General features: G+C 41.7%; 4 protein-coding genes across 11 annotated transcripts in view; 1 reads left to right on the forward strand and 3 right to left on the reverse strand.

Moving 5' to 3' along the window:
• The first annotated feature begins 1,059 nt into the window (after positions 1 to 1,059).
• ENPP4 (ectonucleotide pyrophosphatase/phosphodiesterase 4) lies at positions 1,060 to 9,122 on the forward strand. 3 transcript variants are annotated; one of them, XM_039695980.1, is made up of 4 exons: positions 1,060 to 1,223; positions 2,895 to 3,756; positions 4,665 to 4,835; positions 7,266 to 9,122. In XM_039695980.1, exons 2-4 carry the CDS (start codon positions 2,937 to 2,939, stop codon positions 7,628 to 7,630), a joined length of 1,356 nt encoding a protein of 451 aa, XP_039551914.1. In that variant the 5' UTR covers positions 1,060 to 1,223; positions 2,895 to 2,936; the 3' UTR covers positions 7,631 to 9,122. The 3 variants fall into 3 exon arrangements, with proteins under 3 accessions (XP_039551914.1, XP_039551916.1, XP_039551915.1); XM_039695982.1 differs by having other exon boundaries at positions 1,066 to 1,202; XM_039695981.1 differs by having other exon boundaries at positions 1,216 to 1,352.
• A 2,402-nt stretch (positions 9,123 to 11,524) lies between these two features.
• Positions 11,525 to 22,789, reverse strand: ENPP5 (ectonucleotide pyrophosphatase/phosphodiesterase family member 5). Its single transcript, XM_039695979.1, has 4 exons — positions 22,632 to 22,789; positions 19,913 to 20,782; positions 16,660 to 16,836; positions 11,525 to 15,336 (listed from the first exon to the last, which is right to left on the reverse strand). Exons 2-4 carry the CDS (start codon positions 20,775 to 20,777, stop codon positions 14,966 to 14,968), a joined length of 1,413 nt encoding a protein of 470 aa, XP_039551913.1. The 5' UTR covers positions 20,778 to 20,782; positions 22,632 to 22,789; the 3' UTR covers positions 11,525 to 14,965.
• Positions 22,790 to 28,751: 5,962 nt separating this feature from the next.
• RCAN2 (regulator of calcineurin 2) lies at positions 28,752 to 111,077 on the reverse strand. 2 transcript variants are annotated; one of them, XM_039695999.1, is made up of 5 exons: positions 110,979 to 111,077; positions 102,760 to 102,986; positions 41,414 to 41,587; positions 38,616 to 38,787; positions 28,756 to 31,143 (listed from the first exon to the last, which is right to left on the reverse strand). In XM_039695999.1, the coding sequence occupies exons 2-5, from the start codon at positions 102,982 to 102,984 to the stop codon at positions 30,983 to 30,985; spliced, it is 732 nt and encodes a 243-aa protein (XP_039551933.1). In that variant the 5' UTR covers positions 102,985 to 102,986; positions 110,979 to 111,077; the 3' UTR covers positions 28,756 to 30,982. The 2 variants fall into 2 exon arrangements, with proteins under 2 accessions (XP_039551934.1, XP_039551933.1); XM_039696000.1 differs by lacking the exons at positions 102,760 to 102,986; positions 110,979 to 111,077 and adding an exon at positions 67,673 to 67,967 and having other exon boundaries at positions 28,752 to 31,143.
• Positions 111,078 to 124,115: 13,038 nt separating this feature from the next.
• Positions 124,116 to 144,179, reverse strand: part of LOC120495994 (24-hydroxycholesterol 7-alpha-hydroxylase) — a 25,342-nt gene continuing 5,278 nt past the window's right edge. For 4 of the 5 annotated variants that reach the window (XM_039696014.1, XM_039696010.1, XM_039696012.1 and 1 more), the window contains 11 exons: positions 139,983 to 140,118; positions 139,037 to 139,211; positions 137,273 to 137,422; positions 136,312 to 136,405; positions 134,747 to 134,845; positions 132,791 to 132,881; positions 131,551 to 131,684; positions 130,535 to 130,630; positions 128,616 to 128,704; positions 125,706 to 125,793; positions 124,116 to 124,993 (listed from right to left, as the gene is read on the reverse strand). In XM_039696014.1, the coding sequence (XP_039551948.1) occupies positions 124,922 to 124,993; positions 125,706 to 125,793; positions 128,616 to 128,704; positions 130,535 to 130,630; positions 131,551 to 131,684; positions 132,791 to 132,881; positions 134,747 to 134,845; positions 136,312 to 136,405; positions 137,273 to 137,422; positions 139,037 to 139,161 (1,038 nt within the window). In that variant the 5' untranslated portion in view covers positions 139,162 to 139,211; positions 139,983 to 140,118 and the 3' untranslated portion in view covers positions 124,116 to 124,921. Of the gene's footprint in view, positions 124,994 to 125,705; positions 125,794 to 128,615; positions 128,718 to 130,534; positions 130,631 to 131,550; positions 131,685 to 132,790; positions 132,882 to 134,746; positions 134,846 to 136,311; positions 136,406 to 137,272; positions 137,423 to 139,036; positions 139,212 to 139,982; positions 140,119 to 144,179 lie in introns of all 5 variants that reach the window. The other variant, XM_039696011.1, reaches the window with a different exon arrangement.

Genomic DNA, 144,179 nt, shown 5'->3' on the forward strand with positions numbered 1-144,179 from the left:
GGCACCTGCACAGGAGGCAGGGAATGGGCGTGCTGGGAAAACACAGGGACACTCCCAAGGACGTGTCCCATCGCAGCCTCACCTCACGGTGCCCTTCTGCAACAATGGGAAGCCCAGCAAACAGCCCTAAAGTGAGCTGCATCCCGGTCCACATCCCTGACAAACCCCATAGCTCCCCGGAAACACCGCATTGCTCTGCTTGAGGGGGCTTCATCCCACAGCTCCCATGGCTCCCCTCAGCGCTGCCCCCTTCATCCCGGTGTGTGGCAGCAGGGCCAGGGCAGGGACTGTCCCCTGTGCTGGGCACTGCTGAGGTCACCTCGAGGGCTGTGTCCACTTCTGGAACCCTCAGATCAGGAAGGACTTGAGGGGCTGGAGCGGGTCCAGGGAAGGGAACGGAGCTGGGGAAGGCTCTGGAGCACAGGTCTGATGAGGAGCAGCTGAGGGAGCTGGGAAAGGGGCTCAGCCTGGAGAGAAGGAGGCTCAGGGGGGACCTTCTGACTCTGCACAGCTCCCTGACAGGAGGGGACAGCCAGGTGGGGTCGGGCTCTGTTCCCAGGGAACAAGGACAGGACAAGAGGTCATAGTCTCAAACTGCACCACGGGAGGTTTTTAGTTGGACATTAAGAATAATTTATTTACAAAAAGGGTGCTTCAACACTTAGACATTAGAACGGGTTGCCGAGGGAAGCGGTGGAATAACTGCCCCTGGAGGTGTATAAGGAAAGACTGGACGCGGCACTGAGAGACATGGTCTAGTTGAGAAAGTGGTGATCGGCCATAGATTAAACTCGATAATCTCAGAGCTTTTTTCCATCTAATTGACCCTGGGACACTGGAAGTTCTCCGCTGCCCCCGTAGCCCTCACGGCCTCCTCACAACCCCTCTCATCGCCCGCCCCCCACTTCCCGGACGCCCCCCCGCCGTTCATCCCAGCCCCCCGCGCCGCAGCCAATCGGATCTCCCGCCAGCGGGCCCGCAGCCAATCACAGCGGGCGGAGGCCGCGCTCCCCGGCGAGCTCCCGCGCCCCTCTCAAGGCCTGTCAGTTGCCGGTTGGGGCTGCGCAGGCGCCGAGCCCCCACCCGCGCTGCCCCCGGTCACCTCCGGTGCCGCCCGCGCGTCCCGGCCCGAGCAGAGCCGCAGCGGGACCGCGACCGCACCGTGGGGCCCCGGTGGGGACCGGGCTGTCACTGTGGGGACGGTGAGCCCGCTCCGAGTGCGGGTGAGGGACAGGCGCGGGGGAAACCGACGCGGAGCGCCCGGTTGGTCGGCGGTGCCGCGTGTGCGCGCTGTGCCGGCGGGATAACCTCCGCTCTGACCCAGCCGAGCGACTCCAAAACCTGGCCGGGAGGTTCGGGGGCAGGCGGACTGGTGCTGGTGGTGTTTCTCGGCGGGGCTGCTTTGCGGGGTGTGCCTGGGGCAGAGTTAATTTTGGGTTAGAACGTGCCACTTGTGTATAAAAGCAGCGCTGAGCAGCTGCGGAGCGTTCCGGGGAGCGCTGCGGGTTTGCCTCTCGCTGCGCTGTGGGAAACCCTGGCTCTGCTTTCTAAAGCACCTGGCAGCACCGAAGGGCTGATCTCGCCGCCGCTTGCGCTTCCCGTTTCTTTTTTCCTTTTTTTTTTCCTTTAAAAGGCGCGTGTCCTCCAAGTCCTCGGTGCTCAGAGATGCCTTAATGCTGTTTTTGACAATCCTTGTAACTTTTGTATCTTCTGCAGACAGTTTAATTGTGGGAGGGACACTGGGGCGGGGGGTGGCTTCCTGTGCTTTGAATTCCCGTCACTGCTAAAGCTGCAGCTAACATTAAAGCGCCTTACACCTTTAAAATAAACCTGCCGTTTTAAGGAGTTTGTGGGAAAAGGTTGATATTAAAAATGTTAGGAAGGCAGCTGCTGTGCCTCCTAGAATCACAGTTTGTCTGCACATAAAAGAAGATAAAGGATAAAAGAAATATAAAGGGAAAAATTGCTGGAACGGGGCTCTTCTTGAGAAGCAAATTCACTGCCTGACAACATTGCAGAAGGGTTTGTGAAACCTGGAGCTTCACTTCCTCTTTTTTAAAGACTGAGAGCATCGTTCTGTAGCTTCCTCAACAAAGTGCTTTAGTCACACATAATACATTAAGACAGGGTCAAAGCTTACAGATTGTAGCTGGCACTCATAATCATTAATTCCTTGCTGAGAAATACTTACCTCACAGCTAAGATTATTAATTTTGTTTTTTTCATGGAGAGAAAAGTGTGGTATAAGATGGGCAGGTTTAAATGCTGTTATGGTAGATGTAGAACAGCTTAGAAGGAAAGGAGAAGTTACTCCTGGCAGTTCTGTGTATGGAACGAGCAATGAGTAAATGGGACTGTTGAAAGGCTGAAAAGTCTTCCAGCAACTCTACAGGGTGGAAAGCATAAAAGGAAAACTGAGATGAAAAAGGAAAACGACAATTATAGTAGGAAAAAGGCTTCTGACATGAACAGTGATGTGTAATAAGAATTTAGGGCTGCAGAGGACTCTTAAATGTGGGTCTGGAGCTGTTCAAGTGCTTGTGCCTGTGCTTGAACATGAGGAAAAATACTGATTTTCTGTCTTGGAATGTAGAATTGGAATAGGACACACACAACAATGGAGTAACTGATCAAAAGAAAACAATTCTTCCTTTCATTTAGTCTTCAGTGGAAAAAAATCTCACTGCACATTTGTTTTAATATATGAAAAACTGTGACAATATGTGAGAAACCTCTGAAGTCAGTAGGGAAATCCACTGTTGACCTGAGTGGTTGTTTAGACTGGGTGTTTTGAAATTACCCTCTGGAAGGAAGATGTATATAATGTGTAGCTAGTTAAACTGGTCACAGTAGAATTGTTTTGGTTACATGCCTTGTCTATTTAAATTTTTCAGGTGCATCTGATTGCCTGCTGGAAGCACTTCAAAGTCTCCACAATGAGCTCGATGTTGATGTTATTTTTTGCTGGAATTCTCTGTTGTGCTTGCTCGGCTGGTGACTCGGTACCCAAGTTGCTCCTCGTGTCCTTTGATGGCTTCAGGGCTGATTACTTGGAAACCTACAAACTTCCTCATCTCCAGGAGTTCATTGAGGATGGTGTGCTTGTAAAAGAAGTCATCAATGTTTTTATCACCAAGACCTTCCCAAACCATTACACCATAGTGACAGGTTTATATGAGGAGAGCCATGGCATTGTGGCTAATGACATGTATGATGCAGATGCCAAGAAAAATTTTTCACAGTTCAACGATTCAGATCCCTTCTGGTGGAATGATGCAGTTCCAATTTGGGTAACAAATCAACAGCAGGGAAAGGGAGCAAGTGCTGCTGCAATGTGGCCCGGTAGTGATGTAAAAATCAACAACATGACCCCTCATTTCTTCATGAAATACAACTTCTCTGTGACGTTTGAGGAGAGAGTGGAGAGAATTGTGGAGTGGCTGAACAGCTCTGACCCAGTGGTCAATTTTGCTGTGCTCTACTGGGAAGAACCGGATGCAAGCGGGCACAAGTACGGCCCAGGCGACACCGAGAACATGCACAGAGTGCTGGAAGAAGTGGATAAACATGTTGGCTTCCTTGTGAACAAACTGAAGGCATCGGGCCTGTGGGACACTGTAAATGTCATAATAACAAGTGACCATGGCATGGCCTCCTGTTCTGCAGAGAAGCTGATTGTCCTGGATGAATGCATCGGGCGCAATAACTACACCCTGATAGACAGGACTCCTGTTGCTGCAGTGCTGCCACGGCAGAGTATGTGTGGGTTTGGTTATTTTTTAAGGCATATAGTGAGAATTAAATCTTGCTTATCTTGCCTCTAAAAAGTGCAGAGTATGCTAGACTGTTCTAATATTTTGCAAAACTTATGGAGTTCATGTTGCAAAACTCTGACATAAGGAGTAAGCTAAAGAATGATGGTTTGTTTTTATTTGGAAGTTTGTTTTGGCAATCAGTGGGACAAGGAGAGTTTCTTGTCAAATTGCTGTGACTGATAAGGATCACCCTGGTACAGGTGGTTGAGAAAGTAGGTAGTACTTAGTTTGCCTGCTCACCTAATCTATGCAGCTGTGATTTACAGTGAGCATGAAATAAACCCATGTGTTTATTCAGAATAAAAAAGTCATTGTGTAAATTTCCAAGAATCTAGTCTGAACTTTGATCGTTTTACCACTTGAGTGAAACTCAAGATTTTGTACCATGAATTCCATTTTTGTCTCGGAGTAGTCCCCAGCAGGCATGTCTGAAATCATGACATTTCTGGCCTCTCTGTGGCCAGACTAATGAACAAAGAGATTCCTACAGTAAAAAAAAAAAAAAAAAGAAAAAAGATTACCGCATTGGATAAAATAGTGACTACTTGAGGGGGTGATTGCTTTCTCTTGATTTCTTTGCTTGAATTTTGCCCTTCAAGCCCAGATGGTAAGTTGAGTTGTAGGTCCAAACCCACATCTGGGAGGCGTCTGATTTAAAATGAAAGCAAATTTTGAAATTCACCTCAACCATTGCAATATTTCATAAGGGACATGAAAAAAAAATCCTTTTCTATGTGGTTTTTTTAAAATAATTACTTTGAAATGATGGATCTCAGGTTTAATGACAGATAATTGTAGTAAGCAGGAGTTAATTTCCAGCTGTTTCATGTGCAATATTTTCCTTGGCAGACAAAGAAGATGTGTATAACTTACTCAAAAATTGCAGCAGTCACATGAAGGTTTATCTGAAAGAAGAAATTCCAGACAGATTCCATTATCGCCATCACAAGAGAATCCAGCCCATAATCCTGGTTGCAGATGAAGGCTGGACAATTGTACAGAACGAGTCCCTCTCCAAGTGTAAGTGTGTGTTCCTCTGTGGTTTGTGTGGGTAAACTGCCTTGTTTCTATTCCAGCCAGCTGCAGGAGGTTCTCATTTAGCAAGGGGAGTCCTGGCACTCTGCAGGTTTAGGAATAGTGCAGCATTTTCTAGAACGTTCTCAGCCTGAGCCTGGAGTGTTTAACAGGTGAGGAGGAGATGGGGAATATTCTGTTGGCTGAAACACTTTGTCATGTTTGACTTCATAGTCTGAGTTATCTTAGGCAGATTAGCAGTCTGTCTCAAGCTTTCCTTGGAGTGTGATTTATAAACTACATATGAGGGGTTAATAAACAGAAACATGCAACATACAACATTTAATGTTGCAGTACATGTTCTAGGGAATGAAAATAAATGGCAGGGAATACTAAAAATAGTAGGAACACAGCAGCATGTTTGAAAGACAAAACTCAACAGGTGTCACTTCTCAGTGTCTTGCTAAGCTGTGCACTTTCTTCCTGCTAGAATGTCAAATTACACATACATATATATGTTTTTGTATGTGTGTGTATATTTCCATGTGTTCCACATGCAGGGTTTTTTTGGCAGGCAAGAGGCATGGATAATTTACAGAAAAAATGCAACAGTCACATGAAAGTGACTTTCAAAGAAGAAATTCCAGATAGATTTCCTTGTTTTAATGGTATGAAAATTCAACCTGTAATTCTGGTTGCAGATGAAGGCTCATTTGTGTATGAATATGTGTGTTCAGAAAGTGATTGGACAGATTCTTGGTAGGAAAATCCATTAATAGAAATTAAATACAAAAGTACCAACTTCTGGGAAGTTTCTGAACAGCCAACAGCTCGGGCTGGTTGGTCAGGGATATCCCTGCTGGATTCTTCCCTGTACAACTGCTGTTAGACTCAGGGTGTTGAGTGGTGTAAAATCCTGGTTACACCCAGTTTGGCTGATCTTACTGTCTGCCCTTTGCAGAATTAAGTTCAGGTTTTTTCAGTATTTGTATAGAAGTCCTGCTTTTTAATGCAGGATGCATTTATATTTTAATTATGTTGAATTTGGCAACATGTAGCACAGGTGTTCTCTGATCAGAGTTCTCTTTTTCTTGTTTCTGCTTAGATTCAATTTCATGTACCTAAAAATAATACTTTGGCAACATGTAGCATTTTTTCTTTTTTCTTGTTTCTGCTTAGATTCAATTTCATGTACCTAAAAATAATAAGTGAATATTTATAAGGAACAGCATTGTATCAGCTGAAATAAATCTCATTTCAAATCAATTTTATTTGTGAAGGCTTCCCAGAATCAGGGGAGGTTTTAGCTTAAAGGCCTGTTTAAGGTTTATTGTCTTCATGGACAAAGTGGCAGCAGAGTGATTGCCAAGTGTACCAGTAACTCCACATACCAGAATCCTACTTCATAGGTGAAAAACTGGGAACTTAATTGGAGAGGGAACTTGGAGTAGCTCTGTTCAGAACAAACAAGTAGTAAAAGGCAGGGAAAACAATCTAGAAACATGAGTCAAAGCAAACAAGATGTGGTAACAAACAGAATGGTGGAAAACATTAAAAAAGGCTAATGGAAGCTCACTGAAGTGGTGAGTGTGACATAATCAGTTGGAATCTGGATGTTTTGCATCAGAAGCTTCAGGAAGGCACCCAAGGAAACAGTTCTCAGGGATATTCCTCCACTGTTACTAAGAAATGGACTCAAATGCAGTCTACTCAAATACTGTGCTGTGAGGGACTTCTGGCACCTTGGACAGGTTTTTCAGGAATGCTATTAGGAAATTTGACAATAGCTGCTCTTTAGCTATTTATAGTCCATCTTAAAAATCTACCACATGTAGATTTGGCAATTCTCCTGACCTTATAGCCACAGAGGTTTTGCTGTGAGCCTGCCAGAGGCACAGTGATCCTTTGTCTTTGGGTTTTGACTCTCTGGGTACCCCTTCAGCTGAAGTACTTTACCTGATAAGCATGACTTGAGGGTATTTAATATGCTTGAACTGAACACTATCAAGGGAAAGTGCCTGATTTTTAATAATTAAAGTGTGCACTCTGCAAGGAGAGATGACTTTCCAAAATCTAGTAAAAGGAGGAGGAGTAAAAATTTGCATTCTATCCAACTGACTCATTGTGGAATGGCAACCTCCTTTTCAACTTTGGCATGAAGAATGGCAAGGGGAACACTGGAAATGTTAAGCACTGAAAGGAAAAGAGGTTAATAGGAGGGAGAACCATGGGGAAAGGCCAGTATGGAAAGACTTGTGGGGTTTGGGGGAAGAAGGAAGGAACTCTGGCTTCCCTATACGGCTGATCCAACAACTGCTTTTATGCAGTGCATTGACCTTTGGTCAGCACACATGCTTTGGGGGTGGGGGAGACGGGGAAGGGAGCAGTGGCTCTGCAGCAGAGGCCGTGACAGTAACTGTGTGCTCTGCTCTGCAGTGGGGGACCACGGCTATGACAACGCCCTGCCCAGCATGCACCCGTTCCTGGCCGCGCGCGGTCCGGCCTTCCGGCGCGGCTCCAGCCACGGCCGCCTGGACAACGTGGACATCTACCCCATGATGTGCCACGTGCTGGGGCTCGCCCCGCGGCCGCACAACGGCACCTTCGCCAACACCAAGTGCCTGCTGGCTGACCAGTGGTGCATCAGCGTCCCTGAGGCCATCGGGATCGTCATCGGGGTTTTCATGGTGCTCAGCACCTTCACCTGCATCATCATCATCTCCAAGAACAGAGTGGCTCCCTCCCGGCCCTTTGCCCGGCTCCAGTTACAGAGCGATGACGATGATCCTTTGATTGGATAGCGCGGAGGGAGCCTCGCTTCCCACCTTGTGATTTCAGGAGAACAGTTTCAATTTGCACTGGATGGCATTCTTTGTTTGATGCACTTTATCTGTGTAAAATACTGTACAGCCAGATCCTGCTGACTTGTGTGACTAGTGTAATATAAAAATATTTTCATAACCATAGAGAGAACGGGTGGCTTTTTACTGGAAGAGATGCTTAACAAAATAAGGATGCTTAGTTTTTCATTCAAGCCTCTGAATGCTTTCAGAAGGAGACTCCAGAGTGTGACTAGCCAGGATAGACAAAGTGAATTTTAATATTTGTAAATAATAATTGCTTTTTTGTATTAAATTAATATTGACTACTTTAGTGTTCTTACACCTGTGTTGGAAAGAAAAATTTATTGAGAGTTAGGAGGTGGTTTTGTTTAGAGAGTATATTTTGGTGTGCCCTTAAATTTGGGGAAAGAGAAGAACCAAGACTTCTGTTTCTACCCCAAGTCAACAATATGACAAGAAATTTCTGAGAAAGAAAATAGAAGTCAGGGATTAAAAAACTGGTGCATATCTCTTCTATTTTGAGCAATAAAATATGTGGTTCATCCCTTTACAAGCCTAGGCAGGTAGCTCTGATATTTCTGGATATGTGTCTCTGGATGATTTAGATCCACAGGTCCAGCTGGGATGGCACTACTGCCTTATCTCAAGAAATTCAGTTTAACTTGGGAGTCTTTGAATTTGAATTACCCAGTTTCATCAGCTGCAGTGTAAAATCACTGCTCCTGAACCCTATCAAAAATTTCTCGGGAGTAAATTGTGCTGAAGGTCATCTTGAGATAAAGGTGGTTCTGCCCTTTGTACCAGCTCATGGTTGTCTCTTGAAGGTTGTTTTGCTAAAAAGCAAAAACTGAAAGTTTGATGTGCATGTCATCAAGCAAGGATTTCAAACTCATATTTTAAACCCCAGAAATTTAAAAGAAGAAGTTAGCAGATACTAACTTAAAAAATAAATTATCTGTAATGCTTGAGGTACATAGATGCAAATTCCTGCTGAAGACCAGAGCTAACTGTTCTCTTAATTGAAACTCTTGATTCTTTGTTAATGGTCATGTAGTAACTTGCTATAAAAAACAGTTTGATTGAGAAATCCTTAAATGGTACCTTAACTTTCAGTGAGATGAAATTGTTACTGCTAATCCAAAAAGAGAACTACAGTTATCAAGTCCTTTTCCTACAAGTCTGATGACTTTAAAAATAAAGTGACAGAGGTACCTGGTAGCAATGGGGTTTCTCTTTCACAGCTTCAGGTTCATTGCAGTTTGATGTTAGCCACAGCCTTTTAGTGATCCAGCAGGGAAGGAGCAGGAACTTTGGAGGGAAGGGGTTACTTTGAACTGCCTACTGGAAAAAATAAACTTGAGTTTTACAAATGTGTGGAAGTTTCAGTAATGTGTGTCTTCCTCTCTAGGGATTCCATTGTACTTGATTAAAAACACAGTCCAAAACCTAACTACTTCTGCCTTTTTTTTTTTTCAAACTTCCAATTATTACTTACTACTATAAATTAATCTGAACTTGAAAGATTTCAGATTAATTGAAAAAGGCTCAGGCCCCTTGAAAAATCTGTGCTGGATTTTAGCCTGTTGATATTCTAGAGCAGTAGCTGGACTGAACACAGAGTCACTTCCTCCTCCTGCCATATTTTAATTAATTAATTACATGCACCAAGAGGTCAGGTTAATGAGTAACTACAACGGGAATGTGTTGCAGGGTAGAACCTAGGCTTAGATAGGCTGTGGAAGGGAGGATGCTTGAATTCCTATGTTGGAGAGAGTTTTGTTAGATTCTGGTAATTCTTCTAATCCAGAGTGGGGTTCTCAGAGGGTCAGTCAGAGAATTGCTGGAGATGCTGTGCATCACCTGTACTTAGAAAAGCTTGACTGAGTGTACCTTTCTGGCAAACATGCTGTCCTCTACCTCTCAGTTTTGGGTTCTTTTCTAGAAGCTAAAACTGATTAGGACAGTGTTTTCTCCACTCTGTTCCTTCCCCCCAGCAGCTGTTACACAGCAAGTGGTCGATGTGCTCTCAGTTCCTCTGTGCATCCCCTCCCAGGCAGGTGGCAAAGTTACCAGCAAAGCCCTGGTGACCAGAACTGTAAATGCTGACTGAAGCAGGATGGCAGAACTCTGACCTGAAAGAGGAAAGCTGCTACAGCTGGGGAAATCAAGGGCTAAATGCATTTCTCCTCCTAGCTCTAAGGCAGCCCTTTCTGATGAGAACTGCTACAGGCACTGAGCTGCTGTGAAACCAGTGAGTGGCTGTGTCTGGTGGGAATCCTCATCACCCTCTGTTCCTCCTCCCTTTAGCAAGAAGATGAGACAGTGCTACTGTGGAAAGGGTTTAAAGAGGAAATTTAAGTGTTAAGTAAGATAAACTATATTCCAGTTGCACTGCTGAGTATTCTCATTTCCAAAGAACTGGTGTAGTCTGTAAAGGTGCTGAGTGTTCTTCCTGGCACAAAGGGTTTCACAGTAGCTCTTGTACATCCAGTTTCATACAGATCATGTACAAATCAAGAGAACCTAGAAAAAATACCTTTCTGTCTTTAAGACATGAAATTGATTTATTTAAGGATGATTATTCTTAACAACAGAGCCTTAAACATGACAAACCATTTCCACTGCCTCATTCTGGTTTGTGTGAAGTATTTCTCATGAAAGCCAGTGGCTGATTTCCTTTTGGGCAGCCAGTTCAGAGCAAGAACAGCAAAGCTGTGGCTTGTGCTTCCTCAAGGCTGTGATAAAGGGACAGTAGATTGTGACAACATTTCATGACTTGCTAAAATAGACACAACTCAGCAGTGGTCACACAGGGCAGGTTAATTCAAGGGAAGTTCCTAATCCTTAGCTGGCTTTGCAGTTTAGAGGGGAATAGGGGATATTTAGTGACACTTCCAGCACTGAAGGTGGATGTTTTGTTACATTAACTGCCTCCACACAGGACTCCCCACACTGGGTACAGCAGCCCTAAACCAAACCCCTCTGGGGTCCTGTGCTTTTTGGGCACTGGCATCACAGAAACAGTTCCAGAACTGAGCTGATTTCACCTGACTACAGCTCTGAAACACTGCTTTCAGTAACTTGCTGCCTACAAGCTGCCTGTGAAAATAAACCAACTTTGTGTACCTCCAAGGACCAGACCACAGGGACAGATGTTTGCTGTAACATGGTAGCATCTTTTATTGCAAAAAAACAGTAATAGAGGTTTGTTAATAGGATTCAGATTAGGATTTCATTATGGAAAGGCTGGTACCACTATTGAATTTATATTTTTAATGTGCTTGCAACAATTTTTGTAGTTTACTATCTAATAAATGCTATACCACCTTTACTGTAGGGGAAACATGCCATGAAAGGTTTATACAGCAGCACAGATATGGCCAACACAGCATCCATGGCATTATTTAAGCAGGGAAGAAGACTGGGAAGTAAGCCTGTTAAATTTCCATTTTACACAACAACAGGACCCAACCACTGCACATTTGTCCTTTCCCCACATGCAGATCAAAATTGTGCTGTTCACACTTCTGACAGAGGTCAGGGGAGCAGGGGGGTTGAAAATGAGCTGATCTTTAAGGTCCCCTCCAACCCAAACTATTCTATGATTGTATGAAAAGTGAGTTTGTACAACCTTTCATCTTACAACAGACTTGGTAGTTCTGGGTTAATGGTTGGACTTATCCAACCTAAGTGATTTAATGAATCTGATTTTTCTGGTTTTAAGTTTTCTTTTTTTTTCTAACCTAAGTGATTTAATGAATCTGATTTTTCTGGTTTTAAGTTTTCTTTTTTGAGACTGCATTTCTTGTAGCAGTATTACTGCAGCTCTTGACCAAGAAAGTCTGGAAAATATTTTTTTTTAGTAAAAGAAATTGGATTCCCACGATTGGTAATTGATAGCTGTTTTTTCCATATATAGCATCAAGGTAGGAAACAAGAAGTCTCTTACATAAGAACTGTGACCTAAAATTCCAAACTTCTATCACACTTCCAGTTATTTTTAACAAAGGCATACACTTTTCAGAGTCAAAGGAATATTTGGGATGCATACAAGTTGAAACCATTCTCCCCCAGTCACCTCTCCCCAGTTCAAGTTTGTTTTCCAGAAGCATTTTAAATGAAGCCAGGACTCCATGCTTGACAGCATTATAGCAAAGATGTCTTTTAACTTCAGCATTTCCAAACAAGAAGAAACAAAGAAAACATCTGACATCTGTATGCTTCACAGGTCAGTAATGAAACACATCATGCATCATTCTTGTTTTCCAAGTTTAAGTTACAAGCAGTACACTGTGTACTCAAATTCTCTTTTCAATAAACTTGTTTGTACATCATAGAAAGTATAATACACAACAAACCAAATCCCACATCCTCCCCCCCACCCAAAAAGGTGTCTGACAAAATGTCACATCAGAGAAAAAGTTGCTACTTTTCTCCAGTGGCATCATCTGTGCTTTCAATTTCATTAAGCTCACACCCAGTAACTTGAAACAGTTGGGCAAATATCCTAACAAGGAACTACCCAAGAGGTACCTGCAAATACACCTATGAATAAAGGAAATACCCAAATGCTACAAGATTCCCTTATTTTTTTTTTACAAAGGTTTACTTTGCCCTCCTCAAAGAAGGGCCTCACAGTGCAATACAGAATAATGACATCAACAATTCTCACATTTGTGTCCCCAGCCTATTCTCGTATTATTGTTACCAAACCCTTTGTTGGAGGAAACCTACTGCTCTGTCCTTGTTGCATATTTGGGCAGGTAAATCTAAGTCCCAAATGACTGATCAACACTGACAAACCTTTCCCCCTCCTTAAAATCAAGGTCACTTTGCCTGATGATAGAACTACACTTGCCACAACTAAAGTGGAGTTTAAGGAAAAGCTCTGAGATTACAACCCAGTTATTGTTACATCTGCCATGATCACTGCTATGAAATCACTGCAATAAGAAGAATTTCTACTAAAGCAACATGTTCCAAAGTGCAGAAGCTAGAGGTGAGGGTTGTGGCATTGTTATGGCAATTGTCACTGTTATTGCCTTATCAAAGCCTGAAGATCTTCCTTTAAACACACAATATGATTGTGCTACAATTCATTTTTAAGCTGCAAATAGGCAAGAAAAGGTGGACTCAGTGCCATCCACTTTTTGGAAGGTGTGTAGAGAAGGGATTGGTAACAACTCTCAGGTTTGGGGTTTGTGCTCAGACTTCCCTGGTCTCTGAAAACTGCTGTGAACACATTCCTGGTGTCGTGGTTCAGCTGGAGCCCCCGCAGCACTCAGATTTACCAGTGCCAGCAAATTCAACTTCAGGCACAGCTAAGGGCAGGTGCACTACGAATCAGCCTTACAGACCTTTTCCTTCAATGTTTTCTTAAGAAAATGGCAATGCAGGAAAACAAGGCAGTTCACAGCACAGTAACAGCACAGAGTCAGCTGGAGTTCACAGCATTTCATATACATCCCCCAAATCAAGGGCTGTCTTCCAACAGACCTGCATTTTTCCTGCCTTCCTAAAGCTACCACTGCAGCTGAACTTTCAGCATAACCCTTAAGTTGGGCTATTTCATTGCCTTCCCTCTGAAGCATTCACTGCACCCAAATGTGGCCTCTGGAAATGTCCACATCTGCCTGCAAGACAGCTTGGTGCTAAGCAAGTGTCCCTGGCATCACAGAGGAACACAACAGATCTTCACTAAGTCTGGAATTTAGCCCAGCAAAAGGAATTTTGTACCCCAGGCCTCCCCTTGCAGCACTGACTGTCATGCCCTTGGTTTGGCAAAGCACATCCAAAGCCGAGGTGTTCCCATCCTTGCCCTCTGCTGGGGGCTGTGGATACAGACATAAATTGCATTTAAAAATACCCAGTCTGCTACTTCTGCACTAATTTTGAAAGTTTCTTTCTCCTTCAGGCGTTGTACTCAGCAACAAAGTGCTGAGAAATACTGTCATCTCACAGGGAGAAGGGGAGAAGTCTGACAATAGACAACTTTTCTCACTTCAGAACATTTTTCATACAAAATTTAGTCAGCAGATTCTCACCATTTAAGTGAGCTCACAAAAAAAAAACCTCACAGCTACACTAGCAAGAAGATTTATTGCCACACAAAATGAGAATATGTACTTTTGTTGACTCAGAATTCATATTTTTCCCTGACAGAGGTTTTCCTCTGGAAAATTAAACTCCAGTTTTACACCTTTTATTATTAAAGTGTGCTTTTTCAGATTTAAGAACATTTAAGGCTTAAGATTTATACATCTGCCCCTTAAACTGCATGTGTAATCCTGATCATCACATTCCAAGGCTTACCCAGACAGAGCAGATAAAACACAAGTCAAACTCAGAATCTCCAGTAGCAGACCAGGGACAAGCCTGACAGAACTCTGAAACCAGGCTGAGCATCCTTGTTCCTTAACTTATTCACCTCCCTTAATACCACAGAAATAGAAAACACTCCATTTGGATATACAGGTGTGGTGCTTGTACATGTCTTTATCCTGCCAGCTGCGTGGAACTCCTAGAAAATGTAGTGCAGTGTACAGGAAACTTAAAAAAGTAAAGACCTAGATTTACCTGAAATCATATCTGAAGTGGTAAAAACCTTTATTTACTTAAATTAAGTTTTAAGCATCTAGCAGTTTAATGCTGATTGCTAAAGGCAATACTGCTTAAGATTTGTATTTTGGGGCTACAGTTAACACAGTAATTTGAAGAAATAGATGTAACTCTAAACTTAGACACCTACCACTGCACGACCTAGCTGAATAATCATGTTCTTTCCTGCAGGATTTAACCCACCAAGTTATCTGTAATGGTGATCTGTGCAAAAGCTTCCTTGGGCAGGGAAGAAAAATACTAACACAGAAGTTTAGTACCATTCAGTCACTTGTTAAAAAAAGAGACTCAAAAAAACCCTCAAAGAATAAAACAAAAAAGAGGGTGAGAAATTAAATCACCATCTAATAGTCTGTGAAGTGCACCCCAGTTGATGTTATTTCCCTAAAAATAGCCATAATAAGGTATTTAGGTCTATTGTCACTACAGATCTACGTACACACAGAGCTTCCCAGGTTTACCCAGGATATCTTCCAGCCCTGGAAGATGAAGTGGCTGCAGTGTGAAACAGGAACATGCTCTCTCTCTATCCCTGGTCTGTACATACCCCAGAGTACCAATGGATCAGCATCCATCTCCTTTCACTCCACATATTCATGCTAATCCACCTCCATTGTTTATTTTCTTCATATAGGCTTATTTTAAGCCTCAAACAGGAAATAATCCCAGCTGTTATTAATCTTGCAGCAGTGGCTGGGCAGCTTCTGTGGGTCGGATTTGCATGGAATTTGCTTGGGCAAGGACAAAATGCTTAACAAAAACTGCAGTAAAAATCAAAACAAGCAAGCTTCCCAGGAAGACTCCTACCACAGTGGAGTAGGAATCTGTTCTACGGGCTCCAGGATCTTTCTCAGCAAGTATATCCTTCACAGCATTGAAGGAACCATTGTTGGGCAGTGGGCTGATGCCAAGCAGATGGCACAGTAAGGGGTACAAGTCCGTAGCATTCATGAATTGTTTGGTGGCATTCTTTCTGAAAGCAGGCCCAACTGCCAAAAAAATGGGATGCATTTCTGGTATAGTGTTGTCATATCCATGATTACCAACTAGAAATAAAAGATAGATAAAGGTCAATATTCCAAAGTTGCAAAACAATCATTGAACATTTTTCTAGACTTAGCAGAATGCAGAAAAAGCACAGCATCCTTAAAGAGGATTGTTTTGATTGACAGCACAAATGTCTCCTAGCAAATACCAAATCTCAGATCTACAAAGAGAAAATACCTAAAAACCCACAACAGAGAGCACTACTTAACAAAGAGGGAAAACAAAGTGAGCTCATTTGGCAATAACAGCATTGTCAGTGGCACACTGTGTACACCCACACTTCCTTGATTTTCCTCAAGGAAAAACTCTAACTTTGCAACTGGTCCAGATCTCTTAGAGAAAATTAAAAAAAAAAAAACAAACACGTAGAGTCAGACTGTCCATGTGACTCCAAGGAGACACTTTGACATTTTGTCCAATTTTGGACACCATCAATTCCTCAACAAGGAAGAACTCACTGGTGGGTGTCCAGCGCCCATTCCTGACAGGGACATTAAAAACTGGGAACCTGTCAAACACACAGGCACATGCAGGTGCCCTCAGCAGCTACTGAAAATCTTGTTAAGTCTTGCTGATAACACTCTTCAGGTTCATAACCAGCAGCAAAGTTCAAAAGGTTCTCAATTAGGAATGTAAAAACTGACCATATAACACCTGTATTTTGGGTTACCAAGAAGTTACAGTTCACTGCCTCCATGCTGCCTCTAATAAATCGCAAAACTGCAAGGTGAGGAACTTCAAAGTGTTGGGGGTTTTATTCCTCCAAATCACCTAGAATGCATTTTTTTCATCCAAGACAAACAAAAATCACCAGTGTGCAGTAACACAATATCCAAAGACTCTTTGTAGCAATAGGTTACTCCAAGTGTAGCATCCAGACAAGGTGAGAACTTTCAGAAAATGTTCTTGTATCTTCCAACCCAACCCTTCTCCAGTAAATAAGTAAAACATGATAAAACAACCCTACTCACTCTCTACTCAATACATTCAGTTGCAACTTTCTTTCGACTCTCTCAGGAAGTGCTTGTTGGTTTGCTACATCCTGAAAGACCTCAAGTATGGGGCCACTAAAACATGTGATTGATCTTATCTCAGCAAGTTCAGTATTTAAAGAAACAGTAAGTGCAGATCCTTCTCCCCTAACAGCAGGGTGCTTCCCATCCCATCAGGGGAAAAAACTATAAATTTCACACACTTTAGTTTTCCTTCCCAGCCTTACAAAAATTTAAATGAACATTGGTTGCTGATACTAGGAGAGAAAGTGCCACATAAGGTCCCTGCCTTGGAAGATAAGCAAAGCACTGTAAAGACAGAATACTTACGTAGAAAACCATCAGTCTTGTTTTGCACAATTTCCCATCCTTTATCAGCCACTGCTAAAATAGGCTGAATTTTACTGTTGTGTTTGTAATGAAATCTATCTGGAATCTGCTCCTTTTTATATACAGTCATGTTGGGATGAGCATTGGCCAAAGCTTCATATACTTCATCCAGTTTGCCTTCAAACAAACAAAAGAGATAAAAGACAAAAATTAAACATATCAGTGTGTTGCTGAACTCATCAGTAGTTGAAATACAGCTGAAAGAAGAGGGCAAAATGCACTTCCCCACAAGTGAATTGTAACTGTAAGAGACAACAGCAGTGTGTGCACAGAAGCTCCTGTGAGAAACCCAGAGCCTCAGTCACAGTAAGATCCCCCTCAGCACCAGACTTCACAGCCTGTTCCCAAGCAATAACTGCTTTGCTAATTTTAGAAAAATCCCTCATTTCTCAGTTACCAGAATGTAAGCTTTCACAGGAATGAGTTAGGAAGCATTCAGTTGTCTCCTGGAAAAGGAACCAAACCCTTCTAGCTTTGTGCAATGCCTCAAAGCAAAAAGACACCTCCTAAACCAGTTTGTGAGGTAATGGCTTCATTTAGGCCATATTCTGTCACCTAGCTGGATGTGACAACACGTGACACTTTTCATCTATTTTAAAGCAGTTTTTGCTTTCCTTTATTATTGAATAACAGCTAACAGCATGAGCTACAACTCTGTATTCCCAGTGCCTGCTCCTTTCCCTTCCCTAGTCACAGTGAGCACAAACCCTCAAGAGCTCTACTGACACTGAATAAATGGCATTTTCCACCCTCAATTCTTTATTTGCTTATTTCCAGTTTCTGAGCTTGCCTTTCCAGTAAAAGCCACTGAAGAGCCACAACCAGTTGGTCAAGCTGGCTGGAACACCAGTGCACAGACTGGAGGAACCAGAACAAACAGGAACAGAGAAGCAAGTGCAGGAATTAATATCTGACCAAATCCTCCACTTAAGGCCAGATTCCTGTTGAGAGCCATGGAGTGCACACAACACACTCCTGTGACACACCAAACCCTCAGCTCTCTGACTTAGGCAAGTATTTGTGTGACACGTGCAGTTGAATGCACAGTGTGTCTGCAGGCCCCTTTCAGACTGCCATTCCCAGAATCCATGGAGTTTTGAATGGATATCGATGAAAAAAATCTGGGAGAAATTGGCCAACGTTTCTAAAGAAACCATTTTCCTTTTCCCCCTCAGTTCAGAATCCAGTACAGAAATTCTGAAGGAAAATACATTAACATATACATTCTGAAGGAAACACATTATTTCTTATGTCAAACTGGCACCAAAAAAACTGGCACTAAATTAAGACACAAAACAAAGGTGAAGATGAGACAGCAAAAGCGAAGGTATCAGAGATAGTTACAGCAACAAGAAGAGGGACTCTAATGCAGCATTTCTAGGACTACATTAGTAATAAAGTGAATTTTGCTATGCCAGCTCTCTATATGGGATGGCAGGGAGAACAAGCCCCAGACACAGCAAATTTGATTTTACTAATGATTTAAATTAATGTATTTATATTAAATGCAAGGAAAAGGCCAGCATCACCAGCTGTGGTACAGGTACAGCTTCTTTGTGAACATCTAATTAGTTCCCCACACACTCTAATACACTAGCATGGTTAGATAATGGCTTTAATCCATCTCTTGGGGAAGCAATAGACAACCAAACAGTTAAAATAAATTGCTGCATTTTTAAGCATTCAAACTTTTCCTCAATCTCACTAAGTTTTACCATTCCCTTGATTTAAGAAAGACAAACTGAATAGCAGGCAAAGAATCAGTGTTATGTACTTAAGCACATATTAGTTCATACCTGAACTGACAGTAAAAGTCATTGTTTTATAATAAAAATCACATCTGGTACCACTGAAAGAAAGAATTTTAGCTATGCTCAAAACTAATTCTTGTTTATTGGTAGTGTAATAAATTCCTGCATCTCTGGGCAAATCAAATCCAAGCTGTTTCTGAGATCCACTGGAATGGCTTTTTTATTGTTCTGTCATCTAATTGCATCAGAGATACTGTTTCTTTTCAGCATTTAGCAGACAGGAGAATCAAGTTACCCATCTTAAAGTTCTCCTTTACTGCATTAGGGAAGTGTCAGCACTGAAGTTTGCTTTTACAGCTTCTTTATTTGCTAATGAGAACATCTTTGGCAACCTGTTTGTCTCTGTGGGGATGAAGCTTCCAAACTTGGCTCTTTTATCACCACAGAGAGAAAAAGCAACCAGCTACAGGGCCTGACTGTGCTCAGGCAGCAGAGACCTCAGTTTGGGCATACTCACATTTGAATCTGGAGTATTCTTCAAATTTAAAATGACAAGACACATTTGTTCATGCTTTAATTAAGTGACTTCCAGGTCACTTCATTCTGCAAAATACTCTCCCTGCTTAGGCATTAAATACAGAGTGCTATCTATCATTCACTGATGCAAATATTACAGTATTCTTTAAAAACATCTTTCCAGAAGGTCACCTTGAAATTCAACTTCCAAATTAGCACTTTTTTATGGGGCAGGGGCGTTATTTTCCAGGTTTACACTTTTGCACCAAGTAGTTTACAGTACTTGATCATCAAAATAAAAAGCAGATGCATTAGTGACACTAAACATACACCTGACACCTCAAGCAACCCTTAGATGACTGCAACCAGATTTCAGATTTTGATTCCAATGTTGTTCTTGCCCATCTTTATCTTAATAAAAATGGTACAAATGTAACTGGCTGGCTGTTCAGCGTGACGGGGGGAAAAACTCAAGTGAACTACAATAGCTGGCAGCCAATCAAATAGCCAACACAGGCTTTCTTTTTATCAAAGATCCCCATCTGTTCTCAGTTTACTGTTTGAGTTAGAAATATAATTCTTCCACTACGGCTTCAGCATCTTGATGAAAAGCAAGATATGTAACATTCAGGTGTTATCTATCTAGAGTCCCATTCAGGTAATGCCATTAGATTATCTTACTTCTCACAAGGACTAAAGGATCCTTGGCAATATTAGTCAACAGCAAACAGATTTGCTCCCTTTTTTTTTTTCTGAAAGTTAATCCAGGCTTTTGACAGAGCCCAGAAAAAGAACAAAGGGATCCTGCAATTACTCCTTGTTCAAGGCTGGTGTCCTACTGCCATCAGTGCTGCTACCACCAACTCAGTCTATAAAGTTTGGATACTCAAGTACCTCCTCAGGAACGTTACTGCTGTAGCTCCTACCTTCTTTTGGCAAAATGGCTACTGTGGGGGAGTGGTCGATGACTTTATAGAGCTCCCTGCTCACGTACTGATCAAGCTCAATGAGCCTTTCTGAGGACGACTGTGACATTCCGTGATCGCTTGTGACTATGACATTTATCACATCCCACAACTTTGCTTTCTTCAGTTCAGAAATGAGATATCCCAGTTTTCTGTCAATGTCACTGATTATCGTTCCCATGAGTGGGTTTTCTGGGCCTAGAAGGTGTCCTGTCTCATCTGGCTGTTCCCAGTACAGGAGACCAAAGTTGATGGGTTCTTCTGATGTAAACCACTCAATGAGCTTTGCTACCCTGTCTTCAAAGGGAACAGATTCATTGTAGGGCATGTAATGTGTAGGCAAGACTCCATGTATCTTCACATCTGTTCCAGGCCACATAGCAGCACCAGATTTGTGTCCTTCCCTCTGGTTCGTCACCCATATTGGACTGGCCTCTTCCCAGAACTTGGAGTTGTGGGTGTTCATTTTGTTCAGGGAGAAGGTTTCGTTCAGGACGGGGTCATACATCTCGTTAGCGACGATGCCGTGGCTCTCGGCATAGAGCCCTGTCACCAGGGTGTAGTGGTTGGGGTACGTCTTGGTGATGAACACGTTCGTCACCTGCCTGACGTGCACCCCGTTCTCCATGGCATAGTGAAAACTGGGAGTGGGCACTCTGTAGATGTAATCCCACCGAAACCCATCGAACGACACCAGCAGCACCCTGGGCTGGGCTGGCTGCAGAGACGCTGCACTTGGAAGAGAGAGTAAGAAAATTCCCAGGATTTTCCAATAACTGCTCATGGCTACTCTGGAAGGTACCTGTCCCCTCTTCTGAGGCAACATGGCATCTGTGGGACAGAGGCAGAAGTTGTCAAAGTCATAACTTAGTTTTAAGAATGAGTGGCTAAAATATTCCTTATGTATTTATACACTCTAAGATACATTTTACAAAAGCATGCAGTGACAGGACAAGGGGGAATGGCTTCAAGCTGCCAGAAGGCAGGGCTAGATTAGATATTAGGAAGAGATTATTTACTGTGAGGGGGTGAGGCCCTGGAACAGGTCCAGAGAAGCTGTGGCTCCCCATGCACAGAAGTGCTCAAGGCCAGGCTGGACAGAGCTCTGAGCAAGCTGGTCTGGTGGAAGGAGTCCCTGTCCATGGCAGGGGGTTGGAACAAGATCACATTTAAGATCCCTCCCAAAACAAACCATTCTGAGATTCTAATTCTGATTGTAACACTCAAGGATTTTGACTCCTCCTAGCTGTGACAGGAATTCCTCATCTAACAGTCCTTATTATGTCCTTATCTGACAAAATATGACACATAATTTCACATTGTATTGGCTTGTGCTCCCCTGCCCCAGTTTCCTCCTGTTCTTCCCAAACAATTTCTTGTTCAAAACTGATACCTACTCAAAGCAAGATCCCTGTAAGAACCCTCACACAGAACTTCCCTGTCTGTAACTGACCTAAAATTTCATGCTAATATTCCTCACTTTTTGTTCAAGAGCATAATTTAACCACAAGACCAGATATTGCTCAACCCAATCCTGCATATGGGCAGTACAAATATTCCTTACAGTTCCTTTTAAGTTCCCATTTTTCGGCAATCCTCTGGGACTGAATCACCACTGAAATTCAGCTGGAAAACAGTGAAATTTGCAACCAATAATCCTATCTTAATACTCAGAGTACATAAATATCCTAGTGAATATAAGAAATTAGGGTATAACAAGCATTTGAATACCACTGCAACAATGGACTGGGATCTGTGGCTTCCCCATCCCTGGAAGTGTCCAAGGCCAGGTTAAACAAGGTTTGGAACAACCTGGGCTGGTGAAAGGTGTCCCTATCCATGGCAGGGGGTTGGAATGAGATGAGATTTAAGGTCCCTTCCAAACCACACCACTTTGTGATTATAGCATTCTGCGACTTGCAGACAGTCAAATGTTACACCAAACTTGTGTGTCTCTCAAAATTAAAATCCAGACCTTGAGCTCTGCTAAGAACAAACTGACATTCCAGAGAATGATTCCCCTTTCAGCAAACAACACAGACCAAAGGCTATGGATCACCTCAGATCCACCTGATGGGGGATTTCTTCCAGCTGAACCTGAAGGACAAAGGGACAACACAATGTTGTGTGCATGGGAATCCCAGCTGCCAAATTAGACATAGCCCATAAATTCCCCTTCTGGGGAGGGACAAATATGGATTGAAGCCCTCTCAAGTGAAATCAAGTCTCTGCTTCTGAATTTTACATGACTGATGATCTCGGCATGATCTCTAATTCTATTATTCTAATTCCTTAACTGCATGCTCTCAATAAATAATAAATGACGGCTGGTTTGTTTTTTCCCCAAGGCCTTCTCATACTGCTCTTCCGCGGATACAGCCTCTGCAGGAGGCCGGACCCGGCTCTCTGCAGAACTGGGCACCACAAAGCTCCGGGCACCCGAGGGGCTCTGGAGGGACGAACCCACCGGCCTGCCAAGCGCAGGAGCTGCCACACGGACACACGGACGGACACGACAGACAGAGAAGCGCCGCGGGCCCCGCTCGGCGGCCGCCGGAGCCCGGCACACGCGAAAGCCGAGCCCAGGCCGCCATTCCCCACACGCAGCGCCCGCACCCCCACCAGCCCGGCCGGAGGAGGCCGAGCCCCCCGAGCCAGAGCCCGGAGCCGCCGCCGTTACCTGAGGGGCCGCGGAGCAGCGGGTCCGACCCGGCCCCGCCCGGGAGCGGCCCCGGCGCCGTCACTCAGAGCGGGCGGGGCGGGACGGCGCGGGGCGGGCCCGGCGGGAGGGGGACACGCAATTACGGAATTAATTACGGAACTACGGAGGCACGGCGTGTTTTGGGTCGGGAGAGAGCTCTGAGATTACAGATGCAGCCTTTGACCGAGCACCTCCGCGTCAGCTGAACCGCGGCCCTCAGTGCCATGTCCGGTCTTTCCTTAAACACCTCCAGGGACGGTTGCTCCACGGCCTTCCTCGGCAGCCTATTCCAGTGTCTAATCATCACTTCTGTGAAGACTTTCTTCCTAATGTCCAGCCGAAACCTCCCCTGGCTCCGCTTGAGGCCGTGTCTTCTTGTCCTGTCCTTGTTCCCTGGGAGCAGAGCCCAGCCCTGGTCTGGCTGTCCCCTCCTCTCAGGGAGCTGTGCAGAGCCAGAATATCCCCCCTGAGCCTCCTTTTCTCCAGGCTGAGCCCCTTTCCCAGCTCCCTCAGCTGCTCCTCATCAGACCTGTGCTCCGGGCCCTTCCCCAGCTCTGTTCCCTTCCCTGGACCCGCTCCAGCCCCTCAATGCCCTTCCTGGTCTGAGGGTTCCAGAACTGGACACAGCCCTTGAGGTGACCTCAGCAGTGCCCAGCACAGGGGACAGTCCCTGCCCTGGCCCTGCTGCCACACCGTGGCTGGTACAGCCCAGGTGCCTTTGGCCTTCTTGCCCACCTGGGCACAGCTGGCTCAGGTTCAGCTGCTGTCACCAGCACTCCCAGGTCACGGGTGAGGTGACATCGGGTGGTGTTCCCTGGTACAGCCCTTGCGCAGATGTCACAAGGGTTGTAAGTGTGTTAGTGCATGTCACAGAGCTTGGGCAGGGCTGGCTTGGCTGACTGTAAAACAAGGAGTAAAATTTATTCTCTGGATATCTGGAAGTGCTTCTTCAGTTGGAAATAATAATGATAATTTAAAAATTTGCATTGATTCTGCTGTTTTTCTATCAGACTTTTTTTCTCCGCTTGTGTTCTGAGGCTCTAAATTTTCCATTTGCTTCCCAGAAGATGCTTTTTCCCACTTTTTGATCTCCAGACCCACAGATATGCCCTGGAATGAAAATAAATTTATCCTTCACCATCCCACTAGAATCTAAACTGCTGAACTGTACAAAAATCCAAGCTAGGTTTCCCACCTCTCCTGGTTGAGGATCTGTGTTAAATATGAGTCCAAAGTTCATGTCCTGTGTATGTACACAAACCCCACCCCAATTCATGGCAGTGTACAAAACCAATATCCTCTAACTGGTGCATGGGAACACAGAATCATAGAATTGTCAGGGTTGGAAGAGACCTTGAGGATCAACAAGTCCAACCATGTAGAATCACAGACTCAAACATGATGCTTATTCATGACTTTATAGATGACACTGCCTATCTAGTGAATAAATAATTGCATCTATTTTGATATATTTGTATATATTTGTAGCTCAAATTTTATATTTTTATATTTATATACATGCACATATCTTTCTCCTCTTTACCCTACCACCAGGGATTGTACTAGGGAACAAGGCTCTTCTAATTGTTTTCTTAATGTCTTCTTTCCCTCTCCTTCATTGCTGCTGTCCTGTTACAGGTGTGAGGCTGAGCTAGTCCAAGCCTGGAGAATCACACAGCTTCTGTGCCTGGTAGAACCTGTGTGGATTTGCTGTTCTGCACCTGTAGGACAAAGTTCATCACCTGGTTCCTGGCCATGAGCCCCACCAGAAATTTTGGAGAAAAGGAAAAAAGGAAAAGGTTGTTATAAAACCTCACCTATGTGTATTGAAATCTCTTGCTGGGTGTCCCTCAACAGCAGTGTGCTGTCCCACGCTGTTACTCATTAGCTAGAAAAAACTGTGCTCACGTTTGGTTCAGGCTTGATTTTGGGCTCTCACAGGGATCCAGAGGTTGGGAGCTGCCTCTGCAGTGGCTGGGATCAGTCACTAGAGGGTACAGGTGCACCTGGATTTAAGGAACATCATGAATAGCTGGAAATGATAATATTTGCCTTGGATGCCAGAAATGGCTCAGCTGCCTAACACTGATATAAAATGAAAGCAAAGCACAGACAAGGAGTTTGCTAATTCCACCAAAATGTTTAATACCATAATAGATTTTCATTGAAGTACAGCGCTAATGTGAATATTTGTACAAAATATGTGGTTAAAAATAGTATTGATTTATAATATATACAGATATGTCACATCCGTGTCAGAAATGCAGACACTCGAATGAAACCATGAGCAATGCTTTTAAATCTACAACAACATACACGAAATATTTCTGCAGCTACCCACAGTAGGACAACTTGCCAAACTGACACTTAAGGATCCACCAGTCCTTACAGATGGCATTTCTGTCAGAAGTTTCTGTACAAGAACTCTGCTCTAAAATGGATTCAAAACATTGACCTTCATTAACCCAACAGTGAAGAGAACACATCTGTGTGACACTAATGTAGACACAACTTCCTCACACTAGATATAAGATCAGTTACAATAATTTGTTAAAAGAAGGCTGATTTTCTGGTGAGAATAATAGAGAAGTTTAATCTTTCTTGCTGGATACTCTTAATGTTGTGAGTGAGCCCCAGATTCAAATGGGCCCTTAATACAGCTCTTGGGTACATGACTATGCATCCTGAAGTCTGTATTAAGGTTCTGAATATCTTCATTTTTCATTAACTTCAAGGCTGCTCACACTTCATAGCTTTCCCAGCCTTATTCCAGCAAGAACCTCCCTAACAAATGTCCCTATTTAAGCTTTGTAGCTGCAGCATCAGGACACAATCCTACATTAAGATGACTTTTTCTGCAGCCCCAGAATCTGTGTAGCTACTGAGCAAACTGACAGAAGGGGAGAGAGAATTCAGGCTGGTTTTTTTAAGCTTTCTGAGCATCTCTGCAGTAGGGACTATCAGGGTTCCTGCTGTTCCATCCAGAGTGCTGCTGTTCTGCTTCTAACAGTGCTGGCTTCTCTCCCCTCCAAACCAAAGCAAATATACTCCACACTTCAAATAGACCTGTGGGAAAGAGCTTTTACAACACTTCCTCCCTTGTCCTTTTATCCCTGAATGCTGCAGTCTACATGTATTCCAAAAAAAAGAGCACAGCTACTGTTATAAAAACATCTCTTTTTAAGAGGAGCCTAGAGTATTGAAAGCTGCTGTACTCCCCCAGAAGATGGGTTAAACCAGGAAAAGCAGTGTTTGGGGTTGTTGCTAATGTAACTCATTAGTCAAGAGCATTGCATGATGCTGAGCATAAATGAGGGTCTGGCTAGGACTTTAATCCATAGCGGGTTTTGTTTTTTTATAAACCAGAATTCAAAGTGATTCCTTAGGCAAAAGAGAATCAAGGAAATGCAAAAGTTTTCCTCTCACACTAGTATGTGAGAGAAAGCCTGAAACAGCAAAAAGTTGAGTGCTGAGGTGTTTGCCACTAAAGAAAGACCAAAAATAAATTCAGTGAATATTCTTTAGAGGATCTGAAAGCACTGTGACTGTGATCAGCCTGGTCCTGTAGGACACAGCTCTCTGCCATGCCCAGCTCAGTTCCCAGTACTGTGTCCAGTGCCAAGCACGCTGGAAGAGCCACAGCCAGCACATCACAAACACAGCATTTCAGTCGGGTGGATGAAGAAACTCACTGAAGAAACTTTTCACCTCTAAAAGTGGTGAAAAGAACCCCAGAATAAATTCATTAGTAGTTTTTCTGATTAAAACACAGAGGTTAAGGCCTGACCTTTTCATAGGAATTAAGGAGCTCAGAGTTACTTCTCTAGAGAGACTTCTTAGATGGATCTAATTTTCAGAATCATGAACAATCATCTTTTGAGAAATGAAGTTTTTTTATGCCAGGCACACAGAAAACCGTATCATTTTTTCAAATCCAGATTTGAGCAATTCAATATCAGAATTTCACAGGACAGTTATCAGCAAACTCATCTCCCAGTTCCCAGTCTTTTGCAAGACCCAGCACAAACTGATGCAAGAGACAACAATTAGTTTCAATTTTTATAATAATGAATGCTAACAGAACTCTTTCCCCAGCCTGGCTGGCAGCTGGATGCCATGTTCCTTGTCCAAGCACTCATGATTATAAAAGCATCACTCATGATTATAAAAGCACAGTGAGAACACATCAGGAGTCTGGGGCGTGCCGAGCTTTTGCTCATCAGGGACTGCACTGCAGGGTTTTTTTGTGTACACTGAGCCAAATCCACGGCAAGCCAGAGCAAGTTCACATGACTGTGAAACTGCAGCAGCTTAAAATGGAACATGGCATATCCTGCCAACAAGAAGGCTGCTTTCCCCTTAATTGCTACTGAAACAGAGTTTGGCCTATGTCACACGTTTAAGCTTTTTCAGTTCTACCAGGGGTATACACCACACTACTCAGTTTATTGATATAGTTTAACTCTTTAAATGTTGCTTTTCCAAACACCAGTGCAAGCAGAACACAAAAATACTGTTTGCCATATTTATTATTTTAAATGAAGCTCTGAATTATACAAGTGTAAAAGTGATTAATTAGCCAGTAGCTTTTTAATACTCCTATAAAATATGACTAAATAGAATATTTCAAAAGTTATGTACAATACAATGGAAAAGCTCATGGCATCTATGACAGTGCTCAGACAAACCACTGGAATCGAATCCTTCCAGGAATTCTGTCCATTCCTCAGTACAAACAACAATCTGTATTTTTGCTGAAAGCTTTTACAGTGTTGCTGACTGGGACAGAGCAGGGGAAAAGACCAAAATAAAATCAACCAACCCCTCTCAACCAATTTAGGATCAAATTAGTGCTACAAAATTTAAGCAGGGGGAGAATTTTTCTAACCTTTACAGTGGCTATGGCTGTGGTCTTGCTATGGTTGAGGAAGGGGTGCTCTTGCCATATTTTCGTAGCTGAAAACAAAGTTTATTAGAGTGTGTCTGTGTATGTTAGGAAGGGGAGAGTTTGCATACCTTGTCTTAATTACAAAAATCAAGGCCACAAAATTTACTTGTTTTGTTCCAAAAGAGCAGATTCTAAAACACTCTTTCTCCATGCACTGGAAATGTTTTCATGCTTTAAACTGTAGAGAGGAAGTCATTAAAATGTCAGTTTCATTTCTGGAGAGGTCAGAAAGGACAAGTAGGCAGCAGGCAACAGAAGCAGCAGCTGTACTCCCCTGATTTCCTTCTTTTAATTTCCAAAGAACAGCAGGAGCCGTGTCCACCCTTCAGAGGCCCCAGGGCATCACCTCCAGCCACTCCCTCCAGCTCCTGCTTTGGGGAGGAAATTAAAGGGATGTGGGCTGTGCCTCAGGAGCCACAGTGTAACACTGAGGCTTCATTCTTCCAGGGTTTGGGTTCCAGCAGGAGAGAACCCCTGACACCCTGTGAGAAATGCGAGTCAGAGTGGCTGACCTCAGAAAAGCTACAGAAAAGCAAATTCCCACTCAAATGAGATGGGGCTCTGCCTGTGATTTACTGAACAGGACAATTCCCCTTCCAGACAGTCCGCATTTTTTGAAAGAAGCATTCTTTCCATGTCAGGCAAGAACCAGCCTTTAGTAAAACAACAGCTTCTCTCAAGAGTCACAAATGCTGGTACTTTGATGATAGGGACATTATTCCATAATAGATGAAACACTTTTTTTTTTTTTTGAGATGATGATGATCATTCTTTTATCACATACAGGTGATATATAAGCTTTGACCATAGAGGCTGCTTTGAATTTTCAGGTTTGTAATTGTGTTTCTATTTCAATGCTTCAAGCAATGAGCCATGTCCTGCTGCCTCCTGGGTAGTACCACACAGCTTTCCAAAGCATGGAGTAGTCACTGAATGGGACCTTGTTTTAAATGTTTGAAAATGCAGTTTGAGGAAAGAACATTTAAAGTCCAGTGCTTTGATCTGCTCTGTAGTTTTACATAATTTGAGGCCAAAGTACTTAGTTAGAACTTAGTACAGAACCATGTCTCTCCAAAGTTTGAGGACATGGATACAAGGACAAGGTTTGGCCTTCTTGCCTGTAAAAAAATCCATTAGTAATGCAGGTTTGGCCTTCTATAGTCTTGCCTGTAAAAAAATCCATTAGTAATGACATCTGATCATTTATGTGTTTAAATCTTACTGGGCTGTTTATACTGGCCTAAACTAAACCCCATGGACATCAGCACTGGGTGTATTCTCAAAAAAAGCCAGTGGTGTTACTCCTGGAATATCCTTTGTGGCCCAAGATGGTGCTTTCAACAGGAGACATTCCTAGGCCTGTGAATGACAATTTGTTTCCTTAAATCAATTTAAAATGTATCACTGGGAAAATAATTGCCATGGCACCTCTAAGGAGTTACTTTAAGGAAACTTTACACGGGTATCATGAAGATACTGAAGCCCCATTTTCTGTTCAGTCTCTGCTGTATTTCATGAGCAGTATTCTATCAGAGCAACAGCACACAACGATGCCCATAATGCAGTAACAATTATCACATTATGGAAATATGCTGAGTGCTGAGAAAAAACTGCATCTCATCAGGAATACCAGGGGGGGCCTGTGGTGGTCAGAGGCTGAACTATGTGAGAATGACAAGTCCTCATTCCCAGATGTCTTCACCATGCAGGCTGGGAATGCCATCTCCTGTCCCCACTGACACAGCAACACGCCTGTTGTCCTGGAAGTGCTGCCAGGCCAAGACCCTGCAAGGGGGACCTGACTCTGCTGAAGCTTTGTGGCATTGCTGCTAATTAAGGGTGTGATGGAACCCTCCCTCAGAAAGCAGATCGTTAGGTTTCACAACAAAAATCTTGATTACACAACCTAAGCTGACTTTTCAGATCCTAGAATAAGCTTCCAGGATGTATTTACTTATTTTAAGCTGTAAAGGATTTTAAACCATGGAGGCTCGCTGTGCCATTTTATAGTCACTTTGGGGAGTATGGCTGCAGCTAATTAGCTTAAAAATCCCACCATACCTTACACATACGCTCAGTTTCTGCAGTATTAATTTCAGTGGAACTACTCATGTGCATAAATTAAGCGCATGCTTAAATATATGCAAAATGTGAGCTCAAATGTCTAGAAAATATGTTCTCAAAATGACAAGTACACCTTAAAAAAATAAATCATCATGGAAGGTCTGCCAGACAGGGAATCCAGGATCTGTCTGCTGTCAGCCATGATGCAAACACAGAACAGTTTTTGTAACCCAGTATATATTGCAAGTGGAAGAAACATGCAGGATGGGGTGAAAAAAGGAGATTCAGTTGCATGCAGTCTAATTTCAAGTGTGTAATTATGGTCCTGTTTTCTTTGGCCTAAAAAAGAAAAAAAAATCAACTAACCTCTGCTCACCTCCACAAACCCAAACTGCATACAGCTCAAAGAGGGTTTTGAAGCACAGGACAGGGGAAAGGAAAAGGGCTGAATATTAGAGATGTGCAAGAAATTACTGACAATTTCAGGGCTATTCACCACACCACTAGGAAAGCATTCAGCCTGTAATGTTACATGAGCAGTCAGTCAGTTCCTCTTCCTCAGACCTGAAGAGAAGCACCACTCATCCCTTGACAGAAGATGAAGTGACAATCCCTACTGATATTCTGGCTCCCTTCTCCAGAGAGAAGGACTGAGCAGACCCCCCAGCAGCTGCTGCCTCTCCCCTCAGCCCAGAGAGTGCCATCTCAGATCCCTGCCATCATTTCAGACCACTGTTCTCTACAGCTATTGCTGGAAGAGGGTTTTCTGTTGTTTCTGAAAATGTTGCAAAGATAGTATTTATACAGAAAATTCCAGGGGGTGCAAAGGCCACCAAGCTGCTAGTAGAGTAAAAACAACACATCTACCCCCCTTTAAAAAAAGGGAAAAGGGAAAAGGCTGTTGGGAAGTGAGGAGGGCAGAGGAGCAGGCTGCTTAATGAAGGGCAGTAGCAATCCTGGGAGTTTGAATATCAAGACTGATATTGGCTTAATTCCCTCCCAAACTATCTCTGGTAGTGGTGTTTCAGCATGCAAATTACAGCTGTGAAAAGATCCTCAGACTGAAACCAACCCTTGTTTCCTCAGCCTTGCTTTGTCCTTTCCCGCTAGATCTATCAGTTGGTGTGTGATATGGTTACAGGTACAAAGATCTTTTTCCTAGCCCTTTTGTTACAGAGGCTTGATTACTGTGAAGGGGTTTCAATGACCTTAATGTCCCGGTGCTCAGAAGGCAAAGGCTGCCTTTCAACAGAACAAAGCAAACAAAAACCAAGAGCTGTGCTGGAGGAGAGAGAAGTGCTGCTTCTGCCGGAGAGGCTCAGTTAGATACAGGCGGCGGCACACCGGGGCGTCGAGTTTGAATGATTTTTGGCTTTGGAGCATTCTTTGGGTCCTCATCTTCTTCCATGTCGCTGTCACAAACGTGCACTACCACACTGGGAGTGGACTCTGTTCCTGCGTGCAGCTCGTATTTCTCTCCTGGAAGCAGAGAAAAGCGATCACATCAAAAGGTGGCAATCTGAGTAGCAACACAGCCCGTGGCGCTGCTGGACTGCGGAATACTCCACAGCTGGGCAGGGAGCTGAGTGGGTGCTGCTCCTAAATACAGGTGAGCACCAGCACGGCTGGACTCTGTCAGCTGCCACAACACATCCTGGGGATCCTGCCCCGGGAGGCAGTCTGGTCACAGGTCTGTAAGGCATCATAAAATACACACATCCTTGTTTCTATAATGGCTTTGGTACTAATATTGGTGGCAAATGGCACTGAAATAAACCCCCAAAGTAGGCAGAGGAAGGAGAAAGATCATAGAAGTTCATGGTTAAAAAGATGAATCCAACCTATCCAACCTTTGGTCTGAAGTTATTTCACACATGTTGGGTTGGGGTTATTCTTTATTTTTGCTGTGACTTTCCTTCAGGCCCGTTTAAAGCCCAGTTGTTGCTCTTAGACAGATTTCAACACTTAATCTAATTTCTCCAGAAATAAATTCCCCCATATCTCTGCTGCAGACAGATTTTGAGTTTCAAAGCTCTTTAGCTGGGGCTGTAACAAATTTTGTCTCTACAGATGAGATTACAGAGCAGTCTATAAATGCTCACTAGAGCAGGCTGAACGCCTAAACAGTACATGTATTTTCTAACTATCTACATTCCTTATTTAAGTCTCAACACAGTACTCTTCTGAGGAAGATGAACATGGCTTTTCTTTTTCCACAGAAAATATTCTGAATTGGAAGGAACTCACAAGGATCATGGAGTCCAACTATTAAGAGACTGGCCAATATGGGCTTGGGTGGTTGCCTATAAAGGTCCACAAGCAAAGAATCAGACATAGGGTTTGAGTCCTGAATTCAGCCTGCTGGCACTACATGTATTCTGGATTTTACACGGGATACAAGTAGGTATTGGTAATTAAATTGCAAGAAATTAATTTAAGACTTTTTTTGTTTTTAAAAAACCAAACTATGCCTGCAAAAATCTTCCGAGATGAGGAAGGTGAGGCCCCAGCAAACCCACTGGCCTCTGTTTGTGGTGCAGTGCCTCCTAAATGCTGCATCACTGGCAAAACCCAGCAGTGCCACGTGTTGTACCATGGAAGCAAACAGCAGTTCTTGCCTCAAAGCACTTGTGGCTTGCTTGTGGTACTAATTTGGAGTTTTATGTGTTTGCCACTTTGTGGCAGAATAATTCATGTGAAGAAGGGGTTTCAGGTTTGGCCCAGCATTAGCACATGCAGTTCTGGGACTCTGCTCATATGCTGTTTGTGCTGACAAATTCCTGGTCCAAATAAGCCTGGGTGGCTTGAGACTAGAGGACACACTGTATTTTTGCCTAAAAGCAAGGAGGCAACTAGTGAATAATAGCTATAAGCCAGGCATCTTGCTGCGAGAAATATTTTACTGCTGTGATACCATTAATGTTGACATTTAACTGCTCTATTTTTGGCAACCTTTCCTCTGAATCCAAATCGAGCAAAGCATTACAGGTCTTGCTGATAGGCTAAAATATAAAAAGAGAAATAGCTTGGTTGTGCTGCATTGAGGAATTATATGGTTTTTCTTTGCCCATTTTCCCTGCGGGCCTCAGCTAATTTCTCAGCTCTGGGCTGACGTCAATGGCGGCCGGCAGCGCCGAGGGCTGCATTGGTCACTGTCACTGAGGGCTGCAATGGTCACTGTCACTGAGGGCTGCACTGGTCACTGTCACCGCGGGCTGCAATGGTCACTGTCACCTCAGGCTGCATTGGTCACTGTCACTGAGGGCTGCATTGGTCACTGTCACTGAAGGCTGCATTGGTCACTGTCACCGAGGGCTGCATTGGGCACTGTCACCGCGGGCTGCAATGGTCACTGTCACCGCGGGCTGCATTGGTCACTGTCACCGAGGGCTGCATTGGTCACTGTCACCGCGGGCTGCATTGGTCACTGTCACCGCGGGCAGCTCCGCAGTGCCGCCGAGGGCTGCATTGGGCACTGTCACCGAGGGCTGCATTGGTCACTGTCACCGAGGGCTGCATTGGGCACTGTCACCGAGGGCTGCATTGGGCACTGTCACCGAGGGCTGCATTGGTCACTGTCACCGAGGGCTGCATTGGGCACTGTCACCGCGGGCTGCAATGGTCACTGTCACCGCGGGCTGCATTGGTCACTGTCACCGAGGGCTGCATTGGTCACTGTCACCGCGGGCTGCATTGGTCACTGTCACCGCGGGCAGCTCCGCAGTGCCGCGCACACAGCGCCGGCCCCTGCTCCTACAGCAGCGCCGCCCAGGAACTCACATTCACTGCCCTCTTAAAAGGTAATAATCCCAGTTCAAATGCCACGTTCTTTTACTGCTCAAATCCCTCCCAGAAGGACTCTTTCTGCTGAAAAAGAACAGTGAAAAAAAGTACAGACGCAAGGAAAAATATTCAGATGCCTCTGGCACAAGTGACTGCAGCAGCAATTAATGTCACTTTGCAAACCAAAATGTGATGCACTCATAAATTATGTTTTTAAGGCATACAGTGATTTCTGAGCATAAATGAGCTGCAGACTGTTCTGTAAGCAAACAGCACAAAACCTTTTCATGGCTGAGTTAAGAACAGGACAACAATAACTCTGGGACTTTTGTAAAGCCATATCTTGTTCCAAACGTAGTCACTGTTTGCAGAAAAACACTAAGGTGATAAGCACAAAATAATCCCATGGATACAGACAGATTAGCCCTTCCCTTCTGCTGCTTCCCTGTATCTATGTTTTTTTTCTTTTCTCTTAAACACGATTTCCAGCATAAAAAAAATTTAAAAAAAAAATTAATGAGCTAAGCCTGCAGCAGTTCAGCTACTGAAGCAATGGTTGAGTCACTGGATTGACAAGACCTAGGTTGTCCCAAGCTATGAATAGCAAGTTGAATTAACACAGGTAAGGCTCACCAATTCCTGTAATACTACCCAAGCACTTGTCCACTGACCTCAGCTGTCTCTGACATGGCCTCCTCTGTGTTCCCAGGCCCTACACTGATCATGCTCCTGCTTCTCCTGCTTGTCTGGAGAACTCGTACAGGCTAGCTAAGCCAAAGGATTCTTGGGGACAGGGGTCTTTCTCCTCCAGCTGTCTTTGACCTATCTCTATCCTGTAATAATAAATTTACTCTACATAAGCTAACAGTGGCAACTCACATAAATTTACTCAGAAAATTACCATAAATTTATCAAATATACTCTGCCCTTCAGGGAAGAATTCAGCTGTGGCACATCCACTATATCGATTTATCAATAAAACTTTCTGATACGCCCCTGAAAGCAGCAGTGATGTTCCTCTCTAACCACTTGCTTTGAATAAGAAAAACAGTAAGAATTTGAAGTTTTCTCCCTTAACAATGAGCACAGCTGCTTTTATGTCACTGGGCCCTACTTTTTGTGACCACATGAGCCAGGAGTAAACCCACAGCCTTGCATGATGCAAGAAAGATGAGCACAGAAGCAACTTATGATATTTCAGAATTAAGAATAATGGTATAGGATTTTCTATCCCTTTGTGAGTCAATACTGTGACCTTTCCTAGATGGTGCAGTTCCTGTCTAACAGGGCCTTTTTGTCCAGCAAAGACCACACTCATATACATAAAGAATAATGTAAAAATGCTAATGATAACATGTAGCTACCTCATCCCTAATTCAGACTCATGAGCAAAGGTTAATGAGTTCAGAGCTGCCCATTTCATGTAAATGTGGCATTAGCATCATGAAAATACCTTCCACTTTCAGTCCCTTCATGCAAATGCTTTACAAATAAGAGGATGCAAATAACAGGAAGTCCTTTGTATGGGTGCACGTTTGTGACAGGAGAGCTACAGCCCATCCCACAAAACACCTCCATGAAACACCTCTACAGCACCAATCTGCCATAGCAAAGTGGAGGAGCTGCTCCCTGGAAGCCCTTTACTGATGCTGCAGGAGCTGGGCACCCTCCTCTCCCAAAGACAGGAAAAGTTTTCTCCATCCAGCAGCTCTCCTGTGCCCTGCCTCTGGTAAGAGAAGGGAAGGGCAAACGCACCCACAGAACAGCAGGGAGAGGAAGGACAGAGATGAAAAGTTTTATCTATCACCATTTGTTTGCCCCTTCATCCCCTTTTAATCCTCCCTGGGAGTCATATGAATTATTTAGTATTTCCTTTGACTCAGTGATGACAAACACGAGAGTTTGAAAACACTTGGGCACAGAAAATCTGCCTTGTGAGATGGTTTGAAATCCCTGTGTATGGCATTTCCTGGGCAGGGTCCTGATCTCACCTGTCTTCCCCTTCCCTAGGGCAGGGTGAGCCAAACCCAGGGCAGAGCAGGCACTGAGGCTGGCAAGGGGGAGTCACGGTGGCACCTGGGATCCTGGGAAAGGCACTCTGGAGTGCAGAGTTAGAAATGAGGGGTACAGGGCAATCTGTTGTGAAGAATGAGGCAGTGGGGGAAGGCTGGGGAGTGGACAGGGAGAGGGACTGCTTTCCAGAAAAGAAAGAGCATATTCTAGTGCCAAGAGGACAGTTTGCAAATCACTGCACTAATAAATGGCAAACAGCTGCCTGTCCTTTGAGAGGAACAGCTCTGCTGTAGACACAGGCTGGACCTGGAGACTCCCTCTCCCTCCACTTTGCAAAGGTTTCTCACTTTCAATATGTTTGCAACGTGGGGTGGTTGTTTGATTGTTTGCCTGTCAGGTCCAGGTTGTATCCTCACCTGGCCTAACCTGGAGCTAGCTTTTTCCTACAGGAATGCTTGCAACCTGCCAAGCTGTTCAGTCCAGGCCCTGATGTCTGCACATCTTCATCAGCATTTGAAACTACTGGAAGTTGTCTTGACAGTGGAAATGTTTTCCATCAAACTGATTAACAATAGCACTCCTTTATTTGCAATATATTGAAAAGATTGTAGGCTGGTGGTCAGCACCAGGCACAGTCACAGTTCCTGGCTCTGACTGATCTACAGCACTCTGTTCATGCCTCATTTAAAGCCTAATTTCTGCATCTGTAGAAAGTGAGAATATACATCAATCATCCAGGAACTTAATTAAATATGCCACAATCTTCCCTATGGACTAAATGCACCCTCACTGATCTCAACTCCATGTGAAGGGACCAAAACCAGCTTCCTTTTGAGCACAGAAAGAAATCTGTTCCATTATATCTCCAAGATGCCAGCCTGTCACTGCTGCAGCTAAAACACCTGTCCAAAACTGCTGGCACATGGCAAATCTGTTAACTCACTTCCAGCATACTCCTTACACTCTGGAGCAAATCTCCCAACATTCTGCACCCAGGGACAGTTTTGGTCTCTAATTTTGTGGCTATGATCATTATGGCACCATACTGTGACAGGAGATGACCTGGATTCAGGGAATGGGAAAGGAGCATGGGTCTGTGTCCAAGTACATCTTGCATTTCCAGTGAAGTAGGTCAATAAAACTAATCTTAAACTGAGGGCATACAAAGACACTGTTCACTATTTAGAAGAGCTAATGAGTTTTCCTGATTCTCAGATGTTTATTATACCAAATCACTCCATTTAATACAGCAAAGATTCCTTACAAGATGAAGACATGGAAGTCAGATTCTAACACTCTCAGCTCTGTAAACAACTGTGCCAAGTGAGTATTTTTTGACAGCTGATAAGCTGTTATATTTTTAAATTGTGTTTTTGAATGAAAAAAATCTCTTCTCTGAGGCTACCAATGCTGTTTGATGTCCAGCAGTTTTACTGCTGCAATACAGAGAAATGAGTGTTAGTGGGATTTGTTTTTCAATGAAATTCTAAACATAGTAAATGCACAACTGAGAACAGCAACACTATTTTAAACCCGCCGCTGCAGTTAACTAAAATTGATCCCTCTAACAAGTGCTAAAAATAGAAAGAAGAGAGCACACAATGGCTTTTCATATTGCTCCCTGCAGGCTCCTTAAATCCGGGTGAATTTGACCTTCACGCAAAGCTGTCCCAGAGTGTGGGACAATGAGTGATATTTCACATTCCACTGCTCCAGAACAGGAATTGATTTATTACCCAGCTAGCCCGGGAATTCGTTTACATGTTTCCATTTATAACACTGCTGCATCAAAGGAGATAAAAAAAAAAAAAAGGAGGTTTTTGTTTTTTCTTTTATTCAGCATTTTAGAAGCAAAATATCACTCCTGGAAATAACAATATGCAATATCATATGAAGTCTTCCCCTGACTGCCTTTTTCTACTGCCTTTTTCCTGCTGAAGAGAAACAAACCATAGGAATCTCCTGATATATATTTTCCTCTTGTGAGAGATCCCATCTGAAAAAGACAGGAGAAAACCTGCAAACCTTGTGAATCACGAAACATCCTTCTGCACCCCATGCACTCCAGCTCTGAGTTCCTTTGGTGCAGTTGCACAAAAGCCCCAATGATTAGATGTCTGCAACTGGAAGCTGCTCTCAGAGCGAGCAAGGAGTATTCCCAGTACAGCTGGGGAGAAAACAATTCTCTCATCCCACAAGAATTTCAAAAATAAACTGCTAAATTTTCATGAGCTCACCCCCACAATTGTTATTAGATTGGATCTGAAATGTTTTATTTCGGTATGAAGAAAATTTAATAGGCTATTTTTTCCTTGTGGCTTATGAACATAAATTAGATTAATTTGTAAATGATACTGCTTGGACCTGAAACTGGAACCTTTCTCATTTTGAAAATTCTAAACCAGGATGCCTTAACAGCTTTGAAAGAAAACTATTTATAAAGATGACTTAATTAAATCAAAAGTAACCCTCTCCTATGTAAAGTTTTGGTTTTATCAGATGTGCATTTTCCAAGGGAAAGCATTGCTTGAAAATCCCTGCTAGCTTCAACTCCTGGAGTTAGCTGAAGATGGGAAGACAGAAGAAAGCCTGGATGCATTATCTATTGACATTTATCTCGTGCTAAGGGAGGCTACAACTTATCCCATTCCTCCTGCATACTTTTCAGCAGGGAATGAGCATTCCTAACAGAGCAATCCCACTGGGGCTGGGGAACAGTAGTTCTCTCTCAACAAACAACATGAGAGATTCTCCACTCCAGTGAATGTGCACTTTTTCAAGTGAGAAATCTACACCTTGGAATGCAGAACTGAGCAGATGTCGTGTACAGCAAAAACTCCTCACATCCACAGCCAAACATTTGTCCAGTCCCCACCTAAACCATCAGCTGTGTCATCCAGGCATGAACCCCAGCACAATAAATGGTGTAAGCAAAGCTTTGATCAGCTCTCACAAGCTGCAGATAACACTCAATTCTGTGCCTACACATGGCAAAACTCCTTCTGAAGGAAAGAACCAGGTGACATCCATCAACTGAAATCCAAATTTTAATGCAACTTCCAGCTCTCTGCCAACTCCCTCTATAGTTATTATCTACACTGGTATTTCTTCTCTGCTTTTCCTGACATGTTTTCACCCAAGGACTAAAAGCTTACCTGGTCCAAGCTTAGAAACTGCATAAAGGAGGTCGTAGTTGATGACAGGTGTTGCATCATCTATTGGTTGCCACCCTACAGGTGGGGAGGCTGGAGGCGAGATGAGAAACTGTTTTGCAGGCTGTGGTGGTGCCAAATGAAGCTTGTCTCCATCTGTCTCAGAGGTCTGAATCTTTAAAGCATAACAAAGACACTGTTTAGTACAGGAAAGAATCACAGAACAGTTTGGGTTGGAAAGAACATTTAAAGGTCATCTCCTCCAACCCTCCTGCCTTGCTCAGAGCCCCATCCAGCCTGACCTTGAATATTTCCATAGGTGGGGCATCCACAACTCTGGGCAACCTGTGCCAGTGTTTCACCCCTCCTACTGCAAAAGACTCATTCTTACATCCAGCCTAAAACAACCTTCCTTTAGTTTAAAACTCTTTTCCCCTTGTCCTACTGCAACAGGCCCTGCTAAAAGGTCCATTCCCATCTTTCTTGTAAGCCCCCTTTAAGTACTGAAAATCCACAGTGAAGTTTCCCTGGAGCCTTTTCTTCTCCAGGCTGAAAACCCCCAGTTCTCAGCCTGTCTCCACAGCAGAGGAGCTCCAGCCCTCTGTGCATCTTTGTGGCTTCCTCTGGCCTCATTCCAACAGGTCCATGCCTTTCCTGCATTTGGGAACCCAGTGCTGGACACAGGACCCCAGGTGGGATCTCACTGGACCAGAATCATGTCCCTCAGCCTGCTGGTCACACTGTGGGTGATGCAGCCCAGGATATTTGGGGTGCCAGGGCACATTGCCAGCTCGTGTCCAGCTTCTCATCCTCACAGGATGGCTAAATGGAATGACTGCTCAAATCATACCCTTCTCATCCCAAATGCCACCCAGGCAGGGTTTCAGCATCACTCTCAGAAGAGAAGGCCTGGAGATGAATTTCATCTCAGCCTTACAGATGGTGCCTCTGCAGTAAATGCGCAGTGTGGGGCTGTGACACCAGCAAAGCTACAATGTCTGTGCCTCCTGTGTATGTTCTTTCAGGAAAAATGTAAAGCTTTGGTAGCCCCAGCTGCTAGCTCAGAGAGTTCTGAGGCTGTAAAGGCAGTGTTGTGATCTGGTCTAAATGCCTAAATAAAAAGTGACATCACAGAAGTAACTCCTGCACCAAGGCCTTGTAAGCAACTTCAGAAAGATTTCTACAGATTTTATTTCTTTAGTTGAAGTGAAAAGGGAATCTATGATATTCCTTAGTAGTTTGCAAGTGAGTGTCCTTATTTTTTTTCCATCTTAAATTACCTAATTAAGTAACTTTAATTCCTGGGCTTTTCTAGTGTGTTAAAGAAGCCTTGATGTAAATGAATTGTAGTGCAGCCATACCTGAGCAAGGTTACAACCAGCTCGAGCACAGAAGCAATAAACTCTATTTCCATGACAGCAAACATGGGGTTTGCAAAGAACCAGTCTGAATCTCTCAACTCCATATTCCCCAGAACTTGTAGGTCTGGAAGTGGTGATTCAGCCTGGCTGAGGGCAAACACTGCTCCAGACACTGCTGCTTCCACATCTTCACTCCCTGAACACGACTAATAAGCTCTTGTAAGACTACATGTACTGGAGAGCATAGAGCAGGTACCAGAATGGCTCTGCAGGAAATCAGCTTAGATAGGGAGACAAATCACTACTGTGCACATTTTTCTTTTTGTTGTTATCCCAAGTTTTCAATTAGCCTCCTGAATACAGTTAGAATGAAATCATTCTCAGATCTGCCTAACTGCAGGTTTTGAAGCCTTTCAGAAAAAAATTCAGAGCCAGATTTAGGAGATCAGAGCATAAAAATGGGATTGAGGCAGATTCTTAACACCTAAATCCAGCTGTAAGACCCGAGCTCATCTAACTCGTTAAGCACTACGGTTTTTTTCACAGCTGAAGCTTCCCATCTTCCTGTGGTTCTGCTCCTGCCTAGGCTCAAAACAGCTCCTATTCTGACCAGGATGAAGAGGCTCATAATTTAACATTATGGGTTTGCTTGATACCTTGAAGTGTGCCAGCCCTTATCCTCAGACCTCTGAAGGGCCAAGCTGGCAGCTCAAAGCACACCTACATTGCTTATATACACTAGTGGGTATCTCACAAGCCACAGTGACCACATCAATTTATTAAACTGCATTCAGAAGAGGTGGTGGTTGGGTTCTCAACCTCATTCAACTTTCTCTATCCTGGCTGGGGCCCAGCCTGCTGTGGGAGATGTATGTTCTTTCACCCTTGGCTAAGGAGAACTGAACACCCACCTGACAGTTCCAATAGATGGATATAATCACCTACAGCCCCAGGCTGGGAGTGTTTTACTTCCCCTGCCTTCTTCCTTTGACTTGGACTCAGTAAATTCCTTTTAGAGAATTCAGTATTTGTAATTCATATATTCAGTAAGTAAAAGCCAAAAAGGCAGGAGGAAGCCTGACTGTGGCTCAGGGTTGCAGCCAAATATGTAATCCAGCCCCACCTTTTTTATTCACTTGGATTCTTGACTTTAGCACTTTCTTATGGTTAGTTAAGAGAGTTACCCACAGACAACAATCAGTGTTTAAATCAGCTCTGAGATACATAATTCTGTGTGTTGAATGAGCAACTTTAGTCCTAAGTGGTCTTTTAAATTGACTGCAGACCTTCAGGGCAGGAGCAGCTCAGTCAACACAAGGAGGTTTAAGTAATCTTCTATCAAAGATAGGGCATGGGAGAAACCTTTATTACTTTTATTCAGTGTTACAGCACAGCTTTTAAAGAAATATTGTGCAGTAACACAGAAGTAGATTTCATTACCTGTGCAAAATACAACTTTAACTTCTTCCCTCTGAACTGTGTTTCATGCAGCTCTATTCTGGCACGAGCAGCTGATTTGGGACTGCTGAAATTTATCCGCACACGCCTGAAGCTTTTGAACAGCTGGAATGTCACGCAGTCATCATAGGCACGGAACAAACCTTCAAATTTCTCCTGCAAAGCAAAAAGAAATAATGCTGAAGATTAACTTTGTGCTCTGTCACATCAGTCTGAGTCCAACAACAATGCTGAAACTTGACAGTTGTTTTAGCAGGAGGTTTCAACCTGTGGCCTTTAGGGACAGGTGTCCATAGATAAATAAAGGCTCTGTGAAAAGAAATTAAGGAAAGCAGTGGTCTGGTAGTGCTGAACTCTGCAAAGGGTTTAGGGGAAGAGGTCTTCAAACTGAGAACCCAGCAGCTATTGAACTTCTCTTAAAAGCTGAGCAAACCTATGACAGTGACATATGAAATGAAGCTGAAAGGGCACATGACTGAAAACACCAGACAACAGTGGGCTCATGTGCACAGAAGCAACCATTGTGCTGAATTACAGTGGAGTCAGCAGACAAAGGCTGCAGCTGAGGCTTATATCCACATCAGCACTGCAGGGTCATTTTTTATTGTATGATATGTTTTTCTGGACATGTTGTCATTTAAATACTTAAGAGAATACACACTTGTTCTTTGAGAGGTCCTGCAGCATCTGGAAACAAATTGGACAAATTAAAACAGTGATCTGTCCAAAAGAGAAACTGCAGGTTTCAAAATGTTTAGCTGTAGAAACATGCTCAAAAGCTCATGACAAAACCAGGGATATTTTAGCGTTGGAAAATGAAGGTCTGAAGTTATCCATGGACTTGGAGATGAACAGAAATTCAAGGCACTTTGGCAGCCTTGGAAGCTCAGACTCCATGATTTCTCTGCAAGCTGTGAGCACACAGTTCCACACCATCAATAAACCCAAAGTCCTTAAATCAATTCTGACACTTGCACAGGTCTTTTCATTCACATAAGCATAGGTTCATAAAATGCCAAAGCTGAAAGGGAGCAGTTATTATTTAGTCCAGCCTTCATGTTTACTGAGATTTCAGACTGCCATCCATTGAGTCACACATCAAATCTGAGTATTTTAGCTACTGCAATCAAGACTTGAAGTTTTGTAAGATAGAGAATCAGCCAGACCAAAGCCTCTGCTTTTAGAAGTGCTTTATTCTGAAGAAAAACCACTGGTAAGGTGATTTGCCACACCACTTCATATACACTGAGAGCTGTTATGTCAGGGGTTTGTATAATTACAATAACCTAATGTATATGGGCAGTAACCTGATGTTGATGCTCCATCCCTGAAATGCTCAAGACAAGGTTGGATGAGGCTTTAAGCAACCTCGTGTTGTGGAAGGTGTCCCTCCCCATGAAGGAGAATTGGAATGAAATTATCTTTAAGGTTCTTTCCCATTCAAACCATTTCAGGATTCTGTTTTCTTGCTATCTCTGCAAGTCCTTACATTTTTGCATGTTTTAAAATATTTCTTTGCTTCTCATCCAGGAAAACAATTTCTTTTTCCTTACAGTGGATAACTGGTACAGACTACAGAAGACAAAAAAGAAAATGCAATTTATGTAATCTCATCAATACTTCAGTTCTCATCTATTGAGCTTACCAGCAAAACAAAGAATTCAGAACCTCTCAGAAAAATTCATCCAGAAGCACAGTGCAGCTGCATCAGGGAGCACTACCAGCACCGTGGGAGTAACTACTGTCAGAGTGAGACATTTGTTAAGGAGTTAACAGGGAAGCAGCTCAGTTCCACAGCCAGGGCTGTGACACCACGGCGCATGTGCCCGATCTCCTTTCATTCCTTGCCAGCTCTGTGGTCTTCCTCCCCATAACTGATATCCCATTGCTGGCACCCTTTCAAAGGAACCTCCCTATGGTCTATTAAGCTTTTATGATTTTCATTTCATTCTGCCTGACCTCACTCACCTCTTCCTCTCACTGCAGGAGATACTTTGGAGGAATGAAAAAAGAAAAAGAAAAAAGGGAGGTGAGAGCTCTGTGGTTTGGCAGAGGGTGACTAAAGGCATGCAGCCATCCCCAAAACAGCTGAAGTGCATAGGTTTGTACAAGCAGGTCTAGTCTTACCACCCAATGTTCAAATTGTTACACCTCAGTTACGCTTTTTATCTGCTTCGTTTATATTTTTGAAAAATTCCATTTTCCTGAGCAGAAGCCTACATCCAGTGGCATTTGTATAAAGGTCAGACAAAAGCAGCAGTCATCTCAGTCCTGTCCTGATTGGAATTTTGATGTTACAGCCTTCACAATGACCAGGAATAAAGGGCTGGGGGAAGGGAGAGAAAAGGACAGCAGCCCAGTGTCTGCATATAGTAGGTCTCACACAGCATTCAGAAACATAGTCAAAATAAAAAATAAAGTGACTAAGTAAAGCTTATGTCTTCATGTTGTCTTTATTACCTACTTCAAACCTCCTCAGTGCATTTTTTAAATGAAATAAAGAAATTTAAATTCACATTAGTGGGGGACTTGGCAGTGCTGGGTTAACAGTTAATCCTAAAGGTCTTCAATGTAAACTATTCTATGATTCTGTGAGAGATAGAAAGGAGTGTGTATATATATATCTATATGTATGTATGTATGTATATATGTATAGAATGATCAAGACATTATAACAGAAGTCTCATAAGTCAAAAAATTAGCAGCAAGGTGAACATTTCCCAGTAGTAGCTCTCAGTTTCCCTACAAGTCAACAATAAAATTCATCATATTAAAAAAAATTTCACCAAGAGTGGAAGGAACCATGCATGGACTAATCTGGACACTGGGAAGTATCTATTCCTACTGACTGTTTATTAATAAAGAGATGCTCCCTGTCTGGATGCAGCAGTCAGGGCTGTGTGCTTGCCCCTCTGTAACACAACCCGAGCCCAGGTCTTGGTGAGGGACCTAACACAACATTAGGGAGGACACAATTTCAAAGGTGGGTGAAGAACAGTGAGCACAAGGAATGTGCTGGGCACATTCCTGGGCTACACTGAGACTCACTCTGATTGGGCACTGAAAAGGATAGATGGAGAACTGCAAAAAAGCTGATTAAGTCCTGGATGCCACTGCCACACTGGGAGAACTTAAAGCACTGTGGACTTTATTCTGCTTGCTTTTCAATTTTATACCGGCACAGCTTTAGAGACCCAGCCTTGATTAATGCTCCAGAAAATGCTGTGGGGAGGAGGGAAATCAAACCCTCTACTTGATATTATTAAAGGGCAGTCTATCCACAGTGGGGACACTTCCACTGCACTGACTGAAACTGCAACTCCCATTAAAAAGATTCATACAAGTGGATTTTTTTATGTTTTCAGCTGATAATAATAATGACCTCAGCAGAGGTCATTAATCATCAAGTGAAGTTAATGGCCCTCAGCTGCATTTTGAGCCATCCCCACTCCTCCGAGCTTGATATCTATTCCCAGGAAAAGCCTTATGCCTTAATTGCTATTGCCTGTGATTGCTAATATCTGCTGAATGCACTTATCTGGATAAAAGTCTTTCAGAGTCATTCCAATCTATAAGAAAATTTATCATATACATTTTAAAGACCTAAGCAAATTCTTATCCTTTCAAGTTTTGTGGATAAATTATTCAAGACTCATAATCCTCTCAATTCAAGACTTTTAAAGTGCTTTTAGGATTCAGTACTTTTAAATGCCTTTAGAAAGTAAGTCTTTGAACTTTCAGAGCACTTTGAAACTTGGGGGAAAAAAAGGAAACATCCAAAGTTAAGCAGCAGTGTTGCTATTCTTAAAAAGTCAAAATGTAGAAAGTCTTGAGTTATACATTTATTTCTGGAATTTTGGAGAGTCTTCATCCATCCCAAGTATGTCTCAATGAGACCCAATTAATGGTCTGGAAGATGTGAGCAACCTTCACTTCACCAAGTTCCCACTTCTCCCTCCTGTGCCCCATGCCCTCTCTTCATCTCGTTATTCCTGTGCCCAGCACTGGGCACCTTTCCCCACTTCTTTCCTGTCACCTTCTGTCAGCTCCCATCACTCAGTGCCTCTAGCATTTTCCAAAGTTCTTTTCTGTTTGTTTTCTAAATTAACGAAATTAGCACAAAGTAGGACCATACTAATTAAAGCTGCTGATTACCCCAGCTTGATGGTTATCATTTAGGACAGCCAATGCTGAGAACAAACAGAGCAGCATGCAAGGAAGAAATGAGCACTGCAGTGACAGACAGGAGCTAAAAGCCTCTGAGGACAAGGGCAAACTTATGCCCTCCTTGAATAAAAACTATTTCTAGCACTAAATGGGAGCTCATCTGAGACCAAGACCCTGCAAGTCACATGGTGACAGTGATGAGTGAAATGCAGCCATAGGGAGGTAAACAAGATGCTGGGTATATTTGGAAAAGTATTTCCAGTAAAGCAAGGAGAGTATTAACAGCATTGCATGGAGCACTATAGCAGCTCATTAAAAATGCAGGGTTTGTTGCCTGTATCCTAAGCAGATTAGTGGGAATAGATCCAGATAAAGGTTACAGGGAGGTGCTGGAACGAGTCCAGAGAAGGACAACAGAGCTGGGGAAGGGTCTGGAGCACAGGTCTGATGAGGAGCAGCTGAGGGAGCTGGGAAAGGGGCTCAGCCTGGAGAAAAGGAGGCTCAGGGGGGAATATTCTGGCTCTGCACAGCTCCCTGACAGGAGGGGACAGCCAGGTGGGGTCGGGCTCTGCTCCCAGGGAACAAGGAGAGGAAAGAGGACATGGCCTCAAGCTGAGCCAGGGGATGTTTAGGCTGAAAATGAGGAAAAATTTCTTCACTGAAAGGGTTGACAGGCATTGGAACAGATTGCCCAGGCAATTGGTGGAATAACTATCCCTGGGAGTGCTCAAAAGGCAGGTGGATGTGGCACTTGGGGACGTGGATTAGTGGTCATCACAGTAGTGCTGGGTTAATGGTTGAATTCGATGATCTTACAGTTCATTTCCATCTTTAGCCATTCCATAATTCTATGAATTAACAACTTACTGAATAAGAAACTGAAATGCTTGGCTTATTTAGCAAAACAAAACAAAGCCTGAGAGGAGATGGAATGGTCATCAGTAATTTACCAGTACTGTTCAGAGCAAGGACAAATCACACTATCTGACATAAATCTAGAAGACTACATTGGCATAAAAATGTGGAAACAGTTGGCATATATAGGTTTAGTCTAGAAGTTAAAGAAGGTTTCAAACATCAGAGTAATGATCCAGAAACAACGTTCCAATTACAGCAGTGGCAGCAAATTATTTTTTTAAGATTGAATTTGGTTAGTTCATGTGAGGGACTATGACAAAGTATCGACACAATGAGCATTGTAAAACATGACAGCCATAATTAGCAAGTGAATTGGGTTCTGACACAGCAAGTTCCTGTGATTTATTTCCAAACATTTCTTTCATGAATAGCTCCACTGGTATTGTGTTCATTCAGGACAAAAGCCAAGGCCTAATTCAAATCAATGGAAGCCTTTCCACAGACATCAGCGAGCTTTGGATTAGAGCCCTAGAACTCAGAACCCAAATTACATTTTATTATTCAGTGTGTTTACACTCATTATCACCCTTGCTACACATCTGATTTAGGATATGGTTGTGATTTGGAACTTTAGCCAAATGCTTTTCCTAGAGTTTTGCAAGCAAATAAAGAAAGCATTTTTCCTATTTGAATTTTTCCCATTCATTCATGTAAAAGATACTCCAAGGAACTAACCCACAATAGGGAAAGGGATATAATTCACAATTATGAAATTAGTTTTTCCTGAAATTAGTTCTGTGCTGGATATAAACATCCATGTAAGACATAAACTCCTATCTCAGAGTTGAATGTATTCTGTTTCCAGACAAGCCATGCTGGTTGCAACCCGACAAAGCTCTCATGAGGGACAAGAAAAAAGACAGAATCTGGTAAACTGTGGAAGCTGTGCACTGAAGAGTCTTGTAGAAAAACAACCTAAGAACAGATTAATTTCCTGTTTACAGCAAAGAGGATGGGCACAGCAGTTACTTCTAGAGGGATAAAGGAGTCACTAAGGTGACACACACTTAACAAAAATCCTAAAACAAAAGCCCAGAAAATGTGTGCTGAAGTGATTATGTCAATACCACGTAAAGGGTATTTTAATGACCCAGACTGGATATTGTGTGTGGCTCTGCTCATCCACGATTAAGGAAGATGGAAGAGCAACAAAAGACTGCAAAGATGATCAGAGAAGTTGAGAACCTGTCACAGGAAGTAAAGGTAAATGGTATCCATCCCTGGAAGTGTTCAAGGCCAGGCTGGACAGGGACCTGAGCAGCCTGGTGTAGTGGAAGGTGTCCCTGCCCATGGCAGGGGCTGGAATGAGATGGTCCCAGGTTAAACCATTCTGGGATCTTGCCTTGGGAAACAGAACCTGAAGTATGAGGTGTTTCCTGCTGCATCTCTCTGTAAAGACATCAATAAATAATGTGAAGGGAAAGAGACTAACAGAATTAAAATAACCAACAGTGTTGTTATTAAACAAAGACTGCCTGTTAAAAGATTTAGACTTAAATTGAGGTAGTTATTTATTACTAGACCTGTAACATATCAAAACCCCACTGGCCCAGAAATAGAAAGAAAGCCTATTTGCTTTGATGAAAAGGGTAAGAAGGTAAGATTAGAGAAGAGCACTATACATTTCTGTGGTTCTCAAAGACAAAAGGATAGAAAAGACTAAAGCAAAACAAAAGGGGATCCTGATTTAAAGAACTGGGTTCATCTGAAGTGCTTTTAACAATTATTTAATGATCCACACAAAACAAGCAAGCAGCTTGGTACAACTCACATGTGAAAATTCCTTAAAAGCAAGAACTCCCACAAGTAGCCAGGGTAAGCAACAGCCTCTTCAAATTCTCTGCTTCTAAAAAGATGAAACTCATTGGGAAATCCTGGTAGCGCATATGCAAAACCACTATTGATTCTCAGTTAGAATTTCAAGAGTGCTATAAATAGAGGAAATATTTTAAACCAGTGATGATAAATAGAGAATTCCTATGGGCTTGTCCTGCTGCCTTTAAGTAATGGCAGAATACAATACAAATTTACCATTTAGAGATCCCCTAAAGGCAAAGGTCTCCAGATTGTAGCTTTTTATTTCACCTTTCACTGTAGGTAGCTGTAGCTGAGAGTGTGGGATCTTCCTACTCCCTCCTTACAAACGGGGGAGGGTATTATTTGAATATTCACCCTGAGTATTACTGTCTGAATGTTGGTTTGCAGAAAGTTTCTACTGTTACCAAAGGAAATCTCTCAGCTGGCAACAGGAATGGAAAAATGTGTCTTTCCACCCATCATTCACCAGGGTATATTTTGAAAGGACATTTCTTCATGTGAGACATTTTGAAAGGGGGGGAAACCAGGGAACAGTGGCTATTTTGTCAGATAATCACAATCACAAAGTACTCTGCAATGACCTCCTGGTTTACTGTATTGTCTAAAATGTGTTCCTTACCTTGGAACTCAGTGCACAGCCCTGCTCATTTCTTCAGGAAGTTGGATTAGAGCATTAAGGTAGGGCTGGAAAAAGCTTGGGTTTACTTACATTAAACATGGCAGTAATTAGCATATTCCAAAACTGAACAATTCTCTCAGTAGATGAACAAAACAATCCAGCTTGTAACCCCAGTCCATTCAGTTTGTTGTTCTATGCTTGGCTGTCTCCTGTTTTCAAGAGGTGAAGGTCAGGTAAATTGTGAATCAGAGATGAAACAGTAAAGCCAAAAAAATTTTTAGGGCTGGGCTTCAAGATGGGGGGCATTACAAAAAGCATTAAATCTTGCTCTCTCCAGTAAAATGAAGATTGATTTGCCTGCACTACTGCAATCCTGATAAAGGGGAGCCTAATACCTTTAAGCTTTACTGTGCAAAGAATGCACAGTTTGTATTTCAGAAGTGATGCTCAATGCCCTCATTGCCCTGCAATTTGCAGTGAACCAACCCAAAAGAGGAGCACACTGGCAACAAAACACAGCCCTGGCCCATGGCTCACACATCCTGCTGTGTTATCCTTACACACCAGGGCTGTTCACAGGCATCTGCATAGAACTTTTAGATCCTGAAGGGTGATGCATTGAGTGTTCTGCCCTCCACACTGTGCCAAAATCACTCTGACAGCAGAAATATTTGATGCAATGCTTACTGTTTACAGATCCAGTGTCTTGTTCCAGAGAGGGACTTTGAGGAAGTCTAACAGACATTACACGGTGTTGTAAGGACATTTGTAACTCGTCATCTCTCAAAGAACCCTGATGGCAAAAGTAGGTCAGGAACTGGAAGAAGTTTGCTGGTCCCACCCCACGCTGGGACTAAGGCAGGAGGAGGCATCCATCCCTCTCCAGCCCTCCTGCATTACCTGCCCACCACGGCACGAGAGCACTGCGAACATCCTGGTGAACAGAACAGCAGAGATGTCCCTCTTGAAAAATCAGCTGAACCAAATAAATTTTCCTTTTTCTTCCAGCTCATCAGCTCAACAGAAGGTACAGAGATAATATCTGCCCCAAAGCTTAATGGGAATGCATTCACATTTCGGAAGAGGCTGACAAATGTCAGGGGCACAGAATTTTGCTGCGTTGCCTTTTCTGTTTTTAACCAGCTCACATCCCTGTTTACCTCAATGTGACGCACATTCCTCCTGCTTAGCTCCACTGATCTGGAAACCAAAGGCTCCTTCAAGATGAAATAAATTGTTCCTGTGGCAATGCCAAGGGGCTGATTTAATATAGTTTGGAGAGTTCTCAATTCAATTTCACACCCAACGATTGAGCTAAAAGAAAAATCCACACTTTACATTTCTTCTTTATAGGAACACTGTTATTTTACTGTATCATCAGCCACAGCTTTTCTGAGCACACCATATTTGAAGTACTCCAGTTCCAGATGCTGTATGAGCTCCCTGAAATGCTGGAAGTGCTCTTTCAAACCAGCTGGCAAAGTGCACATTCTGTGACCAGATCCATTAGTTTCAAACCCAGTGCTGGGAAGTGCTGTGTAGAGACATCATTCTTTGTTCCATGAAAAGCTACATTTGATTCCAATGCTGGCTACCATTATTGTGCAACATCACATAATAATTGACTTTTATTTTTCTCTTTTGCATTGTATTTATCAGTGGGGAAAAAAATCAAAACTTGAACAGATTTGTGGAAGATTTAATGCAATTGTTTTCCAAATAGCAGCCAAACATTCTGCCTTGAGAATGGTAAAAATAATGCTAAGAACAAAGACGTGAAGAAAATATTCAGACTGTCCTGAAAAAACAGCCTATTTTTGTTTGCTTTAGGATTTCAAACAATAACTGAGTAGATAATGTATGTAGTGAACTCCAAGGGGCTCATCTACATTGGTTTTAAGAATGTTCATAGCACAATACCAGCTATCGCTTTTATCTTGTTCCTGTTGTTAAGCCCAACAATTAATTGGTAGCAAAAGGAACAAATTACTGTGTATATATTTCTAAAGTTTTTATTGTCTTAATTTAGCACACAAAATAAGCAAGAAAAACAACCTTAATTAGTTTTTACCAAAAGCTGCTACATTTATGTTAATAAGGAATGTTCCAGGAGCAGATCTCTGCAGCAAAACAGTTGGTGCTGAGGACTTTCTGATCAGGTGCCACAGACTGAATGCCCATTAGCAGTTGGAGCATATCAGGCATGCTACTAGAGTGCATTTTCTATATAAATTTCATCTGAAAGGCATCCAGTTCATGAACTGCTCTGTGATATGAACAAAAAGCACAGTTAATGAAGAGCAACAGGAAAGTTGCCTCATGAGAATGCCCAGCTCAGACTCAAAATGCTAATGTAGACACAAGCCTGTATCCCTCATAAAAATAGCTCGCTGGCACTCCAGGAGAAGAATAAAACAGCTCCACAACCAAACTGAAGTGCTACAGCCAATAATAAATAAAGGACTGGTAGTCAAACCCGTGCACAAAACTAGGACTGAAATTATTTATTATTAGAAGCTGTGTGAAAATTATTCATATTCATAGAACTACAGAATGGTTTGGGTTGGATGGGACCTTAAAGCTCACCTAGTTGCAAACCCCTGCCATGGGCAGGAACACCTTCCCCTGTCTCAGGCTGCTCCAAGCCCTGTCCCACCTGGCCTTGGACACTTCCAGGGATGGGGCAGCCACAGCTTCTCTGGACAGCCTGTGCCAGGGCCTCACCACCCTCACACCAAAGAATTTCTTCCTATTAATTGTATAAACTTTGATACTGTAAGAAAAGCTATATAAATATCCATCTTATTATGATCAATTTTTCATTGATCCTTAGCAACTGCAATTTCATGTCCTCAAGCCTCCTGAGGCCACCCCACTGTCCTGTTTGTGTGGTGACACTGAGGCCAGGACAGACCCACAGCCACAGTGGGAAACCACAAGCTCATGGGAAACCATGGGAGTAGAACCAGAGTTTTCACAACATCGCTTTATTTCTACACAATCTCTAACTGGAGTACAGAAACCTCAGCCTCTTAAAAATCTGTTACTGAGGCTGTGGAAGTGTCAGGGGACACCTCTGTTGCTGTGATGCAGAATCAGGACGTCAGTGTGCAAAATGCTAAATGCAAGGAAGACCTACAATAAAGGCAACACCAAGAGCTGAGAAACTGTGCCTTATTTATAGTCCTGGAGATGCAATGTTGTAAAACAACCATAAAATGCACACTACTTATTCCCTGACACTGTCAACCCAGTTAAAGTAGAAAAATAAACAAGAACAAGCCATGGGACAGTTTAAACTAATAAAATGCTTGCATTGCCCATTCCTGATTTACTGTTTTGCCTACAGTGATCAACATTTATAGCATTTCATCTGTTTTCATCAGTCATGGGGAATGCTTTCTCCCTCTCCTCTCCTCTAACACTGCAAACTGCACGAATAGGACTAAAAATACAGTTTCAACTTGTCTGGATTTAGAAAGGACACTGACAATTTTGAAAGTGACTATGAAGCAAAAAAAACCTCAAGTAGGAGAGCAGAATAGAATCTAATATCATGCAGCTCCATAAATGTTACTTAACTGATGAAAAAAGGTACAAGGGGAACTCCTGAGCCCCCAGTGCCCATCCTCTCATCATCATCCTCTCTCTACTTTGCAGCCCACAGTCAGTGACCCCCCAGTCACAACCAGCAGCACTGAGACCACTGTCTAATGCTCTGCTTGTGCTGTTTGACTGTTCCTTGCTCTTCCCAGTCTGTCCCAACCATCTGTCACTCCCTGTCTTACACTTCATTTGCAAATTACTCGAGCAGGTCTGTTGTCTGTACATCTGAGCAGCTCCTAGGAGCTGCAGCCTCTGAGACGGGAGGCTCTTTGTACAGCGAAGATAAACCAAGGATGGCAATACTTTGCCTCCAGTCAAGTGGCTGAGTGGAGTCTTTAGCAAACCTACATCAACTACAAGTAAACGCCATTTCAGAATTAATGGCATAAATGGAAGTATCAGAGATAAACATGTAAGGAAGTGGTAAAAAGAAAACTAAAGAAAATATCATCAGTGGGCTGGAAGGGCAGGAAACGTCCTGTTTACAAATGTGACAAATTGGGGGATATTGACATCACATTGATATATATCATGTACGTCTTTGGCTGGACCAAGGACAAGGAGTGCAGGAGGTGAGGGAGGGGATTCTGCCCCTCTTCTGCATCCACCATTGAGGACCCCATTGCAAAAAGGACATGGACCTGATGGAGCAGGTCCAGAGGAGGCCACATGCTCAGAGGAATGGAGCACATCTCCTTTGGTAGCTTGCCAGTGAAAATCCATGTTCATCATCATTTCTTATGCATTTTTTCTTTTTAACCTAATTTGCTCCTTGTAGTCCTTCCTTCACTAATTGTTTATGAGAGAACAATTGTACTTGATACATTTATTTAAAGAGATTTTTTTTTTCTTTTCTTTTTTCTTTTTAAATTATTACATAGGATATATAGACTTTCCCCACAACAGGAATTGTGCTAAAATATAAAGACAGCAGTGTAAATAAATAAATAAATAAATAAATATGTGTGTGTATGTATATATATATATTATATATATATATTTCAGTATTTCAGTTCAGAAAAAGGAATAACTACAGATAACAGTCTGTTCCTCCTAACTTCAAAAAGCAGAACTTGCGCAGACTAAAATGTTAATGTTCACACATTGCATTGAAAGAGTTATAAAAGACTGCAAGTTTCTCATTCTCCAACATCCACTGATTTAGTGCCCTCAGAGGAGACTCAAATGAGCTATAATCTGCTGGGTATAATTCCTCTTAATGCTGTTATCAGTCTGAAAAGTTTAACTGTGAATTTGATTTTGCAGATCATGGCAGAGAATGAATGGAAACCATCTGCATAAACAAAGATGATACACTCTTCCCTCCATGCTGCTTCTAGATTGTCACTGGAACCCCCAGTTCAGCCCTGACCTACAAAAAACACTGAAGGTGCTTTCCAGTTTGAATAAACCAGTGGGAAAAAAAAAAGTGCTTGAAACATTTTTACACTTGGAGAGGCTGTTTTCTTCCCCATCAGAAGCCCCCAGAATCTCAAGCTGCACAGATGCTGAAATACCCAGGGAACACCACATAATGGTTTATCTGCCTATTAAAAATATTTCAACAGCATATTTTCATTTCCAGTATACACCACAATACTTAATTAGCCTCTAGAACTTTACAGTGTTACAGTACCTCATGACATCAAGAATTTAGCACACATCAGAAAACTGGGCTTGTGCAGGCCAGGAAAGAGGATTTGTGTGGACTTAGTAAGCAGATTCCAGCACGCAAAAAGGCTGAGATGACAGATACAGGTTCTGCACTGGGTACAGAAGGGTAGAAAAATAAGCAGAGTTTTCCATCTGACTCAACAGCCACTAGTACCATCCACTTGCAGACAGCACAGGGAATTTCAGTCTTACAGTGATATAATTGTTTTATTAGGCAGATGGAAGGAACCCCAGGGTGAAAAAGCAAATATTCCTGACCAAACTGCTCCCATGTCATTTTTCAACCAACTGGAAAATTTCCAGTTGGCACGAATTCTGTTTAGAAACAAGAATTGGAAAATAGACTAATCCTATCTTAGAGCTAAAACTAGCACTGCTCTTCATCAAAACCATTTTCATTTCCTGATGTGAAAAATATATCAGTAACAGCATGATATTAAAAAGATACTGAACTGGGATTATGAAACTGAAGCTGCTGTGCACAGATCCAGAGCAATTGGTGAGAAGGAACGAGCCCTGTGACTGGCAAGCAGGGTTGTAACAAATGGAGATTTTCTTCTTTTTATTTATGAACAAATTTTTTACAAATAAGTAGGACACAAAAATAATCAGTGTCCTATAGTTTCTTGCCCTGTGGCACTGTTTCACACTGGCTCTGTGTTGCATCTGCCCTGCAAATGCCCTTGTGCCAGTCTGGAATGCTGGAGACAAACGTGCAGAACCAGAGAATGTCCAGAGCTGGAAGGGACCCACAAGGATGACCAAAATCCAACTCCTGTCCCTGCACAGGACACCCCAACAATGCCATCCTGTGCCTGAGAGTGTTTTCCAAACACTCCTTGAGCTCTGTCAGCCTTGGGGCTGGGTCCATTCCCTGGGGAGCCCACTCATAGCCCAATCACCCTCTGGGGAATCCCACCTAAGCTCCCATGTGCAGCACTCAGTGCCCAATCACCCTCTGGGGAATCCCACCTAAGCCTCCCATGTGCAGACTCAAGGAGTCTGGCTTTGAGGTCGAGGAGATATTTTTGGTGCAAATAGATTCTAAATGACAGGAGAAGAAGTGGGATGCCAAATCTGGTGGAAGCAGTTGTTCAAAATAAAGGGAAGCCACCTTTTCCCTGTGGAGGTTACATCTTCAGAGTTCAGAGGATGTCCCAGACCACTCAGCTTGATGCACCGACTGTGTCTGCATCCAGCTGCAATCACTGCACTGCAGAAGCAGCATCAGTTGTAGCCCCAAAACCAGATTTTATACTTTTGAATTGAAATTGAAATTGTGTATTTAATCAGTATGGGATATTAGTATTAAATTAAGAAGGGTAAATTATCAACTAAAAGTGAATACATTCATACTCAGCATAGTCCAGACTTTCTCCAAGGGATACTCAAACCAGAAACACAACAGAACTGGACTTGCTACATAAAAACTTCAAATTGAATGGAAAACCTTAGAGGGGAATAAACCAATGAGGGTACCCGCACAGAAGTGGTCTCAACTGAACGAGGTCAGGTTTAGATTGGGTACCAGGAAGAAATTCTTCCCTGTGAGGGTGTTAAGGGGGAATAAACCAATGAGGGTACCTGCATAGAAGTAAGTGGTCTCAACTGAACAAGGTCAGGTTTAGATTGGGTACCAGGAAGAAATTCTTCCCTGTGAGGGTGGAGAGGCCCTGGCACAGGGTGCCCAGAGATGCTGTGGCTGCCCCATCCCTGGGAGTGTTCAAGACCAGGTGGGACAGGCCTTGGAGCAACCTGGGACAGGGGAAGGTGTCCCTGCCATGGCAGGAGGTGGGACTGGATAATCTTTAAGGTCCATTGCAACCCAAACCAGGCTGTGATTTGGTAATTTTATGATTCTAAAACAGAGTAATTAAATAGGTACCAACCTGCAGCATTATCATCTACACCTCATTTTACACACATGTGTACACTCCTATTATACCATCATTTTACCATACTTATATCAACTACTTATTCCCAAAGTAAATCCCCCTTATCTAAGACCTTTTCTTTATAGAATTGTTACTCCTTTGCTCTGCTTCTATTTCACTATACAGCATATAAACTATAAAACTGTATAAGCAAGAATTTTACACAAAGACAATGACATGAAAAAATATTCTATACTGTATTCCAGGATGCAGCACACATTGAGGAAACTCTTGTTTCATGACTACTACTGTATGCCATACAGTAGTATACTGGGTGTATACTCCTTCCCAAAAAATACCACCACTTTGGGAGTAAGGATTGCAGGCAGCTTGCTTACATCACTACAGTATTTCAACGGTGTCAGTCTAATAATTTGCTACAAAAACATGAAGCAGATACCTAAACATATTTCGTCTTTATTCACTTATTTTAAAAAAATCAGGCAAAACCATATCACTTTCCAAGCCTCTAAAATTTTAAGTACACTAATAATTTACTTCTGTCTAACATAAGCAGCATGCTCCTTTCTCCTATGGCCCAGCATTTGGCTTTGCTCCCAGCTGTCTTGATTAATAAGAATTTTTTTTAGCTCAAAACCTCTCAAATTCTGGTTCAAGGACTGGCAGCCGCCTGCAGAAAGCTGGCTGGTCACACAGCCCTGCAGTTCCTCTCGTGGAATCAGCTGTTTCTAAAGATAAAGGTACTACTTTTCACACGTCGGTGGTTTCCTTCTTAGGCTCTGTAAACAAGGTAGCGACATGAAATCTCCTTTCTAGACAAGAAAATGTGCATCTGAAAATTCTAACCGGTCTCACCAGAGACAAACAGCGCAGCTGCAACAGCAAACTGGGGCTGGAGCACCTCTCCTGTGAGGGAAGGCTGAGAGAGCTGGGGCTGTTCAGCTGGAGAAGAAAAGGTTTTAGGAGTTCTGAGGTTTATAAAAGCCTTGAGATACTTAAAAAAGATAAGATGGAGAAAGACTTATAAGAAAGACAGACTTTTACCAGGGTCTGTAGTTGCAGACAAGGAGCAATGGTTTAAAATAAAGAAGGCAGGTTAAGACTGGACTTAAGGTAGAAATTCTTCCCTGGAAGTGTTCAAGGCCAGGTTGGATGGGGCTTGAGAAACCTGGGATAGTGGAAGGTGTCCCTGCCCATGGCAGGGGTGGAACCAGATGATATTTGAAGGTCCCTTCTAACCCAAACCATGCAGTGAATCCACATTTGTTTTGCTGACAGAAGTGTGATACTGCTGCTAATTATCCACTGCCATTCACTAGAACTCAAGAGATTTGCATCACACAACTGTTTAGTTGTGAGAATGTCTTTATACAGCTGTGACTATTTATTTCTTCTTGCACTAAATTTCATCCTGTGGTTTAAGCAAGGGCTGTTCAGAATTTTGACCCTGCCCTACCAAGACAGTATCATTCACACTTTTTTTGAGGCTTTTCCCTTTTGACTACTGTCATTATTCTCAACCTGCTTTCAGGAAGGAACATGTGAGCTCATCCACTTAAATGGCTTCACCATTTGAGAATGAACTGGTTCTGGTTTAGACATTCTGTAAACAACTATGCACCCACCTTATGGAAATTATATTTGGAGTGTAGATTACTTATGGAAATGACTTGAACAGTGTGAAAGCTTTAGTCAAAATATCTAAACTTCACATCTCCTTTGTCCCACTTATCCCATAGCCCTGTCAAACAAGGAAGACACATTGATTTGACATGACTTGCTCAGCACAACCCAGGCCTAGTTACTTCCAAAGTACTTCCAAACTTATTTCCAAAATTTGAGTCAGACAAAAATATCTGTAATTGTCCAGGTCTTTCTTCTCTCCCCCTTTTAAACACAAATGTTATTTTTTTAAATCTCCCACCCTCAGCAGTCTCTTTGTAATTCCTAAATATAATTTTAAAGAATAAAAAATTATTTCAGCTGCATCCTAAAGCATATTTCGGTAGATTTTAAGAGCTCCTGTACACTTAAATATCTGTCTTATTCCTGCATTCTTAGCAGTTTTTTCTCTGCTCTGGCCACTACTAGGGTTGCTGTTTCTATCAATTGAAGTAATTATCTGTGTTATTATATAACATAAATGAAATCAGTTACACCATAACCCTCCCCACATTATGTATCTTGCTATTAATGGATTTACACATTGTTTTCCTCTTAATTTTTATATATCACAAGACTTCCCTTGTTCTTATTTAAAAGCTCTGATAATGGAAATGTATTTTGTGATTTTGCACACTTGATTTTCACTTTATGTTTAAATCCCTAAACTGCTCTAAAGCAAAAGGAGTATCTGATCTAGCCCTAACAGTCTCTCATTCTATGTCTCATCTGTCCCTTGCATCAGCATAGATAATCTCCATTATGCATTCAAAAGGGCCTCCTTAGCTGCTAATTCTCATGCTTTTCTTGGTCTCTCAGATAATCTTCTTAGGAGACACTATTTACCAGCTTCATAAGGTCACTGAAAATGCTTTTCAGAAAAATTATTTTCCTCTGACTTCCAACTTTATTTCAAAAGCTAACTTCAAAATAATTTTCACCAACAGTACTTGCCATTATTAATTTCTTCAATTGCTAAAATCAAAACTGAAAATCAAATAAAATTACCCACCTCCATTGGCTAAAAAAACTGCACCCAGAACAGTCTCAGTCTCATAATTTGATATATGTTTTAGTGTTTCACCTACGGTTGGATATTTCCAAGAGTTTAAAAATTACTGTTATTTGTTTCTAGTATCATCTACCACACTGAACAAAACCAAGGGAAAACACAAAATTCCTTCTTGCATTCCAGGAGAATGAAGCAGAAATAGCAGGTGGGAATAAAATATATAAAAAAAGAAACTTTTTTTGTAAGGTTTCCAAATTCTTTTCTGTCCCATGCGTGCATATGTAGCTTAGTCTAGTCATGTTCATTAGTTTAATTCTTAATTTAACAGCAAAAAGTTTTGAGGAAGGAGCTGAAAGCAGAATGGCAGCACCCCCGAGTACCCATTCACAAAGGGATTTTGTTACCTGGAGGTGGGATGGAAGCCTGTGGAAGATGCTTTCAGTAAAGCAGAAAGCTTTACTGTCAAGATTAATTTAACTAAGGTTTCAATGGTGCTTAACATCTGCTGGATGAAAGCTTTGTCACAAAATCCTCCTTTTTTTTAGACTATCAATGAGTTTTTCCAGCATCTTGTATCATCTTTTGCCCTTAAATCATTCCACTACAGCACAAGAAGTCAAAGTCATCTGTTCTCACCTTGGTCTTCCATTATCTCTCTTTTTTTCATGAGCTCTCCTTCCATCCCAGCTCCCCTGCTGCTGTCACCCCCGCAGACACCAGTCCTGCCACCATCTGCCCCCACCTGCCCCAGCCTCCACAGGAGTTTTCCCCACTCTTGGTCCTTCCCAACAGAGGAACTTCATCAGACTGACTTCCCTCCTCACAGTCCCCATGCTCCCCCTCCTCATTTTGGCCATATTTTGAATAACCAACTGATTTCCTCCTCCCTCAGCTCAGAACATCTCCTCCCTCAGCTCCACCTATGATCTGCCCCTCAGAGATACTTGCTTCTCTTAAAAACTGTTCTTCTCTGAGGGACAAAGGCCATTGCTGCTGGTGTGTTGCTTTTGGTTTTGTTTTGTAACAGCAGTAGGAAATAAAACAATAATCCCCCAAACAAAACAAAATATACACCACCAACAAATGCAGTACACCACAACACCACCAACGTTTGTTTTGTGGTTAAAACAAATTTGCCAGTATAGATGTACTTATGCAGATAATTCAAAGTTTTTATTCTTAGTGGTTTAGTTATAGGTTTTCTCTAAGAAATGTGGACAAGCAGCCAAAACTGAATGAACCTTGTCACCAGGCATGAGGATGCACAGCAAAGGATGACGAAACTTGAGGATGGCAATGTTTGAGTAAAATTTGTACAGCAAATAAACCAATCATATTCTTATCTTCTCCATATATGAAATTTATTTTATTGAGAGGATTAGCAGGTTTTTTACCATTATTTGTTCATCTGCCTCACACCAGCACATCTGACCTACATGAATAAAAGGACAAGTGAGATTTCAGCAAAGTGGCTTCTCTCTGCCTGCGCAGCAGAAGTCCTGCTGCATGATTCAGCCCTCTGGATGCCTCCACCTTTTAATGGCAATCATATCCCTCACTGCAACAGATGAAGCAGAGAGATTCTTCTGCAAATGACAAATTGAGCTGCAGAAATTCCCCTGTACAGCTGCCTGTTGTTAGTGCTGAGAGCTCAACGGGTTCATTGGGTTTCTCAGCTCAGGGACTATTGTTTCAATAGGTGGAACTGCCTGCTGCTGCAAAACTGGAGGCTCATCCATGCTCCTGATAAATATGAAGCCATCCTGTAAGATAAAGTGAGACTTTCTGTCTGCCAGAATCTAATGCAAATTCTGAAAAGCAGCACATTTGGACTAATTAAAAATAAGACACAGTGTTTCTGAAGGCATCACAAGGACACTGATGTTGTGAGAAGGCAGACTGTGCTTCCAGGAATGGACATAGACAAAGCAGAAACCAGCCAGAATCTAACGCAAATTCTGAAAAGCAGCACATTTGGACTAATTAAAAATAAGACAACAAAAAACCACACACATCCCAACAAAAACAAACCACAAAATCCCCCACCAAAAACCAACCAAAACCAGCTACTAACTCAGCAAAGCTCCTTGGTCTCTGGAAAATGCCTAGAGCTCAATGACATTTGAGACTGAACATTGACAGAACATGATTCATGAAAACAAGAATTATTAATTACACCAGCTCTGCATGCCAAATCCAGTTTCCTAATCAGAGAACTTACTTCCTGGTTCCTTAGTTTTCCATCTGCAAATGAGAACAGTTGGAACTTTTTACCTACAACATCACCTTGAGGTTTTCCAGCAGCTCCAGGTGTACAGAAGAGAAGGTGCCACGGAGATGGTGCTGCAGCATCCAGCTTTACACAGCTCTTTTTTATCCAGTTGTTTTCCCACCCTGCAAGGACAGTGGAGCTGTTTGCTCCATCACAACTGCTACAATCAAAGGCTTCTCCCTGATTGAGCACCAGCAGAAATTCCATGGGGGGACAGTTAAAGGCATCACAAGGACACTGATGTTGTGAGAAGGCAGACTGTGCTTCCAGGAATGGACACAGACAAAGCAGAAATCAGCCAGAATCCTAGATGGAAAGCACAGGCTGCAGCCAAACTCCACGGCTGCATGTGCTTTTTAGAGGCATTGCCAATTAGGAAAAGGGGAGAAGTCTCCCCTGGGGGAAATTTTAATTCTGTTGGCCTTTAGAAGGAGAAGGTGCTTACTGAAAATCATATTAGTGGGGGAAATCTTCAGGAAAGACTCATGCACACAATGCTGGTGCCACTATAAAGATGTGCATGGAAAGCACACAGTCTTCCAGCAAGTGGCCACTGACTGGAGGCTCTGCTTGGCCGGTTTCTGGTCCTTGGCAGCCTGTGTGTTAGCCAAGTGTTTGACAAACTGTGGTACAATTTCCTCAGTGTCTTTTTGCCAAGGAAGAATTCTCTGCTCAAGACCACGCTGTCACGGTTGTTTGCACTCTAGTATATAATTAGGCAGCATCTTCCAAAGCAAACAGGCTGTTTAGCACTTGAATAATCAAAACTGAGTCGATTATTTAAGGCCTCTGGTAAAATCACCCCTAGAAAATATTAAAGGAAGACCTCTCCAACCACAAAGCATGTTCATTAGTCTATGAGCAAAAAAAACCCCAAAACCTTGGTATAAATTACTAAAAAATTACTGAAGATACATAAAAGGTTGGTGCAGACCTCTGCCTCAGAACCTGCAACGCTGCTCAGTATCAAATCTTAGTCATGCTAAGTAGCAGCAAACATCAGTAAAATCTGAGACAAAAGAGTGCACATACACAGCACCTTCAGAGGAAAATGAGACTGGATCACTGCAGACCTGAAAATAACGTGTCCTTGATAATTTTTTTTTTTTGAGAAGAAGAAAAAGAACTTGAGTGCTTTATCTTTCTAGGTTCTTCTGAGAATTTTAATTTAATTTTAAAATTTTAATAATTTAAGTAATTATTTAATGAAAAATCAGTATCACACATGTATCCATATTACAAGTACGTCAATCCACAGCTGCACTGATTAATTCTTCAAATCTGCTTGAGAAAATCACCATCTCTTCAGTGCTCCTCACACAGGCTGGGCCATTTGTCAGTAGAATTACAAGCTCCATCTTACCTTATTACCTGCCTGGGATTAATTCTGCACCTTCTACCAACGCATTCTGGTTGTTATTTATTTTCATTTGACAAATACCTCATTGTCTAGCTATCCTTGTGAAAGGGAAATATCTTCATGTGACTTCCAACAGAAAGGAGGAGCAGAGAGAACACAAAGCCCTCTGACTTGCTTTGCTGTTCCCTGTTAGCATTAAAAGGGTGAAGAAGGAGAAGCAGAAGGTTTACCATATTCAGAGGTGTGTAAACACCTGCAGCTGCCACCAACCTCTGGTGAAATAGCAGCACCCCCTTTGTCTGAGGCAAGGGAAAAGCAAGTACGAATAAGTGAAGATCAGCCTAGAGAGCATATTATGACCATTAGAAGTCTTACCATTCTATTTCTTTGGGAACTTCCCTAGAGAGTGCAGCAGCCTTCACATCAGGGTGTTAGAAGGACAGAGACAAAGCCCAACCTGTGACTGGAACTGGGAGCACCTCTGTGTGCAGCAGCACTGGCTGCACAAGCCCCAGCTTTGCTGTCAGAGTCTCTCTGTGCAGACCCTGAAGCCAAGAGCAGGGTCAGTGGCCTGGAAACAGCACTACAGCATTTGGAAAGCTCCTCTCCATTACTTGCTCCAGATCAACACAGACAGTAAGCAGAGATCAAAAGACACACAAGTCTATTTCTCCAGAACTCTTGGATCGTGCAGATTTCACAGACTCAGCCTTATTTGCAATTAGAAAGAACTACCAACTACAGAAAATGCCAAGAGAAGGTACAGAGCAGGCCTTTCGAGCCATCAGGGTATTTTTGGCAGTCATGCTGTTGTTTGGTTCCCTCCTTATAGCCCGTCTGTGATGTCTTATGACTGTGCAACAGACTCTTCCCACGGATCAAGCTCACATGGCTAAGGAGAAGGATGTAAAGGCAGAAACCCAGAAACTTTCCCAGCAAGTCAGGCTCCCTGTCACTGGACAGCTGGCATCATCCAGCAGGGCAGCAACACTTCTCCCCCTTTCTCCAGTTTTCTTCACTTGACTCTGGCCTTAGAGCACTTAAACTTTAAACCTCAGAACATCTTTGTGAATGAGCCACTTAGACAAGTGGAGAATTGAAGTGGAGAGCAAAATCCACAAGTATCTAGTGTGCTTTTGCCCTTTAGACCTCAGAAGTTTAGACTGCTAAACCTCTAAAAGGCAACTGCAGGACAGTGACTGAACCTCCAGCCCATCCATCCCAAACAATTCTCATTAGCAGGGTGCTCACTGGAGCATCTGAACTGAGTAATGAATGTACAGATTGAAAGAGATCCTGATCCAATGGGGATGAATCCTCCAAAGCAACAGTCCAAACAGTGAAATTATTCCTATTATTGCCCTTTGCTGCCTTGCTCAGGCACACATTGGGTTTTTTCCCCTGTGTTAAGATAATGGTTCCATCCACATTACATTACTGTCTTCAGGATGTGATTCATCTGGATCATTAGTATTTCTTTTCTCTTACATGAGTGCCAAGTTGCCCCAGTCCTACCTTGTTTCCAAATGGTCTGTGTAAATAAAAATTAAGAGAGAATATATCATATAAAAACACATTGCTTAGAGTAAGAAATACAAGTTTAGATTCTCTTCCACCCAAAAATTAGGAGAGAATATGTAGAATTAATCTATAAAAACACATTGCTTAGAGTAAGAAATACAAGTTTAGATTCTCTTCCACTGTTTCAGTGATGTCTGGGATTCCTCTATTAGAAATAAACAAGATATTCATTAACTAATTGCTTATGTAACAAAGATCATTACAGGAAATTATCATCTAGAGGCACTGAAAGAATCTTAATTATCCAGGTGAACTTCAAAGCAGAACTGCACTTTGTGATTTCTCTGGCTGCCTTCTCAACTTTTCTAGCTCCTGATCTACAATCAGTAGCATGTTGATTAGCCTGACCCAATTTCTGGATTAGAAAAGACAACTCAAAGCAGCAGCTGATCAGAAGTGAAGGACTTGTTGGGTTCATGGGTGCCAAAGCCACAGTGCTGGGGGCCAGCTGCCACTGCCAAGGTACCCATACAAGCCTCTGGTCATTGAAAGATGAGCAGCTCCAAATGCAGCAAGCAAAAAGCTTTGCCTTCAGCTCTAAATAACTGCTCCCCTGCTCCAGAGGCAAATGGAAACAGAGTGTTTCCAAGCCTGACTGCCAGGTGCTAAGAGCATAATGCCTACAGAATAAGGTCTCCAGAGGTGGAAAAGCAGCAATAAGCTGGAGAGCTCCCTCTGCTCCAAGTCCTGTGCCCAAAGCCAGCTTTGTGTAAGAATGCTCTTGAAAAGTGGCAGCTTCCAAGAGTCCCTATTGCCACCTGCTGTGGGAATTGCTGCTCCAGAGCTCAAACACTCAAAGCTCTGCTACTGCAGTCCTGGCAGGCTCCTCATACCTCCTCCCAGCCTGCAGCTGTGGCCAACACGTGCTGCAAAGTGCAGAGCAATGGCTCCGTGTTGCCAGCATCCTTCTCCCAAACCTCATGGGAGAACAATGGCTCAGTAACAGCAGCATCCTTCTCCCAAACCTCATGGGAGAACAATGGCTCAGTAACAGCAGCATCCTTCTCCCAAACCTCATGGGAGAACAATGGCTCAGTAACACCAGCATCCTTCTCCCAAACCTCATGGTAGAACAATGGCTCAGTAACAGCAGCATCCCTCTGCCAAGCCTGATGTCAATTTTAAACCTAAATTGAAATAGAAGTGAGATAGGCTGTAAGCATATCCCAAACCCTGAACACAACTCTTACGGACATCAGAGAACTATTCTACATGACTAACAGCTCATCTTAGCAAATCTCACCAAGCACCACACTTAATCTGAGATCTTCAATATCTGTTCCACCACTGAGTGAACATTCCCTTCATACAGGAAGAAGATTCCCTGCAATAAAACTTTCTATTGGAGAAGTGACAGTAGCCTGGACTTCAGTTGTCAATGCTACCTATGCCTTCAGGCTGACCCACAAAAGGGCTGGGCAGAGGGGTACTCACAGGGTGAGTAGGAATTCTGTGCTTGCTTTTGCTCTTCAACTTCCACACCCATCTCTTCTCAGCAACAGCCTCCTTCCTTTTTAACCCTAAATCTGTTCCTCATCCTATCAAAGTCAACTTTTCTATGCTGTGACCACACTGTCACAAAAAAACCTCACTTTGAAGTGAACCCTTTTGCACACACAAAAAAAAAAAAAAAAAAAAAAGCCATACTGTTTTTTTTTCCCCTGCAATTCTCCTGGAAGTGAGCAAGGAGCAGTAGGTATCTCCAGCTTTACATTACCAGCAGCAGTGAAACTTTCACAAAAAGATGCCCACACTGCAGGCTGCTGCATGGGGAGCCCAGGGATGAGCACAGAGCTGGCCACAGCCTCCACAACAGAGTTTGGGGACAATCCAGTGGAAAGGAGCTGCAGTGAGCTGTGGGTCACGGAGCTGCTCACAGACTCTAAGCCAGGAAACTTCCAAGTAGATTTTGCGTTTCTAAGCTGCAGTGCAGTCTGCAGTGCAGTTCCCACTGTATAGATACCCAAAGTCTTTGCAATCAACATTTTAATTCTAACATAAGGGGGAAAAAAAAGCAAAAGAGAGCGATTTCAACCAAAGCAAACAAGAAACAGAAAGTCCAAGTAAGACAAAAGGGTTACAATTCCTGTAATGTCTCTGTAACCCTTTTGTTCTCTCATACTCCTGGCCCACACTTTATAGATGCTGCAGCTTAAATCAGGCTAATCTAAATCTTACCCAAGCCACTGAAATGCTTTCTGGTGATTTATGTTAGTAAACATTTTGCTTTTGCATTGCTACTGACATATGAGTAGCATGAGGATACAAGAAGCTCACTACAACTTTAATTTCTTGCATCAAACATGGACCAGACACTAAAAGACCCAGGTACAAGATCATATCAATGCAGGTGTAAATCCTACATGTTAAAAGAAAATGCTCTCAAGTGAAAAAAAAAAAAAAGAGAGAGAGAAAAAAAGTAAAGAAAATAAAAAATGAATAAGCAGATAAACATTTTACTACTTCAAAACAATACAAGAAACATGTCCCAGTGCAGGCAAGACTCCTCATCTGAATCATTCCTCTGAATTACTCACTTTTTTGTCTCTAAATTCACTATCAAAGTGTTAAGAAAAAGCTTCTTAAATTAAGAAGAATCTCTTGATGCCAACACAAAAGCATGTGTATAAGGTATAAATGATCTCACACATTAACAGACTAACAGGCAAATAAAAATCATCAGAGCCTCTTGCAAATCAAAAATCCAGTGGCTTCAATGTTTGACTCAGAACCAAACATAACAGGGATTCAAAATTTGACCTCCAATTTGTAAATCCTTTTTACCCTGTTCCAGGCTTTCAATATTAAGAACCATCAGATTAGAAACTAATTTTGTCTGTACCTTTGTCCTTTATAAACTGCTGAATATCACTGTATTACATCTATGAGCTCTTTCAGATGATCTGTGAAAAGCATACTTAGAATTCCTCTTTCAAACTTAATTTGCAGTGATTTTCTTGCAGTAATATGAGAATAAATGAAAAAGATAATTGATTTCAACAGTAAGCAATTACACACAATGACTTTTCTACAGCAGTTGTCTAATTAAGAGACTATGAGCCCTGCATATCAAGCCTTAGATTTAAGCATTGTTTTTCAGGTATGCATATGATATGCAAGATGCATAACTTTTTGTGTTCTGTTACACTGCAGATGCACAAAGATACTTACTACAAACTTTTAGCCCTTCACAAAAAATTTATGTTTGCATATTTGATTCGAACATGAATGAAAGAAACAGCTACGGTTCAACTGAGTAAAGATATCTGAAGGTTATCAACATCAATAAATAACATTTATGGCAAGGCTGATTTAAAAAGTGATACTGGACTAAAAATAACTTGACAAAATTAACAATGAAAGATTTTTTTATGAATATGAAACATGCATATGCACAGATGTCAGTTATATAACCCATTTCTTACATCATTAAAGAGTAAACACCAGGCTACTCTTTCAGCTTATCAAAACACAGTAAAACACAGACACATTTCCTTTCTCATATTTCTCTCCCCTAATTAACAGATTTTTTTAACTGCGTTTCTTTTACCAGCGCAGCAGAATCTCATCTGCCTCTTATTGTCAATTGCTACATATAAATGCCTATTGCTCCCAAAGGCTTTTCTAAGAAGCAACAAAAGGATTGCAGGCGCATACCTTAACCTCTTGGCTGGCAAAAACCTCCACATCAACCCCACAGGCAACCAGAGTGGAAACATCACAGTCCATGCTACGGGCTGGCATCCCCCGCCTTTGTACACAGAGTTAGGCAAGCTCAGAGTCACAAACGATGCAAGAAAACAACAAAAGAATAAAAAAAAAATCTTCAGTACTGCAATTGGACAGTCCAAGATTCAGTTTCAGCGCTGGCAATGCCTGCAAGCCTCCAACACGAGCTCTGTGCACTTAAAGTGAGTTGCTGGCTGCCTGTCCCCCGTACACCCACCAACTGAGCAGGCACAGCATAGTAACAGCGCTATTCCATCTCTCATGGCAATGACATCACCACAAAGACTGACATAAGCTAAATCTATTTTTTCAACCCTTTTATCTCTAGGCAGCACAGTGGATCAAATTGAACATGATTATGTGCTAAATCTGAACTCGGACTAAATCAATTCAAGCAGCGTTCACTGTCAACTGAGTCATAGCTGTTGTTTCAGCTGAGTGCTTATGGTGGCAAAAAAAAAAAAAAAAGAAAAAGAGATCGCCTGACACTGAAAGCTCCACTCTGAGTGTAAATTAACCCAGCATTTAAAGCCACTAATCTCAAGGTAACATTTGTTAGTTTACTCGGCTTGAAAATCTACAGCAGAGCACTAATAAAAAAACCCCTCAAATCAACAAAATCTCAGCACTCTGCTTTTAATAGCTCTAAGTCCTCTTTTTTAATAAAGCACACTCTACAACCCCACACACAGGATTAGAGAACATCTTGTCCTGTCACCAGCAGTGATCAACACACTGCAAATTTGATGCCAGTGGTTTGCATCCACGTTGCACTGTGACTCATCCCCAGGAAGATCAGAGGCATGTCTGTGTGTGATTTGGAAGTCAATACCCCTTCAAAGAACAGAACATGAAAATTTCCTTGAAATTAGGACTTCAAACTAGGCAAACTTTACAGCACCCATCTTAAGGGTTAACCCTTCACAAATAGAAATGTATTCAACAAAAGAAACAAGTAGAAGTGAAGATGCTTTACACCTGCTGACTCAGTGATCTGTTTATTCTTTGCAAGTTTTATCATTTTTTTAATGATAGAAATAAAATATCTACATGTGTGAGACTTCTAAAGTGATATTTATCCCAGACTGGCAACATTATCTTTCCTCTACCATTTCATTCTTGTGATCCATAAATTACTATTAATTGTTGTAAGCCTAGAATTGGCATTTATGGATACGTCAGATTAATAACGATAATTAAATATTTAACTACTGCTATGAACCTAGGAGCTGCTTATGGCTCAGAGTATGAGACTACTCTGCTGAGCTCCACTTCACTCACAGATAAACTAATTATACTAACATTAGGTGTTAGGGGCAAATTCTTTACTGTGAGAGGGCAGTAATATTAGATGCTGAGACAGATGAGCCAATATCTCTTACCAGAGCATTCTTTTTCAAGTTCTAGTAAATAATTTTCCCACTTTTCAACTTGCATTTATAGCAACCTCCCCAGCAGTAATCACAAACTAAGACCCACAGCCAGGACAAAAACCTATCCCAGCACTAAATATTTTTCAAACCCAGACTCTACAGACCAACAGAAATGGATAGGGCAGCAGAAGGCAGAAAATTAATCAATATTGTTTGTCATGATTATCAATTGCTTTGTGCACTGGTCACTTAATCACTGTCAAAATTTTTTCATAAACCACAGGAAACCACTTTTTAGAAAGAATTTGAAGTTGGCATTTTTGTGAGTGTTTATAGATCCTTTTATTTGTATATTTGCATACAATATGTATGTGCTAAAAGAGAAAAAAAGCCATAAAGGCTTGATTGAAGTTGGGAAAAATCATGGCATCAGAAAAGTAAGAAGCCAGTAAGTGCTACCAAAGAGCTGGAAGGAAACAGTGAAAGCAAAGATGAGTCATGTGTCTGAGTCTTATGAAAGTTTTAACAGTGATGGACCAACAGGATGAAAACAAAACAAGCATTTGGGAAAGGAAAAGATCAAGAACCAGATGATGATGGTCTCTGAGGTCCATAAAGGCATCCAAGTGGAGTGAGGGTGATGCTTGGCCTGAGTGTGGTTCCACAGCACTGATGGAAAAATGATCTTACATTATACAGCTACACTAGATAGTTGTGGAATTATTTTTAACTTTCTTCTTCTTTAAAAACTGTTACCTATCAATTTCAATAGCCTTAATCTTCTTATGAAAACTGGCACCTGATGTGCAAACTGACCTGTTCCACTTCATGATTATTCCTGCACTTCCACTACTCATCTCCTTTCAAAAGAGAATCACTGAGCTACACTAGATGTGGAATTATTTTTAACTTTCTTCTTCTTTAAAAACTGTTACCTATCAATTTCAATAGCCTTAATCTTCTTATGAAAACTGGCACCTGATGTGCAAACTGACCTGTTCCACTTCATGATTATTCCTGCACTTCCACTGCTCATCTCCTTTCAAAAGAGAATCACTGCAATTTTTCCACTTCATCTGAATAAGGAAACCTTACTGAGATTACAATTACTTTCATTTCTTGCTTTTTCTTGCCTATTCCAAAGTATAACCTAATTTTTCCCCTTAAAAATCACTCTAGCTCACTAGGGTATTTTAGTGAGCTCTTTACAAAGATAACCTAGTTGGTTTTGCCTCTTGAAAACAAAAATTACCTAACAGAAGAACTCTACAAAGCTTTTGAGTACACCAGCTAATATCTTTGAATATATGTCATATTCTATTTGTTACTGCTCACTTCTCATTTGAAATCAAGACAGATTCCTATGTGAATGTTTTGGTTTTTTTTCAGGGCACTCCACAATTCCTTGTAGTCTCACCTAATGTTAATGAAAAATTTATTATTGAATACTTGAAAATTGGTTAATATTGACTTATTTCTCCAATTCAGGAGACTTGCTTTTCATCCAAATTTAAAGAAAAAAGCATTTCAATTTCTTTCAAAAAATTTCTTAACTCTGTCTCTAGATGGTCTTGCTAATTTCAGTTCACCAAACTCCCAAGAAAAAATGAAGTCATGTTTCATGAATATTTTAAGGTATTATATTTAATAAATAGAAATTTATATAGATGGACCTACACTTCAGCATTGTACTGATACTCAGTAGGTTCTCCAGATCACAAACTGGTACCAGTATGTAACTCTACTGCCATCCCTCACCAATTTTATATGGAGTTTAAGACCATGAACATAAATTCTGAGAACAGAAAGTGGAGAGTTTTGAACAGTTATTCATAAGCTTCTTCATTTGTTTCAATGTTTGTCCATAGCAACAGTTTTGCATGGAATTCAAGGGGCACTGCTCACTACTGTGAATATCTCAGAGGGCTGAATTTAGGAGCAGTTAAGGTTCATACGTAAAATCAGGCTGAGCAGGGAAATACCAGGTTTTCACAGTTACATGCACAGGCATCAGACAGGTTCTAGAACTCAGAGCAATATTCCAGGTTATTGTTCCTTCACAAGCACCACAGTAACCCCACAGCATCACCAGATTCTGATGATTAACACTTGATGATCAGGTCTTATATTTTCATCAGTTTTTATATTTTCATTTCCTCAACCAGAAGGAAAATAAAACCCATGCCATTCCAGCCAGGAATCTTGCATTCTGGATCTCTACAGTTCCTGGGACAACACAGCCTTACTCCTGTGTGTGGAGTTGTTTTCCTCCTGCAGTTCCAGCTGTGTCTCAGCTTAACACACATGACCAGCATCACAGATTTAAGATTTTCAAGTTCAACTCTCAAGTCATTAAAACAACTGCTGCAAAATCTTGACCCTCCTTTTGCAAGCAAACTACAACTGATCTAGCCTTAGGGCAACTTCACTGGCTCTGGACCTCACAGTACCATCAGCCACGTGGTAACCAAAACCAGCAGCTAAACTGTAAGTGCAAACCTTCCTAGGTCAATGCACAAATCCAGAAAAATAAAAAGGAGGCCTCCATCAATGACCCTTTGAGGGCTGATGGAACACTGGGAATGGATTCACATTATGGCTGATTGAAGTGCTTTTAATGATGTGCATGTCTATCGATCTTGTTCAGCCTACCACACAAGTAAACAGCATTTAAACCATGCTCCTACCTGTCAGTAGTAACACACTTTTGCAAATATAATTCAATTCTTAATGGGATTATAAATGAGAAATACTTTCAAAACCACACAAAAATTTAGAAATGTAAGAGACAGCCCTGAAAAAAGAAGACAACAGAAAAAGAAGACAGTTCTTCCAATTTCTTTGTCTACAGCAGAAGATAAAAAAGGCCAACCACAAACATTCTTCAGGAGCAAAGTTAGCTCCTTCAAAGAGGTGTTTCACAAGAACATAAAGAAAATAGAACACTGAAGACTGGGCAGAGTTCAGCTCACCCATAGAAAGAAATTTTTTTATTTTTTTTTTAACACAGTGAGCATTGGCTTGTGCTAAGGTCAATTACCCCCAAAACAATGGAAGCACCAGACAAATTCAGCCAGAGGAACACACCAGCAAACTGCATAGCCATCAAACTGCTTGGAAATGTACATTTTAAATAGAATATTTAACTATCATTTGCAGTAAATAAGGAACACTAAATGATCCAACAGCTACAAACCCACTGATTTTCCTACGATGAGTCTGACTCCCAAGCTAAAGTTTCTACAAATCTTAAATTGGCGTAAATTATGGCAAAAAAAAGGACTCCAATTCAACACTTCTCATAATAAATAATCATTCCTATGAAGATTTTTAAAGACACAGAATCTTGACCAGACAATAAAAGTTCAATTAAATTTAGAATAATCCTAAATTGGTAAGTTCCTCTTACATGCAGAGACTTTTGATTTTAGAAAACGCCTTGGCTGGCTTTGCTTTCAGGGAAGGTAGGTTTTCTGTATTTTAAGTGATATTTTTCTTTTTTGTAGGCAATAATTTTCTGTTAGTCATGCTTCTAGGTCTCAGAATCTGAGGGCATCCAAGAAAATAAAACAAATCATCAGCATTATGAAAGATTTCTCCCTCTTTAATAAAGATAATACTAAACAACTCAAAGGCCTGCACATGGTGGGAGAATACTTCAGTGACTGCATAAACAACTGTGTCAGTCAGGCAGCATCACTCTGCTGTCTCATTTAGCTACACACAAGCTGCAACTGTGAGTCAGAGCTGCTCAATTATTTTAACGTGGCTGTACCATTCATAGTCCTCCGCTTCCAAGTAAATTCAGGGAGGTGTGAGGGGGTGGAAATCTGTGCGTGTGTCTTCTGTCAACTCAGAATGGTTACAAATCCTTTTCTGTGCCAGATCCACACAGGAAAACAACTGTTATGGTCCCAAATTGCAAACCTCTCTCTGGTAAAATAAACTGCTGCAGTTCAGGAGTCAGGACATCCTTGATTTGTCTGGTGAACCCATGACCACCTACAGAATACATAACACACACATGAATCCCTGGCAACAGAAGAAGATCATAACCCTGCAGTGTAAGCTGAATTTATTTGCAGCCTAGCTACACAGGATCATTGATAAATTGCATAGGTTTCAAATTAAGAGAACTAAACATAGATCCCCACATGCTGGTATACACATTGCCAGTATAAGCAACAGATTTGGGAATTAATTTCATGGCTCCAGCAGGGATAGCTAATGCAGTGGGAGATGCCTAAGGGTATCCAAGACACACATACAGGCTTGACAGACATGGTCCAGGACCTCTGGAACATCCCCCTCCTCTGAACCATCAGCCAGAGGCCCCAAGAGGTTCTTTAAGATATTTAAATTAGCACTTATTATTTGGACAGCTGTTCAACACACTCCCTGTTCAATGTACTCCACGGACTATTAGAGTGGGATTTTGCTGATCAGTCACTTGCTGTGTAGTTTAGGATGGACTTTAGGAATTTCTCTCCAGCCTCTGACTGCTAATGAGATTTCCAGCAACTACAACAGAAACATAAGCATCTAGCATATATGTACAAATGTATGAACTGATGCTGTAATTTAAGTGCTAATTCATAACTGAATTCTGCACATAAAGTTATCACTGTGCCTCAGTTTCTCCAACAGCAAGACAGGAATGGTGACACCTGCTCTGCCAATGCATCCAATATTAATGAGCACATGTAAAACAGATTTTTATGCTGTCTTCAATTTTATAAAAGTAATAATGACCGAAGCCTACAAAACAGGTGAAGTCCTTATACATGTTTATTTTTGCAGTACTTGAAAACAGAATTAAAACCAGGCCACATAAGGATTCTGTACAAAATTCACACACACAGAGGATGCCAGGCCAGTGCTCTGACAGCTGCAGGAAACTGAAGTCCCAAGCACCTCCCTCAGTTGCCAGTGGGAAGATGGAGGTACTCAGGTGCTATCACAGGAATAAGACATTGAAGAAATGGATTCAATTCACAAGAACTAACTTTGTGACCTTGGATGAAGAGCATGCAGGAACACACACTCAGGATAGCTCAGAGCTTTGTGTTTTATTTAGATTTTAAGTGTAATCTGGGCAGGACAAGGACTCTCCATTACTATTTGTTATTTAATGGATGATGCCAGCTGGAATAGGTCTGTAATGCTCCTGCCTAAAACTGTGATTTGCAGTTATCCACAAGCTCTGTTAACAGCTTCAAAATGTATTTTAAAATAACTTCCATTTACCTTTACTTGTCTCAGACTAGCAAGGGTATTTAACATGTCTGTATGTTTTCCTTGTCATTTCAGATGCTTCATCACAGCAAAATGCCCTTGAAAGAAGAGCCTGGAATACCAATGCTCACTGCTGTGAGAGAGACCAACCTTATCTCTCAGCTGCAGCTCTGCACAGGACACGCAGGTGAGAGATTTAATGGCTGTGCTGAGAGAAAACAGCCTTTACTGCCAAGCTAGCAAAAGCAGCCCAGTTCAAAGGGGGGGAAAAAAAAAGGAGAGAGAGAAAAAAGCCCACTGTCAAACAGCATGCAGTCAGACAGCAAATAATGAAGCAATGAATAATAGATTTCTGACGTAATTGCTATTTTATCCTGATATTATAGGGTGGGATTTATTTTGCTGCAATGCTTTAAAACAAATAGTCTCTTCTATTAACCCACAGATTAAACTGCAGACAAAAAACAGGTGTTGATACTTAAAATTTGCCATATACAAATATTACTTCTTGTCTTCATTACAAGTGACACTCTTGTCTATTTCAATAAATTCTCTGCTATCATTGTTTTATTTATGTTCCAAAGACAGATGGAGATTAGATACAATGAGACCTAAAAATCAGGTATAAAGATTCCAATGGCTCTAAAGTGAAATAAGAATACTGTTAAGGAAGATTTTTTTTTTCCCCCTAGAGTATGAACATGATGACCAGGGGAAGAAACAAAAAAAAAAAGAAAGAAAGCTGAGTAATTCTAAGATATTAGTGCACTGGTAATGTATTTATAAAATAGATTTATCCCAATTTCTTCTTACAAGATTGATTTCATTGATTTCACAAACTGAAGAAAGAAACCATGATGGGCCATTTCAGAGCCTGTATCTTATCTGAAGATGGATCAGATTTAATTTCCCCCTTTTCCTCTCCCTAAAACCCACACTTATTTTCCTAACCTGAACTCAAACAGTCTTCCATTGACCCAGCCCCGGAAAGGACCAGAACCACTTCTGTTGCTATGTTTTGAACTCTCAGTTTATTCAGCATCTCCATATTTTCATGAAGTCTGATACAGCTCTAAAGAGACATCAACAAAAATAAAACAATTTAAAAATTTAAGCAGAACTAGTTCCTATTTTAACTAACTAGTTCCTAATTTAAGCAGAACTATTCCTAGGCGTTTCATATATGAGGTATCAGTGTGATTTCAGAAGGTATTTAAAACAGTTTCAAACCATTTAGATATTCTATAATGTTGGTCCACTCTCTAATATAAAAGAGCTTGACACTGCATTGTCAATATTAAATTGACAGTAATTAAATAGCAAATACATTAAAGTACAAGTGAGTGACAGAAAATTGATCTTATTTCAAAGCAATTGATCTATATTTAAACAGACAGCTTCCTTCTGAAACATGGAGCTTCAAACAACGAGCCCAGATACATGATATTCCCCAAACCAAAGCATCTTCCAGTAACAGATCATTTCCATACAAAAATTCCAACTCATTCTACTTTTGATAGGAAAGTAGAAAAGGAAAAAAGGTTTAGGAAAGCCAAAGGCAGAAGGGGGAGAACCCAAATATTGGGTCCAAATAACCTACAGCGAGTTCAGCTGTTATGTTAGAATAGAGTTTTATTTGTAGGTTATTTGGTTGGGTTTTGGGTGTTTTTTTGGTTCATTTTACGTTAAGTAATTCAGTTTTAATCAGAAGCCCCTGTCAAAACTGGAGAAATGAGAAATAACTGTTTCTGTGAAGTTCTGTGAAGTTTCTTGTTTTCTTGGAAACAAGACTTTCTCATCCTCTACCTTTTTATTCTTCCATAGCTTCTTATAATCTCCTGGTCACTTCACACCTATCCAAACCCAGTTTACGAACTTGTTTAACTTTGGGAATATGCTGGTTAATTTGCTGTAGATTTCACATTAAGTGGCTACACACATTTGGGACCTAGAACTGATTCCTAAACCACACCTGCAGGTACTGCAGGTAACTAAGTCTGCCAGGAATACTCTAAGCTTGGTTTTGAGACCCAGTAGCACACAACAGTCCACATCTGTGCTGGTATTGTTGGCCATGTTTAAGATCTTTTAGCTGCCTCCACTCCCAGCCACACTTAATCAACACTCTCTAGAGCCTAATTGACCTGTTTAATTTTTTTTTTAACTGTATTAAAACATTCCAATTGCAAAGGTCAAAAACCCATATAATCACTGGATCTCAGAAACTGTAAAGTAAAATCTTAATGAAGTCATAATTTCAGTCCCACAGCACTGCCTTTGACTTGTGCATGTCCAGATACACAGATGCAGACCTGACAATCTGATGGGAGCTGTACTCTGTAGCCCCAGAGTACTCATCTACCTTTGTCCAACATAGATCTAAACATCCAAATGAGGGAAGACTTCAACAGAAATGGTAGTTAAAATTAACTGTTAGCACATGGTGACTTCACCTCCTACTCATTTCTGCATTCCTAATCATGACCACTTGCACCCAGTTAATTCTGCTCTGAGTTTTGATCACAACCTTATCACAGCTGCCTTCACCTCAAAAAATTATCTGTTAGTACATGGTGACTTTACCTCCTATTCATTTCTGCATTCCTAATCATGACCATTTGCACCCAGTTAATTCTGCTGAGTTTTGCTCACAACCTTATCACAGCTGCCTTCACCTCACCACCAAGCAATGCATATTTAGTTATGTTTGTACTTCTTCACAAGTAAGCTCATTAAATGAACTGAGATTATTTATTGGTGATTGAACTTCAATTTGCTAATTATTTTTGCACTCTGTTAACACAATTTCACAGTAATATTATATTCTGGTTACATGAATCAATTCACAGAAGTTATGGATACAACTCCAATTAAAAGCTTATCACCTAGCTATAGACCACTTAATTTTCTCTTTAGTCACTTAAATTAGAATAATGCAAAAAAGCTATGAATGGAGAGTGCCAGCACTGAAACACTTAAAAATTTCAACCATGAAAGAGTTAATCCAAAAGCCTCACTTTTTATACAGTGCAGAGTATCTCAGTTAAGGGGGGGAAAGTGTCTGACTAAAAAACTCCAGTCCTCTCCACCTTGTGCCTTTGATGTGAAGTGCTCCATACTAATGTTTACCATAAAATATGAATTTGTTTCAACACTTTCTTTTTCCTTGCAGCAAGCAGAGCTTACTGTAGAAAGCTGATTGCTTCCTCCTTGTTGAAAAGACAAAAAAGATTTAAGTATTAATTTGCAATTTATTATGAATTTTTAAAATAGTATCTATGCATTTTAGTCATAAACTGAGATTTTTACAGTCAGAACTTCATATTCATCCTTCAACTTGAGATAGACAAGCAAAATCCTACTTTGGTTCACTTGAGATCCCACCAACTATGTTACAATTCTCTCAGGCCACAGAGATAAATTTAGGCTGTTACAATTTAGGATATTACAACACATAGCAAGAGGCACCTTGGCTCTACCACCTGCTCCCTCAAAGGATAACTTGGAACTGCTTTGTTTCATTCCATGCCCCTGGTTTCATCGAGTTGAACAAGAAGAAATTCATGCTCCAAAATGTGTGTAACACAGGAAGGTCACAACTCTTTAAATTAGCACCTAAAAGAGTGCTAAAGAGAATTCTAACATTGGATGATATCCAATGATAGCAACCCCTTCTCATGGCAAGGACAAGCCCTGCAGCTGATGCAGGAATTTAAGATCCAGTGCTTTCAGACACACAAGGAATGAATCTCAGTGTGTCTGAAAGCATGTTGGTGTTTCTGGGACACATGAAGGCAACTGGAGACAGTCGTGGATCAAGAAATATTCCTTGAAGGTAACTGAACTACGACTTGAACAAAGAATAGTGTCTTATCTTTTGGACAGAGCAACTGAAAGAGTTACTATTTTCTGTTCTGCCAATGTCCTTGTAAATCTTAAAGTGTGATGGCAATGTGTGGTTGCCATTTACAAAGTATTTTACATACATCAATAAGGCAGCCAAATTTCCGAAGGGACAAGGACTGGGCCATATACAGTGATCAGATTTTCAAAACAACCAATTTGCCAATAAAACAGTTCCTGTATCAAGTTGCAGATTGTCTCAGGGCAGTCTGCTACGTTAGACTGTACTAACAGAAGCCCACTGAATCCTTCAAGACATCACATTCACTGCAGTGCTGGACAATATATGAAATTGCACATAAAAAGCCCCTTGCTAAGCACCAGAAGATTCCCATCAGTCTGCCAAGGCTACGGCCAAGGGAGTGCAGTGGCCATGGACCAGGGGCACTGTGCAGCCACAGGGGCTTACACTGAGCCCCCCCTGGCAGCAACACAAACCCACAGGGACTGAAACCCCACTCACTGATAGAGACACACATTCTGGCATCCCTAAAGACAGTCCCAACTTGCTGTCCTGTTTCTGTAAAGGAAAGGTGGATGACAGACAGAGAGGTTTCTATATTAACATGCACTTATAAGTAGAGTTAGTTACAAACCTGTGAAATAAATGTTCAAAAGCTACTAAATATCACAGGATCATAGGAGGGACCTTTAAAGGTCATCTACCCCAACCCCCCTGCAATGAGCAATCTGTCGAATCTGACCTTGGCTATTTCCAGGGATGGGGCATTTTGAAAGCACAGAACACAAAAGCTTTTCTGGAAGACAGAGTAGTTAGCAATACAAAATCATGCCATGGAGACTCTTCAAGGCACTGCTAGGATTTTTTAAACATCAATTTAAGTCTAGAAAAAAATTATTAAAATTTTAATGGCCCACATCTTTGACTTTTCCTCTAATGCCTTTGAGCCATTCCTCAGTTACAACTGCTATATTTCAATTTGTTAATTAAATTCTTCCGTTTATCAGGGTAAACACAAAATAATTATTTTTGCTGGATTATTTACTACTATACAAATTTCTGAAGTAAAACATTCATGCAAGCTTAATACTCAAAACCAACACTAGCTCCTCTGCCCCTAAAATGTAGGCAGAATTACAGGTTAAGAACTATTTTAGCAATACTTCTAGAGGAAAAGGTGATGAAAGGAACATTTTTTCAAAGCAAAATTTTAAAAGGCAGAAAAAGAACCCAGAGGTATTTTTTCTATTGTTTAAAAGTCATTATTCTCAAACAGTGATTGTATAATCCACAGGACACCTGCATGCTGCAACCAACAGAATATTTTTTTTAATATGCAATAATTTTCTGTCCATAATTCTTTACATGTAAAAATGATGGAGAATTCAGTTATACAGAATTTGCTTTGTCTGGAATTGAAGCATTACTTCCTTTAGTGAATGGGAAGCCAGAGTCACTGGTATTTACAACAAGGATTTGTTAAGTAACAGAACACTGCAGAACTCACGTAAATAAAAGTGGCCTGAAGTCCATGCAGTTTTAAATTCAAAGGAAAAGAGCAAACAGATCCCAGACAGAGATTTCAGTCTTCAAAATGGCAAATAACAGAGAAGCAAATCCAAGCTTCTTTCTTTCCACTATCTCAGACCTCCATTTATCAATGTACAGAATCTGCTGCAATCTGGAAAACCACTCTAAGTGGGTGAACTAGAAAAAGAGACTCCTGTGTTCCCTCTACATCCTGTTTTTGCAGAAAAAAGTTTTCTAACCATTTAACCTTGTCTCTTAGATTAATTTTGAGATCTCACTATTTGAGTGCTTTCTTGCTTTAGTGCATTGTTTACAAATTCTAATAAAAAACATCTGAAACTTTCACCTCAAATCAAAAGCAGGGGGTTAGGACAACCTTAAATTTCATCAACTTGGAGTTGTGTCACCAACTCATAAAATCCCATGACTGGACAAACATAAATACAGCTTTCTTAAATACAGGCAGACATGTGGTAGAAAAGCACAAGCCTGCACAAATTCAACAGACATTTGGAAGATGTTTTGAAAGAGATCATTGCACTCCATACACCTGAATGCTAAAAAAATAGCAGCAGAAGTTTAAAGTTGGTCACTTTTTGAAGAGAATTTTTAATAGATTTTTGTCTAGTATGGTTTATCTCAGCTAAATGAATGGGGGATCACATATAATAAATAATTTCAAACAAAAAATTACTACCCCTTTGGAGGTTCTCTCCAAAATTTGCCCTGAACCAGGACATGCAGAGAAGGCAGGACTGGTACAGAACAAAGTGCAGAAGAGGAGAACACTCCCTTCAGTGCCAGCAGCAGAAGTACCAATCCATGGGAAGGTTGTGAATATCTCCTATTGAATTGTATTTTTAGCAGCAATTTTATCTGTCATATTCATGACAACCCACGTGTGACCCACGACAATTCATGAACAGGTCAGCACTCACAAATCCACCAACGGCTCAAAGTCTTCAAAGCATGAAAGATCAAGATTGGGACCAAAAGCTGACCAGGACCAACAACCCAGATAAGAGAACATAATTAGCATTTGGAAAAAGCCACTGCATTCCCAAGTTTCAGGAGCAGAATACTTCCAGGTAAAGAAAAGTGATCATGTCACTTCACAACATCTTGGCACAATTTAAAGAGAGAGAGAGAGAAAAGATGACTGTGGCATAGGAAGTGAATAACTCCTGTGATTGAAGAACAAGCTCCAAGATGCCTGTGGGAACGTTAACAGGACAGGGTGATTGGCACTGCTGTGGGAAAGAAAAAGAGAGGAGTGATTTGAAGGATTTTTAAGTGTGGGAGGGAATAAATGCAGAGCAAAGAAGGTGATAAATTTGAAACGGAAATGTAAAACAGCAGCATGAATACGTAAGAGCGATTGCGTTGGAGAGGGGAAAAAAGAATCCTGAGCACATTCCTATCTCACACCATTTTACATCTTCCAATCCATCAGAATCACGGGCACAATGATTCACAGGGAAGATGCTTAACAGCGATGCTGAATAATGAAATAGCCTGGGAGAAAGTGTGGGAGTTGTGACACCCAAGTGCGTGGTCAGCTCAGCTCAGAGGCTCTGCTGGTCAAACACATTCCTGCAGCCACAGAATCAGGCAGAGAACAGTTCTTAAAGTTTGCTGAGCACAGATAACTTAGATTGATTTTCTGGGCCTGCCACCTGGAAGCAGGGCAGAGGTGTTTGCGACACTCAGCATAAAAGAACAAAAAAAGGCATCAGAAAAGGAACAAGCGTTTGGTTGAAGTCATTCAAGTCTATACATTGCCAGCAAAGCACACGTAAGTGAACACTAAACCAGGCCAGCTGGATGTAAGCAGCCAGGTAAGAATTGGGAAGCTGAATCAACTCCAGCTTTTGTACTGATGACTCAAGTCAGGAGAAAAAAAGCAATGATCCAGGACAACCTAAAGAAGATTCCTATCAGAAGAGCCAACGAAGCACAAACAACAGTGGGTTATGTCTGCCATTAAACTGGGAACGCAGTCTCAAACCCAGATCTAACAGGAGCTTGTTATAACCTAAACTAAGAATACACTAGAAGCTATTTTACTTCCACAGAGTTTGATGTTAATTTGGGTAAAAACTTCAACAAGTGCCAGTCAAGAAATTGCCCAAATCTGTGTAATAAAGTCTGTGATAAAATGATTCTAAGGACCGTTAAATCAGTATGAGCAATTGATCATTTTAAGTTAAGTGGTCTGCAATGCGAGGGCAAAGAGGAGCCAGGAGTAGTCTGATACCAGCACATCAACACTCCTGAATGTATCAAGAAAATTCTCCTTTATAAAGAGCTTTTATAGGAATCTGTGGCATGAAGTTGTGACTTTTTTATAAGGGAAGGAAGATGAGTAAGAATCAGGGAAGAGCTGCCCCTGAAGGGCAAGTCTGGAGATCATTTAATCCAACACCCTGCTCTGTGTAGGGTCAAACCAGAGCAGGTTGCTCAGGGTCATGCTCAGTCAGGATTCAAATATTTCCAAAGACTGAGTTCACAGTCTGTCTAGGCAAACTGTGCTAACACTTGATCACCTTACCATAAAAAGAAGGCTTTATTGTAATTTTTTTTAATGTTTAAATTGATTTTCCATTTTTTCAGTTTGTGTCCAGTGTATTTCTTTTCACTGAACACCACTGAAAAGAGTCTGGATTCTGCTTATTCACTCTTCTACAGGAGATGCTTACACAAAGCACCGGCCCTAGCAGCAACCTAGGGGTGCCTGACCTCCAGGTGGACTTTGTGCTGCTGATCTCAACCGTTTTATCTCACCAGCTGAGCCACTTTTCAATCCTGTTGTGGTTTAACGTAGTTTAGTTTTTAGTTAAGGAAAAAATCCATGAGCTACAGAAGTGATTCTCTGTAAGGACCTTGGCAGCTTCCTTTGGACCTGACAGAATCAATCAGGTGGCTAATTTTGAATCTTGACATCCTGTTAAACCAGAGAGCTGAATAAGCCTCTATGAAATCACATTTAAAGACAAACAAGCCCCAGGAAAAACTCTCTTGCTTCCTGCCTTTCTCTTGAGTGAAAGAAAAGGAAAGGGTGACGACACATAGAGAAAACAACATGGAGACACCAAGGTCAGTGAAAAAGGAGTCAAACCCCAGATGGGAGAAGAATGAGGAGATGCTTAGTCTTGGGCTGAAATCCTCTTGTAAGGTCATGGTGAAGACAGAATTGATACATCAGCCTCTCTTTCACAGAATGCACTGGGGGGATGTCGTGTTGTAACCATAACCCTGAGCAAAGGCACCAGTGTTGAAGCAAGCAGATGTTGAAGCAGCTGTGATCCAGTGAGAAACTGGAACTGAGAGAGATGAGAAACCCTGCTCCAGGGATAGAAGAAGAAAAACCCTGTTCCCAGAGATAAAAGAAGAGAACTTCTGTTTCTATACTAGAGCAGTTCATCCTTAAAACTGCACCCAATAAGGTGAAATGACCCATGGTGGTAGTTGTGGGAAGAGTGGGAGAGACTTCATGATTGCATATTTCCAGGTGGCTGCTATTTGTGAAAATTAAAACCATGAGAGGACTGTTTCTTGAGGAAAAGTCTCCATGGCATGGCAAGGGAGACTCCTCTCCCTAAGTGAACTTAAGAAAGATTATTTTACAAGCGGTAAACTGACTGAAAATACCAAATTTTGTCTCTTTATATTATCAGAGAGGAAAGGAAGAAGAGTTGGGTGGAGGAGAAGTATTCTGAAGGTTTATTCTGATTTCTTATTATTTTTCTTTTAGTTCTGTTAATAAAGTTCTCTTTATACCCTTTAAAGTTTTGAGTCTGCTTCGTTTTCCTCCTAATCCTTATCTTGCAGCAGAAAATGAGTAAATAATTCTAGTGAGTGCACTGGCATTTGGCCAGCACTGGACCCACTACACCTCCTCACTGTCTACTCATCAAGTAGCTACTTCAGTAGTTTGTGCATGGGGATGGGCCAGGGGCAGCGCCAAGAGACCTAAAGTCAGGATAAAGAGTATCTACTGCTCTCCCCATACCTATTGGGGTCATCACTTCAGCACAGACAATCATCAGGTTCATCAGGCATGACTTCCCACATATTGAACATTTCACACTATAATTTAAGGAATGACCCAAACCCTACATTTAACATTTTTTCCATTATTTGCCTCTTTGTTCCCTCTGCTCTTTGTCTCTCTCCACATGTGAAATGCAGCTAAGTACACCCTAGCACAGCCACAGATGGCTGTTCAGTAGCTTCACAACACAGATTTGTAAAGATCACAATACAATCAGAAAACAATGGAAATGTGGTAGCCATTCACTCCCAAAAATGTATTTGTCTTTTAAAATGTTTGAGAGAGTTTACATGACTTAGGCTCATGCTGTATATGGCCCCAGAAATAAATTTTAAGTCTCCATAAGCAGGTAAGAAAAATCTCAGCTACCATACATTTCACACACACAACAGTATTTTACAGGTGCGGCTATATTTGCATTTAGTTCAGACCAGAACTGTGCTTTTGAAGCAAACCTCCTGACAACCCTCACCTATCACACTTTGTTCCACACCACTGCTCAGGCTGAGTGTGCAAATTGGAGTTCTTGGAACAGAACTGAAGTGGAAGTTTATGCCTCTTATGGAAGAGGCATAAACTAGGTTAAAAAGTAGTCGGAAATACCACATCCACACAAATACAACAAACCCATTCTGGCAAGATCTCAGCCCAGAGACAGCTTCCTTTAAAAGAAGTTGTCAGAAAGTAAGAACTTCAGCACAGGGCATTTGACCACTATGTGGAAAAAAATTAAATTTAATCAATGACAGAAAGATAAGATTGGTGTCAGAATGCTGATCTAATTTCCATTTCTTCCCAGGCATGCAGGAAGGAACACTGAGTATGAGAACTTCTGATTTGTAGTAACAACAATGCACAGAAGGGCCAGGAATATGTCCAAATAAAAGTAGGATTTAAGAGGCCTGCAACCACCCACACTCCGTCTGTGGCAGGTTATACACAAGGAAACTCTACATTTGCCAATCAGACATGAAAAAGGCTGACACCACACTCAGTGAAATCAGTTTTCCTCAGTAGATGTCAGTCCTCACATGGAAGGATTAAACGCTTTACAAAACCCTAAGAGAAACAAAGCACAAAGAAATGACTGACTTTGCTGAACAACCTTCAAAAGTCCAAGAATAAAGAAACAGACAAGTACTAAACCCACATTACTTTCGTGGATACTCCAATAAACTGCCATGTAAACATCTGTCTTACAGGCCAGCAGAATAATCTACCTTGGAAGAGACCTCTGGAAGTCATGGTACAACCTCCTACTCAAGGCACAGGAGCTTCAAGATCAAATCAGATTGCTCAGGGCCCTGTTCAGTCAACTTCCAAGAAAATCTTCCAAGGATGGAGGTTCCTCAGCCTCCTTTAGCAGCTTGATTCAGTGCTTACCCATTGTGAAAACTTGTAAGTTTTGAGGTGCCAGTCAGAGGTGGAAAATTCTCACAGGGTTTATTTGCTGCCTTCTTTCCTTTCATGGTGCACGTGCAATAAAAGCCTGGCTGTCTCTTCTCTACACTCACTTGGCAGCAGAGGATAATTAGGTTCCTCCAGAGTCTTATTCTTCTCCTTTAGGCTGAACAAACCCAGCCCCACACACAGGCTTGTCCTCATTATATGCTCCCCTTCAGAGCCCCTCTCCAGCTTGTCTACACCTTTTATCTGTGTACAGAAGCCCAAAACAGGACATGCTATCCCAGATGTTGCTTCACCAGTAACTAAAATAAATCACCTCCTTCAGCTGCTGGCTCTGCTCCTGCTGACGCAGCACACGAGGCAGTTACCTGTGACTGAAGGCTGGAATCTCAACATGTTAAAATACAGAAGCCTCATGGTGAGAAAATAGAAATGAAACACAGCTGGAAGCAAATTTACCCCTGTCTGCTGCATCCTCAGAGATAGAAGGGATACCCTGTGGGGGGCTTTCCATCCAGCAATAAAGTGGCTTCTGGCACTGCAGGAAACTCAGTGTGTTCTCCAATTCCCTGGGAAGTCCCTCTGCAGTTTGTACTTCTGTCTTACCAAAACTGTTACACTGCAGGTCCCTTCCTCTTCACCTTCCTCCCCTGCTACTTCCTGCTCTGGAAGCCAGCTTTTCCCAGGGCTGAGCTGCTCCCAAGGAAGAAACAACACCTTTGACTGTTCAGCAGCTCAGGTTTCAGGGTCCAGTAGCTCATAGAAGGCAAACTGAGCTCTGTAAATCACTCTCAGACAGTAAAAAAAAAAAAAGAAAAAAAAAACCCAAAACCAAACCACGGACAGACGAAATAATACACTAATATTAAGCATTCAAATATTATGCAAATATCACCTATTTCTTAAGCACTTTAAAGAGCTTTGACTAAGACCGACATCTAAATCCTGACCCAATGATCTCGTTTGTGAGCTGAGGAAGTATGGGCTGCATGAGCAGCCTGTTAAAATGAGTTGAGAACTTGCTGAACTGACAGGTTGGAACACTAATTATCAAGTGCTCAACATCCACTTGACAAAAAAATAACAGGTGAATATCACAAGGGTCAGTATCAGGGCACAGAATGCTCAGTATCTTCCTAAGCACTTTGGACAACAGGGCAAATTGCAAACGTGCTGAAAAAAAATATTCACTTGAAGGATAACACAATTGCAAATTGCAAACGTGCTGAAAAAAAATATTCACTTGAAAGATAACACAGACTTCATCTCCCTAGAGAGACTGTGGAGTAACATTGAGGTTTTCAAGAGCTGATGAAAAAAAAGTCAGAGTTGACCTCAACCAGTGTTGGCAACAGTCCTAAACTTGGAGGCAGAGGCTGGACCAGATGGCCTCCAGAGATCCCTTCCAACCCATGTCTCTGTGATCCTGTGAAGACACAATGCAGGAACTTAATTGCTCAGGACAGCAGTAGTAATTTGGGGAACAAACAGTCCCAGTGAGGAAAAAGCATACCTTGGCCTGACACATAGATGCACCCAATAAAACACTTCCCATTCTACTCAGGGACATGTTACCACTCTCAGACTCAAAAAGAAGTGTGTTGGTTTCAGACCTTCTCATTACAGGTTTTTGATTATAATGTACATAAGGAAAAGCAGGGAGATCTGCTTACTTTAGACTCAAAAAACCTGACATAGAGAGAGAAGTTAAATTCAAAGTCAAATAATGCAATATACATATTGCCAAGAGCTTAGAGAAGGGTCTCTCTTTTGTCTGACAAATCTCTGTCAACTCTTCCTTGACTATCACTTAAATACCTCACTACATTTAACCAAACTTTAAATTACAATATAATTCATCACAATGACTTCTGAGCATATAAAACCATCCTTTATCTAGTTGGCCTATAGGATCTTTCACCATTGCCAAGAGAAATAAGATGTATACAGGGTTGAATTGCAGTTTGAGAAAACTGTTTTGCAAATAAAACAGTAACTCTTACAGTGATGACTGGACTCTCTATCTAAAAAATTTCTTGTGCCCAGTTTGAGCTGCTTAAACTGCTCCAGTAACACATTTGTTTAAAATCTGGCAAGCAGACTTCCTACTGCTGTTCCTAAAATTACCTGGCTGTTCCACTAGTCCAAGAAAATCACAGTGAGCTTCCATATCAGAATTATTTTTCCGCAGGTTGTACATACACTATGTGCATATCCACATGCAACACAGAAAAACAAACAGAAAAAAAAAATTCGGCTGGTAGGAAGGTTTATTTTGTCGTCTTACATATTCAAAATACAGAAAAAAGTAATATTCACACTCAGTTCATGCAAACATATTATGCTAATTTTTTTCTACACACAGCAAAAACGTTTTTAATTATTACCTTAGAGCAGAAAGTTCATAATTAAATGTTCTGGCTTAGGACTAATTGAAAAGTCCAAGTTGCATAAATGACATGATATCACCAAGATTACTTAAGGTATTAGAGGGACATGAGTCATATCTACCTAAAAAAATGTAACACTAGAGATGCTAGGAACAGTTATTCATTTTGGTTGTGTTTATTCCTCTAGAGTTTAGGACATTATATTAGGTGATGAACTAACAAGCATCACAGTTCTAACACACTTAAGATAACCAATAACCACATCAAAGAGATAAGTCCCATTCACAAGACTTGAAAATTATTTTTTCCTTATGTTTTATGCATTTAAAACTACCGATGTATTCCAATATTTCAGGAAGCATTCTCTTCAGTCCATTCATTAACTACCTTTTCACATTAGAAGGCAACTGTACCCATTAGGCACCAATTAGCTCTGCTAAGTATTTCTGTGCATATCTGAGGACATTCCTCCTCCCCCACAAAGATAAGAATACCAAAGACTTCTCCCCGCCCCTTAGCAGTCAAGTGGAGAAGGCACAAGCAATATATTCTTAAATTAGAAGATTCAAAGTTAAAAGTAGAGCTTTTTATCAAGTTATTTTTACCAAAAACAGTCTCCTTAGCAAGGCTGTGCTATGAAAAGCACAAGTACTCAATCTTCTCATTTAGCTCAAAAAAACACTGTAAATGTATTTAAATAATTTACTACTACATATTTCAGCTGATCCCATTCATCTAAATCAGGATGAAACTTGATCCATCTTATGCATTACCTTGCTTTCAAATAATCCTATATACTTCAGTAGGGTTTTGCCAAATAAGACAATAAATATGCATAAACATGGATCAGATTTTAATCTTCTTAATGCAGCAGTACTTCTCCTTCTTTACTTCAGCAAAAAGAAAAAAAAAAAAATGAGGGGCTCCCTGTAACAGCCAGGCTTAGGTGCCTTAAATCATTCCTGGAATGCATTTGCTCTGTACAAGTGCCTGACAGGAGGCTGTGTTCAGGTGGTCTCTTCTGCTGGGTAAGAAGCAAAAGGATGAATGAAAATGGCCTCAAGCTGCTCCAGAAAAGGTTTGGATTGCATATTAGAAAACATTTCTTCACTGGAAGGATTGCTAGGCATTGGAACAGGCTGCCCAGGGAATTGGTGGAATCACCCTCCCTGGAAGTGCTCAAAAAGAAGGTGGATGTGGCATTTGGGGACAGGGGGTGGCAGTGCTGAGTTAATGGTTGGACTCCATGATCCCAGAGGTCTTTCCCAACCTCAATGTCTCTGTGATTGCATTTATCCCAACAACATCCAGCTACATTAGGTGGAATTGTAATGGTGTCCTGGTCAGGAGAGAAAGATAACCCTGTACACAATTTGGGTTCCAAGTCCTAAACAGACCAATAATCATTTGGTTATGCTTCTTCTCCACAGCATGGAAAGCAAAGCTGCTCCATGACTGAGGATTAGCTGGAATCTCACATTATAGTTCTGCAGCCCTTGCCAGAACAAGATTTGATTTACGGCAGTCCATGACAACAGCATTACATATGTTATATTTATTAGGATTGAATTCCTTCTCAGTAAATGCTCACCAACATTCAGTTAAGTGACTCAAAGCAATAAATCTATTTTACGTTTTAAAGAAAACTATGACAAACAAGACAACAGAGAAGTTGCCTTTAAAACCAATTTAATCAGTGGGCTCTAAGCTACTCTAAACTAAACTGTTCTCCAGTTTGCCCCTTCTCTCAGCTTTGTTACTATATCAGGTATAATCACCTATTTACACCTCTTTACCTGGTAGTGCTGCTGGTATGGTCACAAAGGACAACAGAACCTATTTTATCAGGTTACCAAGCAAGCACAACACAGAAAATATTTCAGTCTGACTACCTAGCTATATACAGGATGCCATAGATGGAATAAATGCATGGGATGAGGAAAGACTACAAAAATGTTGAAGATGAAATGCTAGAAGCCGAGTTCAGGTGCTGAGCCACAATGCAATGAGACAATTAAGATCTAGGTCCACCACAGGGAAAAAACACTGCAAAAGAAATCTGACAGTAATAACAATTCCTCTGTAAAACTAATTTGCAGGGCTGAAATGAACCTGAAACACATTTAGGGTGAGCACTGCTGTTCTAACTCCACAAAAGCAGCAAGGATTAAAAAGTGCATTTTGTATTTAATATTCCAGTGGTGGGGTATTTAAAACTACATTCCTTAGCATATATTATCTTGCCCTCTTCCAACAGCACGCACTGTGGTGCAGGGACGAGTCAGCAGATGGCACCCACGAACCAGAGCACACACACCCTGATGCCCTTAGCTCACACACGGGCTGGGTTATTCACAAAAACCTGGGATTACTTTCTGTACCAGGATCTTCCCTTACACCGTGTAAATGGTCTAAGTGTGCATAAATCAAGTTCACCTTCACTACCAAGGTGACTTGCTGCATGATACTCAGATGCAAGGGGACATCAGAAAGAAGTGGAACAGTGCTTTTCACTTTCATAATTTTAATCTCAAACTCCACAGTATCAGTGTTTTTACTCCAGTTTACATCAGTTTCTGTGCAAGAATGCCAGTTGCAAATACTCCCTTTCACCTTGCCAAACATAAACCTAAAAATACAACATAAAAAAATTTTAAAAAAAAAATCAACATACAGGTGGCAACTTAGGTCAAAAGCGAGAAGGCATTAAAAAGAACGTAAAATTCTCTTAAAAATCAGTATCACAATACTGCCACAACTCATGTTTTTTAGGTCTGTGGTTAACAGCAGTCCTTATGCTACAAGAATGTGGAAAAAGGGTAGCTGAAGGTCCTCAATAACAAAATAAGGTAGGGAGAGCATTAACTGCTAATATGGAAGAAAAAGCAAGACAGGTACTAAATATTTGAAGGGGACTGGACTACTCAGAAACTCTATACTGCATATTTGCAGTACATAAACCACATAAAATTCTAAAAACGTCACTGTCTTTACATGATTTTCATCTTATCAAGAATTTTCTGAAAATCCAGTGCCTGTTATTGTTCTCATTCAAGCTACATAACCCCTTCTGCCCTTCAGTTATACCACTAGAAAGTAGTTGGTTTTTACACAAAACTAATTTCATACCAAATGCAGATCTCTGCAACACTTTTTTTTCTTCTTCCTCCTGTTAGAGAAAGAACAGGCTGGAAAAATACAGGGTTGTGCTGGGAATGGAAGACATGGAAAAATCTCATCTTCACTCAAGCTACTGATAAGGTGTACATCCATCTCTTTCTGTTTCAAGACTGACAAATATCAGATAAGGATTTAATTCTCAGGCCTGAAGTAAACACATGGAATACAGACACGTAGCTTGGACCAGCTATTTTAAGCAGTTGCTTGTGTTGTCGCCACACGGCATCAATCACATCATACATTTTAGATCAACAGAAAGGCTGGGATGCAGCAGGGTTCTGAATAGATAATCAGAACTGTGCTTCACTACATGACAGCTCCACCAAAAAAATTCTCAAAATCTAAATACATGCACAGGACAAACTGCATCTGCTATACATAGGTCAAAAAGCAGCAGGGAGTCAGAAAACCTTTCATTCAGAGCTGTAAGAGTGATGGATTAAGACAATAAAACAATTTCTTTGGGAAATACTTATTAAAAGGTATAAGCTTTTTCATTTAAAAAATTTGAAATTGGAATATAAAAACAGGAAGACAGATTATTCCTAAGAAACACTTCTATACCATTTACGCTGTGAGCTTCTCCCTCTTAACTGCGAGGGAAACAAGAGCAAATCACAGGAGCAGCTGCATCACAGAGCACACAGCAGGTAGAAGGGACACCAGGTAAAGAAATACCTGAAAGGAAGATTTGTAGTTAAAGATGTAAAAGATAAAGTAATTTCCAGAAGGACACAGAAAGGAAGGATTCTGTGATATATTTCCACAGTTCCTGTTGGCAGCAGCAGACTTTAAAGGAATTTGGAAGTGTCTGTGACCAAATCCCTCAAGTCAGACAGCTTGAAGCAGCCCTGCACATTTATTCAGAGGAACAGGATCACCGGTATATAAGAACTGAATGGGTCCAGAAGTCACTCATTTAAGCATCTAATATTACATATCCCAAACTGGATCTCTGCTTGTTAAGGAAACATTCCTGGGAGAATCCACACAGAAGCTTTGCAAAGACAAAAAAGTGAAAGCAAGCAGTGCCAACTTGTTGACGTACATTGAAAATGTTTCATATCACATAGGAGGCAGCCTCTGAGCTATGTCAGTGCTCTCAGTCTGTACATGGCCCTGTCCCAGGAACTCAAACAAAACCATATAAAAATAACTCCAGTCCCTAAACTGGCAGAAGGCTGATTCAGATGGCCCTGTGGCTCAATGCAACACAACCTCAGCCACGTGAAATACCCATTCCCTTCTCTTCAAGACTGCTGGTATTTCAGCCTGAGCAAACTGACTTTGCTTTCATTCAGGGATACCACAAAATGCAGCTGCTTAGGATGCTTAGGGGAAAAAAAAAAAAAAAACAACAAAAAAAAAAGCACCACCAAAAGCACACAAGAAGAAATAGAAAAAAATAAATCAGCATCCAAAAGAGTAATGAAGAATAAAAAAAAAACAAAAAAAAACCACCAAAAGCTCACAAGAAGAAATAGAAAAAAAATAAATCAGCATCCAAAAGAGTAATGAAGAATAAAAATGGAAGAGACATGGGTTTCTTGACTTTATCATGGCTTTTGTAAGTCAGCCCATGGTACATGTCAGTCTGATATTCAGGATTTAACACAGGGGACATCTCCCCCCCATTCAGGGCTGCTAGCTCATTTCCTCAGCATCTTCTGAAGTTCCCAGTTTGTTCTTCCCTTGTCAGGCAGCCACACACTGGAAACACAGGGATGAAACCATCAGATTTCTCCCCAGTGCTGGTTCCACTAAAATGAAATGGAACATTTCTATATTCTGCATGCTGCAGTCTTACAATGCTTTTTAAACTCACCACAAGGCCAGATAAAGCCAACACACAGACTTGAGTCCACCCTGCTGCACTGCAAGAGTTGCTTTCATTACTCTCTTGCCAGAGATATTGTACATTTTTTCCCATTTTACTGTCATCTTAACTTCCAGATCATTAGTCCCTATCACATGCAAGGCTTCTCTTATCCCTCTGAGACAAACACATTACCTCTACCATATCTGCAATGCCTCTGCTTCTGGATTAAGTTTCAAAGCCCAGTACAAAAGTTATGTAACTTAAGCAGGGTAGAGTGTCCAGAAAATGCAATCGAATTAGAAGAAAACAACCTAAAAGTAATCACATTAAACCAAGACGATTTTTAAAAGTACATTCACACACACTACACAGGAAACTGAGCACTCAAGCAAAATCCTCACTGGTGGAATGGTATCAGCAGATCTTGTTGCCCTGGAATTGGACCTGAGAACAAAACCATGGAGAAATCTTTGCACTGCTGCAGCAAATGATAAAATTTCCATCAGCTGGAAAAGAATCAGGAATTCATCTGGCACAGAAGAAAACATGTTTCCAAATGCCCAGAAGTAATTGATAATTTGTATCACCTTGATCTCTTACCTTTGCGCTCAAATCTGTTGCAGATTCTTAATTAATGCCACAATCTTATAGCTGCTATTTCTCCCTTCTCCACCCTGTATTTTCTCACACTACCTCCCCATATCCCTCATTTTCAAAGACAATATTCCTCTCCAAACAGTATTTTTTATCCACCTCTTCTAACCATTAGTTTATTAATCGCATTTAACTCTTGCACAGTGTTAACATGTATTCTGTATGAAATGTTTGAGAAATCCCCTTAAATAAGTGGAAATTACAGTTATAAATTTACTGTTTTGCATGTGATTAAGCTATAAGGTTGCTTCTGTAAATGCAGTGTCTTTGTGCACTGCTCATGAAGGCTGACCTTCATTTAGCAGCCTTTTCCTTGGGCCAGAAAACTGATATCAGAACTTGTGGTTGGATTAGGACCTCTGATGCTATTAAAATAAAGAACAGCTGTTGCCCTAACCACATTAGAATGGCTTTACTGCACTTTTTGATTACTATCAGCTACAAAAACAGGATTTTTGTTGACTTCAGAGTGACAGTTTGCTGGAGGAAGAAGGGCAAAACTGTGTTTGATTATTAGCAGATATTGGCTGATAAGAACTACTTAGTGGAACAAACCAAAGACTCTTCTATAAATTACATAAATCAGCTTTTCCCTTTGGGAGCTGTAGCTCTTGCTCGTGTCAGCAGATACCAGAAGGGTTGACTTCTTCCTTTAATATGCAATGTGCCTGAGTTAGTTTCAACGAGGCCCAAGGAAGCTCCTGCAGAGTTCATGGCTGTGCTTTATTCCAAGTGTGACCTGCTATCTTACCATCTTGGCTTTTATTGCTTTATAAAAACATGCCATGACTTAGAGTGCCAGACAAGAAAAAAAAAAAAAAAAAAGGGGAAAAAAACCCAAACTGGAGTAACACTGCTCAAGAATAGCAAGTATCACCAGTTACAATAAATCTTATCATCCCAGAAAAAAATATATCCTGCCATTATCCTGGAGAAGAAAGGCTCAAAATTCTGTACCCATGCAAACTGCAGTATTTTCAAGAAAGATAATCAGAAGGAAAACTCTACCAATACCAAAACTCAGTCAGCAGAAGTCCCTGGCTGAACCCCCATTCCAGCTAACCCTGGTGGAGTTCAGAGGAAAGCCACACCAGCCTCAGTGTTCCAGGCCAGATCCAACTTCCTCAAAGATCAAAAGGCATTTGAGTCCAGGAATTTAGTTCAACCTATTACAGGAGACAGACAACTGCCAAGTGGAATCTTAACCTAAATTTGTACAGTGTTTAGTGTTTAGGGATATCTAAATCAGACCCACCCACAGTTAATCCTACAGTGGCCACTGTGCTGGAGAAAGGAGAAATTAAGAGGATGATTTTTTACTGACTTGCAGACAAGACCTTGCAATTCCCTGTGGCTCCCAGAGCCTGTTTACTCATGTCATAACAGAAGGCCCTCATAAACCTTGGCATGGATTTACTAACACCTTTGTTAAAATGTTTCATTATTCAAAAGTCTGTATTTTAGTAGAACTGGTAAGAAAATTATATTCCTAAAAAAAAAAAAGGAAATACCCTGAATGGTCCTTTCCCAGGAAAGATTTCCCACCCATCCTGGTTTGAGATAACACATTCCCTCCAGACTGCAGAGTAGAACACAGCCACAGAAAGCCAACACTAGAAGAATTTTTCCATAGTTGCTCTTAAGGAAAAAAGTACGTTTCCAAATTTAAAAAGCAGACAGTAACTGCTGTCTTGTGTGTTCTGGAAAGAACATTAATCAGGTTATTTTTGTAATTTACAAACAACTAGTATAGTTAAATGCTTTGAAGCACAACTTCAGATTTCAGCTGCAAGGAATACAGGCCTACCTTTAACCCAGTTGGTCTTTTGCCAGGCACGTTCTCCCATTGAAACAGGGGCATTTGTGCTACCAAGAACACTGTGCATGGATGGGAAAATAACCTCAAGTACTGTAACAATTATTAGACAGCATCCACATGACAGACAGTGGCCTTTCAGGACCACAAATACTCGTTACTAAATTTTTGGTTGGTTGAGGAGTTTTTTTGTTTAAAAAAGAAAACAATACCAGCAGCACCACAAAACCACCAAACCACATTTTCAGAGCAGAATATTGATGCAATTGAGGAATATTCAGAGCTGGGCAATTCCTGCGTGCTAACAGCACAATCTCCAGAACAACCCAAGAGAAGACGGAAGGAATGCCTAAACTACACTGACAACTCCTTACAGCTCCTTTGGAAATTCTGCAGATCACCTCAGAGGAAATTACCATCAGACCCTATATACATACATAAATGCAAGTTGTCTTGTTAAGAGCTACAAGAGCAGCCTTAAATCATCTCCTTATAAATATGCATTGACATTCTGAATATGCAAAACACACAAATCAAAATTAACTCATTTTCTGCCTCTGAACTACTCTGAATACTCAACAGATCCCAAATGTCAGTGAAGGTGAACTTCCCTACTTCCCCTTCTCCAGAAAAACTTCAGCCCCTTATGGTTACTGTGGCTTGAGACCTAAGGAGTTCCAGACACTGAGATGCTTTGTGGATCTTACTGCCAGTCACGTTTAGAGAGTTCACATGCTACAATACATCCAACTTCATGAAGTTACTGCTTTTCATATCAGAGCCCCTCAACAGAACTCACACCTGACCTGTGAGCAAAGCACAGGAACAACAGCTACAGGAAGGAGCTGTGACACCACATCCCATTCCATGTGCCAACACAGAGCTGGATAACGAGGTCCAGCAGCTACACCATGGGGTAAAAGGGAGTTTTATGAATGCCAAATAGAGAATTGTAGAATAGTTTGTGTTGGAAGGGATCTAAAAAGATGATCTAGTTCCAGTTCCTGCCATGGGCAGGGACACCTTCCACTAGAGGCTGTTCCAAGCTCCAACCAAGCTGGCCTTGAACACTTCCAGGGATGGGGCCTTCACATTCTTGGTAACCTGTGCCAGGGTCTCATCACTCTCACAGACAAGAATTTCTTCTTAATATCTAGTGTCAACCTACCCTCCCTTTGGCTTAAGGCCATTTTAAGGCTAAATATCAACAGCTTCGTTCAGTTGTAGAGAGAACGTGCATAATGAGGCTGAAAAAAATCAGGCTTACCACTCCAGTAGCGAGATGGAATGTCAGATGCAGAGCATGGAAGATCACAGGTGTTTTCAGACAAAACACTGTATTGCTCAGTCATGGTTCATAGGAAAAGTATTTTAAATTAGTACAGAAAAAATGCAATAGAAAATTAACTTCTGAGTGCATATTTCTTAAAGCAAGAACAGCCTCCTAAAGCTTTATTTTATTGCTTCCGAAAGTGCATGCAAAAAAAGCAGTGCTTGGCTGTCTGCAAACAAGCACCCAGGGAAAAGTGCAAAATAGGATTCCCAGGGGGCAGCTGTGATTCATGAAGGACACTGCTCCTGCAGCCACTCTTTGCAAGCTCTCTGGATTTTCATTTTATTAGATGCACAGACAGAGCATAGTAAAGAAACACTTCAATTTTCACAGAATGACAGGGAGTAACACTCATCCCATTTATAAAGCAGGACAAAGAAAAGTAGGTAGATTCCACAGCATGAGGCACACTCTGCTTCAAGCAGCAGCTTCTGATAATGTTATCATATCAACCACCACCAACCTTAAAAGGTAGAAAAACTGAAAGTAAAACAAAGCAACAGCAAGTGTACCAGGAAGGCAAAGAGAAGCCTGCATTCCTTTCCAGCCTTGGAGCCTGACTTCATCTTAGCTAGGGTGACCTTCCACTGGGTCCAGGCTTGAATACTAATATTAGACTAAAAAGAAGTGTGCCACCCTCTAAATATAATGATGACTCAACACCTAGAGGCTTCAGTGACGTAATATGAACAAAGAGATTCTGACTTCACAATCGAGATGCTTAAAACTCAAGTCAAAAGGAACAGATTTTCCTTCCCCTGCAGACACAAATCTGCTTAGAGCCTCCCAGAGCATCATCATGAATTAGCCTGTAGAAAAAGGGAACTGAAGTAACATTTCACACATGGCAGCAGACACACTGGCTCCACTTTGTTTAAAAGGAGCACTGAACAGACACATTTCAATTATCTGCTTCAGTCAAAGCATCAGCAGAAAGTTTCACTTCCAGAATTAACATATAAAAGTTAAAGACAACACAGCACACCAGTGAGCAGTCCAGTGTATTTCACTGAACCTTAAAAATAAAAATAGGTGTATGAAAATGGGCCTTGTTTTTGTAAGTACAAAGGAGAAAAAGACTTCACAAGTAAGGCTACAAAGAGCTCTTAAAGCATCACCCTTGGACAAATATTTCAGCACCCACCTGAGGGAACTTCAAATATTTTTCAGGATCCAAGTTCAATAATACATCTTAAAAAAAAAAAGTCAGAGGAAGTCTAACAGAGGCTTCTGCAGTAAGAGCAAGCAATCATCCAATATATGTAAATAAAGTTGTAATGTGAAAGAATCCCTCATGAAAATAGTAATTGTTTTCATAGTAAAGTCTTTCTATTAAAATAGGATTATCTTTTCCATTGGCTTGTTAGTTTGACTCTTCTCCTTCCTGCCCCACCCCACCTCCACTAAGCTCACAGTTGAGAGAATGCATTTTTAATCACCTTCATTCCCCAGTCTTGCATTCCCACACAGGCCCTCTGCATCAGAAGAATTAATACACACTTCAAGAGATGTTCACAGAATCACAGATTGGAGGAGGTTGGAAAGCACCTCTGGAGATCATCTTTTCCAACCCACTCGTGGCTCAAGCAGGGCCAGCTCGAGCTCAGCTACCCAGGACCACGTCCAGACAGCTTTAGAGGATCTCCATGGAGAGAGAGAGACTGCACCCCCTCCCTGGGCACCCTGTGCTATCACTGCCACAGTAAAAATCGTTTCCTATGTTCAGAGGGAACCTCCCGTGTTTCAGTTGATGCCCATGGCCCCTGGTCCTGGCACCTGGCACCACTGAAGAGTCTGGATCAGCCCTGTTTGCACCCTGTCTTTGGGGGTTCACACACACTGCTCAGATCCACCTGAGCCTTCTGCAGCTCAACAGGCACAGCTCCCTTGGCCTGATGCCCATGGCCCCTGCTCCTGGAACTTGGCACCACTGAAGAGTCTGGTAGTGTGCACCCTGTCTTCAGTGGTTCACACACACTGCTCAGATCCACCTGAGCCTTCTCCAGCTCAACAGGCACAGCTCCCTTGGCCTTTCTTCAGAGCACACAGGCTCCCATCCCTTCATCTCTGTGACCTCCCTCCAGTATGTCTACATCCTCCTCATGCTGGAAATTGCAGAACTGGAAACATTTGAGCAGTGTTTTCTCATGCAGAAATAACAATAGTATCTCCTATTGGCTTAGATTACATTGGCAAGAAAAAGCACTTGGTGGGCTTTGGCTCTCACTGCCTAGGTAGCTTCACCATAAATAAAATGCTCAGAAACTGATGAATCATTCTTTATCTGAAATAAAACCATCAAGTTTAATCGGTGCACCTTCCAATTTGAGCCAAAAGAATGGTAAATAAAGGAGCATGCAACTTCTAAAATGCTTGAGGAAACACATCTTTCCCTCATAAAAACATACTCTAATAATGAATATGATTAGCTTTGTGTAAGCGTCTCCTGAGGCACTACAGCATCTGAAGAAACCATCCTAAGAGACAAAGATGCTTCACTTTGACAGTGTGTTTACCAGCCCAGCCTGAAGGAAGTTCCAGTCACGGAACAGAAAGGTTGGTTTTACAAAACAGTGATACATGCATAACAAAAGCACAACAAAAGAGCTACCAGCCAGAGTTTAAGGGCTATGGGTAGAAATTAATTGCTGAAACACTCTAATGCCCACCCTCAGGAGTTATCAGCCATGGCCTTTGGCTCACCAACACAGTTGCTTTATCAGGAAAGCTAAAAGGAGCAGCACCTCCCATTCAGTCACACTACCAGCCAAAAATAAGTCTCAATTTGGCCCTATCTTGCTCACACATAAATAGTCCCATCAATGTGATAAAACCCAGGGTTAAAGGCATAATTTTATTTTTTGCTTCTTTACAGTAAGACTTCCATGACCCAAACAAGTCAGTGCTGTACTCTCCAACACATCAAACTAATCTGGCCCTACCATTAACAGCTTCATGCCAAAATAAATGATCAGAACACAGGACAGTGACAGGGGCAAACTGAATGTGATCCCAGCTTAGCAACAGATTATCCTGTTGGATAATCTTCTCCACACCTTTGCTGGATTTTAGGAACTAAAAAGCTCTGTATTTTGAGCACACTGTAAAGATGGTACGATTTTATTTTCCATAGGAGGAAGGCTGTCCATGATGGGAGTGGAGACAAGCAAAGCCATCTCCCCTCAGCTGTAGCAAGCTGCTATCCTTCTGAAGCTGCTAGAACATCCTGCACAAATCCTTAAATGCCCATAGTATCCACCCAGTTATCTGGGGCATTCTCCTGATCCAAGCACACATTTCTTTCCAGGAACACACGTGGAAGGTAGGGAAATATTTTTTGACCAGATGCTCTGTTACTGAAGTAAGATCAGTTGTAGGTAGCATTAATCTATATTCCCCTTTTCTTCAGTGTTTCAGGGCAGTCAGTTCCAAGCAGCTTCCTGGAAGCCTGATGGCAAATTCATCTTCAGATCCCAGAGTCCACAACTCTTCAGGCTCAGGATAGTGAGACCTCAGGATGGCAGCCAGGAGAAAACCCAAGCCTGTGTCTTTCCCTGCAAAGGACACGGCCTTCAGCTGCCAGAATTCCTCACCTTCAGAGAATGAACATCCAAACTCAGGCTCCCTGCAGGTGCCATCATTGCTTTTGACAGGAGACTGAATCCCTTCTAAGAGGGATTGTAGACACACAGCACTGGTGAAAGGGTATTTCTGACACAGGACTCAGAACAAACCAAATCAGCTTATCCCCAGCACAGGTGTACGTGCTGCCAGTAGCTGCTGCAAGTCCACATTCCAGCACAACCTGGAATTAACCCTGTATGTGATACAAAGGAGTTAAATGCCTTCAAATTAAAACCTGTCTTTAGTGAGTATATTGCTTAGGTATTAGTGTGCTAGAAGTTTGAATTTGACATTTCAGCCCCTTGGACACCTCAGATAATGCACTGATAGAGTAACTGCTTTACTTTAATGCTGTTCCGTGCTAAAGCCACTCAGAACATTCCACACCAAATCAAGCCATTACAATGAGGGCCTTCTCTGACTTCCTTTACTGCTAACTTATAAATTCCAATCACACCTTCATTTTACTCCTAAAAGTGCAGGTCAAGAGTAAAAGTCAAATAGCTTTACTTTCTGCAGAATGAACACCACAAGTAAACAATTTTAGATATAACCATTACTGCAATACATACTTTTTAGAAGCTTAGTGTACCATTACATATACTTTGGATCAAGATATAATTGAAGAGATGATTGTTAGCACCATTTATGAATAGTGACCATGTGAGATTTTAAAATTTAGTTTAGCAACTTGACACTTATTTTTATTTAGAATTCATGTGTGCTCTTATCTTGCAGCAACAGTTATTAATAGAAAGGATTATGGATATTAATCAACTGGGAACATAAGAACATGTTCTACAGGAATAATAAAAACCATCATCAACTCCCCAGGTTCTTGGATTTAATGAGAAATCTGAAGGTAATCCCATCTTGTTAAATAGAGACTTAGAGGAGTAACCACTTACCTGCAAACAGAGCTTCAACCCACAGACTTGCATGTGGCACAGAGCATCCACCTCCACAACCCAGCTGCTATTCTTAAGACACATCCTTAAGTCCTGCAAGTCTTTGGGGATTGCTATCCCAAATACTTACATAATCACCCATTCCATTTTCTAGCTAAGCCATCAGCTAAATACCAGAATGCAGCTCTCAAAAGGGAAAGCTCAGGAGCAAGTGGGGATAGAATCTCTGCAGGGTAAAGAGAGAGATTCTTTACTTCCAGGTGGGCTTCTGTTTCCTCCCTTTTAAACTGGACTTTCAGACCCCTTTAACTTCAGTCAAGTTCATTACCAGATGGTGAGAAAATTCTGGAAAATGGCAGAATGTAAATGCAAGACGCTTATTAGCAAAAGGTCTGCTCAGTAGAATAGGGAACTGTTTTTCTAAATTGCAATTTAGAGTCTAGAATTTGTAATATATAAATTTTAAATATATTTTAAAGCTCATATTGCAGCACTAATCTATATTACTCAAACATACACATGACGTTATTACAGAAGACAAAAATGCCTAAAAAAGTAAACCCAAATAATTCCATTTGTACAGCCTCACCAGACATCACTTTAACAGGGAGCCTGTATCCTTGGAAATCTTGTTTTATTCCTCTTTTATCTGGAAATCCCCCCATTAAAAGTCTTTGTCCATTCTGGCCAGCTCTAGTCCCAGTGATTTTGTAGTTTTATCTGGGTACCTCAAACAGTTTCAAGCAAAACCCACTGTAGCACTGCCATCTTGTTTCTGAATTGCAATTCTGAACAGGACACTCAAGCAGCTTGAGATGTGCCTATAACAATTAGCTCAGACTAATTTCATCAGACAATAAAGCTCCAAGCTATCAGATTTATATTCTTGAAGTCTCAGTCAGAAATAATACTAGACGAAGAAACAGGAACTGAATGCTTCCTACAAGAGTTGATTTTTTGTTATTATCTTAAGACCATGTTGTTCTCAACATTGTTTTAGATTAATTGCAGAGTTCAAAATATTTTCATGAAGATTCTCATGTGTTTTTATCTAGCAAATCTGAAGTGAATGACAGGAAGAACACAGTAGTACAGCTAACTTAAAACACTCCAGACCTTCTCTCTCTTCTCTGCAAGTACATGAAAGGAGGTTGGAATGAGGCAAGTGGTGGTCTCTTATCCAAATTAGCAATCAGTAAGACATAAGGAAAAGGTCTCAAGGCATGCCAGGGGAGGTTTAGCTTGGATATTAGGAAAAAATTACCCACCAAAAGGGCTGTCAAGCATTGGAACAGGCTGCCCAGAGAAGGGCTTGAGTCACCAGCCCTGGAGAGGTTTAAAAGATGTGTACATGTGGTACTTGGGGACACAGTTCCGTGTGACTTGGCAGTGGCTGGGCTAATGGTTGAACACAATCTTAAAGGTCTTTGCCAAGCTAAGGATTCTCCAATTCTGTGAGAAAATACAGAAAGGCAGCCTCCCATCTCTGTGATCAGCAAGCAGCAGCAGCAATCACATGTTTGACTTTGCTGTTCCCACCATCCCTGCAGCCAAGGTCGCCATGAAGACACAAACCTCCATTTCAGTATTCTGCAAATCTCAACAAAAGAAAAACATTTTATTTTTTTGTTGACCTCAGCTGACAAAAAGGCTTTTAAGCTCTTGAAATAAACGTCAAAGCAGAATGCTGCTGTTACCTTAGAAAGAAGTCATATTTGTGATCAAGTTTCTTTGCATGAAACTGATCAAACTGTTTCACTGACAGCAATAAACAGATATAAAGCATAGGTTTCTCTTACAGGGAAAATTTGGAAACAGACACTGTACCTTACTGTCCTCATCCTCAAACACGGACTGGTGAACATTACAGGCGAAGAGAGAATTTGGGAGATCGTTGAAATCAATTATTTCATGAAAATCTTCCTCTGCAAAACATCTCTTCAGGCCGTGGTCTCCATTGATAGAGTAGAGCAGGAACTGCCCTCCGTCCTCCGGGGTGCAGCCGTACTGGCCAAGGCCCCGCATTCCAAAGAGGTAAGAATCTCCCCTCATCCCTGGCAGCACAGAGAAGAGAACATCACACAGTTACACAATGTATTTGAACATTCCACATCCACAAGGTAACCCAGAGATTCTTAAGTCTGGTGGCTCCATTTGTACAAAGTAAATTTCACACTATTTCAAGGCAACAACTGGCCTCTGACACAGGGCACTGAGACCTGTCTCACCAAGGTTCAAACAGGGCTTTAACTTCATTTATTAGCACAGAAAAGGCCTAAACATACCAGCACAAGCTTCTGAACACAAGCAGAAGAGACATTACTTAAGGGCCCCTTGCCCTGTGAGAAAACACTGTGCTGTATTTGGGTTTAAGAGAACCATGTTTAGAACCTGGTTCTAAATGCATTATTGACTGTACTCTAAAGCTACGTGAGAAGAAATCAGAATGTGAACCTGAGCTCTTTTTGCATCTTATCCAAAGCTGTGAATCACAGAGCACCTCAGCTTTCAAACAGGCAGAAGATTTAAATAAGGGAAGGATTCCACCACTGGTTTTCTGGGTCAGGTTCCTCCTGTGTTATTACACAGATGCTATAGACACACTGTCTGTTTAAAATTTGCCTCTTCTTAAAAGGATGAGAAATTCTGTTCTCAAGCCCTTCCCTGTTACTGGGAAGGCTGCTGGTGCTTTTGAGTCTGCAGGCAGGTCAGGAAACATAATGCTCAGGATAAGAAGAAAAGACCCTTATGGAAAGGAGCATGAACACAGCATCATCAAAATACCAGTACAACCAAGATACATCTCTGCTTTAAAGAACACAGCCAATTTTTTCTACAGTTTAAGTACAGAACTTAGGCTGGTTTTCAAAGCCCATTAGCAATTTCTTTGTATCTTAATCACACTAGGAAGCAAATAAAGTTAAGGGAAGAGTGAACTCAAGATGACTTTCAGCACTTTTAGGAAAGTCCTGCTGATTTTGGAGCCTTTATCCCAAATGCATTAGTATAGAAAGGTAATTTTAAGGCACACAAAGTGAGCCCATACATTAAATGGTATCACCACTGTTGTTATGAGAGAAAGCTTCATGCCAGCCAAGGGGAGTAAGTCAAGGTTCAATTAATGATCAGTGTGTTAATTAGTATTAAATCTGGTATTTAGCAGTGCTTAGTAGACATCAACATATTGCATCTACAAAGCCCCAGTAAGTTAACTAGAAGTTTACTGGATAATAATCTATTCCCTTTTATTTGTTTCTTTCAATAACAATATGCAATCATTAGCTCCTTTTCCTCCTAGCACAAGCATTTAGAGAGTTACATAAACTCAGTGTGCTCATCTGTTCTGCTCTGCCCTTGCTCTCTTGCATACTTGCTATTCTCTATAAATAGCTGTAAATATTAGCTCAAACACACTATATAGAACTGCTGTCCAAAATTAAACCATATGGGTTTATCACACTTAATCTCAGTAAAGCTAAGTTATGGAGCTAATTTGCCATGGCTGTGCCTTTCATATAACCTCTGCTCTGAAATGAGATTTGGATGATGACAGAGCACATCATTCCATAACATAAGGTTATGGAAATATCAGTAATTGTTATTGCTGGAGTCTCAGGGCTAATGACAGAAGTTCTCAAGTACACAAGCTGCAGCCCTGCTCAAAAGTACTGTGCTAACCTGAGGATGGGTTTTCAGGCTATCAAACACACACTTTGCTTTCAGCAGCTCAGCCCAATACTAGCACAACTACCTCCAACTAATTTCAGTTTAGAAATTAAATTCTGATTGGAAAGAGGAAGCCTGAACAAATGGCAGAAGAGATGGCTACAAGCTCAGCAGTACACGTTAGTGTAGGAGAGCTCACCCCCACAGCAACGTTGCCTCTGGTATTTGAACCACCTCACTTAAGCTTTGTGTTACTGCACATTTCATGGTAAACACATCTGGGGAAATACTGGAAAGAAATCCTCACAGCAGCCAGAAACTTCACATCAGAATGCAGTATTTTCTCTAGCAAAAAGCTTTAATAAATCATGTCCTCCAAAAACAATCATCTCTAAGCATGTTTGTCATCATGTCTAGCCTGTGTCATTAGGTTTATGGAAATGAACCTCAAGCCCAGTGTGTTACAAAACACAATTTACATGGCAGAGCAGACTGGTGCCAGGCTGTGGGAAGAATTTCATTCACAACAGGCAAACAATTTGCAGCCAGGGAAGACACTGACCATCTGAGAGTTACACTGGACATGCTGAAGTTGTAGCAATCTGGATTATAATGTTAAAGCAAACAAGTTTCACACCTCCTTTCCCAAGGCACAACAAAGCTAACTGTGCAGAGAAGCAAAGAATCTCAATCTATTGACAGAAGCCAGAAAACTATATAGACTTTCTCATCAAACAGTTATTTATTTTTCTCTCCTGGGATAGCCATATTATAATAAAGTACTACATAGGAAAGCTTTTAAGTTAGGAATTCAGCAAAACTACTATGACAAACAACAAAACAGAACAGGATTTTAAGTTATAACCATGAAGCTCAGGTTTTTAACCAATAACAAAATGAACATATGCTGCAGCAGCCAGGATGAGAAATTAATAAATATTTACATCATGTGGCAGTAGTCTTGCTCTGCTAGAGCTCCTGGATAGGAAAAGCTTGATTCTTTTTCCAGCCAATTATTGAGACATTTTTGCCCAGTGGGACTTGGGTATTGGCCAAGTCTTTTTAAGAAAGTCACTGTCTCACAGGCTTTTGGCCAGCTCTTCTCCCAGACTTGCAGGTAGGTGTCTGTGCCTGCACAGGCATCTTTTAAGATATACCCAGAGTTTTGAATAGTGCTCTCTCCACTATTAAGTTAACTTATACCTGATTCCTAAATCCTCTGCCCAATTTATGATGGGATGGTTAAGAACACCTGTATGGAATAACTGTTGCTTCACAGATTCTCCTTTGCCATGCACTGCACCATAGAAAGCACAGCACCACAGTTAAAACAGAAACTCACTAAGAAAATACTTACATGTCCCCAAGAGAAATAAACTGCCTGTGAGCCTGAGCTCAACAATAATCAGAGGGGACAAACATACTTGAATCAACATTTGTTAGCAGACTTCCATCAGAAGTTATCCACAGGCATAAGATGGAAATCATACATTTTTCCATATTATGAATAATGTTACACATAAAAACATTTACACACACACACACACATATATATATGTAGAAAATCATAACTTCATATCCTTTATTATGTCTGTCAAACCTTGAAGCTCAGGTATCATGTTGTTGGTAGTGTTTTTTGCCTTCTTTGAAATTACTTAGCCACTTCAGGCAGTCCTCTGACAAAAAAAAAATCCTTTTTCCAATTATTCAACTAATTTAGAATAAAAGAATTTACATTTCAAATCCCTTAAAACAATTAACTCCAAGTCATGTATTCATCCATGAACTGGATTTCCATATAAAATCAGCCCAATTAAAAGTAATCTTTTATGTTACGACAATACAATCACTGGATCACAACATTCCCATTTATGTTAAAGCTCCTTTCCACAGCTTCTGACAAAATAAGTTAACTTCATCCCCTCAGGATCCTTTTTTATATTAAAAGGAAAAAAAAAAAAAAACAACAACAAGAATAACAGAAAAAACCAACAACCAAAAAAACCCTACACAATAGTAAATTGTATTTACCTTCCTTTTAAAATGCAATGAATAAGTTAACTTCATCCCCTCAGGATCCTTTTTTATATTAAAAGAAAAAAAAAAACAACAAGAAAAACAGAAAAAAACAACAACCAAAAAAACCCTACACAATAGTAAACTGTATTTACCTTCCTTTTAAAATGCAATGAGTTTACATAGAGTTATGCATTTGCTTCTCCCCTCCCAAATCAGATTTTACAAATACTTGAGATACCAGAAGTTACCATACAGAATCTTAAAAAAAGTGACAATGCCATTAAAAAAATATATAGACTAATATAGGCACTGTCTAGAACCAATACTGATGCTAAAATATCCAAAATCTTACCTGGGATCGTGACAGCAAACTCTGTCAGGATTGCTCCCCTGAAAAGTCTGAGACACTGAGGCAGATTCAAACCTGAGGCAAACAACTTCATGTAACCCCCAGCTAAAGCTGAGCACTTGCCACATCCATTTATTCCCTTTACTTAAAGCACAACTGAATGTGCTTATTATGCTGTGTTATTTCTGAATTTGGTGTAAGGTTTGGACCCTCAACTTTAACACATCCCACAGAATGAGAACCTCAAGAGTGCTGCACTTTTAACCCTTGGAGAACCACAGCAGCCACTGCCCTCCCAGACCCTACACATCACTTCACTCTCACGTGGGTTACTTTAAATTTCTCCTCCCGTGGTCCAGGTGTGCAAAGGTTTCTAATTTGGGATGGCTCCAATCACAAGGCAAACACCCTTTCCTGGCACAGATCAGGTCGTGTCAGTGTTCAGCACTGGAGACGCTGTGACCAAAATCCCTGTAGAGATTCCAAGTGGGAGCTCTGTGTTCATTCTGTTACCTCACTATTTTTAGACACAGTACACCTCTAATTAAAATTAACAGAGGCCAGCAGAAAAATACATTCACTGGAAAACAGCAGTAGCTCACTGAAGTTTCTCTTTGAAAAATGACACTTATTTAGTATAAAAGTGAAAGGGTAAAGATGTACATCTTCTCATGAAGTCTGATCCCTGCAGAGCCAAAACCTTCAGCAGAAATTGCATTGAATGAAGACAATTTGAGGACATGAAATGTCTGAATGGACCAATGCTTCTGTATCACTGAGCATTGATTGATTTATCCACTGTTTTTATGGAAACTAATAAGGCATTTCCTTGGTGAACATTTCCCTGTCTTTGGAGTTTTTAAAAAGAATCCCTGAGGGACATCAAGAAACAGGCACATATCTCTTGAAATCACTAGGAAACTTAACTTTTTTTTATTAAACACTGCTTGCCATGACAAACAACATGACTAAAAATAGAATAAAGCAAACAAAACGTTACAAATAGAAGCTTTAAATATAATCACTATAAACTAGAAGTATTATTGAGTCCTGAGTGCAAACCTGGAAACCGTAATCTGCAGGAATTAAGAAAATTTGGAGAAAAAAACAAAGCAAGAAAAGTTGCAGTTGCTTTTGTAGAAGGGTCTAGGAGAAGTGTAGGGATTCCATCTTGGCTCCAACTGAAAAAAAAGCCCCCAAAAAGCAATTTGTACCATAATTCAAAGACAGGAAAAAGCCAGGAGGGGGGAAATCAAACCTAGTGAATAAGATTTTACTGCAAGAATAATTTTTAACTTAAAATATTCACTGACTTTACAGCAGCAGAGCCACCAATTTCAGTGGTGTCAGCCTAGGGTTGCATCTCCTGCTGAATCCAACTGGCCCCACACGGAAGGCTCTGTCAGAAAGCACAAATGTGTCAGGGAAGGTCACAGAGTAACTTACTGGAATTTCATTCCACTCTGCACAATGAACGCTGGAGATGAGCATTATTTTTAATGGTGCTAATTCTTCACTGTGGAAAGCTCCTATGGACTTAAACAGAGGCTTTTTACTTAATTAGAAAGAGCAGAACTGGACCTCACATGACAGGATTAATGAACCTTTGCAGCCTCAAAAGCAACAAGGACTGTAGTGACCCCCTGCCACAGCTTCACCCTGATCTCCCACCTGGGCAAACTCCCTTACAGGAATCAAAGTCACCAGTACAGGGAAGTCCACTCACATCTGAGCTCCAGTTTGGTTAGCACCACACAAAAATAGTGCCAATCTCCACTTTTCCTCTTACAAAAGTGGCAGATATGAGAAAGCATTTAGAAAAAAAAAATTAAAATCCTCTAACTGGTGCAAATCCCAAATGTTCTAATCCTTTCCATTGACATTCTAGCCGCATTAAATTTAGCTGAGACTTGGGAACTATTTTTGGAAGCTTTTAACATCCAAAGGGACTATTCAGTTTTATTCCTGTAAAGCAGGACTGGTCAGCTCAAGCAGTCCAAGACATGCACATCACACTGAAGGTTCAGCTGTGCCTCCCACGCCAGGGATGGATCCTGAGACCACAAAGGGACTCTGGCACTGCCTTGCTGAGCATCTGCATCTCCAGCACGGGAGAAAACGATCCAGGAGGCACTGGTGAACCCAACCGAGCCAAAATTCCAGTGCCACTGCACAGCAGGAAGGTGATACTTTGGAGCAGCCAATGCCAGGTGTGAAGATTCCCTGTGCTGTTCTTAAAGTCAAGAAGCTGAGCTTCAATCAGCTGGGCACTACAGTAACCATGGCAACATTAAGGTATTCAAAGAAAAAAAAAACAAAATCCCTCCCCAAACACAAAGAAACCAGAACAAGCCTCCTGATCACCTTCACTTGGCCTCTGTGCTAATCTATTTAAAGCAAGCCCGTTTCATAAGGGGCAGGCAGCATTAGAACGTCAGCAGCCTTCAGCCAGAGCTGTCACCTCACACGGGGTCAGTGGAGCACTCCCTGCTCAAGCAGCTCCTGGGACTCAGAACTGCGCCCCAAACTCACCCAGAGCCACCTGCAGCAGGGACTCACAGGGTTTAACTCCTAGAAGGCACTCAGGACACAACGATGAATTGGAATAACATTTCAAAGTTGCCTCCTCTAAAAGGATCCTCTGCTAGCACAATCAAGTAATTTATAAATTATTTCATTAATTACTGCAATGCAATGACAAACCAAGCTACTGAATCTGGACACAAACGACAATACTTGAAAGGGGACAGACAAACTGAATCACACACCTGACAACTTCTCAGAAGTTTAAGGAGGACAGGACAGATCCTGCTGTGACAGGCACCAAAGACTAGTTAACAGAGACGATCATCTACAGAAAATCTCCTTCTGTCCCTGTTTACTGAGATGTGTTAGCATTTTTCTGTAGTGCTTTATATTCTCACAGTATTCAGACTTTCCTCTGTACAAGGATGATGGACAACCACAGCATTTAGCTTCACTGCAAGATAAATACAGCAGTTTCTTTACACTAATATGCATTTTCATAGAATAGGAGTTTTCATCAGGGCAGCCACTCTAACTAGCTAAAAGATCAAACCATTTCCAAGGGCAAAACTTGAAAGCCAAAGACAGAAGCTGGTATAAAATACAACCTCTGATTAAACTACAATTCTCATTTATATGATTTCTTTCAGCTGTATAAACTTATTATACATTTGTTTTTAGGAACCTTCATTAAACTTCAAACTCAAGAAATAAAGGAGCACAATATTTTAAAGAGGTCCAAAAGAATACAGGATAGGTGAGGGGGAAAAAAAAAAACAAACCAGCAAGTTTGGAGAGCTATCTATTACATAAGCATCAAATGATATTGGCTTGGGATCACGGAATCACAGAATGGTTTGGGTTGGAAGGGATATTAAAAACCACCTCGTTCCAACCCCTGCCACGGGCAGGAACACCTTCCACTGTCCCAGGCTGCTCCAAGCCCCATCCAAGCTGGCCTTGGGCACTTCCAGGGATGGGGCATTCACATCTTCTCTGGGCAACCTCTGCCAGTGCCTCACAGTGAAGAACTTATTCCTAATATCGAATCTAAACCAGCCTTCCTTCACTTCCAAGCCATTCCCCCTCGGCTACAGCAGCCAAGTTTAAAGCACCCCGAGGAAAGCCTCTCTTTCTCAGGCTCCCGGCGCAGCCCTGCCCGGAGCTGCCCAGTCCGGGTCCGCATCGCTGCGACCCCGACCTGCTCCCAGCACGGCCGCAAACCCCTTCCCACCTCCCCATCCCTCCTCACAAGCTCCTCCGCACCCCACCGGGGCAGACACGGGCCCCAGCCCCAGTCCCTCCCGAGGGGCGGCCGCGGGCTCGCCGCGCATCCCCCGCGCCCCGAGAGCCGCGCGGGGAAGGAGCCCCGAGGGCAGCGCGGCGCCGGGGCAGGACCGCGGGGCGGTTGCATAACCCAGGTCTGCCGGACAGCGCTGCGGCCCCGGCGGGGAAGGAGCCCCTGGGGAGGCGGCCGTGCCCTTACCTGCGGCTCGCTCGCCCTTCCCTGCCCGCCCGGAGTCCGCCTCACTCCGCGCCCAGCGCTCCCTCAGAGCGCCCCGCGCCGCGCCCGCCAAGGTGGAGGGCGGGGCGGCCCAATCAGCAACGCCTCCGCCGAAACAGGCAGGAGCATCCACCAATGAGAACTCGAGAAGCGCGCTGATCCCGCCTCCCACACCCCTGGCCACGCCCCCAGCTCCCACGGCGACCCTCCGTGAGGGGACAGGGGACAGAGGAGAGGGCACGGGGATGGATGAGTGGGGCCAGGCGAGCCGGGCAGGGGATGTGTGGGGACGAGGGATGACCGAGGCCAAGCAGCAGGTGTGTGGGGACAGGCGGGAGGGACACAGGACAGGTGAGTGGCACAGGGCAGTGAGGGGACACAGGTGACCAGGGCGGGAGCCCGTGACACCCCAGCACACAGGGAGCGATGGGAACCAGGCAGGGTTTGTGTTCTCCTGGCAAAGCTGCCAGGAGTGGGGTGGGATGGGATGGGATGGGATGGGATGGGATGGCTTAGGGTAGGGGAGAGGTGGGGTAAGATGGCATGGAGTAGGAACACACAGGATGGGCTGGAATGGGAGTGAAGAGGGGTGGGATGGGTGGAATAAGGTAAGGTAGGGAAGAGCAGGTGTGGGATGGAACGGAATGAAATGGAATGGAGAGGAGAGATGGGGTAGGAGAGAGGTGGGATGGGATAGAATAGGAGAAGGGGTGATGGGATAAGGTAGGCAGAGGTGGGGTGGGATGGACATCCTCACAGGGCACCTCGCCATGGTTTTAGTGACAACCCTCAGGCCCTCCTGTGTGATGTTGCAGGGGTCCTCATTACTCTGGAGGATGGAGCTCCCAAGACCATGTTCCCCTCTGACCACCAATGCCCAAACTGTCCTTTGGAGTGAGCTCCATCTGGGATGGAGCCACATCTTCAGCCCAACAGGTGAATCAGGGGTAACTCCCCCCTACAATGGGGACAATGCCAGACCAGAAGAAGCATTTGTAGGGCTCCAAAGGAAAGTCACGTTTACAATAGAAAAAGGCTGATGCTGGTCATGATTTTAAAAAGAAGAGAAAGCCCTCAGATGCCCCCAAGGCGTGTTTTATTAAAAGAAGGGCTATTTTCTCTCCTCCAGCTGCACATCCGAGGCTAACACTGATTTTCTGTGGTCTCCTCTTTGGAATGTAATACAAAGGGATTTAATCAATAGGGTGCTACAGAAACGTAAATAGGTTTTTGTAAAGATGGCTTTGAAAATCTATAGAATGTAATGAAGAACTAGAAGACTCCCATGTAATTATTAAATACCCTATAAAAATCTCTGTATAGGAATAATTCTCCATTAGTTAAAAGATATATAAAAAGATGTGTGCCATTTATAGCAGCACTTTCCAATAATAGCAGAAAATAAATAGTGTGAAGAATGAAATCAATAGTGTATCCCATCTCATCTCTGCAGACAGCAAAGAGCAATGGAGATTGCAACAGAGGAGTTTCTTCCTGGTCCCTTAACTAAGGATTGACTTATGCCTTGATACCTTTCAGGGTTTCTGCTTCAGTTCTACTTTTATTTTTAAATGTATAATAGGTAACTTATAATAGTAATTATTATTTTCATTGATTTGCCCTTGTGTCTAAAATATTGATCTCTGACCATGATCTTACTGCTTTAGGCATTATGCAGAACAGTAAGCAAGCTATGGAACCACAGATGCCACTATATAAACTAATCAGGTTTTAAATCAAATTATCTGCTTGTTGGTTTTTGTTTTGGGAATTAAACCTGGTAGGATATTTTCCTTTGTCTCCATTTTTGTGTGTTCCCTTTGCATGATGTGTTATTTTAATATTCTGAGTAGGAAGAGCATCCACTGGGCTTTTTCTGTCCTGTGTTTTATGTTATACAATTTCCTTGTGTCTTCTTATCTCCATCCTCTTAACTGTATCTTGTGTCTCAATTTTTATTAATTTTCATATTGGGAAGGATGTTTCCATTGTGATTAAGCTGCTCCAGCATATGTTTTTCTTGTGGTAAAATAGGAATCTTTGCAGTTTTGAAAGCAAGTTAACCAACCCATGCTCAGGAAAAATCAGGAAAGCCAAGGTCAGCACTTTGGGTTTATATGAACCCAGGCATTACTGCTAAGATGAAGGGGAAAAAAACCCCTAAATTCCACTGATTACAGTGAATTGTCCTTCAAAGTAGATAATTATAAAAATGGCAGCAATTGCAGGATTTTAATACCCCTGTTATAAGCATTAAAGATCTCTGTTAGGAAAGGTCACAAAATAATATATTATTTAGACATGGAGAAATGGTGTTGCAAAAATAATAGGATAAGAGCAATTGAGAGAAAGTCCTTTGTGGAGTCCCACCCTTCACCCCAGAGCTGTTCAGGCCATGCACCCTGTGCCTCTTAAGGGCTGTGGCCATCTTCCCACAGCCCAAGCAGTTGCAGAGTGCCAAAACCTGGAGGAAGCTGTAATTCTGGAAAGGATACCAAAGGAGGTGATAAAACAGCTGCTGCTTGCAGGATCCACAAGCAGTGCTGTGAGCTCATCCCACAGAACTGAGTGGGAGTTTGTTACTGATATCCCAGAGCACAGGCTTAGCCCGTCTCCTCCAAATCCTGAGCTGCTCATTATCTTCAGCCTGCACCTGCTTCCCATCTCCAGATTTAATCTGTAAGCAAAAGTGGCCTCTCAAGTGTGCTGAAGCAGACACTGAGAATTTCAACACAACTGAGGCACTGTAACCAAAAGATTTTGCCCCCTGACAATGTTACCTTGATTTCTGATCATCAAAATACAAACCCTGGCTAAGTCCTGCAGCCTTTACAGATGTTCTGGTAACAAATTCTCCTTTTTAAAGGAGTAATGCCTGAAAATCTGTAGATGCTGAAGAAGTCAGTGCTTCATCTTTTACATTTCTGCTTACTGGGATAATCCCAAATTCTTTAGCCAGATATGGATTATGATTTCTTGCAAATGGCTGAGTCTGGAGATTACAATGGATAAAGCAAGTCAAATTAATGTTGACTCTGTCAGCATTATAATCTCAATTGTTACTTTTTTAGAACATAAAAAACACAGTTGGATCCATCTAACTTTGTCTTTTGTCTCCAGCAGCCACGACTGGATGCTTAGTAAATCAGTGTAAAAATAGGCTCTGTGTTCTCCTATTTACCTTATAATATTCCAGCAACTAGGGAAGTAGGGATTTCTGGAACTCATAGTTGAATCCAAGTTACTCCACTTAGTAGCTACCAGTGGTCCTGTTCTCTAGGACTTTTTAATTGTTTTTTATCCCATTTGTGGTTTTTGCTTTCCACAATATGCTGTGACAGGATGGCTCTTCACTGTGTAAAAACGAGTTCAAGTCTTATCCCTGTTTAAGCATTCCTTTGTTATAGAGGCAGTAAATGTATTGTTTATACCTTGTCACCATCATTCCACAATTTGGACTGACTTAAGATGAAGGAAGAGGGCAGGTTTAGATTAGATATTAGGAAGAAATTCTTCCCTGTGAAGCTGTAGAAGCCTTGGCAAGGTTGCCCAGAGAAGCTGTAGATTCTCCATCCCTGGAAGTGTTCAAGACCCATCTGGAGCAACCTGGTCTAGTGGAAGGTGTCCCTGCCCATGGCAGGGGTTGGAACAAGATGATCTTATAGGTTCCTTCCAAACTATTCTGTGATTACTTTCTAGCCTTTAATTGGATTTTTCTTCAGCTCTCCCTTTTTATATTTTATGTGGTTTTCTCTGTTTTCACTGGGAGACTTTATAGCCTATCTAATTTTAGATTATATTAGAGAGGCTATAGCCTCTCTAGCCTATCTAATTTTACAAGAAAACACTACTTTGAAACTTTGATTCTGCTAAAATGACTGTTGAATTTTGCTGGGTCTGGAATAGACAAGAGCTGTCTGGCCAAGGGACTTTGAATACCTGTGAGCATCTGGGCTAAAGAGTCCTATTGACTCTGGGGGTCTCCTCATCATCTAAAGGGGAAGCTACTGATTCTTAACATTCAGTTTCCCTTTTTGACCACTTCCTAGCCCCACACTGACATTTCCAGAGGGCGTTCCACTTCTGTCTCCAGATCTCCTGCAGTGCTAGAACCAGTGCCTCTGTGTGTGTGTGTGTGTGTGGTTGGTTTTCCCCTGTGCATTGCTTTACACTTATCACTGCTGAGCTTTGTCTGCTGGTTTATCACCCAGTCACTCAGGGCAGTGAGACAACATTGCCTCAACACCTCTCCAGTGTCTGAGTGTGCTCAGCAACTGCCAAGCAGCTTAGCTGCAACATATTACAGAGAAAAGCAAAAATGTGCAAAGCAAACACTGTCTCTTCTTGCTTTTCATCTACAGAGCATTTTACATCATTCTGGGTAAGGAATAATAATTGCACAAGTGAAAAATTCCTGCTGGAAAGGAGGCTTTCCTCTACCTGCTGTAAAATTTCAGTGCCTGTAGTGCCCTTGCACACATTACTCCATGAGCAGGTTGATCATGGAGCAGAGCTGTTTCCTTTGGGGGCTTGGATATGCAGGGAAGCACTGCTCCAGCTGGGATGTCTGTTCTCTCCAAATCTGCTACGTGGGGGTCAGGCAAGTGTGAAGCCCAAGAGAGCTTCCAGCAGCTAAAGGGGCTACAAGAGAGCTGGAGAGGGACTTTCATTAGGGGCATGGAGTGGTAGAACAAGGAAAAAGACCTTAAGCTGAAGGAAGGCAGAGTTCAGTTAAGTATTGGGAAGAAATTCTTCCCTATGAGGGTGGTGAGGCCCTGGCCTCAGGTTGCCCAGAGAAGCTTTGGATGTCTCATCCCTGGAAGTGCTCAAGTTCAGGTTGGATGGGGCTTGGAACAATGTTGTCTGGTGGAAGGGGTCCCTGCCCTTGGCAGGGGATGGAATGGGATGATCCTTAAGGTCCCTTCCAACCATCCTGTGATTCCATAAGAACCTGTGGCACTGCTCTGGAACCGCTGAGCTCCCACCTTTGCAGTGGGACACTCCCTGCATTTTGTCTCTGTTGCTCCCTAAATTCCCTCTCTGGCATATCCCTGTTGTTTCTGAGCATCTTCAGGAGCAGACAGAGGTCAGACAAGGAGCTTGTGTCTTTTAAGGCAACCAGAACAGGAACAAAGAGTCTTTCCATTTAACATCTACTTCAGAGAGTGAGAGCTGTTGGAAAAAAAATAAAGGTCTTTTTGATTTCACATTGCAAAAATTCCCTATCTAACATAAAGTCCCACAAAACAGAACTTTACTATCTTATAGCTAACCCTCTGCTTTAAAGACAACAAAAATGGCACGTCCCCATTTCTGTTGAAGGAATATTTTTAACCAAGAGATGTTTTTTCAGCCTAGATGCATGATAGATCAAGGGGAAAACCAGGTTTCATTGACTTTTAAAACAACCTCCATTTCAAGACAGAAAAACAAACCTTTTGTACTGTAACAAACAACATCCTTACAGTACAAGTACAACTCTCAGATCTGAAATATTATGGCCAGATGCATATTGTCACATTTGAATGAGGATGCTGAAATAGAAGGTTTTCATTTTGTTCCTTGTTTCTTTAAAATTTATTTTAAAACTCATTATGTCCTTTACCAAGTGCTCTCAGCAGAATCCTGGACTGTTTATTTCATAATTGATTCATTAAGGTCAAGGCCTGTACAAGCTACTGTGCAAATTCAAAAGCAATCTTGGAGGTGTAGCCACAATTCAAGAGCATGACTGATGATGTCAGCCCAAATTCCTCAAGAATAAACTGTGGTTTGCTGCCATGTGTTAACAAGCAGAAACACTTGGTTTCTAGGATTTACCCAGTCAAACTACAGGAAGCTGAAACATCTGGCTTGTCAAAATGGTCACAAGGTTATAGAGGCAATGACAAAGATGTCAGAAAATTCAGTCCAGGAAATGAATACAGTTTAACCACAATGTAAGTTTAGTCTCTAAACACACTGTCTTACCTTGCTGATGCACTGATTTCTATCTTTTTTAGATTTTTGTTCTCCATGAATGAAACTCATGTATTTTCATTTTCAATACATGAAACTCATGTATTCACATGGAAGTGCTAAACATCATGATGGTTTTTAGTAAGTAATTCTTACCACCTCTCCTCCTATTTCTTACATTTGTGATGAGAATTATTAGAAGTGACTTGCCCATTGTGACCCAAATGGAAATAAAAAAATGCAATGAGCCATAGCTATGTGACCTCAAGCCAAACACTTCAAACTCATGTACCTAAATATAGACACCTAAATAAATGGCCTGGTTTTCAGGAGCACTGTGTGACTCTCAGAGTTGTAGGTGCTCTTAAAAATCAAGATGCTTATTCAGGTACCTAAATACAGACTGAGCTTATGAATATATTATCTAATTTGCTTCAGAATGTAAACAACTAAGAAAATAAAAAAACTACTAGAAATTCTATTTTTATATGTGCTAATTAGAAGGCCACAGAGTGTAATTCACTGCAAGACACAATTTACTCCTCTAAAGCAAATATTGTGGTAATTAATGTTTATTAATTGTTGAGAAGTAGAATTTAGGAGCCCTGTTTTTGAAGCAGTGCTAGACAGGTTTGATGGAGAAGTCCACTGTATGAGATTTATATGCCTTTATTAATCTTTATCCTTAATTATTTAGATTAATACAGGAAGTCTTTCCAAAATGTCATTTTAAGGAGCTTTGTTTATTTTGAGACATCATTAAAAAATTTTTGAATGTTTCAGTCTCCTTAAGTGTGATCCATAATCTTCAGGCTTCTGGTGTTTTTCTTTCTTCTCTGAAATTTTCATTCATTATTCTGGCACTTTTAAGTGACTACTGAAGGCATAATTGAAGTATCATGGGAAGCAGAAGGCTGTGTTATTAGTCAGCATGACACCACACACACATCCAGCTAATGGAAAATAAGCAGCTCAAGCAGGTAAGTAACAATTGAGACTGTATTTTTGAGCCTGAATTGTGCCTAGAAATGAAAACTTAATTTCTCAACACTTCTACTAAGACATAGTTTGCTTACACACTTTATCTTTGTGTATGCTTGTATTTATATAATTGCTTTTATATATTTTAGCACTGATTTTCTAGAGATCACATCAGTGACTGACAGTGGATGATGCCAGTGCTCCTGTCCTGCCAGCCCTTGTGCAAGGGGAGCATTGGGGGTGGCAAAATGGAAACGGTCTTGGTGACACAGATATTTTTGGGCAGTCACAGCTTCCACAGCACTGAGTCACTGCAGCAAAGCAACCTCTAAGCAGTGTCCTCCTTCCACATCAGCCAGAAGGAAGGCTCTGCCCCCTCCTCCTGCTCTCCCAGCAGTGTGACACAGCTCCAGAAGGGATAGCCAGTCCATTCAGGAGTTATCTCCTACTGAGGCACTGATCTGCCTGGCTTACCCTTGCAGTGTTGCACTCTAGCTTGAAGCTTTTCAGGTATTTGGCACCCTGAATGTCTTAAAAACCTGAAGGAAAATGTAAGCTGAGTTTAGAGCTGAGCGGGCAAGGGGGGTATTTAAGTTCCTAGGGAGGATGGGAACAGTAAATGGAAGATAAAAAGGAAAGATGAAGCAGGACCTCTAGTCTGTGCCCTTTGACTGCTCCAGGGCCACCTTGGGGAGCAGCCTGCTGTGCCATGAATGTCCTGTTCAGCCAGCCCACCAAGACATCCAGTGGCATGGCACCTTCCCAGGCTGTGACATCCAGTGGCATGGCACCTTCCCAGGCTGTGAGAGCTCAGAGCCCAGCAGGCAGGACAGCCCCAGTTTCCAGCTCCTTTGCCCAGCTTCCCCCTTTGACCCCTGTACAAGGATGCCAATGCTGGAGTGTCTCTATGTGGAGGGATAAATGTTCCTTCCCAGGGTGTGGCAGCTCAGGGCAGATGTGATTCCAATAAATCACCTGGATCTATCCTGGCTTGTGAATGTGTAGAGAATAATTTCCTACAGACCCACACACCTGAATGTACAAACTGTGCATGTGCACAAAACCTCTGAACCAGGTTGCAAGGCCAGAGTCTGTTGCAAAAATTTAGCTGGATATATTGATTACTACCCAAAGGACAGAATAAAACCATCTCCTGCTGATTCAGGCCTCTTTATTATTTTAAGAAACAATGAGTTCATTGTGATGAAACTGGCTTTTAACAAAGTGGTGCTTGATCTTACTTCACGGTAAGCAAGGACCAGTTGCCAGGTTTTCAGATAGTAAAACATTCTTTGGTTTATTTTCTCAGAAAAAGGAACTCCAAACCTCAGCTTTAATGCCTGAAACACCCTAGTAATTATCCTTTTTTTATCTGCGTATTATTTCAGTTCTATAAACAAGCTTAAAATAGCAAATTGTAATATTAAGATTTGGGCAGAAGAATATCAAAGGCAGTATCTTCAGCTCTAGTGAATTACTTAAAGAGCAGAACTATTTGAGTATCTCAAGCTGCTTATCCATTTTAACCTGGGAATCACATTCGGGGGGCCATGGCCTGAAAGGGAAATCACTTGATTTTCTTCTAGTGTCATGCAAACAGAAGGACACAATGCTTTTCTGAGCATTGATGGTCTTCAGAATAAAGGTCAGATAAAAGGCCAGTGCCTTGAAACTGCTTGTGCATCTGTGTCAGCAGTTACAAAGACCAACACTATGAGCCCAGTGTGTTTAATTCAAATGAGTCAAGTCTGGCTACAATTGACACCTTTGAGGGGAAGGTGTGACAGAGCCCCATCTTCAGCTTGGATCCTGCTTTACCAGTGCAAGATCCCACAGCAAGAGTAGTTTGGACATGCAGTGCTGAGGGACCACACCCACAGAGCCTCTCTTGCCTCTTATTTGGGTCAGATCTTCACAGAAATCACTGGCAATTGCCTCTGAGCAAGGACACAGGAAAAAGGGAATGCCAAGTTTTTCTATTCCACAATTATGCTTTGTAAAGAACATGATCCTCCTTAGGTTTAGATTTCTCTGCCCAGCTATGATTACATTATCTGAGAAATGCATTCAGAAAAAGATGTTTTCTGCCTTTGTAGACTACCTAGAAGTTGCTTTATGGAAGCAGAATGCCTATATAGATAATTTAGATATTCAGACTCTCCTGGTTTATGTTTTGCAGATTTCTGAAAAGTAATGAGGTTGCCTTTTCCTCCTCCCTTCACCCCAGCAGTGCACACACTCCAGAGCAGGAGCTTCTATTTTGGAAAAATGGGCAATTTTGTTGTCAGGACTATTCATACAGAAATGTCATTGCAGTGCTTGGTAAAACAATTCCATTTCCTCATCTGCAGTTCTACCTTGTTCCAGGTAGGAAGGTGATCATTTTCATTTCAGTCCTCTGCAAATAGGCACAGCAAGCTCCAAAGGCCCATCCACTACTGGAGAGCTCTGATGTCTCTCAAATTTATCAGGAGCTGTTTGCAATCCCAGTCAGGGCTGTTACAGTGCTATTGATGGGAGATGTAGGATCTCCTCTCCAGCACTGAAGTTCTTGTTTTTGTAACCAAAATCCATGTTAGGGCCTTCAAGCAAAGTATCCCATGTGACAATCATCTGCCCATTTGCCATCACTCTTTCCCCACTTGCCTTTTTCAAAGCTGGAAAGATGATGCATGGTGTCTCTAGAGCAGGAAAAGTGCAGCTGGGAATGTTAGAGTTGTAGTTCCTACTCACAGGCAGCTGCTACTCAGCCCTTCTAGGCAATGCTCCTCCATAGGGGCTGGTTTTATGAAAGGAAGTTGTCATTTCACTCAACAAGAAACTTGTCCATAGCCTTTAAATTACAAGGTTTGCAATAAAACCAAAATATTTTTGAAGACTGTGGGGTACAGCTGTTTCATCATCCTCTTAAAAACTTTGAATTAAGAGATTTGAAATATTTCTCCTGAGTGTTTTGACTGTAACTACAAGAAGTGCAATCTACCAGTAGCACACATCAGGAAAACATGTAGCTCATCCAAAGCCTTCCAGACAGCCATTGCTATCAATAACCAGGCAGGAGTGCTCTGATGAGTGGGAGCAACAGCTTTTGAGCCATACAGACTTTGCAGCAGTAGGTAATTGTCATTATTACCCCAGAGTGAGGAAACAGGGATGAAGTGATTCACCCAAAGAGCACCGTGAGTCAATAAGGGGGGCTGGGAATAGACTGCAGAATTCCCTGCATTATCCATTGCAGGCCTCAGATAATATCATTTCATAAATGCTCTATCTTTGTAAAGACTTCAGTGCTATAATTATCCTCCCAGGACTCTCATGGAAACAAGATATTTATAACTCCATTAAGCCTTTCCTGGTAATTTTATGATCAAAGTGAAAAACCCAAATAATGCTGTGCCAATCAGTCGCATGTCCAATGTCATCCAGAATGGCCACATGATGAAAGCCTCTCCTTGGCTGCTGCAATTAAGTGCTTGCTATCTTCTGACTGCCTTTCCTGTGTCCAATTCCCCTTCTACCACATGGGGGACAGGCAGTATTTTTTGCAGTGTGATGAGCCATGCATTTAGAATGTACCAAATAACTGGGAAAGATGCTTGTTGCCAGCAAAGCCTACTGGTTTGGGCTATAAATGCTTCCTAAAATCCTTTCATGTGTGCCAGGTTCACCTAAAATGAGCAAAGCCATCTCAGTATTTCCACTAACCTTTGTATGTCCTTAAAATTGCAATGCAGATGCCAAAACTAACTGTAAACAACAGGTTAGGGACTGAGGCTTTTGGACCCTGGTTCAGCAAAGCGCTTAAGCCTGTGCTCAAATCAAAATCCATTCTTATTCCCCAGATCCATTTTAAGTGTTTGTTTAAGGCAAAACACATGCTTAAGTTGAGTTTTGCTTGGCAAAGTGCCTAAGCCCAGCACAGAGCAAGGGTCTTAAAATTAATTTTTGAGGGTGAGTCATTATTTTTAGACCACCTCTCAATGGCCACAGCACTATCTTTTAGTCCCCAGACAGCTACTTTGAGGAGGTGTATGTGCTAAGTCTAAACTTTTGGGTTCTGTGACAATCAGTGGCACAGAAAAGAGAAAGACCACTTGAAACACTTGGCTTGAGAGGGGCCTTTGGGGAGGCTCATTAGAGGGAAGACACAAAAGAAGTTGTGATTATTCTGGGAGGTGGCTGCTGATACTGTGGGTGATCTTTTCACTGCACTGACTGCAGAAGATTCACTTACAGGAGGTCAAGAATTTTAACTCAAAATGTTTTCAGGAGTTTTTTATTTCCACAGGAAGATTCATTATTTCAGGGAAAATGTTTATGCTCTCTTCAAAAGTATAAAAAAAATGCCTGGAATGTGTTGGTTTCCTTATTTTTTTTTCCGTGAAACCCTTTTCTAATATACAATTATTAAAGGAAAATTCATGTAACATAGTTTTATTTCTTATTCCTTGTAACACTACATTTCCTGTCTCATTAAGACAACTCTTACCATTGTTTCAATGACTTTGACATGGGAATTTATCAGGTAGAGCTGGCCTTTGCCACATCTGGAGGAGGAAGAGTTACATTTTCTAAGAACTTCTTTTGAGGGATGCTCTACTGCTTTCCCTTTAACACCCAGTGTTCATACAGAAGGTAGAAATAAAAAAGGTAGCTTGAAATACATTTTATTTCTCTGTGGGCTTAAAAATCTTTGGCTTCTTACAGGCTTGTGGTAATGGCATGGATAAAACCTTACTCTGATTCCTGCTATGTCCTGATATGTAGGACAGCTTTTTAACAGCAGGGAGAGTCAGGTAAGAGGACAGATTCCCTATGGAAATTTGGCACTGCTGTATTTAAGAGCTGACTGGACAAGCACTTGAAGAAGAATAATTTAGATACTCTTAATCCACTCCTGCACAGAGTATCTCGATGACCTTTTAATGCCTGTTTAACCCTGTCCCATGGGAAAGTCTTTCCCTCCTCCAGAAGCTTCTGGATTATTTCCAGGCAGAAGACCCCTTTTAGCTCTATCACTTGACCACCACATTGCTTTATTAATCCACCTCCCTTGTTTTTTCCACCTTGGAAAGTACAGCAAGTGCCTGGAGCTGTCACATACAACAGGGCAGTGATGGAACCCCAGTCAGGCCCACTTTTCTTCACCTCTGCCATGAACAGGTATTTCTTTCCTGTCAAAAGCCTGCACTTCCAATAAAAACATGTCCTGCCTTTCAGGACTAGTATTTTCATGGCTGATTCATGACTGATGGGGAGTTGCTAAATCCAGCAGCCCCACAGAGCTGAGGCTGCTGCAGCTCCACAGCCCTGGATCTGGCAGACACACCCACAGATGTTAAAATGTGTGTATCCACTGATGGTTCCAGTGGCCAGCTCAGACAGAAACACTCAGCACCCAGACAAAGAACACCAGTGGCCTCATCCTCCCCTCTGCTCTGGCAGATCAGGGTGGAGGTCTGTGAGTGCAAAATATTTATAAAAATCATCACAGAATCCTAGAATGGTTTGGGCTGGAAGGGACCTTAAAGACCACCCAGTTCCAATCCCTTGCCATGGGCAGGGACACCTTCCTCTAGACCAGGTTGCTCAGAGGCCCATCCAGCCTGCCTTACAAATATTATGGTCATTTCCAAATTTCAAAATAAAAATATACACTTCCAGGTAATGCCATGCATGAAATCCAAGGGAATGGCCTTCAGTTATGGAAGAGATACTTGAACAGCAATTAAGATTGCAACACTTACACAGTTAACCATTATGGGCTGAAATAAAAGTTAGATGAATTATTTTCCAGCCATATAAATCACTGAAGTTGTTCTATCCATCACAAAGGTAAGCCAACCATGTAAAGAATTATACAATGTGTTATTTTCCTGTGCATGTTCCCATAGTTTGTTCTGTTGTTCAGAGTCTATTTGTATGAGGGGATTTTTTTTTGCAAATACTTTTAAAATGATGGATAATCTTTACTTCTAAGACTAAAAATACATGCCAGCTATTATTGTATATTAAATCTGACAGCAGTTAAAGTGTTGGTATCTGAACTTATTTGACAGCGTCTTCAAACAACTTTTACTAGATATTCTTTACAGGATTAAATATTCTTAGATTTGTGCAATTTGTTCTATAACTCATGGAAGGGAAAGTAAAAGTGTTCTAGATAACAGACAACCAGTCTCATGAGCAGGAACAGCTTTCCTTGCAATCACTTTTTATTGGGAGCTAAACATGGTCAAACTTTCATTGCAAATTCATGCAAGGACCAATTCTGAATCCTGAGGAGCAAAATAAAGCTCAGCAGAAATTTCAGGTGCTCTAGTGGAACAAGATCCCAAATGCTTGCAATTTTTCCATGACAAATGCATTTTATTCACAAGAAGTTGGCACTGGTTGTAGCAGAGCAGGCCAGACCTTCACCTGCCCACCCAGGCAGTGACACACAAGTGCCCACAGTTTATCAGGATGTGGAGCTGATCCAGAGGTCTCTGCTCAGACTGTCCTGGATTTTGTGCACACCAGCACCAGGGAGCTGTTTGCTGTTACCAATGAGATTTCTTAGCATCAGGCACCACTTTGGCCTTGGTTTGAAGCGCCCTGCAGGAAGCAGTGACCTGGCCCAAGGGAGCTGCTTCTCCGCTGGTTCTGGCACAGCTTCCACACAGGACTTCCAGACACTGCAGGTTTTTGTCCTGAATACTTGGTTGGTGAGTTTAGTATATCAGATTTGCAAAGTCAGTGAGTAACTGGCCCACAAATTATGGATGCAGCAGGAGAGCTTGGACTGAAGCACTGGGAGGTGGGCAGCTGGGGAGGAGCACAGGTATGACTGCACTGGTTTGGCACAGCACAGTGTACAGCACTGAAAGCTGAAATCAAGAACTCTGCAGGCAGAGAAGCTGTCTGGAGATGTGGGATTAGGAAGCAGCTCAGTGGTCCATCCATCCAGCGTGGGCTGGCAAAGAAAGGTCAGTGCTGCACAACTTTCATTCCCGACATTTATACCGGACCTGTAATGGTGCCATGGGTTGCTGTGTCCCCACCAAGTGTAAAGGGCTCTGAAGGAAGGAGAAATTCAGAAAAAAACCACATCAGTTAGTTTAATTAACAGCATTACCATTGTGCTTTAACATTAAGATACAAGTATCCTTGCATCTTCAGTCTTAAGAGAACCAATACCAAATACCAATAATTCTTTTATGGCTTTGCCAAAGCCATCAAGTAGGGCCTTCATGGTTAATTATTATTCCAACCACTCTGTCAGGGTGACACATGAGTTCTTAAGAAACTCTCACAGTTTTGAATACTTTCAAAATATTTAAATAATGAAGTGGCAATTGTGCCATTCTACCACAAGCGTAAAATCTTTCTGTTGCTCATTCAATCTTACTTAATCATTTACCTTCCCCCCCTGAATATGGAGTGGAAGAGCACTACAAGTGTTACACCTGATTCCATATCTTTAAAGTATTAGTGATCTCATTCCATATTTACTGTTTTTGTGAGCAACAAGGATCAAATCTCTTTGTAATGTTTAGGCAACGATGAGACAAAACCTTCTTGTAAGCACTTTGTTGTACAGGCAGTGCAGCCCCACTAACTGGAATTGCTGGAATTACTCTGGATTTTCTGAGTTAAAACAAAGATATATGTTTTATAACACTCCTCTCAAAATTTATGTAGCCACAGTTGAGCATGGCTGTTCAGCTGAACCTGATGAATGAAGGGTATAAAGATGGAGAATGCTACACAAATGCATGGATCTCTTACCTCCTTTGGCACTGCATCCAAGAGCACAAATTCATACTTGTACAGGAACAGCACAACCAACAGCTGGATTTCCATGATTGCAAACCACCTGCACAAAAAGGGAGGAATGCACTGGCCCTCCAGACTGACCATCACGTGTGTGTTATTATCAGGTAAGAAACAGGGTGTCTGACACATTTTACACTCTCTGCTTTAGTTCTGCCTTTATCTTCCATAGGAAAACTGCTGTAGTTTGGGTTTGTTACTCAGCAAAGAACACAAATGTGGCAGCTGCCCCTTCTTTTTGTGGTGAAACACTGGACTGACAGCATCCCTCTGACACCTATTTTAAACCAGCTCCTTATCGTTATGGATTTTTCCACTGTATAAACATTTATGTTCTCCTAACACTTGCTGACTTGAAATAACTTCCTAGGAGTGAGAAGGCAGTCAAACAGAAAAGGCCATATGACTAATTGTGCTATATAAAGTTATATAATACAGCTGGGAGCCTGGTGACATCAGAGAGCAGTGACAGTGGGAGTTATTATTTAATGCGTCAGCATTAGGATGCAGTAGGAGACCCAAGGGCACGGTTTCTTTTTTCTGTAACACTCTCCCAAGGGTCTTTCTTAGGCCAGAGAAGATTTTGGATGACTGCAGGTGAAATCCTCCAGGCTATTGGTTTTTAAAGCTTATGTGTACAAGAGCTCTCTGCATTCACCAGTGTGCACCTATGTGAGGTCATGGGATTACTCACTTGCAGAGTTTAGACACAAGTCTTAAATACCCAGTTAAAACAGTAATACCACCTTGTTCTTGTACAGAGAAATGCTGGGAAACCTGGATAAAATAGCTATGGGGGAAGTCACAGGGGAAGAGCTACATGAGTGCACATGGAGTTGGCCTGGCAGGTGTGAAGGGAAGCTAAAAAGCCTCACAAACCCAAGGTAACTCCTGCAGAGCCACCAGGCTCTGCACATGGAGCCACCCTGGGCTCTGGAGTGGGATATCTTTGCTTGTTTCAGCACAGCTTCAGACCCAAATTATCCCTGTGATTTCACACTGCAATTGCCTTGAGCTTTTGGTGGCCGTGGCTCAGGGGAATGGAGTGCAGAGATATTTTGATGGCTATTAGCCCAGCTCAGGTGGGATGTAGCCCAAACTCCAACCCTGCAGCACCATGCAAGGCTGGGTCCTTCCAGTCCCAGCTCTGTTTGCACAGCAGGGCCCTGCATCGCACCCGTGCAAGACAAGCACAGCTACACAGGCAATAATCACCTGGTCCAACCAAAGTAGTCAAACTGGCATCAAATTTTTCTTTTAGGTAAAAAATATGGCACAGAAATGGCTTTTTGAGAGCTCTTCCCACATCAATTTGATAAAATATTGGACAGCTAAGTTATTTACTAGCTTTCCGTTTGATTAAATTAGCTTTTAATTTTATGCTGAACTTATACAATGGAGAAATTAAATGTTTCATACATTTCATTTATATACTGCAGTACTGAAATGAATAAAAATGCACCTTAAACTTGAAATAACATTGTTTCATTCAGTTGTATGAAGGAAATCTGCAACCTGGAATCCTTGATACAACCCTTGATTTAATTTTTGGTTTTTTTCAAGATCATCACATTATTATTTTATAATCATTGCTGAAAAACCTGAAGGTGTGTGTTACCATGTGGACTGCCAAAGGGTCTGAAAGGGCTTTTTTGTTTCTCAGCAAGAACAAGATTCTCCATCTGTTGTCTGTGTAGAAATGTTATACTTTCCTCTCTAAACAAAAAGTTATTTGAAAGATGTTATCAGAGCCCAGAGAACAGCCTGAACAAAGATATAGGTCAGGATATATAAACAAGCAGCTTTCAGAAACATTGTTTTGCAGCTTTCCCTGTACCTGCAGATGCCTCTTGTGAATTTTGCTGTTGCCCTTGCTGGGAATGAGGCTGTGCTCAGATTTAGCTCAGGAATGTGGTACAAGCCACCGAGGTACAGCAGGGAGTGAGCACTTCCCCCTGGCAAGGCTAAATGGCAAAAGCAGTTTTATTCATTTTGCTCATGACTTTAATGCCTTCACAAAGTTTATGTGGCACTCATGTCGAGCCTGCCATAGGGTGCAGATTCCAGAATGCAGATCCTCTGCAATACCCTCCAGATTCCTTGCTCCATATGGAGCTCGAGGTAAAATGACTGGTCTAAAGGATTCTAAGGAGACTTTTGTCTCAGAGGAGCTCAGGTTTTGAAGGCAGAGGATTGAGCACAGAGATGTTTGAACACAGGAACAAGGAGCAGCTGGCTCCCTGGGACTCTTTCCAGGAAGAGGGACAGCAGAGAAAACAACAGAAGGAATGCAGGAAGTACCAAGGCTGGCATTGCTGGAGGAGTGAAGTGAGACAGGATCTGCAATTTAAGCCATTATACAATTCTGTGTGCCCTAATGCAAAGACCAGATTCAAACAGAGAGGAGGTTAAGATACCTGAAGATCAGCAGAGATGTCAATGGCATCACAGAGGACGGAAAGAGTCTCAGACCTGAGAAATGTTCTGTAGGTTTGTTTAGAACTGGTATAAGACAACCTAAATAACTGTGTCTGTAAAATGGTGTATTTCTTTCTCCCTTGATGAAAAGAAACCTCAGCAGGGGCAGAGCCAGGCTGAATTTCCTCCCACCACTCCCTGGGTGGGGGGCAATATCCCTTAATACACTGATCTCAGATTCCGCCTGTTCACTGTGACTTCACCTGTCTTTTCCAGGAATGAAACCACTCCCAGATCAGTTTAAACAAGGTGCAGATGGTGCTGAACATTAGGAGACTGACAAAGAGCAAAGCAAACACGTTATCTCCAAGAGTAAGAGAAGCCCAGTTCAAGAGAGTTGTTCTCTGCAGGGTTTGGGAATAAATAAACTCCAGCTGTTTCACTGACCTTCCTGGACACTGATGCTTCCCTCCTCCAAATGCCACAAAGCTGTCCAAGAAAGCATTCTTCTCTAAATTTGCCTCTTTCCAACGATCCTGTGGGAAGAAACTTTTTTTTCCAAATCAGCCTTATATAAATAAAGCTTAACTTTATTTTTTCAGGCTAAAAATGACCTTGGACAGCTAATCCTCAATACAAAGTTGTACTAATACTATTTTTTTTCTGCATTCAACCTGTTAGTATTAGAATCTAGATCCAAAAGTCAACACCAAATCAGGGAAAGACATGAGGGTCCCATTTGAAACACATTTAGGTGTCTTAAAATGCTGGAGAAGTTTTCAAAATTACCCCTAAAGCAGTTTTCCTATACCTCCCCATTTCCTAAATCCTGCATCTTCAGCTATTAAAATGCAACCTTCTCTTTTTAAATGTATCTACAAATGCAAATGTTCAACCAGTACTGAAAGAAGCCTCAGCCACAAAATTGTGTCATGACACACAAATAGCTCACACACATCTTGCACAGAAAAAACATTTCTAAGACACTCTGCACAGATAAATGCAAGGTCTATGAGCTTTAACTGGTGTAAGCCAGTGTGTGAGAACATGAAAGATTCTCCACAAAAAATAGCTTGTCTGTACCCAAAGGGATCCCTGCTCCATCCTAAATTGCTTTGAGAGGAAAGGGACTACACAAGGAACAAGGCAATATTGGCTGAAGTTCTGGTGGGTGACACTGAGAGAAGCAAATCTCATGACTGCTGGGTGACAAACTGTACCAGCCTCCACGAACTCAGTGCTACTCTGCCAAGTAACACCCTGTCAAGCTTCTGGTGGTGAACTCCTCTGATGAAGCTGTCCCACAGAAGACATCATCTTGCATTTATCTATTTTAGGGGTTTTTTTTCAGCTAGGGCTGATTAGAGATTTCTGAAGAAGAAACCTGTAAGCATCAAAATACAATAAAGAAGAAAAAATATCTCCGTGGTGATGAAGCAAGGTCATACATTGGCAGTGACAATGTCCAAGGGGCACTCATCTATTCCTCTTGAAAAAAAGGGAGAGTTTCTAAAAAACAAGCTCACTTGCTCTTTAGAAATAAAGTTACTAAAAAAATAAGCTGCTGCATCAGAGTTTCAGATTTCAAAGGAGCAGGAATTGTTAAAAGGGATTTCAAATCAGGAAGAGTTTGCTAGAAGGGAAGTTTTGTTTAAATTACTTCTTGATGTATTTCTATAAAAAAGACAAACTGTTCTATATTGGATGGTGCTAAAAAGAGCAGTTACAAGCCTGCCCACACAGCCACCTGCAGTGGAATAATAATCAAGAAACTAGATTAACTACTGAATTAGCAGAGATAATACCTACGAGAAATCATCCACCAGGGAGAGGAAAACACTTGAAATCAAGTTAACCAATCAAGAATTGGTTAGGTTGGAAAAGACCTCTAAGTCCAACATTAACCCAGCATTGCCAATCCACCATCCCCAGCTGCCACACCTACACATCCCCTCCAGGGATGGTGACCATTTTCCTGTTCCAATGCCTGACAGTGCTTTTAGTCATGAAATTTTTCCAAATATCCAATGTAAATCTCCCCTGGCACAATCTGAGGCTGGTTCCTCTCATTCTATCAGCTCTTACTTAAGGGAAAAGACTGAGCCCCACCTGGCTGCTCTCTTCTTTCAGGGAGTTACAGAAAGTGGTAAGATAAGGATCAAAGTGATACTAAAGTAGTACCATATTACCTGCAACATGTCACTGAATTTAAAAGACTTTTTTATTCCTACAGGCTCCTCCTTTATGTCTCTGTATTCAAGGCCATTCTCCTGCCAGATTTAAGCACATTTGTCCATATGCTTTTATTGTAAAATAAGTACAGGGAAGAAAAGGCAGCAAAATATCCACACTGAGTGACAACTTACAGGTTTGAACATTTCTGGGTCAGGAAAATATTTTGGATTCCGGTGCAACCAATATGGTGACAACATCAGCATGTCACCTGCAGGGATGGTGAAATTCTGAAAAGAGAAAAATCTCTAAGAAAAGAACTAAAAATCTCACAAAATAGTCCCTCCTTGGTAGTTCTCTTCTATCAGCAGAAGATCCTAAGAAAAGACAAGTGAAAGTAAAGCCATGGTGGCCATATTACATGTCTGAAGTTTCTTATTGCTGCTGCTATTTTTTTTCCATAAAACCTAAACAATGGGGAAGTTGGAAAGATTATTTGTGCTATTATTTTAGATATCAAAAGATCAGAAGCATTATTTCTGTCTTTCCTGCTTCTTGATTTATCATGTGAGCTGTTTTCTTTTTTCTAAATATTTTGTTAAATACTTCCTTCAATGCAAAGAAATTCAAAGAAAGCCTTCTAGGACAGTAGATAGATTATAGTGATAATTTGACCAGTAATCTTAAATAGTCATGAGCACTGATTCCTTAAGAGTGTGGGTTTTTTCCCAAACATTTCTGTGCCAGATTCCTGAATGCTGACATCTCCCTTCTGAATGGTAGTGAAGAGGACAAAAAGGAGTCTTATGAGTAACTGAAATGTAGTTCCTTCTACTATACTTGTTGTGTCTGATTCCTCTTTTATATGCCATCAGTATCTCTAGTTCAATTCAATTCAGTATTAAATCAATTCAAAATTGAAGGCAAGACTGAGCCAAACAATCCAAACCACTCATAAATTAATGATGATGAATAAATCTATTAAAAAGAATATATATGTGAGGCTGGGGAATATCTCTATCACTGTAATTTTACCCAGATCTATTGGGAGGACCCTTTCCAGACAAATCACACAGCATCCTCTGGGAAAAAAAAAAGAACAAAACAAAAAAACAAAAAAACAAAAAACAAAACCAAAAAAGAAGGGGAAAAAGTGTGGAAACGAAAAGACAGATGATTACAAACAAAAAGCCCCACAACCAAACCTCACCTTAATTCTAATTGGGTTTATGACTTTCTTGGTGATTGCACCTGGAGACCTCAGCCGTATGGCTTCCAAAGTGCACCATTTAATGAAAGGGATCCTCTTCAGGTCTTCCTCAGAGACTTCCAGTTTATCTTTACCTGTTATGGCATGAGAAAGAAGACTCCATGTGAAAATTACATTTCTTACTTGCTTTGATACAGGCTGGCATGTCTTGCTTTAGGACTGTGGGTGAAATACTTCAAGACTTCAAGGCATTGTTTACACACAAAAACTGTCAATATATTTCAAAGTAAACAAACAGACCCAAATCAGTAAAATTTAAGAAAAGCCATTGGACATAATTCAATAACTTAAGGTAGGTGTAGATATGGTGTTAGAAGGGACCAAACAAAGTCATGTTGGAAGTTAAAAGTCTTCAGAGTTTTTCTGTGCTTTCACAGGATACTGCATGGAAATCTCAGGGACTGCAGGCACCCAGACAAGAAGCCACAGCTGAGCTCTTTGGCTCTGTTAACATTAGAAAATGAAGCAAGGCCAGGAAAAAGGCTTCAGGAGTTTTCTTTATTGGTTAATTACTGATATGTTTCTTGATACAGTTTTGACCCATGTCAACAAAGAGTCTTCTGTGAAAGTTTGACTCTGGTCCAAGGGACTGAATATGGGAACCACTGCTCCCAATAGGTGACTGCTTTCTGAGGGAAACAGGTTATTCATGGGGGGTGAACCATGCTGGAAAAATCTGCCTCTATTGACAGAAAAGAGAACAGTTCCTGGTCTGTTTTTTAACCATGAATAACTGTAACAGGTGAACCATGCTGGAAAAATTTGTCTCTGATGACAGAAAAGAGAACAGTTCCTGGTCTGTTTTTTAACCATGAATAACTGTAACTCTGGTGAACAACACACCATGAAAAGCACCTGAACTGGAAGACCTCAACTATTAGGTGTCTGGAAAAAGCACAAGTACAAGAAATACAAATCTAAGTTTAAGTGATAGGAATGAAGAAATAAACACATACTGTTCTTTTCCTACTTCCTTCTGCTAACATTAGAGGTGTTTTTGCTTAAAAATACGTCTTGAACATATACTGAGTAAAGACCTGAGAGCTGGCCTCTATGCTGTCAGTAGAACCCTTAACTGGAACACTCCTTGTTCCCAGCCACTGACCAAGTGTGCCCTGTGCTGGGCCAACACAGGATAAATCACTTCCAGCTTCCAGAAGGACAAAATCACATTAATTACCTGCTTGGCCAAAAACAGAAGCCAGGTCTTCCATTACTTTCTTGTAAATGGCTGAATTAGAGAGTATGAAAGCAAGGGTCCAAAATGCAACCTAAACAGAGATGGAAATCCTTGAATTGAGGGACATGGAGCAGAATGACAGTATCTTTTTAGCAAGTCACAGAGGCAGGTGAAAACATGTGGACTTTTTTTGTATGTGCCTGCTGTGGCTGAGATGCATGAGGAGCTGTGCTTCCTGGGTAAATCCATATCTAAGGGCTCAGCTCCTGGGAGATTATGTCTAGTCATCTGCTGTGTACTTATCTCTAGTGAACATTATATAGCTTTGGCCTTGAGATTTGAAACACAGAATCCTTTATTTTCAAATAACTAGGTGTTAAATGAACTACTAAATCATCATGCATGATTAGTTTTAGCTGCAGGAATGAAAGAAAAATAAATTCATACTAGCATTTGCAGAAACTAGGTTAAATAATTTGCAGGGCATTGTCATGGTGAGTCACATTAAAATGGGCAGGAAAAGTTTTAATTAACAGCAAAACAAGGAGTAGTATATCCCCTTTAGAAATAATTTGCTAACTGATTATGCAATGAAGTTGAAAATCAAGAAATTTAGGAAAGGAGAAAATCCTCTTAAGCAGGATGAAACCAGAAGGACTGGCAGCAATGCCAGGAGTCTCTCTCCTCTTGCTGAGCTAGCGGGAGGTGCAGCCTGCACACAGATCTGGTCGTGGGCCATCTGTGCTGGTGAGGGATGAAACTCTGACTGTTATTTCCCAAACAGACTGACATGGATGCAGCCCTCACCCTGCAAAGCAAATCTTGTAGCTTAGATTTCCTGTACAGCACTTGGACACTGTGGCTTCACTCCATGGGCTAAGAAGGGATAACTGAATTGTTTCAGATAAAAGGGTTTAAAGTGCTTGTAAAAAATGCCCTTGGAAGGTGAAAGGCCTTTTCTTTCGTCATTCCATTCCCCAGAACAGTGGTTGTTACTATTCTGAGAAACAGAAAAATATCTGTATGTCTATTTACAGCTGAATATTACAGAAGTAAGTGTTGTGGAAGGAATGTCAGTTATCCTGATAACAGACAGCAGGCTATGCCTCCCACTTACACCAACACGTGAATCCACAGAAACCTCACTGAAATGGATGAATTTCCCTTAGGCTAAACTGCAGTAATATCCAATCTCCAAAAAACATAGATATATCCGTTAGGGGAACATACAAAAATAACTCACTATCATGTTTTTCTAAATCACATCTGTAATGGACATAACTGTGCTGGAAAGAGCTTAGTAGTCATGGTAAATAAAGGATGTTTTCGCTGCTATGGATTTTTCATCTGAGAAATTCCTATAAATGTCTTTGGTCAGCCTAAGCTGTCTTAGATATACTGGGCTTGTTAGCATATTTATATCAGTGTCATTAATCCAGCAAATCCTTTTCTAACACAGACAAAATGTAACAGCTCTAGAATCAAACTATTGCTTTTCTTCCACTGGCATTTGTACAGCAGATCTCCCAAAAATGAAAGAGAAAAAATCACTTGAGGGTTTACACACAGATGAAGTTACTCTATATAATGCTTTTGATATTCTTTACAATTGGTTATCTGAAATAGTTTTTTCTATAATACAGCCACAGTGCTTCAAAACAGAGTTAAATGCTCTTCACAGTTTAAGACTGTGATCTTAATAGCTGTGAGGCTTATGTTCCTGAAATGTTATGACAAGGGACAACATAATTTAGGAAAAATACAAGAAGAGCTTTTCTTGTCATTGCTTCTGTGACATTGCAGCCTGGGTATATTTGTAGTGATGCATGTGGGCGTGATAATCCCTTCTTTGGAATCCATGGAGTGTGTGTGACCTCTGCTTCAAAGCCTTTCCTTCCCAAACCCAGGCTTTGGAGCAGAAGAGAGAGAAGGTGTTTCTGCAGCTGATGTACTTACAGGCACAGCATTTGCTTGGGCAGCCCAGAGCATCAGGAGGCCATAACTGGGAGCTAGGTGTTTTCCCTGCAAGTTATCCAGGAGATGTTGCAGAAGTGTCTGTTAAAGATAAAATAAAATAATCTGTATTTCCAAGAATATATTAAAATGTAGTTTGGGGCAGGGCTTACTAGAACTCAAGGACTAGCTTCTCAAAGAGAAGGAATGTTAGTTAAGGTTTTTTTGGAAGGCACAAGGTAGAGATGACAGCTATTAAGAGAAAGTGATACTCACATAGGCAGAGGGCAAGGGGAACTCAGTGCACCACATGAATTCCTCCTGAATACTTTCACTGCTCTCCATTTCCTTAAAGTTCTAGAGGATTAGGTTCCCTCACTCGCCATTGCTGCTTGTATGTGGAAGAAAGGAAAAAATAATCTCTATTCTAATCCCTTCTCTGCACCTCTGCTTTAAAGAACCTCAAGATGGGAATGAGCCAGTTGAACGAGTGGAAGTGAAGAAAATGTTCTCTCTGTTCATGCCAAAAAGGTGCTTGTTAGAAAGAGATGGTCTGACACATCAGCAAACTCCCCAGTTTCAGGCACCTTGTTGGTGACCTAAGCAGTGACTTCAATGGGCTGATATTTGAAACTATAGGAACTGTGTAATGTTCTAGGATCAGCTTTTGTTTATAGCATTTCCTTGAATGCGGGGCAAACATGCACTTGAGGCAAAGCTTCCTGCCTACTTCTCAGAGGGGAAAAGGCTGATCTTGAATAAAAAATGGCTGATTTTTTTTCCAAATTCCCATCCAATCTAAGACACCAAGTTTGTGCTTCCTGCACCTTCTTACCTCCCACCAGCTCCTCTCCAGCTTTCTCTTTCTTTCTGCTGATCTGGTTTATTTTACTAAATAAACTGCAGTATGTAAAGCTTTTAAGTCTAAATAAAACCAGTTTTGTTTAATGATCTGTCCTACAACAATTTGGTAGATCAAAATTCCCAGGCCAGTCTGCTGCCACATTTGTCAGCCCTATCGGCAGAATTCCTGCCAGAGCTCAGGAGAATAACCAGGGGAACAACTTATCTCAGCTTTGACACAATCAATATTTAGGGTACTTGGCTCCCAAGCCAGTAATCTGCTATTTTCTACCAGTCTGGCTGTTGAAGGATCTGCTCACTCTGCACCAGGGTTTATAAATAGCACATGTAAGGTTTTGAAGTTTCACAGCACGGTGCCCTCAGTGGAACAACTCAAGGGTCTTTCTCTCACCTCTTTCAAGTGCTCTCTGCAGTGTGGTACTGCAGGCTGGGGATGGGTCATAGCTCTGACCCCTTGCCTTAAAATTCCCCAGGGGAAGATCTTAATTCTCAGAATTGCTTGAAATGAACTAAATGGAGGAACAGGAGTCAAAAGTTATGGGTCTGTCCTACTGCAGGTGACAGCAATACTGGAACATTGGGTATAGCTATAAAAGCTGACATATTTGACTTATTTCTTCCAGTTCTGAAGTAATTCCTGCTCTCCACTGCTTCAGTCAGAATATACAACAAAGTCATCTTATTTCCTAGCCTCGGATGTTTACCTTGGATGCAGTCTCTGAAGGGTTGGTCCTTTCAGCATCTAACACTACTTTCTCAAATAATTTTAGAAGCCATTTTTTGGATTTAGACCAGCTCCTGTAAAGAAAAGCAACAAACAAGAAGCACTTAACTGAGGCAGCACAAACCAACATTTCCTTTTCCATGAGAAGCCCTCCTTGGGTTGTTTTCCAAAAGCCCCTGGGCAGCAGTGAGCTGATGAACAGCCAATGTCAGTCTGACCAACAGAAGTGATGACTGGCATGAGGAACAGCATGTCCAAGGCCTTCCCCTTGGCCAGACCTCCTCTTGCAGCCAGGACCTGGGACTGCAACACTCCTACATTTTCACACCTTTTTATTACAGGTTTTCATTGTTGATTTGGACAGACTGCTTAGGCCAATCTTTTGAAGAATGATTCTCTTGAAGAAAATCAAGGCCATTTTTTAGAGCATCTTCAATTCTTTCTGAAGGTATTTTGAGGTGCTAAAGGTGCAATGATGGCCCTGAGAGCACTGACAGTGTCTGGAAGCCCCTCCTCAGGGTTTAGGTGTTTCTACCCAAGGTCAATTCTGTGACAGTGTAACCTGGGATTGGAACTGTAACCTGGGATTGGTACTGGGAAAACAGGTGAGGTGTGGAGAAGAGCAGAGAGACAACTCATTGGAGGCCCCCTGAGCTTGGGACTCACATTTAGGCTCAGCCCTTTGCTCTTTACCCCATTCTGCTGCTACAGACAGGTCCAAGCTGGGTTCTGCTCACCTACACCAGGTTATTTCTGCTTTATACCAGGAAAATGCACAAGACAAGATCAGAACTTTTTTGAAGCATTCACCTAAAAGCCTGCTTCACCTGAGGGCACACCATCACTAAAAACTGGGCATCATCCTCCAGGGGAAATGTCTCCCATGGTTGAGATGCAGCAAGATAAATGTCTGATAAATGTCATCACCTCTGCCCCTTTACCTCAGGAAGCACTCGGGCATCTGAGAAGCATATTCAAAGTCCTCATCGTACTTCTGAAAATGCTCTTCAAACTCCTTGATTTCACTTGGACTGGTTGGGCAGATGCCCTTCCCAAACAGGGTGTTCACCACCGCTGGATACATGACATGCCTGCAAGGACAAGATGCCCAAGACTTAGGGGCCACAGGGAAGCTGCTGCAGCAGTTTTAGAGCAGGATTCAGCACCTGGATTGCCTGCCCTGGAAGCTGTGGGACTCAAGGGTCACATCAGTATGGAAGGGCTGGCACAAGGGTCTCACCTCAGCCCCATATTCATTTCAGATTTTAAACAGAGGCAGGAGATTCACAGACCTCAGGCTGGTCTTCTACACATGGCTGAACTTCACCAGCCAGGGCGTGCTCACTCGAGTAGGAGCAGAAAGGCTCTGGCCACCGAGGTCCCCTTCTCCCCATTAACCACCCCCCTCATTTCAGTTTTACCCATATGAACCTTCTGGGCATTGCACAAACCCCTCTGGACCAAACATCCTTCCTCTGGCTGCAGCTTTCCTGGGCAGATAATGCTTTTTTTTGGTTTCTTTTCATTTCACTCTTTCATGCTTGCTCCTCTGTTACCCTGCAAACTCTGAGCTCCTTCTTCAGACTCTTCTCCTGTACTCCAGAAAACTCTTGTGCAGCCTTTGCTGTGTCCCAGATGCTGCTAAATGAGTATTTCAGGGAATACTGCTCACTTTTCTGACTTTCTGATAATTAGGAAGAGGGGGCCATCTGGTGGCTCTATGGATTTCATTTTGAGACAGCTAAATAACAATTATTCAGAATGTTGCATTCCAATTCTTTTACTTTGCCTTGTTTAGCAAAGCAGAACTGATCACCCCCTAGGAGATTTCAAAGCCCCTCTCCCCCACATTTTTCCCCAGTTAATCCAAATTGCAGTAACTGCAGTGAGAGGTGCCAAGTGATTTAACTGCACTAACAGCTGTATCTTGTTGTATTATGCAGGAAAAGGCAGCAAGAGACAATCTGAATGTGAGGTGTTAGAAACAGGGCCAAACCAAAGGCACTATCTGTCCCCATCTATCTGTCCCCATCCCTGGGAGTCTTCAAGGCCAGGCTGGATGGGGCTCTGAGTGACCTGCTCTATGGAAGGTGTCCATGGCAGGGGATGGAATAAGAGGATCTTTAAGGTTCCTTCCAACCCAAACCATTCTATGATTCCATGAATATTCAGCTTGTAGTACAGATGGACAGAAAAGATACAGGTGTTGTCCCAGATAATCAGGAAGAAGGAGTTAAAAGCTTTGTTGCTGTCACATGAAACAATTTTATTTTTTTTTTATGTTAAGTTTTGGCAGCCAAGTCAGTTGCAGAGGGTCTTAGTTAAGTTTCAAGCTAAGCTTGGCTCAAACATGGAAATTTCTCAACTGCAGAAGATTAACATTTTTTCTAAGTTCAAGCATTTTTTCTAAGTTCTTTATAAATAATGTGAAGGTTTTATCCCATCTTTTGGGAAACAGGGTTTGTTGGAACATGCTGTGTTTTCTTTTTTTTTCCAAACAGGCAGCTCAGCTGCTTCTTCCAACTGGGAGAAACACCTTTACATGAAACCCTTTCCACCCTGTGAACCACCTGAAACCATGGAGCTGTGATGAGCATCCTGACAAAAACTTTTGTAAGACTTCTGAGCCCCAGCTGCTTTACAGAAATATTTCCTTTCCACGTAGGACACCCCTGAGTTAGAGATGTGCTGCAAAACTCCCTTACCTTACCAGGCCATTGAGGTCACCCGTGCCCTCCGTGCCCAGGTGAGCCATGTGCTCATGGAGCTCCTTACACAAAGTGCCTGAGAACAAGTGCAGGTTACTGGGACTCATCTTCCCCTTCATCATGCTGTAGAGGTTACCATGGTTCTGATAAAATGCTTCTGCAGGAACAGAGACTAAATACAAAAGGAAACAGAAACGCTTTGGAAAGTAGATTTTTCACTGAAAGATAGAGTGAACAATTTTACCCTTAACTTTTGACTCTTGACTCTTTTGACTTTAATTTAAATGTCTTAACCCTCATTTTCCTAAAGCACAGTTCCCTGGAAGCTTCCTTGTACCATGTAAAGATTTTGGTAATGACTTTTCTTCCTGCCTCGTGAAGCTTCAGTGCCAGAACCAACAATCCAGAGATTTCCCCCCAGTGGGGTGTACGGAGATGTGCAGGAACACCACAAAACTGAATGAAGTGAAAAAAACCCCAATTTGTGTCTCCATGCTATAGAATTACATCCTCATAAACACCTCATCCTTTTCTAATGACTGTTGTACTACTGTGTAGCAACTAATTATTGCTGAAAGCTAACTGGGAGAAACACATTTTCCAGGGAAGTGATAGGATTACTTACCATTGCTCATAACAATGTACATGCAGGTCCAGCCACAACAAAGGACCTGATCTCAAACGGGGGTTGCTGGATGGTAAAAGTAGTAACATTCCCTGGATCAGAAACTTCTGATTCCTTGAGACTGAATGCAAATCCCTCAGCCAGTTTACAGTACTGGGTCGTCATGGAGAAATTGAATTTCACCATTTCACAGCATAGTCATGGATTAGAATAAGCATTTAAGGCATGATCAAAAAGCCAACAGGCTCTTGGTTGGGATTTAATGTTCGCAGGTAACTAGATTTGGTTTCCTTTTTAAAAAAGACAGGTCTCAGTTACCTGCATTCTTGACAGCTTGCTGTACTGCCTGTTCAAAATTTAAGTCTTCAGATTTAAAAAATGCTTCAGCTCCTTCTTCCTCAGTCACAAAAGTGAACCGTTTTCCCAGAGCAAATATTGTGAACACAGGTCCATGCTGGAACAAACAAAGATTTCCTGTCAGTACACTGTTAACAAATTTTGCAGGAGCCCCAGCATGACCTCAGTGCTGCTGAGAGGTCAGGAGGCAGGACCTGGTCATTCCTGCTCTCTGCACACCTTGGCTCAGACCTGCACAAAGATGAACATGAATCAGACCAAAATTTGCAGGCTTATGACCAGAACGGAATGTGGTATGTGCCTGACCTCCTGCAGAGTGGAAGAGATTATTCTCTTAAATTAACACTTTATATTTGAATTACATTGCAGTTCAAACAATACAACCTATGTAGATTTAGAGAACCCAAGGGATGGATCTACTGCATCCTTTGGCTGACACAGCAAAGTACCAATACTGTAAAAATCCATAATCCTACTATTTCAGTCTACACTGTTTTAGCAAAAAGTTCACCCTCCTGCATATTTTTAATATTTCAGCTTCCCCTTTCCTTTCCTTTCCTTTCCTTTCCTTTCCTTTCCTTTCCTTTCCTTTCCTTTCCTTTCCTTTCCTTTCCTTTCCTTTCCTTTCCTTTCCTTCCCTTCCCTTCCCTTCCCTTCCCTTCCCTTCCCTCCCCCATCCTTGCTCCTAATACCAATGATTTCTTTCTTGTAGAGATAAATATCACAATAGCTAACAACCTTTGAGCAGAACACAGTGACTGACATTCAGGAAAGGTTTTTGATGCCATAAATCATTATTTCATCTTCCCTTAATCTAATATCCTAGAGCCCTCTTGAAACTTCCAGCAATAGGAATTCAATTCTGAGTTCCTACATTGTTAAAATGATCCCTGATATTTGCAAATACTCTAAAATAGAAAACAAATGTGTAATATATTCTGTCTGTCAGACGTAGGCATAAAAAGATCATTCAACCTTGCTCCCATTGTTTATGCCATTGACTTTAACTATTTCTTTTGCTGTTGGTGTCTGTAGTGTAAATCCTGATGCATCAAAAGCTCTTTGAAGCCAAGGAGAAGATTCTTCCTGGCATCAGCTGAATTTTGATTGCGTCCTTCAACTGCAAATTATTAAAGAAAGAATGACAGTTCAAACTCTATGGTGATAATAAATAAAATACTGTTTTAATAACAAGTGTTCAAGAGAGGCTTTGAGCAGCTGTCCACTGGAATTGGTCCCTGCCCATGGCAGGAGGTGGAAGAAGATAAGCTTTAAGGTCCATTCCAAAACAGACCAATCTGTGATTCTATGACTCTATAATAGCTAAATTTAATCTAAGATTGCTTTTTGATGTCCATGTCTTCATCATCAGTCTGGATAAAAATCAGTGAATTTGTACCATGCTTAAAAATTAGATTTTAAAAATTTTAAATTAACATTAAAATGTACTTAAACTAACTTTAAAATAAAATTAAATTAAATTTGAACTAATAGCAACCTGCAATAACACTTAATTATTCAATTAAGGTCGCACTCAATTAAAGATTGGAACACTTTATTTTAGGTAATTACATGTGAGCAAGATGTCTGCACTCCCATAACAGACAACAGAAATCAAGTCTGTGCAGTCAGGGGATCCTAAACACCAATTCACCAGACCATGTTCTGCACTCCTGTTTTTGGAGGGAGCTGAGCTGCCCTTGGACTCCACTGCCAGCACTGACTTTGTGTCCAGTGACCATCCTGGTAACCTGCAAACACCCACACAACCATCTGGGTTTGAATCTCAGCCAACTTCCTGCAATCTATTTAGAATCATTACAACTAGATCAATATTTAACAAAACTGAAATAAGAAGGCTCATAGATGACCTTCTCCAGAATAAGTCAGCCTCAAGGAGCAACACTGTCATGGAGATATTCAAACAGATCTTTCAGAAAGCAGAATTTTGTGTTCAAATAGATATGACATTTGATAAATGCAATGCAAAATTAAACTACTAAGAAAGGTTTGAAATCAAACTAATAAAGGCAATCTGCCTCCCAAACAACAGAGACTTTTCCAAGCATATGAGCTGCAGGAAGTCTCCCAGTGTGGTGTAAGGAAACCGAGTGGGGGAGGAACCTGAGTTAGGGATTACATCAGTGTAGGACAAATCCCACCCTGGAGCCTTTCACTGAGAGTGATGGACTGAGACCTTGTTTTGAAGGAAGTATTGAGCAGAATAGACTTAAACAAGTTCTAGGTAAAACAGAGATAAATATTTCAATTCAGAACTCTTGAGGAATTAAAATAACAAGTTGCAGAACTCCAGAACGCCCTGCTGTGATCTGTTAAATCATCCTCAGCAACACGAGGATGGACAGGCAAACGTGGTGTCAGAAGGACCTGGGAAGCCTCAGAGTCATTTTGGTACCCAAAAAATTACAGTAAGCATTATTAAAGACTGAATTAGTAGTGGATAAATAGGATGTACTGCAAAAGAGCCCAATACAGCTTTTAGGGAGACATAAGGTTGTGTGGTGTTAGAAGTATTTTCTAATTCATTCTTTGGAAGAAGAACTAGAAGTTTACTCATGATCTAGAGTCCTCTGAGAATCTAAAAAATGAGGAGACCTAGAAATGTCACAGAAGAAGGCTTAGAATAATGACACTCTGAAATTACTCCAGGATCTATTATGCAAGTGCTAATAAATGGCTTCAAGCTGTAAGCAAGTAGGTTTGCACTGGATATTTGGGAGAAATTCTCTACTGTGAGGGTGGTGAGGCCCTGGCACAGGCTGCCCAGAGAAGTTGTGGATGCCCCATCCCTGGAATTGTTCACGAGTAGGTTGGATGTGGCTCTGAGCAACCTGGGATAGTGGAAGGTGTTTCTGTTGTGGCAGAGGGGTTGGAATGAGATGATCTCTTTCCTTCCAACACAAATCATTCTATGATAATTAATCTGGAGCTCTTATCTTGCTAGGAAAGGACAGGAAAAAGGACAAGAAACATCTAAACCCACTCTGTGCCTGCATCTGCCCATTCCATCTCAGCAGGATATTCTGAGCTAGTCAAAGTGAAAGGATGCACAACATGCATGAATATTTCAATAAAAGGAGATTAAGTGAATTTATATCCCAGGAAAAGAGGAAAAGATAATCATTATTCTCAGTTCCTCATAATGTAAAAGCTAATGGGCTTGAGATTAGGAGTTAGATGGTCTAAAACCAGACAGAATACTTCATTCATATGGGTCATGATTAAATTAAGGATTCACTGCTGTGCATTGCTGGGAAGCCACATTTATACATAGGGTAATAAGAGAGATTAGATCAATCATATAGACGCAAATTCCAGCCTAGCAAATCCCTAAACCAGGAGCTGGGAAGAAAAAGCAGGAGGCTACATACTCTCACCAGGGTGTGCCCCTTACACCTGTTACTGAGCATCTCCTGATGGCTGCTGTCCCAGACAGACACCTGAATAACCAGGCTGTTCATCTGTCAAAATGTGTAATTATACTGATGTTACACTGCAATAAAATCAGCTCCTGGAATGAGCTGTGGGGCAGTTCTGCACTTGTGTTATGGGAAGGTACCAATGGAGTGCAGGCTCTGCTGCCAACACTGCAGCCAGGTTATTGCTCTGAAACAGCTTTTAAGGACACTTCACAACATAGAGAGATATAGAAAGAAAAAAAAATCATTTTAGGATTTATTGCTTTCACTCATGAAAGCTAATTTTTTTCCAAAGATTGGCAAACACTTCAGTGCCACAGTAAGAGACAGATTCAAGCCTAAGGAAAGTAACACTCCAGAGAAATAAAAACTTCAGAAGGATATTCTCCAAAATCCTAATGGAAATCAGGGAAATAGTCATATTCCCCAGGGTTCCTCCCCAGAGAACAACCACTCTCAGCTGAGACAGCTGCATTGCACCAAGAGCTCTGCTGGCAGCTGGGGGCACTGGGTGTGCACACACACAGGGTCAATGCCACGTCCCTCCTCTAGCTCAGGGACTGCAGCACTGTGGTCTTCTACACCTGGGAGAAGTCACAGACCTTCAGTGACTGAGCTGGAAATGCTCCACCAGAAGCCTCCTCCAGCCTGCTCCCCTCCAGTGATGGATGTCCCTTGCAGAGTGACCCAGTGAGCCTCACCCAGCCACACACAGAAA

This window comes from Passer montanus, unplaced genomic scaffold (genome assembly GCF_014805655.1).
Source record: "Passer montanus isolate IOZ18808 unplaced genomic scaffold, ASM1480565v1 scaffold94, whole genome shotgun sequence".
NCBI classification, from domain to species: domain Eukaryota; kingdom Metazoa; phylum Chordata; class Aves; order Passeriformes; family Passeridae; genus Passer; species Passer montanus.

Excerpts from the sequence above, each read along its gene's own strand:
- ENPP5 (XM_039695979.1), bottom strand. The coding sequence starts at position 20,777 with ATGTTGCCTCAGAAGAGGGGACAGGTACCTTCCAGAGTAGCCATGAGC. Across the intron at positions 16,837-19,912 it reads AGCCATTTTGCCAAAAGAAG|GCAAACTGGATGAAGTATAT; the intron begins GTAGGAGCTACA and ends GTTTGTTTGAAG. Across the intron at positions 15,337-16,659 it reads CAAGACTGATGGTTTTCTAC|TTGGTAATCATGGATATGAC; the intron begins GTAAGTATTCTG and ends TTTTATTTCTAG.
- RCAN2 (XM_039695999.1), bottom strand. The coding sequence starts at position 102,984 with ATGAGGGGAGATTCTTACCTCTTTGGAATGCGGGGCCTTGGCCAGTAC. Across the intron at positions 38,788-41,413 it reads TAAAGTTGTATTTTGCACAG|ATTCAGACCTCTGAGACAGA; the intron begins GTAATGAAATCT and ends TATGCTTTAAAG. Across the intron at positions 31,144-38,615 it reads AGTTTCTAAGCTTGGACCAG|GAGAGAAATACGAGCTGCAC; the intron begins GTAAGCTTTTAG and ends CTCTGCTTCCAG.
- ENPP4 (XM_039695980.1), top strand. The coding sequence starts at position 2,937 with ATGAGCTCGATGTTGATGTTATTTTTTGCTGGAATTCTCTGTTGTGCT. Across the intron at positions 3,757-4,664 it reads TGCAGTGCTGCCACGGCAGA|ACAAAGAAGATGTGTATAAC; the intron begins GTATGTGTGGGT and ends TTTCCTTGGCAG. Across the intron at positions 4,836-7,265 it reads GAACGAGTCCCTCTCCAAGT|TGGGGGACCACGGCTATGAC; the intron begins GTAAGTGTGTGT and ends TCTGCTCTGCAG.